Source organism: Sciurus carolinensis, chromosome 2 (genome assembly GCF_902686445.1).
Source record: "Sciurus carolinensis chromosome 2, mSciCar1.2, whole genome shotgun sequence".
Taxonomy (NCBI): domain Eukaryota; kingdom Metazoa; phylum Chordata; class Mammalia; order Rodentia; family Sciuridae; genus Sciurus; species Sciurus carolinensis.
In genome coordinates this window covers 91,415,930-91,539,372 of record NC_062214.1, presented here as the reverse complement: position 1 = coordinate 91,539,372, position 123,443 = coordinate 91,415,930, and the positions used below count along the sequence as shown (strand labels likewise).

The 123,443-nt window shown below is 37.4% G+C and overlaps 2 protein-coding genes and 1 pseudogene across 4 annotated transcripts; 2 read left to right on the top strand and 1 right to left on the bottom strand.

Annotated features, from left to right (window-relative positions):
- The first annotated feature begins 24,609 nt into the window (after window positions 1-24,609).
- On the top strand, window positions 24,610-86,717 carry Rab8b (RAB8B, member RAS oncogene family). Its single transcript, XM_047540792.1, has 8 exons — window positions 24,610-24,811; window positions 72,100-72,160; window positions 75,874-75,934; window positions 78,451-78,528; window positions 79,418-79,507; window positions 80,636-80,701; window positions 82,688-82,738; window positions 83,471-86,717. The coding sequence occupies exons 1-8, from the start codon at window positions 24,688-24,690 to the stop codon at window positions 83,561-83,563; spliced, it is 624 nt and encodes a 207-aa protein (XP_047396748.1). The 5' UTR covers window positions 24,610-24,687; the 3' UTR covers window positions 83,564-86,717.
- Window positions 39,474-39,609, bottom strand: LOC124977329 (thymosin beta-10-like; annotated as a pseudogene).
- A 7,393-nt stretch (window positions 86,718-94,110) lies between the features above and the next one.
- Window positions 94,111-123,220, top strand: Aph1b (aph-1 homolog B, gamma-secretase subunit). Of its 3 annotated transcripts, XM_047541639.1 has the most exons (7): window positions 94,134-94,270; window positions 95,780-95,948; window positions 100,938-101,008; window positions 102,047-102,169; window positions 113,369-113,496; window positions 116,756-116,789; window positions 119,608-123,220. In XM_047541639.1, exons 3-7 carry the CDS (start codon window positions 100,990-100,992, stop codon window positions 119,997-119,999), a joined length of 696 nt encoding a protein of 231 aa, XP_047397595.1. In that variant the 5' UTR covers window positions 94,134-94,270; window positions 95,780-95,948; window positions 100,938-100,989; the 3' UTR covers window positions 120,000-123,220. The 3 variants fall into 3 exon arrangements, with proteins under 3 accessions (XP_047397594.1, XP_047397596.1, XP_047397595.1); XM_047541638.1 differs by lacking the exon at window positions 95,780-95,948 and having other exon boundaries at window positions 94,111-94,270; XM_047541640.1 differs by lacking the exons at window positions 95,780-95,948; window positions 116,756-116,789 and having other exon boundaries at window positions 94,111-94,270; window positions 119,608-119,901.
- Window positions 123,221-123,443: the final 223 nt, after the last annotated feature.

The window sequence follows — 123,443 nt, the reverse complement described above, 5'->3', positions numbered from 1 at the left end:
TTGCAAAAAGAATACAGGTATAATATTCAATTTGGAAAAATGCAGAAAAGCAAAAGATAATTAAAATTATCACCCAGAAATAAACATTGTTAAATTTTGACCCATATCCTTCCAAATATTTTTTACTCACTTGCATAGGTTTATTTTGGGTTTTGATTTTTTTCTGATTAGGATCATCTTGTGTATTATCTTTGGCAGATTAAAATTTCTCCCCATTAAATATATATAATGAATATCTCTCCCTGATACTATGTATTCTCCTGCCTTATGATTGTTAATTGGCACATAGCATATTTCCTATGGATATATGGATATATAATATGGATGTATATTTTGTGTCATTGGTACATATGACATATATCATCTATCAATATATAATACATATGTGTATATCTCATTCAGCCACACACTGAATTGGATATTAGGTTTAAGTATTTAAACAAATGATATTTAAAATATTAGTAAAATAATAAACTTAATAAATTTTAATATTGTCATACAGATAAATGTATAGAATAATACAATTCTATAGGCAGGATAATGGTCCTCAAAAATATCAGTCTTCAAGATCAGTAGTTACTAGGCAAGTGTAACTAAGGTTGCTAATTAGTTGACTTCAAAAAGGTTATGCTGGGTTATTTGTGTAGGCCCAATGTAATCATAAGGGTCCTTAAAAGTGGAAGAGGAAAATAGAAGAGAGTCAGAGAAAGAGATATGGCCAAGGAAGAAGGAACTGAGAGATGCTATGTTGCTGGCTTTAAAGATGGAGGAAGAGGGCTATGAACCCAGGAATGTGGGTGGGCAGTCTTTACAGGGTAGAAAAGGCAAGGAAATAAGATTGTTCTTTAGAGCATCCAGAAGGAACACAGCCCTGCTAACTCCTCAATTTTAACTGTGAGAAACTTGGATTCGATTTTGGAAATACAGAACTATAAGACTAAATTTGTATTCTTTCTAAAGAAATTTTTGGTAATTTCTTACAGCAACAATAGAAAACTAATACAGAAATAAAGATCATTTATCCCCCCCAACTCTGTAAAATCTTGGCATTCATTATTCCCTGCCCCCAATTTTTCACTCTTAACACTGAGGTGAACATTTTTGTAGTTAAGTTTTTGTGTACATCTTTGATTATTCTCCTAGGATATATTCCTAGAGAAGGAACTGCGGAGTCAAAAGTTGTGCACATTTTAAGGTTTATAAAATAAACTGCCAAACCATTCTCCAAAAGAGTTAAACAATTTTCATTCCAGAAGAAAATGTATGAGAATCCCCTCTTTTTGCACCCTTGACAATACAGGGTATTATGTCTTTTCTTATCCCAGTCAATTCAGAAGAACTATGTAGTATTTTGTCCTACAGTTTTTTTAATTAATGTTTTTTATATATCAATGCTGTTAGCATTTTGTATTGGAATTTCTTTACTTTTGCTTCTATATGAAGAATTTTAACCACTGATCACCATATATATTGGAAATATTTTCCTCAATGTTTCCTATTTATTCAATGATTTTTTTAATTATACAGCGGTTTTTATCTATTCACACACATATTTCAAATCTATTGGTTTTTCCCTTTTACTATTGTACTCAGACAGGTATGGGTCACCTTGCCTTTAACTACATATTTGTTCATGCTTATCTCTAATTTTTTGTTGCGATATTTATTTCTTTGACTTTTTAATTAACCTGGAATTTATTTTGGCTTTTAAGGTTAAGTAGGCTTCAGGCCATTTTCAAATGATTAAGACTGTTGCTTCGGTTCTTTAAACAATTCCCAGTAGGGTGTCAAAAACCCTTCACCCTCTGAGACACTCAGAGGCAGCATAAGAAAGTAAAAACTCTCAAGGTCAAGAAGACCTAGATTCTTCTAACTCTGTCTCCCTTCTCCCCCAAAGCTCAATTTCTCCTGACCTGTCCCCAGTGCACTGATGGCAGATTAAGGGACCTGCAGGCAGATGCAAGGCCCCAGATCCTCTGTCTTGGCAGCCTGCTCTTAGGATCCTACAGAAAGAATTCCCTGCTGGCTGCCCAAAGAACCATGAGATACAAATTGGAGTTCTGGTTTCTGCCCTGAGAACTTTCCAACTGTCTCTCTGGTCTGAGAAAGTGCCTCTGAAATCTCCCATTTGGCACCTGGCTCCATTCACACCAGAAGTGTGTAGCAGCCATCTCTATTCCCTTCTCCATGTACCACCTTCAGATGCAGGGAAAACTCACAGGTATTCACACAGGTTTAGTCAGGAACCCAGCTGGTGCTAAATTATAGGCTCCCAAAAGAGCTGTTCTAAATAAATCAGACCCCTGCCTTTCCCTTGGACTGAAGTTCTTCAGTTGTACCTTTGTTTTCCCAGAAAGAGGGTCAGAGCAGTTTTGTTTTCAAAAAAATTGGAGTGGGAGGTGGGAACCCTAAAGATAAATTTTCACACCCCTCCATTTCTAAGTTTTTTTTTCTGAGAAGTTCCCAAAACATGTCATATGCAAGCTATAATAAGGCTGAATTTTCTTTCTTCTATTGCCTACCTATCATCAGGTTTCAAAGCATTCCTGGCTTATTTTCAACCATTCCTAATTCAGCAGCAACTTCTGAAAGGCCATCTCTCTCCTGCCTACCATTCTCCAACAGTTGCACTGCCTTTGCACCCAAAGAACCAACTGTAGGGTTTGCAGCCCATCTGTCATTCATAAGAATGCCTCACATACTCTGGTAAGCTCCCACTGATAAGGACTAAGACTCTCAAACCCAAATTCTGGTGTCATTTTCTTTACTTTCCATACCAACTCAATTCCTGACTAAGGTCCAGCCCCTGTTAGGCTGGGCTGGCAGATCATTTCCCTCATTATCGGGTACTATGCTAGGTTTGCTGCATGTGTCTACCACCAGATCTTGCTCTTCATCCTTCATGCTGCTCTTGTGCCCAAGAGGCTGACTGATGGCTGTATCCACTGAATTCCCTACGTCTCTGATTTGTAGTTGGGATGGGCCAATGGAAGGCATCAGTAGAGTGAGAGTGCCAGAGAAGAGCAATGTTGGGGTATTTACTCCTCTGGATCTATCTTTGATGGGCCACTTTTCTCCCAAGTGACTGTTTTTCCATTTGCAACAGTTGCATCTGCCCTTTCCTATAGCTCTCATGGGGCTCCTGTCACCACATCTTTCTCCTGTTCTTCCCCTTTGTGCTGAGACTTGGTGCCTCATAATCCTTTGTCTGTTTCTGTTAACCCTGTCCCAACCATGTAAATACTCCCTGCAGGAAATTCTCTTCAGTCATACCTTTGAGTGGGTCATCTGTAATCTGCCAGGACCCTAAAGTGGGATTTCCCCACCAGGATATGCGTCCTGGAAGGCTTTACAGACAGAATCTATCTACTTTTAGTCATTAATTCAACTGGGTCACTACAGGAATGTTCATTGTCTCTGTCTATGGGACCCTTCAGGCTTGACAGACTGAGTCTCCTCTTGTTCTATGCTTGAAATGCATATGAGAATATTAAAGAGATGACTTATAGGCTGGACCATGCAGATCCTTGCCACTTTGTCAATCGGCAGCATTAGTATCATCTGGGAACTTTTTGGAAATACAGATTCTCAGGCATCATCCCCAATCAACTGATTCAGAATCCGTATTTTAACAAAATTCAGTTATATGTGAGCACATCCCAGTGAGAAGCACTGGCCTAGCTAGATTCACCTCATTCTTTTATTTTGTCTGATGCTGGAGATTGAACCCGGACTTTGCACATGCTAAGCACATGCTCTACCACTGAGCTGTATCCCCACCACCCCACTACTTTGCCATTTTCTCTGGAGTCTTCCTGTTTTCCCAGTGGAAGTTTCAGGAAGTCAGAACCCAAACTACTACTATTCTGGGGTAAGAAAATCAAGGATATTTCTCTAAATGGGAGTAGGTAAGGTACCCCTTCCCCTACTTCTCTAAGAAATCTCTATTCCAACAAATCTATTCTCCTTTATCATATCCAGGAACTTGTTAAGCCAATGATCCTCAAACTTGGTTGCACATTATAATCACCAAAGAATAAGCCCTGATTAGGGAAATTAGAGTATTTGGGGAAAGACCCAACTGGCAGTATTTTATTTATTTGTTTGTTTGTTTGTTTGTTTGTTTATATACTTGGTACCAGTTGGCAGTATTTTTAACAACTACCCAGGTAATTTTCATGAGCAACCAAAATTGAAAACCACTGATGCAAATTCTTCACAGGACTTAGAATTTTCAAAAGCAAAGACCAGAAAGAACTACAAGTTGCTACTCCTGAAAGGGAGTCAGAGCTCTCCTCTTCTCACCTTCCACCTTGGGAGGTCTCAGCAAGAAGGCCCTCACCAGATCCAGATAATTCAGGATCCTGTACACGCTTGGTAGCCAAGTGTGATGTCCACGCACTTGTCCTGCCTGCCATGGTGATCAGGTCCCTGGCCTTCTCAGTTTTCCTGCAGTTACTTCCTGTAGACCCTCTCTCTATCCTCCTGAAACTCCAGGGAAAAAAGTGAGCTACTTAGAGGCAGGTTACTCTCTCAAACTTCATTGTAATTCCCCAGCTAATAGTAAAGATGTTTAATGAAGATACTGAGGTCAGCATAAATTTATGCAAATGTAATCTCTCCCCCTTTTCTGAACTCTTATTGCCTACATTAATCACTTCTTAATAACCACTGCTGTCTTGTGTAGATTTTCTTTTTAATTCTCTTGCATTCATATTTAACTTTCCCTGAATCTGTGCCTTATCTTCCCTTAAAGTCCACAGGGTTCTTGAAGTTCAGAATTTGCTCTTATCTCTCAGTAGTGAAATAGTACTAAGCACTGCAGGAATATGGGGATCAAGTGCTATGCTCAACATAACTGACTTGATGGTCATTCTTTGAGGACTAACCATTCCATCTGGTTTAGATTCTGTCTCTTCTAACTTGATTAGATCTTTCTTGATATACACCTTTGGCATTCCTCTGTCTCACTTGGTGTGATGGGGAAACCAAAAGACCACAGAATTCTGGCTGAGCCTCAGTTATCTTGTTTCCAAAGTTGGGAAAATAATTCAGAGTCATTTGGGGGGGTGGTGGTTAACAAGACACTGTGTTGAGCTCTGCTTCTTCCCTTGAAAATGCATACAGGTAAAATAAATGAAATGCTTTCTATTTTTCCATTAGATAAAAGCTGATTTAAAAAAAACAAATGAATAAGGAGTTCAAAGTATTAAGGAGGATGGTGCTCTATTTAGTCGCATAGAAAAACTTTTTCATCTATTTATGGAATGCCTGTTACACACAAAGCAGCAAGCAATGTAAAAACTCTTTCCTAGGAGCACAGAAATTTAATTCTAATAGTTTACTTAACCTCTGGAAGGCTGGGGATATAACTCAGTGGTACAGCTCTTCTTAGTATGTGTGAGACCCTAGATTTGATTCCCAACACCACAAAATAAATAATAATAATAGTTTTTTTAAAGGAAAGAAAATACTTGCTGTAGTCTATAACCTTTGAATCAAAAGCTAAGAGATGGTCCTATCCAGACCCAATAGTAGTACAAGGAACCATTTGTTGTTCAGGACAAGTGCTGGTCAGCAGAGAGCCTCATCTTCCTGTTTCAGGTGGGAGGGGAACCTTCTCTTGGAGGCGACTTTCGGTCTGTGACACAGGCACTCCACATGTAATGAGCTACTTAATACATAGACCATTGTTATTATGGGTTTTCTAAAAAAAAAAAAAATCTATAATCAATAGATCCTAGAAAACAGTTGAGAGTGAGTGTAGTTTTCCCTAGTTTCCCCCTAAACATTCCACTCATTTGAAACTAGTTTACCAAATCAAACTACTTAAGTTTCAAATTTCTCTTGCATGAAAGTTAAATAGCATTGGCTCTAAATGTATTTTTTATAGAGACATATGATCCACAAATCTAGGAGAAGTCCTGTCTTATGAACAGGACCAGCTCTGCAGCCTTTGAATAGCATAGACACTCAAGCAATGGGGCATGGTAAATGAGCTGGGGGGACAGACTAGGATTTTAGGTGCTGATCTATAGTGTTTACTAGTTCCTGTAAATATCCCCACAATAGCCAAATTCAAAGTAGTAAGGTGAAGTTACTCTAAGAGAGTTGGTAAGAGATAAGCACAATCTCTGACAAGAATGCTCAGGTATTATTTTAGGAATATTTTCTTATCACTAGATCTATTGATAAAATATCCACATCAACACTTTGGAGCTTCCTTTCTCTATCCTCTGATTAAAAAGCATGGAACAGAGTATGTACTATGAGGTATAGCTTAGAGATAGAGCACTTACCTTGCATGTGTGAGGCTCTGGGTTTCATCCCCAGCACTATAAAAGGAAAGAAAAAAAAAAAAGTCAGGGAATAGGAATGAAAAATGGAGAAAGAATGGACTACTAGCCAGGTAAGAATCACATCTGTAATCCCAGTGAGGCTGAGGCAGGAGGATTGCAAATTTAAGGCCAGCCTCAGCAACTCAGTGAGCCTCTATCTCACTAAAAAAAAAAAAAAAAAAAAATTTAAAAGGGCAGGGATATAACTCAGTGGTAGAGTACCCCTAGGTTCAATTCCCAGTACCACATACACACACACAAAGAATAGACTATTATACTGACCCACAAACTGAATGATCAACCTTAAAGAAATAAGAGTTGGCCCACTTGATCATCTTGCCTGCCTGAGCACAATACATTACATGGAATAAGAGCTCTATGAGACATTGCCTTCTGACTTGTTGATCATATGGTAAATGTCAGGTTATGAAGGAACAATCCACTCCAGTTTTAGAGAGCTTCAGTTGTTCCTTATATCATATAAAAATCTGTTTGCTTAACTTAAATTCACCCAGTCCAGAGAGGGAACACAGAAGTACAAGTCATTCATTTTCAAAAAACAGTCCCAGGGCCAGTTGAAGATGGTGTTTCATCTTCTCTTAGACTTGTTTTCTCCAGGATGAGTATCACTGACTCCTGTAAACAGTATTTGCAGTGTATCGTTTTTTCTGATATGCTCCCATTTGCTCATATCACTATTAAAATAGTCTAAATGACTACATACATTGCCAGCTCAAAATAATGGAACCATTACTTTGCCTGTTTTGGTAATCATAGGTGTATCAACCCAATATCACATAACTTTTTTGCCAAATAATAGCATTATACTATTGATTTATGTAAACTTACAGCTGATTAAAATTCTATTAAACCTCAGACCTTTCATGCTATAATTGCATTTTAAGAAATCTAACTGCTGTGAGTGTACTAAATAAAATTGAATCATATTCTTTAAGTTGGTATATGAATTATATGTTAGTAAACCTGTTTAAAAACCTAAATGCAGGAAAGAAAAACAGGTGTATTCTGTTAAATACCTATGATTTTTCCAAATGTTTTATCTTATATGAACCTTTAAATAATCATTTTGGATTCTAGAAAAATTAATATGCTTGTCCCAATGGAGAAACAAGTACTTAAACTCAGGTCTGCACAAGTGCCCATGTTCCCATCATCCTCATTCCACTATACCCACACTCATTTTTGTCAGCCTCCTGAGTGCTAGGCATTAGTTTTAGGTACCAAGATTAGGTCATTGGGAGGAGCTCTCCAGGACCACATGGACCCTTAGAGTACATCAGGGTTTGAAAAGATGTAGGAAGTGACAAAAAACCAGGTCTCCCACAAGTATTCAAATATGATTATTGGCAGTGATACAAGTAGAGGTGGTGGAGTGGTGGGGAGATGCTGGGAAGAACAGTGTGAGTGATTCAGCCTGGCAATGTGAGTCAGGTAGGACCAAGGGGAGGTAGCAAGGTCTCACCTTAGTCTGTGTTTCAGGCACATTGCCTGGGGAGAACAGTGTAAGCAATTAGAGTATTGACCTTAAGGATGCAGGATCCTGGACGTTATGGAAGCAGGCACTCAAGCCTGGGGAATCAACAACTCCAGTCCTATAACAGGGAATAAGAACTGAGACTCAATTCCAGGATGAAGGCAGAAGTCCAGAAGCCAGAACACCCACATATGATCAGAGAAGGACAGCTTACAGGGTAACCTAACTGTGTGTCCTGAACTACCAAACAGAGCTCCTAAAAGCCTCCAGCTAGACACAAGACTTGCCTCTGAATCTGGGGCAGAGTCACACTTACAGGTGAGTGTCAAATGCTCCAACAATAGGAACGTCCTATTGTAGGAGGAATTGGTGAGACCACTACCAATTATTTGGTGGTGTTGCTGCAATATACATAACCAATGACAGATGTGGGTATATATAACCCAGTGGAAACATTCCAGGTTAGGCAAAATCCTGGGTGTGCAATCAATAATGCGTCCTAATATACAAGAAAGCATATCAGTGACCAAGAGAACATTGTTTCAGGGATAATCATGAATCTCTTGCATCTACTTGGATCATCAGCAAAAATTATCATGTTCCTGTTTGATTTTGACAGACCAGTGTGTAAGCTCACCAGGGTGGGCATAAGCAGGCAGACCGTTTCCGTGCAACCAGGATCCCTGACTTGGCTGCTCTCTCTGCCAGAGCACTGACTTAGCAAAGTCTCCTTGAGTTTCAAGTAACAGAGACACCTCATACTTGTGTGAGCTAAAATGGACAGTGACCTGGACATGGGCCAGGGCAGGAAGGGCAGCTGGGCCCCATGGGGGTGGGAACAAAACCCTGAGAGGTCACTGGAAGTGGAGACAGCTCTGCTCTTGCCATCTCTCTTTTTCTCTTGGGGCGACCTAATTTCTCATCTCTCCTCCCTAACACTGCTTCAGTCTCTTCTCTCCACAACCCAGTTTTTTCTGCCTTCCAGAGTACATACTGAAAATGTCCATTCCAGCCCCCTGTTTTATGCTGTCCTAGTTCTAGGGCCAATTGTGACTGACCATAGGCCTGTGTCCCAATTTCAGATACCCTAGCAAGAGAATCTGGTTGTCTCAGTTTGAGTCTGGAGTGTTTACTCCAATCATCTGTGGCCAGGACAGGAGGGGCATTTGGGGTGATAGTGACTCCTGAGGAGGGGCTTGGGAAAGGAGGCATAGACTGGATAGAAACTCCACGAGGCGCCTACTCCCTCCTAACTGTTGTCACTGCTGCCTGTGGCATAGCAGCTGGTGACTCCAAGTCCTCCCCTTTAGGTGGTTTCCTGTTGCTCTGGCTTCTCACTGAAACACAAAACATTCAGTTTGTTGACTGGAAACATTTTCTCCATAAACTTCAGCAAAACGGTGATAAATATCTACAACAAAAACTTCTTTTTCATGTACAATAATCAAATCTGGGCTCATGCATCAAGTGGAGGAAATATTTAAACAAAAGACATACCAAGTACATTGGGACTGAGTCAATTTAGAAAGATCTATGTGTGCCTGACAATACATTCTACAACCAACAAAATTACTATGCCTAATGTACAAGTAAGTCATTTGCAGAGTGCCTTTTTAAACAGTCCTAACGTTATAGCTGATTGAAAACTGTTTTATTCATACTTCTTCAAGTGCCAAAGAATAAAGTCTGAAATTAGGGATGAGAAGGAGAAAATTTGGAGGTTCTGACCTAAATGGATTCCTGCTTCAGATTTATAAGATGACATTAAGGGAACTATGGGGCAGGTTGCCAAATCTGAAGGCTATACTTCTTGACTCTGAGAGCAACTAATATTCCTTCCCATATTATTTACAATTGATGATGAGGATGACAATGACCAGGATATCACTTGAGCACTTATTTTGTGCCAAGCACTGCACGAAGCCCTTCACATGGATTATCTCAGTTAATCTTTACTGTATTCCCCTGAGGGAGATAGTGTTAATATATTTATTTTATGGATGCAGAAACTAAGGCATAGAGATAGGTATGAGTGCCAAGGTCTCACAAATGGCACTCATTTGCAGAACTAAGATACAAATCTAAGTTGGGCCTGAAACTAAAGACTGGGGAACAAACCCAGGGCCTCACACATGCTAGACAAGTGCTGTACCACTGAGCCACACCCCCCTAGCTGAAGACTTTTGTTTGATCTTAACCACTATAATACTGTATTTAGATTTCCCAACAAAGTTTTGTTGGTTCTTCTTCTTTTTTTTTTTTTTTTTGTTGTGCTGGGGATTGAACCCATGACCTTATGTTTACGAGGTAAGCACTCTACCAACTGAGCTATATTCCCAGCCCCCAACAAAGTTTTAAATTGAAAATGTAACTTCCTAGTGAACTCTAGACCTTCCTACAATTTTTATCACTCATTAGTTCATTTCTTTTTCAATGTATCTGAACAAGCTGTGTGTGTGCATTTCCTATAAGAAAAATACTGATGTCAGGGACCAGGTAAAAATGAGACCCTCTAGGGGTTTTCAAGGAATCTAAGGGTCATTTAATATTAAGGAAAAGACTGTATGAGCATATTATAACACAAGGCTGAATATGATATACCATCCTAGAAACACTAGAGAGATTACGGGAAGGAGCAATCCTGTTCACTAAGTACATAAAATTTATGATCTGCAAATGAATATTATTATATGACTTATATGTGAGAGACAAAAGTCCCACATTAGTCTTTCCCATATTAGTCTAGCCCCAGGAATAAATGAATCCACCTTGTTCCTTGTGGAATCCATCCCATCACCTACCACTAACTGGACCCATTGGATCTTGGTACTGCCTGCCAGTCAGATACATGAGGTATGCACTGATTTCATGCTTGTTGCTTCCCTCCATTACCAACACCTGCTTTATTTTTAGGTAACACGAACCCAAATGTGCTTTCTGGACCTCTGAAGTTTGCAGCATTCTGCCATTAGGACTTGGATTCTTAAATGTGGCAGCAGAAATCAGGATGCACTCCAAACTCAGATGATTTTGGGTAAAATAGCACTAATGCTCCTTTTCATTGATAGACGACTTTACATTACAAAGCCCATTGCAATCATCACTAATTAAACCTGCCACTCGCCTTCTGAAGTAGGGCTGAATTAGTTTGCTCCTTTTACAGCTGACAAAACAGAAAGGCTTAGTTAGGGATTTGCTGAAGAAAAGTGTTTAAGGCAGGAAGCCTGGCCTCATTCCATTTCTAGTTTATTCTTTGCCTGAAATAGGCCTTCGAAGTGCCCAGCTCTTAACCCCAAGCAGCTTAAGGAAATCAACTGGGAAGTGGCACCTGGCAGGGCAATGACAGGAGCATAGACCAGAGCATTAGTGTGGGGTTTGAATTATTTGAAAACAGCCATGTCATATTTTTCTAGTTGTCAGTGGATATTAAACATTACCACTCCCGCCTCCCTGCTACACGCACATAGCCTCCCTGCTACACGCACATACCCCCACAGAGTTTCTCCTGTTGAATCAGGGAATAGGAGCAGAATGTTAGCCTATAGTTAGAATGTTGCTTTAGAAAAAGGTTACACTTGACCTGGTAGCAATGTGGCCTACCCACTACCCACACTTCAATCTCATTATCATATTCTTTTATTAAAAATAGTTTTTAGTTGTTGATGAACCTTTATTTATTCATTTATTTATATTTATATGTGCTGAGAATCGAACCCAGTGCCTCACACATGCTTGGCAAGAGCTCTACCACTGAGCTACAGCCCCAGCCCTCGTTATCAGATTCTTTACAGTTGGCATATATATCCAGATATTTCATATCTGCTGATTCAAACAACCACAGATCAAAAATATTTGAATAAAAATTGTGTCTTTACTGAACATATACAGACTTTTTTCTTGTCAATATGCCTTAAACAATATGGTCCGACAACTATTAACATAGCATTTACATTGCATTATGTATCATTACTTATCTAGAGATAGTTGAAAGTATACAGGAGGATGTGTGTAGGTTAAATGCAAATACTATTCCATCTTATATAAGGGACTAGAGCATCCACATTTTCTGGTATCTGAGGGGGGTTCTGGAATAAATCTTCCATGGATACTGAGAGATGAGTGTATAGTAAAATTCTCAAACTCAAACCTATTCCAAGAGCAGACCCAGTTCCACATGTATATTTAAAAATTATACTTGAAACTAACAAACTAGTTTCCTACCTTCACAGATGCACATTTATAATGACCCAGAAAGTCCTTACAGCACCACATTAGAAGGTTTTGGTGCAGGGAGAGTGGTCCTAACCAATACAGACGCCTTTCTTTCCTTCCTGGTGGCATCATGACATGATGTAGATCCCAATCAACTCTACTCATATCTCCACCCCCCTTTTGGTCACCACTTGTGCCTATGATGCCACACCAATTGTACAGTTCACCTTAGCAGGAAAGATCGGGGAAGAAACACATATCAGTCCTGGAAGTGGTTCCCTTGACAGGGAATTCAGGGTCTAGGTACCCTGAGTATGGTTTAAAAGGAAGTCATGCTTCTGGGCAAGTAAACTGCTTGACTTGTGGACGTCTTGCCCAGCGAGGAGGAGTGACCAGAGTAGGTCCCAGGGGAGAGAACCCTCTTGTTCAGATCTCAGAGCAAATTGCAACTGGCCAAGAATAAAAGTGTGAATTAGTATTAGAGTCTGCACAAATCTGACGCCATCAATAATTTCTACCTCAACTATAAAACAGAGAGGCATAAACAGTTTTCAAGTGTGTGGGGTTTTTTTGTTTGTTTGTTTTTATTATTTTTATTTTTGCCCTGGGGTTTGAGCTCAGGGGTGCTATACCAATGAGCTATACCCCCAGAACTTTTTATTTTTTGAGAGAGTCTGGCTACATTTCCCAGGCTGGTCTTGAACTTGTGATCCACCTGCCTCAGTCTCCCTGGTTACAGGATTACAGGTGCACACTACCACACCTGGCTGCTTCAAATGTTTTATCTGCTATATCCAACAAATAACTTACTGTTATGGTTTGGATATGAGATGTCCCCCAAAGCTCACATGTGAGACAATGCAGGAAGGTTCAGAGGATAAATGATTGGGTTCTAAGAGTCTTAACCCATCAGGGATTAATTCACTGATGGTAGGACAGGACTGGAGGAGATTAGAATTGGGGTGTGGCTATGGGGTATATATTTTGTGTCTGGAGATTGGATTCTCTCTCTCTCTCTCTCTCTCTCTCTCTCTCTCTCTCTCTCTCTCTCTTTTTCCCCTTCCTGATTATGCAAGCTGCTTCCCTCTGCCACACTCTTCTACCATGATGTTCTGCCGAGGGGTGGAGCCAGCCCTCTGTGGACTAAGACCTCTGAAACAGTGAGTCCTCCAATAAACCTTTCCTCCTCTATAATTGTGCTGGTCAGATCATTTAGTCACAACAGCAAAAAAGTTAACTAAAACACTTACTTATTCTGGGAAATATGCATGATCTCTTATAGGTATAAGGGCCCAAACCCAAATGAATAAGCTCCATGAATATTTCACTAGGGAGGTTGAATTTCCATAAGAACCAGATATCAAAACTCTAGATGATGATCCTGGGGAGTGGAGTGCCATTCTGCTGACACCCCTCTCGATGGACCAAGCAGGAGGAAGAAGGACGTATGTCACCCTGGGCCACTGGGCATGTGCTATATTACTCTTTGGGGCAGAGTGGTGTCCTTAAGTCAGCCAAGGCTGAGAGAATCTGCAGGACAAAACACATCTGCTGTTTCCCTCAGAATCAGGATTGTGCTGTCTTAAGTCCTGTCTTAAGATAAAAAAAAGTTAAAATTATGAACTTCTTTATGGTCACTCCACGTCTCAATTTTATTTAGTTTACAATGTTTGATTTTAAAGAAACATGACCACATACATAAAAAGATTCATATCATCAAATTCTCAAGGCAAAGGATATAAACAGGGAAATGTGTAAGATGTATATTTTGATGATAATTTGTTATAGTTGCTATTGTGTGTTTAGATGTTAACACTGTATTTGGGACTTTGGCTCAAGCAAGGGCTTTCATCAGTCTTCTCTGTCAACATTGTTCCTAATATATAAAGGACACATTTCCTTAATGATCTTTGGAGGTTGGTTATATAAATTAATTTCCTTAAAATTCTTTTTGTTTTTAAAATGAGGGTAAAAATTAGATAAAATAGTTGGTTCACACCTTCAGTTGATGGTATTTCTTGGATGTGGAAAGGCAGGTTCTCCTTCCACCCCAATAAGCTTCCTCCACAAAGAACCACTATCTGTTCAGACTGAGCCACACGGCACAGTCAGGGACAATTTGTGTGCCCAGACTGACCCCATTTCTGGTTATTACCTCACAATTTGGCCTGTTTACTACTGTGTGTGGTCAGTACAAGTATCCAACTTTCTGAAAGCATTCTCGAAGTCTCCCCAGTACAGCTCAGGTTCCATGTCATTGTGATTAAATCTCCTCACCCATCCAGTCCAGGTGAATTGTGTGTCCAGAGCAAGTGACTCAGTGCTGATCAGCAAGACCTGCAATCTAATGATAAGTGTGACTCTTGAGTGATGCTGATGGCTGCTAGGAAAACCTGATATCTCATAACTTTCCATTTATCCAGAATATCCAGTTATCCAGTTAGGGAAGTGTGGTGTTCTGATACATTGGTAAACTACTTACCCACAGACTACCAGTTTTGAAAGAAATATGAGCTAATTTTTGAAACAACTATAAACCAACACATCAGCACATTGACAGCCTGTCATAATTCCATCTACTATCATAATCACTTATATGTGTGCCTTGCCTCCCCCATAAGATTATAGATTTCTTTTGGCCTGTATCAGTTTTATCTTTATCCCCTTGATAGTATCTAGCAAGTTGCTTTATATATTGCAGGTGCTAAAATAAGTTTTTATTAAATGAATCAAACTATAGAACACAAACTATAATTTACCAACATGACAGTTCTTCTCTGATGACTCAAACATTTCTTCAGGGCCATTATATGTTTATTCTGGATGTGTTTAAGTATAGACCAAATGGTTGAAAGGGGAATTCTGCAGTGACTGGAAGATAGGATTTGATATCTACTAACTCATTCAAATTCCAGCTCTATTGTGTATATATTTAAGTGCAAACATAGAAATGATCCCATTTGTTATCTAAAAGAAATACCACATCATAGTCCAATTGTTTGTGAAACCAGAAGATTACAAATCAAGAGTGTCAAATGGCCAGTGTTTATCAACTTTAACCAGAATTCATGGTCCTCGATCACAAGAAGTAAGGAATATATCTTTGAGATTTTTTGAAAAGGTAGATACTATTAGTACTGCTAGTGTATCATTACCATTATTTAATTTTATTAAAACCCAATAATTAGATTATAATTTACCAATTAATGCAAACACATTTATCACTATGTGGTTAATATATGCTAAGCTCTGTGTTAGTCATTAGGGATACAATGTGAATATAATTCATGCCCTCAAGAAATTTAAATAATTCATCTCTAAAAACATTTCATTGTGCACATCAATTTATGACACTTTAAATGTCTGTGTAGGAGATTAGCCTGGGTGTGACGTGACCCTCTGGCATATCCCATAACTCACTCAAAATACAGAACAATACAAAAGAAAAAAAGGTGAATGTTAGCCTAATTACTTGACATTTGTCTTTTTCTCAAAAACGGCATGAAGAATGTTCACTGAAGAGTCAAGTTTTTTGTACTATAAGAATTCTGGGTGGATATGTTTCTGCATATAGGTACTTTTTATTTCAGTTCAGTGCTTCTAAGACTTAGGGTAAAGCAACTGCACCAGATGAGGAGGAAATGGCCACCGTGGTGTCCTTGGCTCACATTTGGGTGACTATGTTGGTGACAGAGGTGGCAGGAGGAGGCCCTGCTATGGGATTCAGGAGAACCTGGAAGTCAGGGACAGGTGTTCTGAGTCCAGTTTGTCAGGAACTCTGGTAACAGACACTGCCTTACAGCTTCCTGTAAACATGCTGATTCTTGTCTTGACAGTAGGACTTTACAATTTAGTATCTTTGTATCTAAAATGAAGGGTTTATATTATTAACTTCCCAACATATATTCTACAGAACACAGGTCCCAAAAGATCAAAAGGGAATGTGAGCTGATGAATAAATAGATAAAAAGGATATGGTCCTTGCTTTTAAGAAGTTTGGGAAAAAAAAAAAAAAAAAAAAGGGAATGTGAAGAAAGCTGTTGCCACACCCTGTTGTGGAGAGGCACTATGTATCACAGCATTTAAAAGGTTCTGAGAAGATATTCTGTCAAAGCACTATGACAGCAGCATTTCTTGAAAGACTTTGACCATGAACCCCTTTCTTCTACTATCACCTACCAACATCTGCTCATTCACTCGGTGTTCTGAGGTACACACTTTGAGAAACACCAGAATAAACAATCTCTGTAGTCATTGGTGTTACAGCATCTTGAAGTAGAAGACACTCTAAGAAATCAGAGGTCCACTGAGGTTAAGTGTCCTGTCAGGGATCTTACAGTTAGTCACTGCTCAGGTCTGGTTACTTTCATTTGTCAATTTCTTACATTCTGTATTCTAAAGCTCTAAGGAGGGAAATTTATGATGATGAGAGTTAGAAAACAGCATCGTAAGAAAAATCTACAGATAATTCCTAAACTACAGTTTCTACTTTTGGTTAAGCAGTTTTTTGAAGCTATTACTGAGTAAGCAAAACTGGTTTGAGATTATATATGTGTATACAAATACACACACACACACACACATATACACACACACACACACACACACACATATATATATACATAATCTCCTAGTGAAAGATAAGTAAATTATTTTTTTTATACTGAGCTCAGGGAGATCCTTTGATTTTTTTTTTAAATCAAAGCATAAAGTATGAGTCATAGATTCTTTGGCACAAGACTAGGAAGAGAGAACTGATACTTGTTATATTGACCTTAAGGCTCGGTGTCCTGGACAGTGTTTTCTTTATGCCAGCTTAAAAAAGTCTCACACATCATTTTGCATGGTCTTTGCCTCTAGTTAAAAGGACATAAATAATTTTAGGCTTCAATTTCTTTTCATGCTGTTTGCTTATAAAAAAATATATATTCTTTGACTTGCTGGCTAAGTAAACAACAGTATTCTCCTAGCAGTGAATTGGCTATCCTACAGTCCCAACTATAGTGTAGCCTAGCCCCAGAGTAATTAAAGAACCAGGCAATTTGCATTCTTTTTCTGCAAAACTGTTCTTGAGTAGCAGATGGCAAACACAAATGTTTTGCTCTAGAGACATATGGAAACCTCTCTGTTTCATAAAAGCCTCAATGAATATTAAGCCCCGAATGATGCCATTCATTGCAGAAGTAAGATGTGATAATCCCCCAAACAGGCCTAATTAGGCCATATAGCTACTCCAGTTTCAGAAAGTAATAGGTGGAAAATTACTATGTGATTGGGATTTCATTAGCAGTTTTTCTTAATCTGAATATTCATCTTGCCCCAAAGGAATCACCTATTCAGCTTGCTTTCTTTAGTATTCTATTATGTTGTCAGCATCATTTTATAATCAAAGAGTTCTGCTTGATTTCATATGAACTCTTCAGTTGTGTCTGAGTAGAAAGAGGAAGGAGTTTTACAGAGATAGGGTATTTTATCAGGTTCTGGAGCAATTCAACATCTTCTCTGATCAGTTCTGTTTAATTAGAAAAGAAGTAGATGCTTAATGTTTTTCAGGAAATGATTACCTATATTATGTGGGAAGCTAAATGGATTTGACTCAAAATAAAAAAAAAAATAGTTTGGGGCTGGGGAGATAGCTCAGTTGGTACAGTGCTTGCCTTGCAAGCACAAGGCCCTGTGTTCAATCCCCAGTACTGCAAAAAAAAGAAAAAAAAAATAGTTTGGCAACCCAATAAATCTTTGTAGCCTGATAAATCATTGCCATCTCAGCAAGGACTGAAACTTCACACTTCTTGGAAAGAGAGAAGAACCAATCACTGAGTCATAAGGGTGATTTGAATGTTGTTTAGAACAAGGAACTAGGTATCTTGCACTCCTTTCCCAGCACTGCACTCTGCGTGGGACCTGAAAGGCCTCTGAGGTTACTAATAAATCCCCTTTTTCTACCAGGGTGTTTGGGTGGCCATAGATACAAGAACCTAAAGGAGTTTACAGATGGGAAGAGCTTATCTGATCCAACCTCCTCAGATGAGGAAACAGAGTCACAGAAAGGTCATTGTGTTTGCTTAGGGTTGCAGAGCAAGTAACAGAGCTGAGAATAGAAGCCAGTTTACATGATGCTTAGTCCTATCATTTTCCCATTACAAAGTCCCAGGACAGACTTGTCAGAGACTAATAGAGAAATCAGAGGCTGTCAAAGTGTTTGACTTGAGCTTTAACCTTAACTGTTTGCTGAGATAGGGTAGAAAAAGGACCCCGTGTCCAAGTGCCTATGCCAATTCTGGCTTTGGTCCAACCATCTCTCAAGGAGGCCATATTTCCTTCTTCTTAGTTAAACATAAATTCATCACAGTTTTCCTGGATTCAGTTCTGTGATTTCTCCAGAAATTCCAACATAACCAACAACTTAGTAGTACTTGATATAAATATCACTATGCATTTCACTAAAACAGGTGATAGTGTTCATCTGTGGCTTCCTCAATCTTGTCTCCTCCTTGTTTTCTCTATTTCTAACAGAATTCTGCACTCAGGGTAAAAGTGACCCCACACCCAGTTCCAGTGGCTTTAGACAGTTGACCCAGACTACTCTCCTGGGTCCTTGATTAGTTTAGGGAAAGGCAGTCAAAGAACTGTTTCAGGGTATTTATTTGAACTCTTGGGAAAGAGGGTTCTCCATATTCTCTGCTTGAATCTGGAAGCACAAAGCCCCGGAGTTTCACAAAGACATTTTGCAACCACATGTGGCTTGCCTATTGAAACTATGAAGAACCATTAAGAAACTGAGATAGAGAAACCAGATGCCAGGCATATCATCTGAACTACAGGATTAAATCTCACCTGTTAGTATACCTATATCTGATTCTTTTAGTATGTGATCAAATAAGTTTTGTATTTTTGTCATAAATTGTTCTTTTATTTACTACTATAAGCATCCCAATATCTGTGATAATGCTGATTGTGAGTTTCAGCACATCCGAACTTCACCATTGGATTAAAGTCCATTTTAAAGTTGTCCCCAAAAGACTTCATCAGGCTGGAGATATAGCTAAGTGGTAGAGCACTTACCTAGAATGTGTGAAGCCCTGGGTTCAATCCCCATGTACCACCAAAAAAAAAATTTAACTTTAATAATTTGAATAATAATAATTTAATAACTTTAATTTTAATAACTTTAATAATTCAAGTTTACAAGAAGCTCTGCCCAAAATGCATGGTACTTACTTACATTACTTACATATGCCTCATTTGACACAAAATTTGGTAATATAACAAGGCTTGGGTTAATATAAGGATGAATTTTCCTACATTTATGTCAAAAACTTTATTATCAGAGAAAGAAATAATTTAAGAGGCTTCGGTAGAGTAGAATATTGAAGCCTCTGCTCTAGGTGTGATAAACTGCACCTCCTCTGTGGACTGGACCCTATAAAACATGTATCCATCCAGAATAATTGCAACTTGGGTGGTTTCTTCTTTATTTGAAGCAATTAAGTATCCACTCACAGCCTCCAAGGAAAATGTTTTGCCTTCATCAGGTCATTGGTTTGGTCCTTGCCCATATTCTATGGACCTAAGACAAAGATGGCCTCCCATTCAGTCATGTTCCTTAACCCAGGATTGAGGGACACATAGTGTTCTCCCATCTCATCTACATTATGCTGACTTTGTTATAAGTAGCAAGGTCTGTAAAGACCTGTCAAGCAGGTACTATACTTTCATGTAGCATTTAAAAATATTATCTCATTTTTATTTACCTTTTGCATTCAGGAACCATATACAAAAATATGTGAAATCAGTTTGGCATGAGCATGTGATTAGAGTGGAAGCCTGGCCTATCAGAATGGATACTCAAATAATCAAAATGAACACTCAACCAATCAGGATGGGTGTCTCAGCAATCTGAATTAAAAGTCAACCAATCAGGGGGCTGGGGTTGTAGCTCAGTGGTAGAGCACTTGCCAAGCACTGCATGAGGCACTGGCTTCTATCCTCAGCACCACATAAAAACAAACAAACAAAAAGGTAATATGTCCATCTACAACTAAAAAAAATTTTTTTTAAAGTCAACCAATCAGAATGGACAGTTGATTTATTGTAATAAATGCAGTGTGTATCAGCCAAATATCTGCCTCTCACTTATCATTGAACTTTTCACTTATGTGCTCTCTTCTCAATTAGCTGGGAGCAAATTGAGAGCAGGGACCACATGGTAGATCTCTTTGTATCCTCCAGGTGGCCTTGCTGAGCTGGTTTCATAATGTAAACTTAATGAATATTTGTTTGAGTGGACATTATTCATCCAGTGATTGCTCAGGAAATATCAGTGGGTGGAAGAGTACAGTTTGTCCTTCTCTGATGAGGATAATTATAGAATTATGCCATAAGAATATCACTAAAAAAATAGCATGTTTTTAGATGACACACAGGTGATAAAAGAAATTGGTATTTTTAAGGACTTATCATTCAATGTGATCTTGAAAAACTAGAAAAACAATGTATAATCACACTTATTTATTAAACATAACAATGAATAGTGTACTTACAGAATGAATAACACAAATACAAGGTGGAGTATAAACAGAAAAGTATTGGCAAGGCCCAAAGTAAATAGGTCTTATGGCAAAGAATAAATCGAAATGTCCCAAATGTTTTAAAATTAGCTAGCCTGCTAGCATTATGATCAGATAGTCATTCATTCATTCAGAAACTCAACTGAGTGCCTACTATGTATAAAGCATCCTGCTAGGCATGCTGGAGATGCAAAGAATTTAGCAACTTCTCTTTCCTCGAAGGGCTCAAGTTTTAAGAGAAAAGACAAAGAAGTATACAAATTATTCAATAACAGAAAAAGAACTGTTCAACAGTTGAGTCATCAGTGAAGATAATTACCATGAAGGACATCTTTGCAGCACATCAAGGCAGCTGTACTCAACAGATGGCAGAGGGCCAGCACTCAAGAGTGGGTGGGTGAAGTGTCAACACTGATAGTGCAAACTGTTGGCCAGAGGTTGCTTTGCCTATAATTTTTCAGGACCAGGTAAGCACCTGGGTTCTCCTACAACACAATTAAGGGGAGGTAAAGTCCCAATGATGACTGATTCCTGTTTTGCCCACCCTTGACAAGTGTGTATGGGGGCAGATCTCACCCACATTTAATTTCACTTAAGCAATGAAGAAAGGTGATATTTCTAGCACCCAAGTGCCATAAAGAAATTTAGACCAGATTATAAATTCTTAAAATAATTCTGAAAATTTGCATAGAGAACATACAGACCCTTACGAATATGCTTGTAGATTCTTGGGGGGTCTTTACCCCCAAGATGAGTAACTACTATGAGAGGTAAATAACACCCTTGGAATTGTGCAACATTGAAGTCTTGCTTGCTATCAAGAGGAAAGCCAGCATGAGGATGAACTAAGCATAAAGGAGGGCAGGAATAAGAGAATACAGGACAATGAACTAAAGCTCTGATCAAAACCAGTGTGAAGTTCATATAGACCTCACACCAGAAAGATTTCCTCTCAGCACCATCATCCCACCTCATTAGAAAGTTCACAGGGAAGAATTCAGATTGATCCAGCCAAAGTCAGATGCTCACCTCTGTGGCTAGAAGAGCAAACTACCATAATTTACAGTTACCAGTACGGGAAGAGTAGCTTCCTAAAATCAAGAAAGTTGGTTTAACAAAATCCACACTTTGATACTAGATTTATGTAGTCAAGTTGTCATGCAGAATGGTAACCCTACATTTGCTTCAATGACCATTTTCTTAATCAAATTAAATGACTGATCTGCCTAATGCTCTGAAGTGATACAGCATTTCTAGGTTGGGTTTGGGCACCTGGCAAAAAGTATCAATGTGGTTTCCTCAGAGCATTGTAACATGGATTTTTAGACAAGATTCTGCTAAATAACACTTGGAGAACAACAGTAATCAGCAACCTGTTACCTATGGTACCCTCAACTCTACAAATGTCTAGACCCTTAAGCAAGATGCTTTGAGCCTATAGTACTCGGTCACTACCACCAAGAATCTGGTCTCAAATATGTTGTTGCACAAAATATGAAAATGAATAATGCATAAAAGAACAATCTAATAATTCTTGAAATAGTTTTCAACAGATCAAAATGCTGGAATGGTTCAGCAGCAGCACACAAACTTACCAACTAGAAAACCCCAATATTATATGCACTTGGGACTAGAGAAAAGCTGAGGAAGTGAAAATAAGACAAATTTTTTTTTTTTAAATTCCCATCAATATACAAAATTCCCCTAAGGAAATTTGGGGATTTTAAAATTCCCACTCTAGCTTCTCTTTCTAACTTGTTTTTTACCATACCAATATATTCTTATTCCTACCAAAAGAAAATGACAATAGTTGAATGCAGACGGTGGAACTGGAAAAGTTATTTTTAATGAATATACATCTTTAAAAGAAAGAAGATTCCATTAATCTTTGAAGATTTTTTCCTCTTCTTTTTTCAGGAAGGAGGATGAAGGAATAGAAAGAATGAGCTGTCCATGCTTGTTGCTGAGCTTGTCCATGCAAGTTGCTGAAGCCAACGTGGAAGGTTTGCCTAAGGACTGGTTGGGGCAAAGAAGCTCAGTTTGTGCCAGAGAGCATAATCCCTCCTCATTAGGGAGCTCATTTTCTCCACATTACTATGACTTTGACCTCATTAGAGTTTTTTCTCATCAAGTGGGCTCTAGAAATTAGATATTTAGTTAGTACCACCACCAGCAGCAGCAGCTGATGCCTTCTGGGAACAGTATGATCAATAAGTGTGAGTGGTTGATTTTCATCTTCTATCCACATAGAAGGTAAAGGCTAACATTAGGTCAATATTGGTTTTTTTGCCACAATAGGATTAAGAAGGTAACATCAGTGGCATTGTACATGAAATCACAAGTTACTCAAGATGTGTCTTAGAAAAACCTGTTGATTTGTTCAATTGATTGTCCAAGTTTTTTTCTTATTGCACTGATGGTTGAGTCCACTGGTTCCTTTAGTAACCTTTAATTTTCCAGAAGGTGTTTTCCTTATATCTAAGGTAAACGTCTGGATCAGTGGTTCTCTCTTAGTTTGGTTTCAGGACCCTTTTATCTTCTTAAAATTATTGAGGACTTCTTAAAAATTATTAAAGAATTTTTATTCACTTTTTAAAAAATGTGTGGGTTTTAACTGTTGGTATATGACATATTAAGACTTTAAAACTGAAAAGGGATAAGAAGAGGTTCTTGACAGAGATGATGTTCCTGGTCTCCTAAACTACTTCTTCTACATCACAGGAACCAGTAGTCTCCTTTCACAGGAGCTTGATCTGGTTGCAAATAAAAGAGTACTGAACAATATATCCACAAAATAGTCTGAAACAATAAATAATAAAGGATTAAATTGAGTATAACGGAATGCTATTTTATCCCTTCATTTGTTATTCTTTGGAAGACTACTGAGGGATGATGAATATAAACATCACTAACACTTCTACAGTGCCTTATGAGTTTCAAAGTGCTTTCACAGTAGGTATTTAATTTTCATTACAACCCTATGAAGTAGTCTGTTCTACATCCATTTTACAGACCAGAAAACCAAGGTGTACAGAGCCCTAGTGACTTGTCACAGCTGTTAAGAAGCTGAACGAAGACTAAAATCCAAAAAATTTTAAATTTGTTCTAATTAGTTATACATGATAGTAGAATGTATTTTGCCATATTATACATATATGGAGTATAACTTTTAATTATTCTGGTTGTACATGATATAGAATTGCATTGGTCGTATAATCATAAAAGCACTAGGATAGTAATCCAAATCTTACTCTCTAAATTCCATAGCCAAAGTTCCCACCTCCGATAATGCTTGTTATTTTATAGAGCACAAAACTGTAGCAGAGCCTTCCCAGATTTTAAAATTTTTACCTAAATCTATCCTCCCGCGAAAAGAAGGGAGCAGTCTGCATAGCAGATTCTCTAAAACAGTCATCATATTTGTCTGTGGTTTCCGTGGCACGAAGGGGGCACGAATAGGGTTCAAGTTAGCATGGTAATCATTCTTTTCCAGCTTTTACTGAGGACTGCGGGAGGGTGCTTAGGCAGTGGTGCTGGGCAGGAACTGGAGAAGGTGGCTAATACTCTGCAAGCTGCGCCACAGTCACTCTAAGAAAGCATCCCTGCTCTGGGGTCCCCCGAGGAAGGGATGCGAGAGCTGTGGGACTCAGATTCCCAAGTCCTGGATTTGAAAGGCGCCTGGAAACAAAGAAACAACGAAGTTAAGTTCCCGCGGTGTGACAAGCAGATTTGAAAATGAGCCCTCCTTTCCCTGCGGGTGGAAATGCCTAGTCCACTGATCACACCACCCCAAAACAGATCATCTGCTGGGGCGGTCTGGACTGTCCGCGCCGGGCACACCCGAGGTTTCCCAAAGGCACTACCAGTCCCATGAAGCCTCGGGGCGCGAGCGGTGATTACGAAGACTCCGCTGATTGGCTGCGGGGCGGGGCGCGCAGGCCTTCTCGGGGGGGGGCGGGGCGCAGGGCGGGGCGAGCGGCGGCTCGGCGGGCACGCCCCCTCGCCGCGGCCCCCTCCCGGCCTCTCTCCACCGCCTTCTCTCGCTCCCGGGTCAGAGGGCCGGAGCGAGAAGATGGCGAAGACATACGATTATCTGTTCAAGCTGCTGCTGATCGGCGACTCGGGCGTGGGCAAGACCTGCCTCCTGTTCCGCTTCTCCGAGGACGCCTTCAACACCACCTTCATTTCCACCATCGGTGAGGGAGGGGCCGCGGCCCGGGACTGGGGGTGAGAAATGAGGGGCGGGTACTTGGGGGCCTGGGAGAGGGCGAGCGAGGGCTTGAAAGCCAAGGAGGGGAGACCTCAGGGACCGTAGGGAGGCGAGGGCAGTGAGAGAGAGCGAAGGCATGAGGGAGAGGGGCGGGCGGGGACGTGAGGCTGCGGGTGGAGGGGGCAAAGGAAGGGGAACCAGAGGAACAAGGACTAGGGCTGTTGGGGAACGAGAGGGTTCAGGGGCTGACGAGGAGGGATCCCAGAGGGACAAAGTGGGGAAACACAGGAAATCTCAGAGAGAAAAGGGAATAGTTTATGTGAAAATGGATTAAAAGGCAGTAAAGAGGAAGGAAACGAAAAGGGGGAAGAATGAGAGGGACGTGAAGTAAAGGGACAGAGGACACCAGAGACAAGAGAAGTGAGAACAGGCGTTGGAAGGAAACTGAGGGAAATGAATGATCAGGAGATGAGGGATGAGGGGACATTGGCTATAAAAAGTCTGGACGGAGATGCCATGACAGAGAGCAGAAGAAAATTGCAGGTGGGAGAAGGGTTCCGGGAACCAGAGGACGGCAGGAGAATACTTGGTGGAGAGAAAGTAAAGGAGAGCTGGGTGTGAGAGAGAAAGAAAAGGGGAAGCGGTATATGTTGTAAAGAGGCTGAGCAGAGAAGATGGAAGAAGGAGAGGAAATGGAAAGAGGACTTTCCCCAGTAACTGGGAACACTGGTTATCATCTTCTCCTTACTTCTTTTGGATTAAGTGCAGGAGAAAACAAAAAAATAACTAATGATAGAATAATGTCAATGGAGCATTAAATTGTTCTGAGTTTGTTAAAGTTATTAAAGGGATTGGTGACTTTTGTAAATGATGTGCTCAGGAAAATATGGTTCATCTCTTTCCTACCATCTCCTGAATAGTGGGTCTTGAATATTTAACTTGTAAGCCAAGGAACTGATCTTAAATTCTGCCTGCATCGCCGTGTATTTTGTTTTGGTTCTAATTATTACTTGTTAAATGAATCACAACATATGATATACCCCCCAATTACTTCTAGTTGATCAAGAGTTTTTGCTCATGTTGACTGAGAGCTGTCCTTCATACATTTGTAGTGAAGACATGTTGAGGTAACAAGATCTCTAACTTACTATAAACTGAAGAGTAAATCAAAACTAGTTTAAGCTTCCTGTGGGAAGTGACCTTAACATCATTTCCCTTGTTAAGTAGAGTTAATTAAATACCTTAAGAATCTTAGCTTTTGGTTGCCTGGATGATGTTTCTGGCCTCTAATAGTAGCTTATTTAGACATCTTTCGTATTTCACTATTCATTTCTGGGTTGGAAATAATAGAGAACTAGTGCTTTGGTAATAAGTGAGTTTAAATATTTGTGAGTTTTAAGGATAATTCATCTTTTCAAAGTAAGAATGTATAGGTATAGAGTACTTTTCAGTTCAAATTTTGGAATAGGCTTTCATTTGTTATTCTGATCACTTTCATACAGATTGCATGGTCTAAAATCTCCTGGGTATTGTGATGCCTGGGCTTAGGGAAGTTTAAGTTGCAAGTTCTTGGCAGTCAGTCTTGAGTGGGACTTTTTCTTTTCTGAGGAAGCAGATTTTAAATGTCATCTCTCAAGTATATTTCTAAGAGATTTGGTAGGAGCTGGTACAGCAACAAAAGGGCGTTAATTTTTGACATCGGTACTGATTTCAAAACTCCAGAGAACTCATTTTCACTGTTGAGTGCATACTGCAATACAGTCGGTGAAGGACAGTTTCTAACAAATTGAGTGGGTAGCCTTTGCCCCTATGTGGAATCCTCCTAGAAGTACGATGCCTTGAAAGTGAGTAAATCTCACTGTTGCTATTTCTGATAAGTTCCTTGGATGGTTTTTGCTTGTTCATAATAATTTCATTAGTTTTTTCTTTTTTCCCCTTAATTTTTGTCCCCCATTTCCTGTAAGGGTATGGGCTATTTTTTAAAATAGAAACTTTTAACAATTTCTTTTTGGGACTGGGAATGTAACCCAGTAGTATAGCACATGATTAGCAGGCATGAGGCCCTGGATTCAATCCCCAGCATCAAATATAAATATAAATATAAATATAAATATAAATATAAATATATGTGTGTGTGTGTGTATATATATATATATTCTGAAGGATTCAGATTTTTCTTTTGTGGCCATACATATACTTAAAAATATGTAAATATATGATTGAAATGAGTTTCTTTGGAGGGTTGCAGCTTTTAAGAAATGAAAACCAGCGTCCTGTAGCAGTTTAGAAAAGGAGGTAGACATTAAATGGGGTGAATCTCATGGGAGATCTTGGTCTTTCTGTGGGGTGGATGTGGTAAAGAGAAGCTGTGAGCTGTGTCTTCTTCAGTTGACCTGGAGGAGGAGGGGAAAATCCCATGCCTCTTATTTAGCCTCAGAGCTCCAACAGGAAGTGGTAGCACAGTGCCTTCAAACAGCAGCAGAATTTATGTACCTGAAACTTAATGCTTTGCAGTTGAAATTAAGCTGGGAAAATAAGGCGAATGTTAATACCATTCTAGTGAAAAATTCCACTAGACTCATCTCTGTGGTGTTCTCCTTTCTAGCAGCCAAGTTACTTCTTCCATGCCCTTCACTCTATCTTCAAATGATCTGAAATGTTGAGGTGACAGTTGGTGACCCATCTCTTCCGCAGTCATATTGTACCTATGTGTATAAATTCCTGTTTTTTTCTGTGACAGGCTTTTGACAAGATCTGCTTTAGCATTGCTGACATAATTGGATAAACTCTACATCATAGGAAAGATCCATTTCTTAGTGCCTGTGGTTTGCGTATGTGTTTTGGTAGATATGTACATGTGTCTGTTTCTTCCCCTGAAGATACCTTTTTAATTTTGCCTGTTCAAAGTTTGAGTAGTTTTTAAATATGGGAGCCTGACATCTTCAGACACTGTTGTGATCAAGGGTTCTGTCATCATGAAAAGAAGGAGACCATTAGTCATTTTGGTTCCAGATATAGTTGTTTTAGAGATACTTTCTTCTCCCTCCTCTATGTTCTTACCATTCTCTGTATTTTTCATTTCCTTTCTGTGCTTTGTGGTGGCCAGTGATTTCTTTTGTCTGACTTTTTGGGGATCTTCCAGTATATAAGTCAGGTAATATTTGTTAAAAATGGGGTATGGATTGTTTTATCCACTTGAAATTATAGGCACAGTGTTCAAGACCAACTAACCTTTCAGTTCAGATATTTGAAAATTAAAAAAAATTGATTGGTTGGCTCCAAAAAGTCCCTTATATAACCATAATTAACATTTTGTTAAATGCCTGTAAAATATAACATTAAGACAACTATGAATGGTAATGCAACTACTCATATCTTCTATGGGATGTGGATTCATTTTAATACTGATACAGGTGCATATTAATGTCTTTTTCTAAATTTTTAAAAAGAATTGTCAGTGAAATTTTATTTTATTTATTTATTTATTTATTTATTCATTTATTTATTTATTTATTTATATGTGGTGCTGAGATTTGAACCCCATGCCTCACATGTTACGCAAGTGCTCTACCACTGTGTGGGCTACAACCCCAGCCCCACATATTGATATTTTAAAATGACCCTGTGTGGAACAAGATGCTGATAGAACAAATAACCCAGCCCTGTCCTCTAACAGGACAATCTAAACTTCTTCCCTTTGCTGTCTCTCCCCTGCCCTACCCCCTTCTTCCTGTTAGGTATTTCCTGAGTGGTTTCATTATTTAGTATAGTCATAGTTTGATAGCAGCAAGAGTCTTTGAAATTATCTTCTTTGTGCCCCACCACAATTTTATAAATGAGAAAATGATGTTGATGTTCTCGAAATCACATAGCTGGTTGCAACAGAGCCTTCAGTAAAACCCCAAATCCGTGTCTGTCACTTTTCACCATGAGCTGCTATTATTTCTGGTTTGTATGATCATCTCCATAAATTCAAGTCTCACACCTTTTCCAGAAAGAATTAGATTTTGCACACTTTTTGTGTGAGAAAGTTAAGATGTTTCCACTTTGTTTAGCCATGTCTGCTTAGGGAAATAGTCAGTGTCCATCAATGGCTCTGATCCCTGTAAGAGTTTATACTGGGATAACTCAGCACATAGCTGTCCTTTGCCCTTTCTTTTTATGTTTGTAGTTTCAGGTTAGAAGATCAAAGTGCATTCTGCTATAAAAAAATTCCTTCCCTGTTCAAAATAACTAATGAAATAATTAATAGCCCATGTTGGTAATTGTTGCAGCTTAGTCTCATTAGAACACTTTTAGGCATTTTATTCTGTAATGTTACATTTGTCTTGGGTTCCCTTTTCTTAAAATCACCAGTTAGTACTTGATAGCCCATGGGCCATTTGTGGCCTACTGCCTATTTTGTGTAGTCCACAAGCTAAGAATGGTTTTTCCTTTTTTTCAGTGTCAGGAATTGAACCCAAGGATGCTTAACCACTGAGCCACTTTTTAAATTTTTTCCCAGCCCTTTTTTTATTTTTTATTTTGAGATAGGGTCTCACTAAGTCTTAAGGCCTTTACAAATTGCTGAGGTTGATCTTGAACTTGTGATCCTCCTGCCTGTGCATCCCAAGTCACTGATATAGTTGTACACCACTGTACCCAGCTGTTTTTTTTTACATTTTTAAAGGTTATTTTAAAAATAAAACAAAACAATGAAGAATATGCATCAGAAGCCATATGTGTCCCACAGAGCTCAAAAATATTTACTAACTGGTCCTTTGGAGAAAAAGTTTGTTGACTTTTGCTTAAAATTAAAAAGTGTTTTTTGATTGGTAGCATTTCAGAGCTTTTATCAAGACTTATTGACTGAAAAACAAACTGTCATATTTACATTTTTATCCAAGATGATATCAACATTTGGCTGAGCATAATCCAGATATGTAGAGCAAGTTGATTTCAATTTTCATAGTTATTTTCCTTGGTTTCAACTTCTTAAACAAAAATATGCAAGGAACATGCAAGTTCAAATTGAACATTTTGTGCACAAAGCCTCATTTTAATGTCATTGTGTTCTTTCTGAGCTGTCAGTAGACTTCTCATCTAAGTGATAACTTTGATAGCAACACTAGTTCAGAAAAAGTAGCATTTCATACTGGGTGTGAAGGGTTAAATTTATCTCCTCAATTAGTGTGCTAATGAATGAAAAAAAATCTTTCTACAAATTAAGAATGGGCACAGGGAAACTGAGTCTTGGATTCAGATATGGGTCTGTCTTAGGAATAACTATACTTTAATAAAGAGCCTGACCAGCTGTTCTACAGGCAGCAAGTCAAGGAGGGGGTTCTCTTGGCAACAACAGCAACATTGTTTGCATCCTCTGAGAAAAGCTGGAGGGGAATAGGTTTGGATATTGTTTTAGAGGGAAATAAGTCTAACTTCTGAAGACAAGGAAAAATTTAGCAGTTTATTTTTGAATCAAATCCCATAACTGATCTGAAAAGAACCACGGACCCAGAATGGGAATACTAAGGGAGCTGCTGGCATGTTCTGAGCTTGTGCTGGTCTCGTTCTGCCTGCCTGCACACAGCTCTGCTCTGGGGATCAGCTCTCCTATGGGTGTGTGTTAGAGTTGTTACTTGGGAAAATTTTGCAGGAATGAATTTTCATAGCAGGATAAGAAGAGGATTGGAGGCGGGGTATGGGGAAGTAGATTTTAGGTAGTGAATAATATTGTAGAGTATGAGATCACTAAATTCTGAAACGTAAATAGCCATGGGAAGACAAAAAGGGAAATTTAGGGTAGGATTGTAGACTGTTCCCTAGGTTGGGAGTACAAACTCAAATAGGCCAGGTAGGAGCCATGAATAAGGTGAGTGGGCCCAGAATGGGAGGCAGTAGGGTGTAGTGGGAATCCAGCATTTGCATTTCAGCTGCAGTTTTACCATCACCATGCTGGAAAGTCTTCTCATATTTCAAGATAGGCTGAAAATCTCTCATAAAAACCCAAAATTATGGGTAGTTAACCAACAACAAAACAGTGTAAGGACCAAATAGACATATCTGTGGCTAGATGAGGTTGTGAACTGCCAGCTTGCAAACCAGGCATGATGATCAAGATGTATGATGGTTAGGGTACTTTAAAACTGACTCTTTATCAGAGCTGGTATTTATATGGAAAAGTCCCAAGTTATTTTCATTTTCAAGGCAGTGGAGTTGTTGATGGTTGGTTTGTGGTTGGTGTTAGGGAGATAGTGTGTTGAATTAAGAACAGTGGGTCTAGAGTCAAATTGGGTTCATGTCCTGGCATCTGCTGCTCCTAGCTTCGTGGTCTTTGGTGAGTAGGTTGTCCTTCTAGAGTCTTAGTTCCTTCATGTACAATAGGGTGTAATAATACTGTACTACTTTTCAGGTTTGCTGTGAGTTCTCTAAGGCAGGAATCAAGTCCTATTCACCTTTTAAGTTTCTGAGACCTATATTAGATCACTGCACAATTGGATGAGTGAAAGGATGGGTGGGTGAATTGTGAGAGCACAGTAGGAGCTGTGAAGCATTGCCTGAGTTTGGTGTTATTCTTTCATGGTGTTAGAGATGATTAGAGGATGTCTGAGTTAAAAGTGTTTAATTTGAATTTTTAACACAGGAGTGTTATCTCCCCCAGCATAAAATGCTGTATATCTTTCTATAATCACTTTTAAAGGGTTGTTTAACGATATGAAAGATATTTCAGTTATTTTTCAGTCTGCATAATAAGCTATTATTTTAACATCCTGCTTTCAACCCCCCACTAACATAAATACCAAATAGAAAATGAGTGAAATCATTGGGTTTGCATTAGAAGAGCCATTTCAGCTTTGTCTCTGTCCATTAGCTTCAAACAATGCAACAGATGCCTGTTAACAGTTTCATGCCCATTCTTAATTAGCAGATGGAGCTGTGTTTGTGTTCTGCCCAGCACTTGTTTGAGTGACAGGGTAGTGAGTGGATTAGAACTAGACTGGGTGTTTGGGTTCAATACAGCCAAATTCTCTTTTTAAAAATATGTATATAAACATTTATTATATCGAACCATTTGCATATCTCTCACTGGAACAGCATATATCTAGGGTAAAACTGATGTGCACAGTTATGTTTTCTATACTTATTGTAGGAAGAAATTATCGTTTTATGGTTTAATGAAGATTTCACTTTAGTCTTGAAATTATCACAAAGTGGTTTTCTTTAAATATGCAATTCACTGTTTTGGCACAGTATGTTGAGGAATACCAGGGCCAGGATGGAGAGGCTTCAGCATAGTATGTTGAGGAATAATGCAAATCTAGGGTGAAAAATGCCAGTACTGACGGGTTGATAGTGGCTGCCTGGAACGCCATCTTCTGCAGCATTCTGAGGTCCTATCTGGGCAGCAAGACTGAGGGCTGTGGTGGATTCTTAATATCTGCCACAGGGGTGGCAACATCCCAGACATATGTTGTTTTCTAAATTAAACAGGTAGCTATTTGCTATTCAGCATGTTATGTCTAAATTTCAGTATTAACAATATTATTAGTGAATAATTATTGGACATGTTGTGTCTAGAGATGTGTCCTTTTTCTCTGTTCAGTTTTATGTTTGAAGATTTTTCTTATTTGGAAGTGAATTAATAAAAACCTGAAAGGATTTAGGTGCCTGGTTGTCTTTAGAGGAAGTAATAAATCTTCTTTTTTTTTAGTTGCTCCGGACTTCCTTTGGAAGCCACATAAAGTGGTGGAAACGTTTAGAAGCAATCTTCCATAGCAGCCCTGTTGACTGTGATAAAATGTTTTCTTGCTGTCCTACCTGTAGCATTTAGCATGTTTAATTAGGCACTTTGATATTTACCTGTTGCTGAACCTTTGGACATCTTCCAGGAAACTCTCATCTTCCTCAGCCTAGGATTTTGTTCTTGGCACTCTGGGTAAATGCTATAAAGTTCTGCCTGCCGTCATGTTCGTCAAATTTAGACTTGCTGTCCCTAAGGTAGACCATAGTGCTGCTTTTCATCTTGTGACAGCATTACAGGATTTCAAAGCATTTGCAAAAGCTGTGTTAGGTGTGGAATCCCACCTCATCATGATAAAAAATCAACCACAGAGCTATTAGGCAATGTGTAAAGTTGTACAGCTTTCTGCTGGCAGAGCTGGGACTGGCAGGGCTTGCTGTATCACTTAATAATTTTGCATATTTTGGCAAAGAACTTGGCAGTAATTGTTTTAATAAATTGTAGATATTTTCCTGGTACATAGAGCAATCTCTGAAGATGTGTTATCAAATTTTGATGCGAAATAGAGGGTGAGCTGCTTACAGTTGTATTGCAGGCTCAATTCTTATGACCCTCTGCAATATATGTTGATCTGGAATAGGCATTATAAAATAATCTCTTCACACACATATATACAAAATCTTGCATTGTGGGATGTCAGTGACTAACTCTAATTTGTTTATTGCTTATGAATTTGGATAGGGTAGCTGTTTATGGTTTTCAACAAGACTTTTTTTTTTTCTTTTTTCTTTTCTAAAGGTCTCTGAATAAAATCTTGAAACAGCATGAAAAACAATTCTTTATTGAGAGCTAACCGTTTTTGTTTTTGAAATGACTCAGATTACTTTCTCATCTCACTGACCATTAGCAATTCATTCCTACCCAGGATTTGGGGAGAAGTGATTGGCTTGAGAAGAGAAGAGTGAAAACAATGTTCCGATCCCCACCCCATCCATTCCTTTGGCTACTTGTTCAGTCTCTTTTGCTTTTGTTAGCAGCGGAGTAAACCATTGGGTGAAAAGTTAGAAACTTCTGCCTAAAATAGTCTGAGAATTAATAGTGACTTTGACTGCTGTCACTCTCTTATATTGTGTAGAACTGTATGGTAAAAAATTGGTGCTTGTCTCCATCACAGCCAGTAATGAGCAGTGATATACAGACCATGATGTTGTCCACAAACAGAATAATAATATGAGTTTGTGCATTTCCTATTTTGTCTACATATATTGTTTTGAAATTTTCTAATCTTATGGAAGCATGAAATTTTTATTTTAATAACTTTCATGAAAATAAAATTCCAATACAATGAAATTGAAAAACATCCATATATACTGCCATCAGAGGTGTCTTAGACCTTTGATAAATACCATTACATTTTAAATTTATGAATTCAAAAACTTCTTACCACCAAAAAACAGATAACCCAATCAGTAAATGGAAAATTGAACTAAAAAGATAATTCCCATTAAAGAAGAAACATAAATGGGCAATAAATAAATGTGAGAAAAATGTTCAACATCTTTTTTTTTTTTTGGTACTGAGGATTGAACCTAGCGGTACTTTGCCTCTGAACCACATCCCCAGCCCTTTCCATTTTTTAAATTTTGAGACAGGGTCTTGCTAAGTTGCTGAGGCCAGCCAGCCTTGAACTTGCTATCCTCTTGCCTCAACCTCCTGAGTCACTAGGTTTACAGGCGAGCATCACCAAGCCCAGTTTCAACATCTTTAGCAATTAGGGAAATGCAAATCAAAACTACACTGAGATTTCATCTCATTATGACAGTTAGAATGGCACCCATCATGAATGCAAATAATAATAAATGCTAGAGAGGAGGTGGGAGAAAGGAACACGTTTAGTCTGTTGGGATTATAGACTAGTACAACCACTATGGAAATCAGTATGGAGGTTCCTCAAAAGACTAGGCGTGGAACCACCATATGACCCAGCTATAGCACTCCTTGGTATTTATCCTAAAGAATTAAAAGTCAGTGTATTATGGCAATACATGCATACTCATGTTTATAGCAGCACAATTCACAATAATCAAATTATGGGACCAGTCTAGTTGTTTGTCAGTAGATGAATTAATAAAGAAAATGTAGTATATTTATACAACAGAGTTTTAGCCATAAAAAGAATGAAATTATGTCATACTCGGGAAAATGGGTGGAACTCAAGAACATTAGGTTAAATAAGCCAAACCCAGAAAGGCAAGGGTCATGTGTTTTCTCTCATAAGTGGAATCTAGAAAGAAGAAAATGTGGGGGAAAATGTGAGGGGATTGGGTTGTCTCATGAAAATAGAAGGGAGACCAGTAAAATAGAGGAAGGGGACCAAAGGGAGGGAAGAAGGGAAGAAGGTACTGGGGAAAGAAATTGACCAAGTTATATTGTTATGTTGTGTGCATGTACATATATGTAACAATGAATTCCACTTTTATCTTTAATTATAATATGCCAATAACAATAATGAAGATATTTAAAAATAAATTAAGATAATTTATGCTATGATATCATATGATTTGCCACATTTTTTGTTCACATCTTCTCTTAATTATTATAAAATAAATCACACAGTACTATGAAAAACAATTGATGCATATTTCTAGTCTGTCAGGGCATAAGCTCTTCCCAAAGATATTAGATTGACAGTGTTCTCATCATGAGAGGTGAGTGCTAACTTTGTGATACTCATTCTATCATATCAGGGTCTGAAAAGGAAAGGGTTTGTCCTTTTCATTCTTCAGCAGGTGATTGTGTGCAAGGGTTCTTTTCACCAGTGTGTTTGGATGTCATGTAGATAAAAGTAGTAGTAGTAGTAGTAGTAGTAGTAGTAGTAAATTCAGACAGACCTGTGTAACTCTTGTAAATTGGTGAAAAGTTTTGTAGTACTGAAGAGATATTCCTTAATGTTTTTGAATCCTGTCCTTAAAATGCCTTGGTTTTAGTAATAAAGCTGAATGTAACCAGAAAAATAACTATTTGAATGTTGCAAAGCGTTCTTTGTGAAGACATGTATAAAGCCTTTTTAAATACTCTCATTTTCTTTACACTAAGCTTGGTGTGGTAGGTGAAAAATAATCTGAGACAACAGGATCTCTTTAGCTGGTGCTTAGTTTCCATTTGACAAATGAGGAGGCTAAGGCCCAAGGGCTAAGGCCTCATCTGCCCTCAATTCTCTGACAATGGTCCTTGATTGGCCACTTGCTTTTGGGTTGAAAAGGAGCAGCTGAGGGTGGGGTAAAATTTGAACTAGATCTACAAGAACTTTCATTGCTTTCCAAGTTGGGTGGAAAGAATTGTAGCAGTTTGTTCATCAGCTACTTATGTCAGACACTTAAGTCATCAGCATTTTCACTAAATTCACTCACTCTGGCAACATTTTGTCTGCAAAATTTTGAGAGGAAAGCCTTAACAAGTCTCCAGATCATTTTAACACAGTTATGAGAAAAGCTGCAATGGGACATATAGGATACTTTGAAAGCACAGAAGAGAGTTTGGGGAGAGTTTTTAGGAGGAAATTACATGGACACTCAAATCAGAACCTGAAGGAGGAGTTAATTGGTAGACTGAGAGAGTGTGAAGGAGGAGAACTGTGGGCTAGGGGCTCCTGCTATGTAGCTCTCTGGAGGAACTCCCATACCTTTTGGCTGAAGGCTCAAATGAGGTGGGAGATGTGATAAGAGGCAAAGTTGAAGAGTAATTAGATGGCAGATTATGAGAGGCTGTTAAACCTTGATCAAGAGCCTGGGCTTTATGGAGAGAGCATTAGGGAGTCATCTAAGGATCTTAGGATGGGTGACCAATTGGGGTGTTAGTGAGACAGTATTAGTTGCCCCTTCCCTTTACCTGGTCCTTTTCTGCATACAAAGTACTTTCACTTACATTCCTTTATGTAAACCCCTCTGAACATAAAAGATGGAAAGAGATTATTATTCTAGACAAGGAATCTAAAGTTTTAAGAGGATAATTGGTTTGATCAGTCCTGTAAGTAGGTAGAGGAGCCAAGACTTGAGCTTCACACTTCATGTCTGTGCTGCTGTCTCTCTATAATAGCCTGCACATATCAGAATGGGTGCTGGAATTCTCCAAGAGACTCAGTGTTGAGCACTTAGTTATAGGAGTGGTCCCTCTTGGTGTTCTGTAAGAACAGTGTAAACTGACCAACAAACCCTTGAGAAGGGTGTTGAGTGGGAAGATGAACGAGTCCCTCTGGACGGGCCCCAGCAATAGCTAATGCTAAAATGCATCATGTTGCCCATTGGCTCCTGGAGGTCAGTGGACTTGTGGTTTGGAACTGTGGGCCTCTAATCCAGTCCCTTATGAATCAGTCAAACATGTGCACACCAGAATGGGGGCAGGTGGAAACACAGTTTGATTGCAAATTCAATTCTTTTGCGAAAAGAAAACTAGTTATATCAGAAATCTGCATTCTCTTCACTTGGGGCCATTGGTTTGATATGCTTGTATGTTGCTGGTTTTAAACTGTGATTTGCTAGGAATGGCTACCTTAATTGTGAGCTTCCTTCCTTTGGTGAGTTAAGTTTCAACTTCACAGTTGCTTCTCCTTTTTTCTAGGTTGAAATTTTATCTACTCTAGCTTTTGTTTATGAAACCCTGTTGGCAAAGTTTTCCTCAAGTCACAGTGGCATTGTAAACTAGACCAATACCTGATTTGTTTGTTAACCCTAAATCTCCAAAATGCTGGTGTGCACCAGGAAGAAGAAAAGCCCAAGCAGCTAAACTTTAAAAAAAAAATTTTTTTAACTTGTTCTTTTTAGATATACATAACAATGTATTTCTAAGCAGTTACACTTGATATGACAAAGTACACTTGCTAAAATTCATGAACTTGTTCCTAGGGGTCCTCTGGGCGCTCAGCCTTTGCATTCTTGATTTATACAGTGGTCCTTGGCTTCTCTCTGCCCCTAAAAGAAAAAAAGCTGGGCTGAGGTCTTCCAAGAGGTAGGCTACCAAGAGGAAAAAGTGGCAGTGTGACACTGTGAGAAAGACATTCATTTTATGACTTCAGGAAAGTCATTAGTGAACTTTCTGGGCTTCCATTTCTTCAGACAAAAAGGGAATCTTGTGTTATATACGTTTCAAAATTCCTTTAGAAACTGATCTTAAGTAATAGCCAATGGACTTATTGAAAAATGTAAAAAGTAGACACAAGAAACAATGTAGATTAAAACAAAACAAAAAACTTGGACTTTCAACATAAAAACTCACAAGTTTAAATCCTGGTTTTACTGTTGCCTATTTGAGTGCCTTGGGAAAATTATTTAATGATTTTATTTATCAATAAAAGAAGGTAGTAACTCCCTGGCAGGATTTTTGCCTTGTTTTGTTTTGAGAATTGAATGCATTGTTCTGTATATAATATCTTCAGCTCACTGAAAGCATACACACACAAAAGTTGTGGGAATGTGTCTGATGCAGTCGGTTTCAGTTCACTGAGGATAAGTCCAGACAGCTAAGAAGCTTGGTAATCCTTGGGGGCTTCATCATTATAGAACTTGTTTTTAATAAGAGCTAACATTTATAATGCTTATGGTATACCAAATACTGTTACAGGCATTAACATTTTTTGTGATTAACATTTTTTTAAATTAATGTTTTATTTATTTTTTTATTATCTTTTTTGACACTGATAAACATTTAAAAAACATTTTTTATGCGTGTATATAGGGTGATAATGTCTGTCTCAATCTACTGTCCTTCCCAGCCCCACCTGCCCCATCCCAACACTTCCCAAACTTCCTCCATTCTTCCCTACCCACCCTCCACTATGGATCAGTGAGGATTGGCCTATTTAATCCTCACAATGTCTTAGTTGTGTTTTGTTATTATCCTCATTTTTCAAAATGGGGTAATTGTGGCACAAAATAGTTGAATAATGTTCAAGGTCATATAGCTAGTAACTGGTAGAACCAATCCAGATTTGAATTTGGGCAGTCTGCTTTTAGAGTCTGGGATTTTAACCATTATGTCTTTCTGCTCTAACATGACTCAAAAGTATTTTTTTGAAAGAAGAAAGGAAAGGAAAGAAAAGAAAAGTGAGAGAAGAGATTTGTTATCTTCCAGGAGGCAGTGTAGTGCAGGTTGAGCCTTGGCACTACTCCTTACCCACTGAGTTCTTTAACCTCCTTGATCTCAGTTTCCTCTTCTCTGCAAAGTAATAGTATGAGGCATTTTAATGAAGAAATGTAGTAACACATTTAACACAGGCCCTAGCATACAGTTAGGCTCAGTAAATTGTCAAAGTTTTTTGTTTTATCTAGGGAATATTAGGATGTATTCCATTAAAAAAAAAAAACACTTTGGTTACCTAGTAGGGTGTGCTTCTGTAGTCTAGAAAATTAGCTCTTTTTTTTTTTTTAAAGATACTTTAACTTTTTTTATTAGTTCATTATAGTTATACATAATATTGGGGTTTATTCTGACATGATTATATAAGCTTGGAATATAATTTGCTCCAATTCAGTCTCTGATACTTCCCCCTTTCCCTTCCCTCCTCTCCTTCTTCCTTCCCTTTCTTCTACTCTACTGATCTTTCTTCTATTTATTTATAGTTTTTTAAATTGGTACTTTATGAGTAAACATAAATGTGAACTTCACTGTGGTCTATTCATATATTTTTGCCATGCCATGAGGTGTTTTATTTTTATTAATTATACAAATAATTTTCTATAATATCCCAGGGTAAACCAGAGAATTTGGCAGTCCTCTTGGGCATCCTTGCCAACAGGTCGGTGGCATCCGCGGGGAGTGCCTGGTTTCACAGTATGGCTTGTGACTCCTGTCCATCTTGCAGGTGGCTCTTCCTCCACATTACGACTGGGTCTTGGAGATGATGGGACCTGGATGATGGGAATCCTCTAGGCTCTTAAGAAATTTCACTCTGCTTTACCTGCTCAAAGTTCTCTTTGGTTGGCAGGGTGGTGTTCTCCTGCATGTCGGTTTTCTTCATCTTGACCTTATCCAAGCCTGCAATTTCCCCCCATGTCTGGCTTGTCTGTCATTTTCTTAAAACAGTACGTAGATTTTCACTCCAAACTGAGCTCCAGATACTCCCACTCCCATTGCTTCAGCAAGAGACCCTATTTGTATATGTTTACAGGAAAGGTTGGTCAGTTTTATTACACTGTTCCTCCTTTTTCCCATCCCTCTCTCTTCCCCCTCAATCCCCTTCCTCTACTCCTCTGGTCTCTCTTCCATAGAAAATTAGTTCTTAAGAAAGTTTAGTATCACATGCATTTTACAAAGCTATAATTAGAAATATTCTTTAAACTCAGTCCTAAAATGAAGGTGAGTGCCCCTGATCTCAGCTGGGTAAGGAGGCCTTGAACCCAGGTGTAGCACTGCTGCACAACTTAAGGAGCAAGTTCTTGGTATTCTAACTGCTACATACTCAGTGCATCTTCAGTTCTTCCTTTGGGGAGAAACAAAAGCAGTGTAGAATGCCCTGTCTAGAAGGGACAAATGTTTCAATTTAAATATTTCAGCTCAATGCCGTCTGTTAGGACTGAATTTTAAGTGTAGTTTCTGAGTGAAGTCTCCTGAATTTTAATGACTTTGTTTGCATACATGAATTTGAACAATACATTGAACCCTGAAACACTGTAGCTGATTTTAATGGAGTACATTGTCCAGCTTGAAAGTTAGTAAATAGGTTTTTCTTTACCTAATAATCAAGATGATACTTTTATCTCAAAAGTCATTAATCATACTTTTACAGTATTGATAAATGCTGTTAACTTTTTAAAAATCATTAAATTGCCTTATCAAGATAGTTAGGGAAATAAATGTGTCAACATGCATGAAGTACGATTTTCCTCCTTAAACACTTTCCTCCTTGTGATATTTCATAAATAATGATTGCATTATACATGGTAGACATAAAGCCCAAATTGGGTTTGATTTTCTACAGTACTTATTTTGAACCAGGAAACTGAGGGGAGAGATTAAAAGTGTTTTTGAACATTAAATGTAGATAGATAGGTAAGATGGCACAGGAGGTGGCAGGGACCGGGTTATGAAGGACCCTAAGAACAGTATAAGAGGATAGCTTTTATTCTGATTATAGTTGAAAGTGTTACATGCAGGGAAGTAACCCATTTGACTTATAGTTTTAAAAGCTGCATTGGTTTTAAGAGAGTTCATTTTGAGGTTTAGGGACACTAAAAAACCTTGGCCTGGAACTCTTTGGTTCAGCCCATTCCTTAAAATTAAGATGCATCCAGAAAAGTTAAAAATGTTCAGATACTGAGAGTTTCATTTTCTAATGAAGCATAAAAATTTGTGTTTGTGGGTTCAGGTAATACTCATAACCAATGAAATGCATTGTTTATTACCTACCTACCCTATGGGCTTCCAAAATGGTAGAAAGATCAGAAGCCTTTAGAACCCATCATACATTGAAACTTTGTTAGAAGACTGGAACTTTCTTCAGAGCTGACTGATGGTCAGGCAAACTTTATCTGTTCTTGAAATAAATGCTCTATCTATAATTTAATCCTGAGAAATGGATATTAGGCTTCTGCAGTAGTGATATGTCATCCATTAACACATACATAAACTTCAAAGGATGTGTAATTATCACCTGTTATTGCTTATGGTCTTTTTTCTAGATGTGACAGCAATAAAATCAGCCTGTTTCTTTTTGACCCAGTGTATTTACCTATAGCAGTAAATGCTGATTAACTTCTTTTATGCCTGTGTATAAACGTGCAGTTCTTGGTGCATCAAAAGCCCTCAGTAAATGTTTGTTGAGTGATAGTACAGTTATCCAGTGGCAGTTTCCTTAAGCCCCAGATGTTCATATCTCACTCAAATCATAGCAAATAACTCCCCTTTCCTCCATTTTCCTGATGAGACTGTCTATCCGCCTAACAAGGGCTTCTTCAATATCCTTTCTTGCTATCTCTAGTTTCTGGGAGTTTTTACCTTCCCTGTTTTCTTTGTTCTGTCTGAGGAGCCATTGCTAATTGTTGTTTGATGTTCTTGATGTAATTCCTTCCTACTGTCCTGGGACCCAACTCTGGCAATTATTCCTTGTCTTTCCTGAATCTTCTGTCTTATCTCTTATTCTTTTTGATTCTGATTTCCGAAATTGTCCCTGTTCTAATAAGGCAGTTCTGTAACTTGCTTCTCCCTCAAATCACCCATTTCCCCGACCCCATTTCTTTGTTATTTAACTTCTTGAAGTCTTGTCACTTGCATTTTCCTACCATCTCACTTATTAACTCCTTAAAATCCTGCTCTACCCACCTTAGGACTGCACCCAGATCCTCATGTCCTCCTGCTTGAACAGAATTCAGTGGCCCTTTCTTAGTCTTGGTCCTTCTTGGCTTCTCAGCAGCAGTTGGCACTGTTTATTACCTACCCTATGGGCTTCCAGGAATGATCTGCTCCAATTTACTTCCTACTGTCCTAACTGTGCCTTCTGTTTCCATTGGTAGTCTCACTTTGCCTTTTAATTAAAGCCATTTTCCAAGTGTCTGTTCTCTGCATTTTCTTTTTTTTTCTCCTTTGGAAATTAGACACTTTAATACAATTTATAATCATACCCATCTGTGTGATTATTGCATTAATGTCTGTCTCTCCTGCCAGATTATCAACTCCATGCGTGCAGGTACCAGATCTGTTATTGTGCTTCCTTGGATTCCTAGCAGCTGGTTCAGTGCTTGGCAGATAATAAGAGTTGAAAAATCTTGTAGTGATAAAGGAGGTAAACTTGCCCCATTCCATGCCTTCCACATGTCACTCCCCAAGTCTCAATCTCATATTCCCACCCTCTTCCAAATTCCTCCCTGTTTAGCCACCCCAAAATGAATTCATTTCCACCTCCTATCTAGTACCCTTTTATGAATTTTCATGCATTTTTTAACTCTACCATATATACTCTTTTTGATCATCTTTGACAAGGTCTATCCATTTTTTTTTAATCACCCTAATTTAAGCCCTCAAAACCTCTTATCTGGCCTTTATAATGTTCTCTTAAGTGGCCTGAGCAAGTTTGTTTTATTTTTTTATTTTTTTAATTTTTATTTTATATTTTTTTCCTTTGGTACTGGGAATTGAACTCAGGGGTACTCAACCACTGAGCCACATCCCCAGCCCTATTTTGTATTTTGTTTAGAGACAGGATCTCACCGAGTTGCTTAGCGCCTCACCATTGCTGAGATTGGCTTTGAACTCAAGATCTTCCTGCATCAACCTCCCGAGCCGCTGGGATTACAGGCGTGCACCACCACACCTGGCCGGCAAGCTCATTTTAGATCATAGATGTGAATGCCATTAATTCCTCACCCTTCCCTTAAAAGTCTTATTTTCCTCTTGGCTTAATTGAATATATTGTTCCCAGTCTCTCATTCCAGACTCCACTAGTGTGACTTCACCTGTATCTTCTGTTTCTTACAGGAGTCCTCTAACCCAGGGACCCTAACCACCTGTGTTGGGTGGGCTATGGGCACACTAACTGGCCAGTGTAAAGTTACTAAAGGCCCTCGTATGAGAAGGAATGCCAGTTTTACATCTCTGAGATGAAGTGCTTCCAACATTTTTGGAATTAAAATGTTTCTTTACTTATAAAATGATGTTGATAATAGATGGTTACCATTTTATTATTTGCAAAAAATATATATGTTGCAGTGGAATTCTTGCTATTTTATTCCTCTGAGGGAGAAAAGACTATTTCCAGCTCATTTTTTTTCCCAAGCAAATTTCCTTTCAACCTCTTTCTTTTTCTCTACATCCACTCCCCCACCCCAGAAATTTTACTGATTTACAAAGTTAAAAAGTCTAGAAATTATTGTTGTGCCCAGAATAGTTAACTCCATGACATACCTCATTTCTTTTTATTTTTTATTTTTTTACATCGATAGATAAAATTATATGAATTTACCATGTACAATATGGTATTTTGACATATATACATTGTGGGATGAATAAATCTAGTAATTAACATGTGCATTACCTCACATAGCATTTTTGTGACAAGAATACTTTTTTGGGGAGGGCAAGAATACTTGATATCTACTCTGTCAGTATTTTTTAAGAATACATATATATTAACTGTACTCACCATGCTGAACAATAGATCTCTAGAACTTATTTTTCCTAATTGAAATTTTGTCTCCTTTTGCTATTATTTTCCCAATCCCCTTAGATTAACCACAGTCCCTAATAACAACCCCTCTATTTCTGTGAGTTCACATTTTTTTTTTTCAAGCTTCCAGCATGAGTGAGAACATGCAGTATTTGTCTTGCCATGCCTAGCTTATTTTACTTAACGTCTTCCAGGTTCTCCTCTGTTGTTGCAAATGACAGAATTTCCTGCCTTTGCAAAGAATGAATAGTATTCCATGATTTATATATACTGTATCTTCTTTATCTGTTCCTCTGTTGTTGGACACGAAGGTTGGATTCCATAGTTTGGCAATTTTGACTAGTGCTACAGGGAACAAGGCAGTGCAGACATAGTGGGATTGCTGGATCATATGGAATTTCCTTAATTTTTATTTTTTAATGATGCTAAGAATTGAACCCAGGGCCTCACATGTGCTAGGCAAGCTCTCTACCTATGGGCAACATCCCCGTCCCCTATTTTTAAATTTTTAGGACTCTTGTTTTTTTTTTTTTTTTTTTTTTTTTAATGATGGCTGTACAGAATACACCTCATTTCTGCTTGTTGACATCCTGCCTGCTGGTCTCAATGCTCCTATGTCACTTTCTTTATAACACCGTATCAGAGCCTTCACCTTGCTCCCCTACCCCCCAACCCCCACACCCCTGCCACCTGAAAATGTGTTTTTTTCTCTGTGCTACTCAGTGCCCTGCAGTATTTGTGTTTTGACTGGCCTTTGTTATGTAATTCCTGTGTTGTAAGTGGAACTGTCTTTTTCTACTTCCCCAACTCCCTATTGCCATGCATAATAAATTTTAGGACATAAATTTGTTTTATCTTTTTGTTCATTGTATTGCTTAACACACAAATTTGTTTTATCTTTGTGTTCATTGTATTGCTTAACACTGTACTTGGTACATATTTGATGCTCAAAAAAGTTGTCGTTGAACTGAAATTTCAGGATGATACTGACAAAATAATTTGACCAAGTAAAAAACCATCTTTTGGGGAAGGGGACCTTTAAAGGCATTCTAGGCAAGTGCTTTACCACTGAGCTATCCAGGTAGCTTAGATTTTTCCCCCTCCTGATAATTCTAAAATTAAAATTATAGTTGCTTAGGAATGGTTATAGATTGTAACTCTGGATATCTCAGAGTGGGATTCAGGCCTGCAGTGGTTTTGGTGAGTTAGTTGAGAAATTATGTTGCATTCTTCTGTGAAGGATTTGTTGAAAAGTTGATCCTGATTTCTGCTCAGCAAAAGGGAAAGACCCTGCAAATCTTATTTCTCCTTAGGTAAAGGCTGCAATTTCTTTGCCTCTTGTCCTCTCTATAGTGGTCCCCACCCTGTGAACATTGCCCTGGTCTGAATAACGAGACTTTTTCTGTAATTTTGGGAAGGCCACCTTTGTGCTGTATACAGCTCTGTTGCTTGCATTTGTGAATTTGGTTTTCCTTCTTGCTTCATCTATCTCTGTTCTCCTCTCAAAACCTTTTTGTACTGAGTTTGAGTTACGCAAAAGCACACCTGAATGGGAGAAAAGCAGTAACCGGGTTAGGCTTCCTGGTGTATACTTGAGGCACTCAACTTACTTTCTACTTCTAGGACCTTCTGTGGAATCAGTTTTCAACTTTTATCCACCCAAGCATTGAGATAATTTTGGTGTGTGTGTGTGTGTTGGTGTGTACATACTAAGAATGTGCTATACTACTGCTCTACTTCCACAGCTCCTTGAGATCACTTTGACTTGGGAAAAGTGGCAGGATTTCTGATATGGAAGACCCTCAAAGGAGTAGGATGAGCATGCCACTGCCTCTTTTCTTTTCTACTGAAAAGGGGTGGGGTGGTCCAGTGACAGTGAAGACAGCGATGGTGCCTGCAGCTATGGGCAGTGACCAGTGGGCCAGTTTTTCTAAGCTGTGGGCTGGTTTTGTGTTGAGTGACTGGTAGGCAAATAGAAGATGAGAAATTGAAACGTCTCTTGAAAAGAAGGAAGGCTTAACCTTACACCCCAGCCATGCTCCAGCAGCATACTCACAGTCCTGTGTAGTGTGGTTCCAATTAGCTTTGAAGAGCCAGGGCTCACCTCACCCCGAGGTAACCTCTTCTGCTACAGGGTATCACCACACAAGTGACCCACCAGAGCTCTTGCAATATCAAAAGGTAAAAGCAGGAACAGAGTTTGTGGGAGGACTCTGTGGTTTGAGACGTGTCTTCTCTGCAAAAACCCCAATAAAAGTAAAAGACCAACTCTGCTTTTATTAGCTTTAAGTAAGTGTTTTGTGTTAAAATCTCTTTTTGGCTTCTATGACCCAACTTTTCTTTTTTTGATGGGGGAACGAATAATAAAATATCCTCTGTGAATCAGAATTATATAGAAATTACTGAGATCATGGGGAAATGCTTCACAGATGTTCCCAAAACTGCAGCCAGATTGTGAATTCTTGTTCCTTTACGTGTTGGGAGGCTGGGACATTATTATTTCACTTAGTGGGATGTTATAACTATATTCCACCCCAGTCCATACATACTACCATAGCTTTCATTGGCAAGCTTATTTAACCCTATTATATCCTTGACTTTGATGGCTGTTTGAACAGGAAAGAATGTTTAAACAGGACTTTAGAGAGAGCCTTAATTTGAAAATTTCTTTACAAAGGTTCCTAGTATTATATTTAGCAAAAGCTACCTTTAAAAATGTATCTTGTTAAAAGTAAAAGTGAGAGTGGTAGACTTCACAATCAACTTCCAGTTAAATCCAGTTATAGTTTTGGTGAATTTACTTTTCTTCTTGGCCAGGCATCACATTTTCCTTAATATTGTCACGTATCATCTGATCATTGAATTGTCCCTAGTTGATAGTTCATCATCAGCTAGTCCTGCCCAGTGCATTGATGTCCTTCCTTGTGATTTGGTGTAGAAGCATCCATAGTGCTTAAAAAGCAGAGCATGCTAAACTAGTTCACAGCAAACAACAACTAAAGCTTGATATTCAGGCTGTTGTTGGGTAGGTCACCATGTTTATCATTTTAAAAAATCTGTGAGATAAAGTTATTAAGGGAGGGATTTCACCAGCATATTTTTTGTTTCGGTTCATGTTCAGCTGTGACTCATATTTATTCTAGTCCAACCCCGTTTTGCTTGGAAATTTTTTGTACTAGAAAATGTCACTTTCATCTAGGTTAAGGGAAATTCTGATTGGGATCAGAAAAACTAAGATACAGTAGTGATGATTTGGCATCACTTTTGCTTCAAGGAAAAAATACCGAATCCTAACAAAGAAAAGTGTAAAGTACAAAGTGATTTTATGATGAAACAGGGGAAAGGAAATGTCACCTCTGAGATTTACTGTGGGAAGAAGGTTGCCAAGGAAATTATAAAATTTTCATATGTGGCAGCAGATAGCTTCTGGACTTCCCCCAAATATTTCCTTATTCACTAAAACAGCTCTAGTGAATTACCTCACAACTGGTGTATGAAGAGAAAGATACTAGAACTTTTAAACCTGATCTTATAAGGCCTACCTTCATATATAATAATCCACAGATGTCTGTATATAATTATATGTCCCCCTAGTGAGGGAATGATAAATGTAAATGAGAACCATGATATAATTTTGCCTTGCTTGCTTGCACATTTTCATAATATAATCAAAAGCACATGCCATCTCAGTAGATAACTATGAGGTTTGTGTTAGGTTTTTATAAGACTTTGGCAGAAACCTAAAACATGTTTTAATGTCTAAGTTCTCCCTCCCTCCCTCCTTTCCCTGCTTCCTTTCTTTCCCTCCCTCCTTTCTCTTTAAAATCAAAAGAGAACACTCTAAATTCTGACTATTCTTTTTTCAAAACTAGGGACAATACAAGCCTATACACAGATTAAATTTTTATATATCTGCTTCCCAGCTGGTAACCTGAAATTGTAACTAAGTTGTACTAGATCATTCTTGTCTGACAACTTATTTCTTCAGATAAAATCTGATAAGGATAAATGTATTCCTTGCAATACTTCACTACCCCAAACAGGTGGATATGTGTAGAGGAGGCATCTGGAAGGAAGGCAGAGAGGTTAGGTAAGGGAAGCAGTCATAATGTGACTTAGGTCAATTGATTATGCTTAGTAAATCATGGTCTTCCATAGAGTACCAGATGCTCAGAAAATCTGTACTTCCTAAAGAATTTCTTGATCAAATCTATTTAGTTGCTCTTCTTACGCCTAATGGAATATACACCTCTTTTAAATTCTGTAGGCTGTGCCTATAGGACTATAGGTGATGCGGCTTTCATGAAAATGATAAAAATTTAAGTTATAAATTTAAGTTGTAAAGTGGACATGCCCACAAAAAGCAAAATCAAGATCCAGTCTTCCTTCTGGCTATGGGGAATTCTTTCATGAGTGCTTTCTAACTGTTTTGATTTATATGAGTGTTCAAACATAAAATGAGTCAATTTTAAAGTTCATTCCAATTCTCATATCTGCTCTCAAGAACAAAAGAGAAGTGACCTTCTCTCTACTAACCTTGTAAAATTTTGTAGAAATTGTCAGTATTTAAAACTTTGGATTGGTCATTCCTTTTAAGAGAATAAAGGGTCTTATGCAGTTATCTAAGAGCTTAATTTCAGTTTAGAAAAGAATTTGGCAGTGGTGTTAGAGTCCTTGGAAATGGGTGTGCTCTTTTTCCAACCCTTCACAAAGCTTTTGCATCTGACAATGAATGTGATCAGGGTGGGTTCTGTCTCCAGTTTCAGCAGCAGTTCATTTCTCTTTTCTTATGTAACCCTTGAAAGGTAAGTTTCTGCTTTTGAGAGTTCATGTAATTTTTTTTCCCTAACTTTAAAACTGCATGTCATGGTGTTTTCCCCCCAAAGAAATAATATTTTCTATGGAATACATATAAGGTATTTATTTTTCTTGTTTTTTGAGGTCTTTAAAATTGAATTAGAGTATTTAGAGCTCTTCTTCCCTCCTGCTTTCTACTGCATTGTCACAGGGACAACAGTCCTCAATCTCCACAGGATTTTGAGCTCCTTTCTCATTCTAGAGATACCTGCTGTTGCTACTTGAGACCAATTACTGTATTTGTCCCAACTCACCAATGGGGGCCCTGGGAATCTGGAAGTTGAAGATATCACTCTCCTTAATTCAGCCCTAGGGCCCTGCCTGCCTCATACACATCCCTTTTCCACACTCTGGTATGAGTACTTTCATGGTAGATCTAACTCATATGTTGATTTTATTTTAAAATTTATTTCTATACATCCATCTTGTTGATTAAAGTGTTCTGCACGTTATCTTGGACTTTTTAAACTAACTGCTTAGTTTTCAAAGATATTAAGTGAAAAACTGCTTTCTGGTCAATATCAAGTTTGTAATGAATAAAAAATAGTTGTTATGTTTATATAAAAAATGAACTGCTCTAATACTATACCTTTGTCATATTTCTCTGCAGCCTTCTAAGAAATTTAGAGTTCTTGTGTGATATAGTTGATACTTATTGAAATGGACTATCAAAAGTTCTTTCTGGTTTATTTTGAAAAATACCCTATGTCTTCTCAGTTTTCATTTTAAATAACTTTAACCAGCTTCAGAATTGTCAACTAAATTTTATTTTCATAACCCTTTCCTTTTTACTGAAAGTTGAAGTGGGAATTGGCAGAAAATTCAGAAGAAAGAGGAACCATATTATAATTGCCCTTAAAAATTTACCCTAACCAAGGGTCCATATGAAAATCAACCTGAGGATTGAACCCAGAGCTTCTTGCAGCCTCCTGAGTAGCTGGGATTATAGGCATATGCCACCACACCTGGCGAAAGTTAGCATTTTAAACAATGTTGTGTTTTTCTTCTGCATGATTTTCCATGTGAATTACCTGCTCTCACTTCTCCCTTCTTTTAATGATCATATAAATGTTTTCAGTCCAGTTTTTAGCATTGGATTCTACTGATTTAAAATTTTTACTTCTAAAATATTTCTCCCTCTTTACTCATAAGGTGGTATCAGTGCAGTTGTCTCTGTTACTACCACAGTGGGAGATTTTTCCCAGGGAAAAGTTGGGCTCTGACTACTTGTACATGGGTTGATTACATCTGTATTTCTCTTAGTTCCACTGAATCTGATTTTCTTTCATTTGATTTTATTATGTTTGCCTTCAATAGCTCTCTTTGCCTGTAGAAAGAATAGTGAAGCATCTCATTAGATAGGTCATATCTAATTAGCCAGGTGAAAGGAACATCCCAGAGACAGATGAAGAGACAGTACATATGAGAACCATTGATGGGAAGGGTTAGTGTAATTGGAATGAGGTTGTTCATGTGATTATTTTCCTGTTGTATAAAAGATATAAAAATAAGTATCTTTTACATTAAAAGAAAGTGGAATAGAGTATGAGGCTTAATTTTTTCCAATATTTATTTCAAAGAGCAATTTAGGCATTTAAGACAAACATTCATTTCATTGTGTACTATGGATCAATGAGAATGCCTGCCTTGTCCAAGGTTGTTGTTTGGTGGTACTGTGTATAACAGTTTCAGATTCTTGTCTAAGTTTGAAATCTTTTATGGCCATTCAAAACCAAGTGAAAGGTCAAAGAACTAATGATTTTGAACATGTCTAAATGATTTCCCCATGCTTGAGAAGGATTTGATTCTCTGAAGACTCAGTTGTGCGAATGAGTGCTTTCCCCAAACTATAATTATTGTCTCTAATAATATTTGGTTCCCTTTACTATAACTCTTTTTTAAACTTGAAGAAAATTTTATAATCTGAATAATTTAAAATAAGTAAATAAAATCTGATAGAAGAGGGAGGCAGGATAGATTATTATATGTGTGCTACTTATTATTGCTATCAAACGTTTGTATCAAAAGCAAACTCTCACTTTGAAATTCCTCTTCCTGATGGCAAGATTCTTTTCCATAGATTAACAGTACAAAGCTCACATAGTAATAACTACTACTAAAATAGGATAAGCTCGGCATGGTAGTGCAAACCTGTAATCACAGTGATTTAGGAGGCTGCGGCAGGAAGATCACAAGTTTGAGGCCAGCCTCAGGAACTTAGTGAGATCCTGTCTTAAAAAATGAGAAAGGGCCTGGGATGTAGCTCAATAGTAGGGTACTCCTGGGTTCACTCCCCAGTACCACAGAAAGGGAGGAGGGAGGAAGAAAGGAAGAAGGGAAGGAAGGGAAGGAAGGGAAGGAAGGAGAAAAAGAGTACTTCAGAGTTAAAGCTGAGATTCCAGCTTAAGCAAAGCTGCTGTTCTCTGAAATATTTTTTCTTTCTCATTTAAAAGAATCAATTTCTTTTTCCTTCCTACTTCCCTCCCTCTTATCCTGTACTTCCATGTGTACTGTGCATTTGCTTATCTGTATTTTTATGCTCATACTCATTATGCTGGCAAAGAAATGTACCACTGGGAGATCTGAGTTTAAACTATCATAGTTGAGTTCATTTTCCAACCCTGTCACTTTCTAGGTGTCTGATTATAAACAAAGTACTTATCTGGACTATCTTTCCCTCTTGTGTAAAATGGGGGATAATAGCCCCCACACAGGCTTTTTTGAGAATAGTGACAAGGTGTATTAAGAACCTAGCATAGTAGCTGGCACAAAGTGGGCTCTTGAGACATGATAGTTGTTTTTATTAATGAGAGTCCATCCCATTATAACTGTCAGCATCATTATCTGTTGAGTTGGGAATGTCTCAGGAGAGAATCTTGAGGGATATTATTTGATTTCATTATTCAGGGTTAACTTATCTGATGCTCATTTTGTTTGGTTACATTTTGTTTTTTTGTACAGTGTATGCTGTAGCCATTCTGGACTGACTTAAACTGGGGTTCTTGGTTTTGTAGGCAGTTATTCCTTCATTTAAAGGGTATGGTCCCATCTCATTCATTTGGAATAAGGTCAGTTACCAAACTTTGTGAACATGCCTTCCCACTTGTGATGGGCCTTTCTCTTTTTCGCTTCTTAACCTTAGGCCCTATGGTTCAAAGCGTCTCAGATGAGGGAGGAAGCAGAACCCTTGGAAACATGCTCAAAACATTGGGCATATTTTCCAGGCAGTATTCCCACTATTGGGATGCTCCTTTTCTCCTTTTAAATCTTGTCCTCCCTCCTCCATTCTGTGTTGCTTTACCCACAGAATAGGGGGTGTTACTTTTAGGGGTCTCAAGTTGAACAGCTATTTTAGTGCCTACTATATGCAAGACCCTGAAGTTGTCATGTCTCCCTCTTTCTCCCTCCCTTCCTCCCTCCTTCCCTCATTAAAAATATCCATATCATCAAAGAATTTTAAAAAGCAAAAGAAATAGTATGTGACCTTTGGTTGACTTCCAGAATGTTCTTTAGGCCAACTTTTTCAATGTGTGTTGCAACCCATGATTAGATTATGACATCAATTTTGTGTGTCCAGATCAATTTTTTCTCTCCTTTCTTACTGTTTTTTTTTTTTTTTTTTTTAAATGCTGGGGAAGAGAATAGACCAGGATGAAAGAATAGAAAGGAAAGTAGAGGATCCACTGCATGATCAAAATTCAGGGTCAAGTACTATTTTTATGAAACTTTTGTTTCAGTTATGTAAATATATATGTATGGTGTGATATAGAAAATAGTTCCACACTGTGACTCCAAAAAACTAAAAAACCACATTTGTCATCTCAGTTTGTGGCTGAAGATTCATCTCATAAAGAAAGTGCGCCAATTCTATAGAGATTGCTTTGACTGGATAAATTCCCCCCTTTTTTTATTCCATGAAAGAAAACTGGGCCTTTTAACTGTCCAGCCTTTATTGATGGAGGGCTTTACTGGCTGTGTTTTGTTAAGGTCTCTTGTGTAATGAGCCTACTGTCCTTCCTTTTTTGGCTTCCTGCTTTTTGCTTTTTCTGCATGGTCCCTGGGAGCCATTCTGGTTTTTGGAGTGATGGCAGAAGTTCCCACATAGCATAGAGACATCTGCAACCTACAGTTTTGTGATTTTTGTTCTGGTGTTAAGAAAACCATGGTTTTTGAAGAAAGTAAAACTGTCCAAGCTACTGAAATGCCAGTTCTTTTCCTCACTGCTGGTAGCATTTGTATTAGTCCTCCTAATAAAATTACAGAATTGGTATTTATTTCATTGCATGTGGATTTTTAAACCCAAACACCTAAACCTGTTTAAATTAAGGGTGATTTTGAAGGTTAGAATTGAATCAATGGTAGCAGAACTTTACATTTAGTTCCATTTCTCTAAAGAGATTGCATTGTTATCTTTTCTTTGTACTTCAATGAAGACATCTGTTTTATGTATGATTAGTACCGTGATTTGTGATTTGTACATTTTATAATAATTTAGATATTTTAATTTTTGTGTGTGTCTTGAACTTTTATTTTTATCACCTAGCGCTATCCAAATATGTAACTTCCTTTGCCAGTGATGAATATGCATTCCAGTGGGATCAATTTAGAGCTATGTGAACCTGATTTTATTCCAAAGTAATTAATCAATGTCACGAAGTATTTATTGAGCGCCTGTAACTTACTTGGCAAACAGGACTGAGGTTCCAAAAGAAGTACTGTAAGTAAAAGATGAATCTCCTGCTTTTATAGGACTTGTCTTTCATTCATCCTTTTAAACATCCATCAGATACCTACTGTCAACTGCTTACAGTGCTAGGTTCTCTGCTGAATTCTAGTTGGGAAGGCAAAACTTATCATATGAAACTACAAGAATAATTAAAAGTCATCTTTAATGATATTTATTTTAGATTCTGTAGGAATTTGAGTTAGAGTGAGCAGACTGGGATACCTGGAAGACAGAAGATAGTTACTGAGTCTTAAACCAGTGTCAGGATTCAGATGGGAAGGGTGGAAAATATTCCAGACAGAGAGAGAATCCTACATTCTTTAGAGATAGGGACACCACAGAATAAAGAAGGAGGCATTTCCCAGGTGGTGTACTAAGGAATCATGAAACAGGGTTGGATATATTATGTGGGGCTGTGTATTGTAAGGTAAGTTATTATAAAATTACATAAACTAAAATGATCCCCTACATCCTCCAGTGCTCACAGACTATTGTGGGAGAAGGGCGGGATTATAAATAACTAATGAGGTTAAACTGTGAGTATTTGATTGAAGCTAGTACTATGATGGAAGCAGTATAAGCAAAAAGCTTCCAGTTACCATCTGTGTCATGGCTGCCCTTGAGCTATATTAGTACTGTTCTGGCTTGGGGATGGGCAACATCACTGATTCAGTGACAGACTTCCTTTTTAGAAGGCCTGGCTCCTGACTTGCTAACATATGACACTCCCAGTTCTCCAGAGCATCCTGCCCCTAACTGCCCAGTTGATTTTGAAGCTGCAGTATAGTCATGACCAGGGCTACTTCCCACCTCTAGCTGAGGATCCCACCACATTCCTAGACAGGTTCCTGAATATACCTCTCCTTCATCATCAGGGCATGGTTTGGGGCAAGGGAGGAGGATTCCTGTACATGTGCTTGCCCTCCACCCTGGGCTCACAAATTAATGGTGAAAATGTTTTCCTTAAAGAATTATTGAAAATAATTGTTAGAACTATTTCACTTTAATTCTCCACTAATTTCATTTTTCTATTTACCTATTTATGGCTGTGTCAGTCAGTGTATGCTGTTAATACAACCCCCAAATCTTAGTGGCTTCCAGTAGTACAAATATTTGATACCGAGGGTTCACTGTAATCTTTGGTCATTTTCCCTCAAATCCACCACCTGCCCCCTGTCCAGATTACTGGGTGGCTAGCTTCAGACTGGGCTCAGCTGATCAGAGACACTGGCAGGAGATTGTACAAGAGGAGATAGGGAGAAACCAGAGTATTTTTCCTTTTCCCTTTCTGTCTCCAGTGACTTTTCCAGCAGAGTCTGTTTTGTGTTGTTCCAGTTCCCACTGGACAGACCCACCATGGTTCCATGTTCTTTTTAAGTAACTGCAAGCCTTCAGCTCTAAAAATACCATCTCCTCCTTTTCTCTCTCTGGCTTAGGGGTTGTAGTGGCTTTCTGCTCTTGTTAAATCCACTGTCCTCAATTTGGCCCTCAGCAACCTCATGACTTGTACATACAATTCCATGTGGGCTGGGGATGTAGCTCAATGATAGAATGCTTGCCTAGCATGTATGAGGTCCTGTGTTCAATCCCCAGCTCTGCAAAATAAATAAAATGAGCTTATTTTTTAAAAAAGATATACAAGTCACTATCTTGCGCGCGCGCGCGCACACACACACACACACACACACACACACACACATATTCCCCCCACCACCACTTCTGTTATAAATAACTTGAAGTGGTTCTTGGTTTTTTATTAGATCCTCACCAAGGCATTGTTCTAAAGAATAAATTTTTCTTTTTCTTTTATATCTTTTTTCCTAAGGTACAATTTCAGAAATAGATATAAAAACAATCCTTTGTGTTACCCAACAAAATTTCCCTGATGAATCAGTGTGATATAGTGGAAAGAGTATGAATTTAGGATCACTGGATCCAGTTTACAGTCCTAGCCAAGTCACTATGGCACTGTGTTCTTGGCATCAGTCTCCCTCAGTAGAAGTACTTATAATTCTTGTTATACCTCCATCTGTGGGTTGTCTGTGATGATCAAAACAAAGAAATCTATTATAAACTATCAGGCTTTATTCAAGTGGTACAGGGAACCTCAATGTTACACAACAGTCTACTAACTGGACATCTTCTAATTTTTTAATGAGCATTTGTAGTCATTTCCATCATAGTTTCTTTCTCATTATAAACTCAGAGTTGGAAGATAAAACAGATCTAGAAAAGTTATGTAAACATTCATCTCATCTTGGAAGATATTTATGTGCATTTAAGAATAATCAAGAAGAATTTGACCACTCCAAACATTTCTGGTTCTTCCTACCTTTTCTGCAGAATAAAAAGCATGTTCCCTGGGGCAGCATGAGTGTTAAAATCCCTGTCACGTAGGCTAATATGGGATGCATTTCAGTCACATGAATGGAAAATTGTCTGCCTGCTCCATCTCCTGAAAATCCTTAATTTGAGTCTTGCCCAGGGGAAGAGATGCACTCTGACTCGAAACAGACCTGCATGGATAGAGTCTATTCTAGTTGAAAAGAGTTGCCAGGATAATCATATCCATTTTTGATTAATCTAGAAGTAAGAATTTTTTTTTTAAATAAAATGCCTTGCTAAGCATACTCAGAGACTATAGGAACTAATGTGTAATTTTCAGATCTACCAAGAGTGGATCCATTTTACTTTTATGATCTAGAAATGACCAAGAATGAGGCTCAAGTCCTTTCCAAATCCTTTATAAATTTGAGCAAGTGCCTTCAGGATGGACTCTTAGAGTAATTCTTCTGTTAGTGTCACTTGAGACACAGAATGCTCATTCTTATCCAAGTTAAAGGAAGCTCAAGCTTTGGAACTATGCTGATATGCATTTAAGTCCCAGGTCTGCCACTTGCAGTAGTCCTCTCTTCTCTGCAGTTTTACTTTCCATGGTTTTAGCTATCTGCAATTTCAATTACCCAATAGTAACAGTAGTCCAAAAATATTACATGGAAAATTATAGAAATTAACAATTCCTCTTTTTTTTTTTTTTTTTTTTTTTTTGTAGTACTGGGGATTGAACTCATGGCTTCCTGCATGCTAGGCAAGCACTCTACCAATGAGCTACATCCCCAGCTCTTTATTTTGAGACAGGGTCTCAATAAATTGACCAAGCTGGCTTCAAACTTCTGTTCCTCCTGCTGTAACACCTGAATAGCAGGTGTGCATCATGGCACCCAGCTAACAATTCAAAAGTTTTAAATAATTGTTACAGTATATTTTGTTATTATTATTAATATCTTACTGTGCTCAACATATAAATTAAACTTTTATCATAGGTATGTATGGGAAAAGCATAGTACATAGATGCTTCTTGACTTACAATGGGGTTACATCCTGTTGTAAGTTAGAAATAGGGAAACTTGAAATGCTTTGAATGCACCTGACCTATCAAACATCCTAGCTTAGCCTGACCTACTTTAAACATGCTCAGAACACTTCTGTTAAGCCTGTACTTAGGCAAAATCGTTGAACACAAACCTGTTTTATAATAAAGTGTTGACTACTTTACATAATTTATTAAATGTCTATATCTAAAAGAAACTATACTGGCAATGTACAACACAGTAGAGATTGGTGGTTTACCTCATGGTGGTGTGACTGACTGGGAGCTGCTGCTTGCCACCGTGCACTGTCTCTGCCTAGCATCATGAAAGAGTACTGTACTGCATATCCTTAGCCTAGGAAAAGACCAAAATTCAAAGTACAGTTTCTACTGACTGTGTATCAATTTTGCACTATTGTAAAGTCAAACAATTGAGTCAAGGACCATCTGTATATAGGATTTGGTACCATCTGCGATTTCAGGCATCCCTTGGTGTCTTGGAACCTACCCCTATGAGTAAGGGGGAACAATTCCACTCGTATGTCATCTTGGACAAGTTATTTAACTTTTTGGAGTCTCATTTTCTTTATTGGGATAAGGATGGCTACTGTAAGCACACAATAAATCTAATCTCATCTTTAATATGATATCATTATGTTTATCAGACCAGGGACTTTGCAGTCAAGGATCCAAGACTCTCTAGCTGACCTGCAGAGATTTGCTGAGCCCCCTAGACTTTGCTACTGTAACTTAAAACTGATGGAGTTTTTAATATGGTCATTCTTTATAAATATATTTGATAATTTCAGTTTTCAGCTAGTTGTCAAAGCCCTTAGAATTCCAAGAGAATTTCAAACTTGACCAAGACCGTAGTTTAGGAGGAAACGTAAAGATGAAGACATAGTGAATATTATTTTTTTCTTTTACTGTCTCAAATGTTAAGCCAAATTTATTTCTAAACAACAGGAAAAATTGCTATTGTTGTATTGGCCATTTGTGATACAAAATTGCCGCTTGTTTACTGTCAACCTTTGGGTAGTAATTATGTATTTATTTTTTGAAATGGCAAGAATTAAAGCAGTTTAAGATCTTAGGAAATCATATTTTCTGATGGCTCATTATCTGTTGTTAGTTCATGCTCCTGAGGAACAAACCTTAGAATATTATCTTTAATAAAAGACCCAAGTCTGAAGTCAGCTTTCTGCACTATAATATGTTAGTGACTGCTAGCCAAGGAGATCCTTATCACCCATAACTTTTCACCTTTTATATTCCTCAGTGCCTAGCATAGTGCCAGGCTTATGGAGATGGCCACTAAGTTTTTGTCAGGAGGATGGCAAGTTTGAGGCCAGCCTTGGTAACCAACTTAGCATGACCCTGTCTCAAAATAAAAACAGGCACAAAAAATCAGGGTGTGGGGAGTACTGGGAATGTAGCTCAGTGGTAGAGCACTCCTGGGTTCAATCCCTAGTACTAGAAAAAAATTGAATATTAACATTTGCCTTTCATTAGTCAACTGGATTTTTATTAAATGTGACTTACATTTGCATAAGCTAACCCTTATTGTATTTATTTATTTATATGGTTAGCACTCTTTAGCCATATCTGTTACGAAGCCAAAGTAAGGGTGCCTCAGTCAGTTTTATGTTCTGACTGCACAGAAGATTTGAGAAGTGTATTATACACATGCATAATCTCCTAATATGAACTTCCACCTTCAACTTTGAGGCCTGCAAATGTATATTGCTTATCAAAAGTAGATTAAACATCAGTTTTTCTGAATGTATACATTTTTTCCTGCTTTCTTTTGTCACTCTTAGAAATTCATGTAAAGAACTTCAGTCCAATGTTGCGATCTCCTTTGTTTCCACAATGGCCAGTGACATTTTCCTTCATGCTCCTCATTCTGCTGACAGACCACTTGTGGTTAAAAATACACAGTCATTGTGTTTCATGAGTCTTAACTTCTTTGCATCATTGTCCTGTGCATTTCCTGACCTAAAGACTATGCAGACCAAACTGGGAACACTAAAATTGAGACCATCAGATGTGGAAATCCTGCCTTAGGCTTGCCTGGGGGCATCCTTGAAATTATAGTGTCTGTAAAATGATCATGTGAGTGAATAGTTCTGTTTTTGTTTTTCATATCAGTAACTTAGGGTTACAGTTAAGGTGCTGCCACAGCACTTTTGAATCAATCATAAGCTGGGTAGATGAATTTAACACTGTAAATCACCAACTTTTCAATTGCAGGGGTAAAATTTTCAACTTGATACTCACTTTTAATTTTTTTCCTCATAGTTATATATGGTAACATTCTGACTCTATCTACAGAATTCTCTGTGCCCCTGAATTTACTTTTAAAATAGTCTGTGTATACCTACTGTTTTAAAAAAAAATTCCTTTATTACATAGGTCCTTAAAATAGAAGAATGACTTAAAAATACATAAAACAAAGTATTCATTAAGGCCACTTTTGCCTTTAGTCTATGTGGGCATTCATCAGGATCCTCAGCTAAGCAGCTTTTCAAATCCAATGAGCTTCCTTTATTAAAGCTTGCACTGTTGCCCTTTCCTGTTTTACAGCTGATTAGATTAATTGAATATGATTTAATGAATTATAGTATAGCAAATTCAGAACTATCTGCATTAATTAGGAACAGGAATAGCATGGACAAATGAAATCTGTAGATGATGCCTGTCTGCCTGGGTTTGTTTCTGCAGATGCCTCAGAAGTGCACCATATAAAAGCAAAGTTCACGTGTCTTTATTCCTTTGTTTCTACTCATTCTTTTGTAGATGATAGCAAATAAACTGGAACTGTAAGATTGGGGCATGAGGAACCAATCTGGGCTATTCACGCTATTTGGTAAATATGATTGTAGCCCCCAGTTAACATACTTCCTCAAAAATGGCTCCCCTTTCCCTGCTGCCTTACTTCTTAGTGTTAGAGTAGCCACTGAAATCTAAAAAAACCTAATTAGTTATATTTTTTTCTTATTTCACTTTTATTAGCTATATGTCTAGCCATCTAGTTTCCCCAAGTAATCTCAATAATGATGAAAATACTAACAAATAAAGAAATAACTCTAAGTAATAGTCTTCTTTTTCAGATGGAATGTGTGAATTGGTTGTTTTGTCTTTTAATGTCCCTCTCCCACATGGAAATATTACATTCAGGGCTACAAATTTTGCAGTGGTAATCCCCCAAATCTATTTCAATCTGGATTTTGAAGTGTACTTGTGGTGAGTGCTATTTCAGTTATAACATGCATTTTTTCTTCAGAATTGCTTAATGCAAAGATAATGCAAAAGTAAGTGAAAATGTTAAGTTCCTAATTTTGAAAATCATAGAAACTGCCCTACTGTTTTACATGTTACTTTCCATATTTGTGAGTTTCTACATAATTTTGAACTTAGTACATTTTGTTTTGCTACTTTTATAAAATTACAGCAAATACTTTTCAAGTTTCTGTATAGTCTTGGTAATGATCAAGGATGCCTTTTAGTAGCTTCAAAACGTTTTTTTTTCATGGTGGATAAAATATGAGAATTGAGGCAAAGCTATTTTCAAGGAAGTGTATCTGAATTTGCCTAAGAGAAGACATGACTCTTGGTTACTCACTCCCAGACAATCTGTTGTAGGACATAAGGCCATTGCTCTCCGGAGCCAAAGGTCAGGCTAGAGACTTCCAAATGTGTCCTTTTATTTTACATGACTGTTAAGTGGGGCAACTACCTAATGATAACCTGTTTAAAAAATATATATTTTCTAACTTTGCAAAACTTGCTTGTGAAAGACAGGTGCTCACAGACATTGAATGATCTTTAACATACTACTCCAGGATTTAGAAAGAAATGTCCATTTTGAAAAAAATGAATAGTTCAATGGAAACTGCAGGTTCTTGCACTAACCCCTGAGGCCTCTTCCTTAGTTATTAGAGGGAGAAGAGGGTCTTTAATGGAATGTCCTTTTGTGAACATCCTTTAGATTTTCTTTTCCCTTCCTTCCCCCTCCCCTCTTTTCTTAAAACACTAGAATTTGGAAATAGAATAAGTATTGAATATAAAATCAGCTATAGCATATATTTGCAATCCCCTTTTCCCAGGGACACTTAACCACTGAGCCACATCCCCAGCCTTTTTTTTTTTTTTTTTTTTTTTTTTTTAATTTTGAGACAGGGTCTTGCTAAGTTGCTTAGGGCCTCACTAAATTGCTAAGGCTGACTTTGAACTTGTGATCCTTCTGCCTCAGCCATCCGAGCTGCTGAGATTAACAGGCATGCTTCAGTGTACCCAGCAATTCCCTGATTTTATGCTTTGAATATAGTTGTTACTCGTTCTTTGTGTATTTAAAGTTTAAAGAGGCAATGTAGCTGGGGAACAAAGGAGACAAAATATGATGTGTTCTAGCTCCTTCATTGGTCCAGATTTCATCTTAGGTCTGAAGAGAGGTTCTTGGATTTATCAGCCCAGTTGTAACATTGTATTGTGTTTTAAAAGGTAAACCAAGGAAGTAATAGCAGACTGAATCCTTTAGCTCCTTGTGGGACACAGTGGTGCATAGATATAATCTTGCTACTTAGGAAACTGAGGCAGTTCAGACAAGCCTGGGTAATTTAGCAAGAGACCCTGTCTCAGAGTGAAAAAGGGCTGAAGATGTAACTCAGTGGCAAAGCACCCCTGATTTCAAACACCAATTAAAAAAAAAAAGGAAAAAAATCCTTTAGCTCCCTATAAAGTTAGAAAAATGTCTTATTTTAAGGTGAATAACCACATATATAATTATGCATAATTGGATCGTGGAAGTGTTTACTATGTGCATGGAGGTTATAGAGTGTTGTTAGCTTTAAACTTTTATGTCATAGGGGATTGTGCTTACAAATCAAGTGGTATGATTATTAGCAGTTTTTCATTTTTCTATGGGAAAAATTATATGCTGTCTGTGTCATTTTTGTTGATTTTTGTCTGATCCTTTACTTGCATATACTCCATTTGTTTTAAGTCTTCTCATTAGCAATAGCTCATTATAATTATCCATCTGTTGCACTGACTGCAGTGAGCTCTAAAGTGCTGCTTGATTTTACTATTGAGACATTGATGTTGGTTTTGATCAAGAAAAGGCCCTTGTTAACTAGATTCAGAGCATTATGAGTTCGAAGTTATGGTTGTTCATTTTATAATCTCTGGTTGCTTTCCTTTTATTCACTTTTTATTACAGGATAACAAGCTTTTAAATTTTTCCTCTTTAGGATCTTATTCTAAAAGGGAACAAGATATCCTTTGTTTTTAATCAATTTAGTTCTATTACTTTTTATATGATTTTTTCCATATATATAAAGTAATATTCTATGTAAAGTATATATAAATATGTGTATACACACACCACATATATGTATATACACATTTTTTAAAGCTTTCATTTACCTCTAAATTAATGAAAAATATGATACATGGTGAATACTAGGGAAGATCCAAAGAATCAGTTTGACTGCATTTTTGGTGCAACATCATTGGAATGTAGTTGTAATTTTTTCCGGTGATTAATTCCCAGTGATTTGGCTCTGTGAGTTTTCCCATAGCAACAGTGTGTGAAATCAGGGATTTGTTTTATATTTTATGTTCATTTTTTGAAGGACTGCAGTTTTCCTTTCACCTTAAATCAAATAGACCTGACTGAGTTGCCAAAGTACAAACCAGGAAATTCCAGGTTTGGGAAGGCATGGTGACTCATACTAGAGGGGTTTTCCTGCTGTGAAGGTATGATTTCTTGGAAACAATAGATAGAGCAGAGGAGATGCAACTGGTTTCATTTTTGAGCAGTCTGGTTCTTGAAAAGGTCATGAATTAATTGTGGGGGTAGGGTGGAAATTGCAGAGGCCTTCTGAACTTTCATTCCTCAAGAAAGGTTGGTTCACAAATGAAGCCCTTTGTGAACAGTGATCTTATTGAGGGTTCATTGAGAATTACTAAAATCTTCAAACTCATTGCTGCTTCCAGATTCAGTAACATTTACTTGAAACACACTTCCTTTTGAAAGTGCAAGATTTGCAAAAAAAACTTGTCATGCATTCACTTGGCCACTCTCAAATGGTAATCGCTGGGTAATCACTGCTGTCTCTTTATAATCAGGTTTAAAATTCTCAGTGCTTCCTAGGTGTTTCTGCATTTGTTATCTGAGTTGTTGTAGCTGTGTTATTATACTTTATTTGCTATTTCTGTGTTTCTTACCACATAGTCATTACCATTTGATATATAACGATTTATTTTGTCCTTTATTTCCCAAGGATATTTTAAGGGTTAAATTTCATTAGATTTTAATTCTATAGGTTAAAGACTTTCAAATAAGGTGAGACTCTCAAATATAGACGTTATTTAAAACTATACTTAACGGGCTGAGGCTGTAGCTCAGTAATAGAGCACTTGCTTTGCATGTGGGAGGCTTGAGATCAACACCCAGCACTGCAAAACAAACAAACAAATAAAATCATACTTTACTGTTTTTTTATCTGTCATTCATGTTTATAGCCCAAGAAAACTTGGTAATTCCTTCCTAATTTCTAGAATTAGTTTATCAGTTTGTTATCTCTTGTTGGTATGATAAGGTCTTAGGACTATAACTGTTCTATGAAGAGTGCCAAGAGTTGAATTCAATTCAGTAACAAGTAGGAAGTTCTAAAACAGTGTAAAGCTGTTCAGCTTTTTCAGCAGGAAGTGATAATGTGTGTCACTGTTGATTTCTACCATAAATGGAGGTTTTATTTACTATTTCCTACTCATAGACTAGAAAAATCGAAAGCTTAAAAGTTCTAGTCCTTCTTAGTACATCAGGTGTCTTTTTTAAGGGCAAATGATATTTGCAGAACACTTGTTAGTCCACCTTAAAAAAATTCCTCCTTTTCCTTCTCTATTGGATTTAGCTACCCTAATATACATATTTGACTGCCATTGGTCATTTCACACTTATTAAAATATTACCTAAAATTACATGTGATTTTTTTTCCTTAACTTTAGATTTTATCATTTTCAAACTAGAAATCAGGCCATACATTTTAATATAAATAAATGAAAAATAAATATTCTAAATATGTGCAACGAAATTGGTACTTGGTGAAAATAGCTTTCAGACTTTCAGAATGTATATTTATAAAAGAACACTGTCTTAAGCTCCTCTTTCAATCAAAGCATTCTTAATTTTATTTTTATTCTTACACACTTTCTCCAAGTTTTTTGGTTTGGGAAAAAAATAGTTTAAAGCTTCAGTCTATGACTCGTTTTTTTTCTACTTTGGTAATCCATTTCTCTAATTAGAGATTTCAGCTAATCATCCTGAAGTCAGTTACCCTAAAATTTCAATACTCTCCTTGTTTAAAAGAACACACACACACACACACACACACACACACACACACACATAAGCAAAATGTAGTTGTCAAAGATAATTCCAAAACTGGCAAGATCTATGTATGATGTATCTTCCTTGTTAATAATAAAAATCTTGAATAAGGAAGTGAGTGTAGCATTTCTTTAAAGTGAATTTCAATATTTGGGAAACTTTTTCCTCCTATTTCTGGAATATTTCAGAAATGTAAACAAACAAAACACACAACCCATATTCTGATAGCCTGGGATCACAGATGTTTCCAAATGTCCTTTTGAAACAAAGTACATGTTTCCCCTTTTAAAAGCCAGAGTGTTAAATTTCTGCTTTTTAAAGTGGGTCAAAGGGAATAGATATCCCATGTTGAAATATGTGCAGTGCTGTGAGTAAACCTGGCTTTGAAATCTTGCATTACCCTCATTCATGGAAAGACTGAATGGCCCCCAACTCTGATCCCCCCCCCCCAATTGTTCTCATGACTTTAGCTGAATTGGACTTTGTACACAACTTCAGTGGAAACTAGGTGTGGAAGATATCAGCTGAAGGTCTCTACTGTTTCTCTACACCTGACTTTCCTGGACAGGCAGCAGTCTTCCCCAGTGACCCAAGAGAATCCCAGAAATCTATCCTTTCCTAAGTTCCAGCACCCACAGAGCAAAATACATCAAGTCACAGCTTATGTTGAAGGTCAGGAGAGCTGGCTGGCCTGAGTGAGTTCCCAAGGCCAAGAGAAGTACTCTTTCCCACACTCTAGCAATGTATCCTTTCACCCATTCACATACCCAGAGGCAACCTCCCTATTCTTTTTGGGTTGGGGGAAGGTTTTGTTATTTTCATCTGTTACTGACTAATTTGACTTCATTGTAGAAGAGTTTTGTCTGTTAGTTGTCCATTTTAAATTGTATCTAATTTGTAGAGTAAAAAATAGCAGAGTAGGGGTAAGAGAAGAATGGAGGAACTTTGGATTATGTAGAGGGAAATGAGAGGGTGGAGAGGGGGTGGGGATATGAAAGATGGTGGAATGAGACATGTACATTTACACAAATGGTGTGAATCTACATCATGTACAACCATAGAAATCAAAAGTTGTACCCCATTTGTGTACAATGAATCAAAATGCAGTCTGTAAAAAAAAAAAAAAAAAAAAAAAAAAAAAAATATATATATATATATATATATGAAATAAAGACACAGTTAAAAAAAAAATAGAGTACTGCTCATTCAAGCTCCTTTTCCCTATGAGGTCTGTAGACTATGGACTGGGGCCAGGTTCAAAGTTTCCTTCTGTCAAATCTGCTGGCCAGGCCCTTCCCTCCAGCTGCCTGTAGCTGTACCACTGGTTTCTGAGAATTACCTGATAAGCAGTTCTCTGGGTAAGTGCTTACCCCATTCCTTCACTAGTGCCTCATTGCCAGTTCTCCTGGCCTGTGGGTCACCCTGAAAATGCAGACCTTAAGTACCACTTTGCCTTCTCAGAGGTGCAGGGCAGAGCTCCCCTCCTCTGCCTCCCACCTCAAAGGGAAGGAGAGATGGGACCTCCTCCTTCTCTCATGGAATAAAAAGTCAGAACTTCTTTGTCCCTCTAACCCCTGCACACACCCTATCTCCTGATAAAGTGCAACTTCCATCATAGTCACTCACTACCCACACACGCCCTCTTTATATATTGAACAAGGGTAATTGTGCCCGCTTTTCTCTCCCTAAGTCTTCTAAGGCACCTCTTATCACTAAAATTTGATTTCATATTTCTACCACCATTAATGGACATATGCCTCCATAAGCCTGTTTTCCAAATAACTAATATTTGCTTTTTTAAAAAACCTTGAAAAACATCAGGCATATAAAAGTATGCTAATACAAAATACTCCCATGACCATGTACCCCCCGACTTGGTTTTAGAAATAATAAATTATAGATAGAACCAAAGTTCCTGTGAATCCCTCCTCATCTATTTCTCTCCAGTTATCCTTAACTTATTAATAGTCATTATTGTACATGTTTTATATTTTAATTACACATTGATGTATATATAAATGATACTGCTCTAATTACATATGGCATATATCTGAACATGAATATATAAAAATGATATAGAATTTGTTTTTGTTACTTTTCATATTTTTAAGAAATGTTTGTATATTTCTATTTAATGTGTTTTTTTTTTCACTTAACATTATGTTTTGTTTTTTGATTCAGCCATGTTGATAGATGTGGCTATTGTTCACTACCCCAGAGTAGGCACTCTTTGTATATAAGGTACTCTCCTATTGGTGGACATTTTAGTTGTTACCAGTGTTTTCCTATGACCTTTAAAGAACAGGCATCCCACAGCAAGCCATGGACTTTCTTGTTTTTGTCTCTTTGGGAAATCCTGTTCTTTAAATGCCAAAATTTTATTGTAACCCCTTTTTGTATTGGTCTTTTTGAATCTGGGTAAATTGCTGCATCTATCTGAGCCTCAGTTCTTTTTAGCCACAAAAAGACTCAATTAGACTAAACAATCTCTAATACTTTCCAGGTCTTTAATTCTGATTCTCTTTCATATTTGCTTTCCAGCTTTATTCAAGTAAATAATATATATCAGTTGCAAACAACCATTTAGCATAAGAATCAATTCAGATAAAATAAAAATCTTTTAGAGTGAATGTATGTGTTTGTATATTTAAATTCAGAATGAAAATGGGTTTGAGGCCCTTGGGAATGTTTTCTTACAATTTAGATTTCCTGTGTTATTGAATAGATAAAAATTAATGAGGAAACTAAGTCTGCTTTAAAATTATCAAAAAAAAAAAATAGTGTTGTACATATTTGAGCAACATAGAAACAGCTTTGGAATCTTGTTTCCTGACTTGGATGTTGGGTTGTGTTGCCAGCTGGGTTTGTTTCACGCAGCCCAGTGGGTCACAGATTGCTCCATGAATCAGGATGACTCAAGGCTGTCATTTTGAACATGAATTGTTGTGTTATGTGCTGCCAAAAAATTATGATCTTTAAAGGGGTAGAAACGTGAAGGGCTTTTTGACCCTAAATAGATTGCCCTTCAGAAGCTATGTTTTTTGTTTTTTGGTTTTTTTTTTTTGTAAAGATTATATAGTCCTTAAAAATAAATTGTACCCTCACTGCCAAGACAAGCTGTGGTTCTTGCTTCTGTCTTCATGAGAGTCAGTCATTTGGGGCAGGGAGACAAGCCAGGTGGACTGGAGGACTCTCCTGGCTGTAGCACAGAGATGTTATGCAGCTGCTTGTGTTGTTCATCATCCTTTTTTTTTCTTACTATTTTCTGATTCTTGACTAACACTAGACAATTACCTTCAGAGAAATACTACAATTTATTACTAAATGTAATAACTTTCATGACAAGTGGAAGTGACAGTTGTTATGATTTGTTCAGTTCATGTAGCTGTGAATATAAAATTTTATTAATTAGATTTGAGTATTATTATAGATTGATGCCAGCTACCTTTCCATTCTTGCTGTTTTTAGCAGCCCTTTGGATTGGTGGAATGACCCAGCTCCAGGGATAGACCTTGATTAATCCAAATTTAGGAATAGATTTAGATTAATCCAATCTTGATAACTCCCTGTGGCAGTGATTAGTTCAGGAATTCGGTTTTTACCCTTGAAAACATGATATTCCTATGGTTATCATCCAGAAATTAGAGGAAGGAAAAATCATTGGGGAGAAATGTTCTCACTTTCAGGAGAGAGGCACAGGAAGATGATCTTTTCTTAGTATTGCTGTTGTGGTCAGGAACTGCTGTCCTTTAAGAGGATAAAATTGGTATTTCTTTTTTTTTATTATTTATTTTTTATTTATTTTTTTTACTAAAATACTTTTTTTAAATTTTTACAGACAATGGAATAAAATTGATATTTATAGGAGGGCAGAGCCCAAGAGAAGCATAGAAAAATGAGCCAGATTGCACCCTGATCCCCATCTCACCACTGGGCTTGTTATATGAGTCAACAAGTTACCTTAAGTTGGTTGATTTGGGTGTCTGTTATTCACAGCTAAAAGCATCCTAATTGATATGATTTTACTGTTAATTATTCTTTTAACCCCTAGAGTAGCCTCAGAAAATTGCCTTTCTTTAAATATTAAATTTAATGTTAATTTGCTATATATTTCCAGATATTAAGTCAATGATAATGTATTTTTATTTTCTTCTCAGAATAAGATTTCTCAGCCTTCTAACTATTGTTACTTTAATATATTGAAAAAACTATTTCCAAGGTTGTTTTAGCCATCTTCACACTTAGTAGTATTTAACCTTTATTTAAGTATGTATTTAAGTATCTACTATATCTATATATATACATGTTTCTGTGTTCAATTTAACTTTCAAAGAGTATATGACCTTGCTTAATTTGAGAGAAATGGCAGAGCAATATGTTAACAACACTCACACAGGATTAAGTCACTGTAAAAGCCAGACATTGAGGCAAGGGATGGACATAGCTGAGTGAAGAGCTGAGGAGAGAAGGGAGAAAACAGCATGGGTGGAGTGACATCCTTAGGCTGCAAAGTGAAGTGGTCACTCAAGAAGAGGAAAGGAAGTATGGGGCTCACTGAGAGAAACAAAAGGCGTTAAGTTGAAGGTCTGATGCTGCAGTGCAGGAAAACAGCGCACCGAGTGGGAAAGTTGAAATTGCCAGGCTGAGGAAGTTAAATCAACCTTCTTAATTCGCCTTCTCAAATGTACACTGACTCTACTACAGAGATTATTGAAAGTTACTCTGGCAGAGGCATGTAGGTAAATTAGACCAGGGGAAAGGTTGGCACAGCATCCTGGGAAGCCATTACCAACAATCCAATCACGAAGTGACAAGAGCTGCAGGATGATGGAATCTGAATTCCACATGGAATTTCAGTGTTCCCAAAGCTTTTCACACACATCTAATTTATCTAATTAGATCCTCCTAACCATTTTTATTGATGAAGGTAGAGGTATAGAGCAGTTAAGTAACTGTCCCAAAGTTGTTAGTGATGGAACCTAACATTTAATCTAAGTCTTTGAATTTCTAGTTCAGTGCTTTTCAATAATCTTAATATTTTCCACTTTTAGTGAAATTCCTACATTGTAAAAATGGTACCTTTCTAAAGTCCCTGCTTGTTTTCTTCCATGTTTGCTAACTTGACTTGTGCTCAACAGCACTTGTTTGTCAACTGGCTTTTGATAGCAGAAATAAAAACTAAATACCACAGCTCACACTTACAAACATTAAAGCTCTGAACAGTGTGAAGATAGTTAAGTAGTACCATCTTTTAGACATTCCTCAAATAACAAAAAGGTAATACTCCTAACAAATTAAAAAATAAAGTAGGTCAGGAGAAAGTTTCTGAAATGGAGAATGAGATTTTACGGGAACCTCAAAATGACTTCATTGAATGAAGGTAGTAAAAGTAGTTGCCCTTGATTCCTCAACTGTGGGCCAAATCAACCTTGAAAGACCTGGAAATACCACCTTAGTAAGTCAGAATAGGAAAGTGTTAATCTGAACAGAGTTTTTTCTTTTTCCTCCAGAACTGGGGATTGAACCCAGGGCTTTTACATGTTAGGCAAGCACTCTACCAGTGAGTTAAATTTCCAGACCTTTTATATTATTTTGATAGACAGGGTTCACTAAATTGCCTAGACTGGCCTTGAACTTGTGATCCTACCTTAACCCCTCAAGTAGCTGCGATTACAGGTGTACAGGCATCATGCCTGACTTGAACAGGCATTTTGATATATATCAACTTTTATTTAAAATGTGAATGAACTATATTAATGATGAAATGTTGGATGTTTGTCCTTAAGTTATTTTTTAGGTATGCGCTAGACATTTTGAAAATTATGATTTCCCCCTTTTATTGTGATTTTGTTAAAAGAAAAAGTTTAGACAAATTAAACTTAATGGAGTTTAAATAAGCAAAGAGCAGTTCATGAATTTGGCAGCTCCTAGAACCAGGGACAGCTTCTTTGAGACTCTGGGACTACCAAAGAGGAAGTGACATACAGAAAACAAAGCAAGGTACAGAGATAGCTTGATGGGTTAAAATGTGGCATTTACCTTACTTGAACCTGATTTGACTAAGCTTGGCTGCTGTGATTGACTAAGACTCAATTATTTGTTACAAAACAAATTCCTAAGTTACGTTTTCAGTTTGTTTAGTACTGATTTAGGTTGCAGTATCCTATACAAAGACTGGAACATGTGAATAAGGAAACTTTTTTAGGCCAAATTTAGTTTGATTTAAGAAGGTAAAAAACAGGTATTATAAAATTCACACTTAACAGTTTTTAAGTGTGCAATTAAATGGTGTTAAACATTTATTTGGGTGGCCCCCATGTATTTGGCACTGTTCTTGTTGCCACCAAAAGGAGGTAAGGGTAGAGGAGGGTCTCTAAGAGGGTCTTTTTATTATACCAGACTTGGAGGTATGTAATAAAGATAAATCACATTAAAATCATTGCTTATTCAGCTGAAATGAGTGATGGTTCAATAAATTCTGTGGGATGCTAGCAATAACATTTATGCTGTGGAGGTAAATTTTGCATCCACCACCGCAGACCCTGCAGTGCTGAGGGAGGCGCCTTAGAAGAAATGTGAGCCATATAGCCTAGGGTATTGGGCATCGGATTTTATTTGTTAGTCCATGGTTATCAATGAGGGGGAAGAATGATTAAGCAACGATTTTTAAAATTAGCTTGGGTGTAATTTTTGTCTTTGTCAGGATTCATGAGAGTACCTAAAAATGCTCTTTCAGGGAAAAGTACCATTCAGAGAAGAAGTGGGGGGAATCCGATTGGTTTAAGCCTGTGTGGTATTTAAAGCTGGAGCTGGGAAGCAGCTGTTTTGGGTACTTTCAGTCTCTAGATGAAGAAACATACCTGCTAAAGGCCCCCCCAACCTCAAATCAATGTAGTTAGTGTTCAAGACAATCTAGAAGATACATAATTTACATGTTTTCTCAAAATGTCTTAGAAACCACTTTAAGGAGTTCTGTGCAGAATGCAAAAGAGTAGAAAAATCTCAAACAAAGCTGAGTAGCCAGATGATAAGCATTTAACAAATTGCTACCCAGTTGTATTCACCAGCTGATCTGTTCGGAAAGCTAATTCCTAATATATGACAGAGCATGCTAATAATTGTTAAAGGCTGTGGCTGTGGCTCTTTGGAGTAGAAATCCATAAATAAGTTTTGAGTTGCTAGAGTGAGGGGAAATAAGTGAGGGAGGGGTGGAACTTTTGAAGAGGCAGAGCCCCAAAGGACTTTCACATGGCACCCGCCAAGCTCTGTTGAGCATTTCATAACTCTTGCTTCAGGTTAAAATCTCCTGGAAAGCTTTTAAAATGAGAGTGCCCAGGTTTTACCCTTAACAAGTTCAGACAGAATCTCAGAATTTGGGAAAGGAGGCAGGCCTAGTCTTGAGGCTTTTTTTGTTTTTCTTTTTTGTTTTCTTGTGGGGTTTCTCTTAAGTTCTGCAAGTAATTTTGAAGTTCAGCCCAGGCTAAAAACGATTCTGACTTTTCAATTCTAAGCATTAATCTCTGGGGACATTGATTAGAATGTATATGAAATACTTGCTAACTATATAAAATGCCGGCTTCCCTCCCCTGCCATCAAATAGGCATTTTTGTTTTGTTTCTTCTGAGATGCAGGTTCCAAAGAAAGAATAAGATGGAGAGAGAGATTCTATTTAGAGAGGTCCTGTGGCCTTCTTTAGGAAAGGATGGGGATCGAGGGCTAGGAAGCGTTGTTATTAAATGTATTTCAGGAAGTAGAAAATATGGCATGTTCTCTATCTAAATTATGTAACTTTGCGGGATGTGGTCCATTTGTGTCAAAATAATGAGGCATATAATACGTTGCATTTAACACGTGTGGGAATTCTTTGCAGAGTAATTAGCATTCCTTTCTTCAGCCTGTATTCAGAGGAAACATACCATTCACACCCTCTCTGTGCTCACATTTTCCAGTGCGTTGGAGAGCTTTTTTTCAATAGAAATCTTTGTCCTCTTCCTAATAAGACTTGGATTAGATTTGAAGAAACTTAGCATATCCTTCTTTGTTTTTCTGGCAGGAATTGATTTTAAAATCAGAACGATAGAACTAGATGGAAAGAAAATTAAGCTTCAGATATGGTAAGTACCCCCCCAAAACACACACACACACACACACACACACACACACACACACACAGTTTCTATTTTAATTGGGAATTGAGAGTGGGAATTAAAATGTGAGTTGTAATGGTTTAAAGGCATCTTTATGATAGCTAACGGATCTTTTCTTTATTGAACCAAGGGGAGATGGGTAAGTACTTAGCATCCTTCAAAGGTATCTTCAGCAAGAGTGGGAAGGTGAAGAATGATACAGTTAACTCTGAGAGTCAGAAGAGATCTGGGAACTCATTCTTCCAAAGCTCTAATTTTACGCAGGAGGAACTTAAATTCTAAAACATGTACATTACTTCTTCATTTCAATTATTGCAACTGTGAAATCAGATGAGGTCAAATGTCAAGTAGTACAAACCATGAACAGAAAATACAGAGCTAGGTTCTAGCCACAGTGCCTCTAAATCAATGACTTTGAGCCAATTGCTTCCCTTCTTTATTACCTTTGTGTCACTATAATAAAATACCTGAGGCAATTAACTTATAAAGAGAAAAAGTTTATTTTGGCTCACAGTTTTGGAGATTCCATTCAAAGATCAGGCAGACATTTGGTTTGAGCCCCTGAGGAGGGTACCAGATGACCATGTCAGGGAGCACATGGTAAAAAGCAAGCTAATCACTTTGTGAGCCAGTCAACAAGAGCAAGGAAGTGTCCCAGGTCCCACAGTCCCCAAGGGATGCTCCCAATGATGTAAGGACCTCCTACTAGGCCCCACCTCCTACTAAAAGTTTCATTTTATACTATGTTTTTAATGATTTTGTGCATGATGGCGCATGCCTATAATTCCAGCGACTTGGGAAGCTGAGGCAGGAGGATTGCGAGTTCAAAGCCAGCCTCAGCAACTTAGCGAGGCACTTAGCAACTCAGCGAGACCCTATCTGTAAATAAAAAATAAAAATAAAAAGGGACTGGGGATGTGGCTCAGTGGTTAATCACCCCTGGGTTCAATCCTCAGTACAAAAAAAAAAAAAAAAAAAGAATTAATAATGTGGAATTTTGTACTTGTATATTATTGTGTACAAGTTTCTTTTGTTGTTGTTTTGTTTTTTTGACATTTGGGATTTCAGATTTTGGAACATTTTGAATTTCAGATTTTGAAGCACTTCAGACTTCAGAACTTCATCCTATAATACATATCAACTTTTTCATAGGCCTTTGTCTTCTTTGAATCTCAGAACTAGGATAGAACTAGAATATTGTATTAAAGCACACCCTCCAGGCCTTTTTTAATTGAGGAGGAGACTAGGATTTGGGGTGGGATTTAAGTTCATCTGAGGGCATATGTCTGGGTTAGTGGTAATGCTGGGACAACCATCTAAATGTCCTGGAGCATAGTGCCAGCTTTATGTAGTAACCTAATCTAGTGGTTCCCAGTATATTTCATCAGAAAAAACTGTGGAGGTTTCCACAGACTGCTGTTTTCCTCTATTGGTGTTTAATAAGAAAAAATATTTTAAAGATAGAAAAAGAATTTTTTAAAGAGGGCAGTACAAAGAAGTTCCGACTCTGTGTTAGGCAGTCCTGATCATGGCAATAAGGAATGTTTCTTAGAGTTTGTGGATGATTAGCTAATTAGAACTTAGTGTAGAGTAGCTACAGTGGTTTAGATGCACTTTGTCCCCCAAGAATCTATGTGTTGGAAGCTTGTTCCCTAGTGTGACAATAGGAGATGATGTGGAACCTTTAAGAAGTGGGTCCTAGTAGGAGGACTTTAGGTTACTGTGGGCATTGCCCACGGAAAGGAACACTGGTCTCCTGGAGTGAATTCTCACAAAAGCAAGTTGTTAGGAAATCCTTAGCCTGACCCCTAACTCACTCTGTTTTCCTGTCTTGAGATGCACAGTCCCTTCCTCCTGCAGTGTTCCCTTTACTACCATTCTCCATGATGTGATGCAGCCAAGAAGGTTGTCACTAGAGCTGAGGTAATATTCTTGAACCTCCAAAATTGTGAGCTAAATAAACCTTTCTCTCTCTCTCTCTCTCTCTCTCTCCTCTCTCTCTCTCTCTCTCTCTCTCTCTCTCTCCTCTCCCTCTCCCTCTCCTTCTCTCTCCCTCTCCTCTCTCTCTGTTTCTCTCTCTGTGCTATGCTGGGGATCAAATCCAGGGCCTTTACATGCTAGGCAAGTTCTCTACCACTGAAATACATCCCCAGTCCAATAAATCTCTTATTCTTGCCTCAGGTATTTTGTTATGGTAACACAAAGTGAACTAATATTGTAGCCAAAACATCATGGCCCTGACTGTTATTACTCTCAGCAGCAAAATAGTCTGCATTCACACTTCACAACCTACATTTTTTGTGTAGTGGATTTCTTTTCCATTCTTACTACAAAGCTGTTTCTAAATCAACAGTGTATGTGAAGAAGATAGGGTTAACCTTCTTAAGGTGCTTGACTTCTGTTGCCCCTGTGATTTGTTTGCTGTACACAAAACAAGTGCCCTGAATGTGTAATCCTGATCAGTGAAAGAATGACAAGATAGGGCTTATAAGGTTTTGATGTGAGACTTGGCCATGTGCTGAACAGCTGAGGCCTAAAATGCTTGAGTCTTATTCAAGTTTTTTAGTGGCAGAGATGAGTCCCCAACCTTCCTGAGCCTATTTCCTCTTTTGCAAATGAGGATGATGTAATACTTTCACACACACTGGGCTGTGGTGGGCATCATGTGAGCACAGTGTGAACGTATTTTGTAAGGTAGACATAAATGTTAAGGTATTTATTGATTTTCATTTACAATATTTCCCTTGGATCTTTATATATTTCCACAAATGTCTCTTTCTCCCTTGCAATTAAATCATACAATTTAGTTTGAGTAGCACAGGGAGCAAATTAGTTCTGGATATAAGTAGCAAATATGAGAATATTGATTTCCCTAAATATCAAGGAAATTTAACTTACTTTATAGTATTACTACTAATTATTAACTCTGTGTGTGTGTGTGTGTGTGTGTGTGTGTGTGTGTGCCGGGCATTCATTGAACTGAAGAACTTGCATGTGTTAGGCAAGCATTCCACCACTGAGCTATGCCCTCAGCCCATCAGAATGTATTTTAATGGTTTGCCACCAGCCAAAACACAAGAATATGTGAAAGGTTACATATTTTTGTTCACGTTTGAAAATCTTTGAAAACATCATCAAGAAAGATGTGTTGAGCTCCAGGCTCCCATGTAATCATGGACTCCACTGAAAATGTTTTGGAGGAGATGTATTTTATTATGCTCTGCTGAGCAGAATGTACACAGTAGTAAACCAGTTCAGTTGTTTGCTTTGTACAGAAATCACACGTTCAGTCAAGAAAGCAAAATGCCTTAATCATTAAACACTTATAAGAAGGATTATTGCTACCTCTGAGAGTCCAAGAATTTAGAACTGTTCTCTATTCCCTCCCACGTGTGTTTGACGATGCCAGTTCCTAGCAAGACCTGTGTATTTTCCTGTTGCTGCTTTTATCGGCAGGGTCCAAGTTTTTCATCCAAGTCATTTGAGCTTCTGACAGGCTCCTGTGGCCACCACTGCCTCCAGCTCACAGATGCACAGTGGGCTCCCTTTGTGTCTCGTTCTCTCCCTTGTGTGACCACTGCACCATGAGAAGACCAGAATTCCATCTCTTCCAGTGTGAGGCCTCTCCTCAGTGATGCTGTGATGACTTTTAAAACCATTCTCTTCTGTTCAAATTTTAGGGACACAGCAGGTCAGGAAAGATTCCGAACAATCACAACAGCATACTATAGAGGAGCCATGGTGAGTTGTGTTTTAGGGTTTTGTAACTCTTAAGGTGAAAGTAAAACGTGAATATTCATTTACTCTGATTATAGGACTCAAGCTGGAATCTAGTTCAGTGAGAGAAAATAACTTTTTAAAATGTGAAAACAAGATATTTTAAAGAGTTTTCTGGTTGTGTTTTGTTTAGTAACTATATTTTGCCATTGGTCTTCATAATAATCAAGCATTTAGCCTGTAGATGTTCTAGAACTCTTTTACATTCTGAGGTGTTCATATATTTTTGAGGTTTTTTTCCCTTTTATTAATACCTCATGACAGTCTTAGGAGACCACAGACCCTGTGATAACTAAGTGTCCATTTCTTGACCCCTTTGCCTGTTACCATCATCCCTTATCTCTCACAACTCCACATCACCCCCCAACATCCCCTGCTTACGGCTCATCTCTCCGGAATCTCCCAGCATCGTACCAGCTGGTCAGGAAGTAGCTGAATGATCCATGACTCTTTGAGACTTAGAATCTGGTGAATCTTTACTGCCAGGTCCTTCTTTGCTATATCCTGGCCTTATGCATGTTATCATAACTTCATCACTTTATTATCATTTTAGGATGGTTATTTTCCATCCTAAAACGCCTCATCTGTTCAATGCATTTATATTGCTTGGCTCTGGGCAGGTTCTGTGTGGTGCAGTGAATAGAGTGGTAAATAAGGCAGCTTAGAAGCAGAAGTGTATTGAACCATGCCTAGAACCTTAGGCCCAAGTCAGGCTTTATCCCTGGCTTTTAGGCCTAAGCCAAAGGCTCGAGGTATAACTCAGTGGTAGAACACTGGGTTTAACAGCCCCCCCACGCGCCCCCCTCAAAAAAAAAAAAAACAGCTCAGTAAATTAATTAGGCCCAATCCAAGCCCAAGTTGAAACCTTGAATTATGATGAAGTCTAGTATGCTTAGAGTCTTTGAAGGTTGAACAGTTGAGTTCATAGAGCCCAACCTGGTAGATTGTAGGGTACCAGCTGCCATCACATCCAGCTCATTGCTTAAAAGACTATACTCATGGGAGTGGTGCTAGGGTGACAGAGCTGAAGTGGGTAATGGTTATTCCTTGACTTGGGAAGGTATGATCTGTCTCCAGATTCCTCCATTCTTATGGGGTCCTCCCCTCCTCTTCCACTGCCACTTGCCCACCATTATTTGATCACTGGCTGGATTTTTTTTGCCTTTCACCAAAATGATAATATAGAAGGGGAATAAAAGATTCAGGAGGGGACTGAAACAGTCTCATATTTTACTTAGTTTGTGGTGACTCCAGGAGATAATGTAACAGGTGATATCTAGATGATGGTACCTAAGGAACTTTTGGCCCTGTCTACATCTTTGGCCTCATCTTGTGCCCTGTTCCCAATAGATCTGTGCATTCTTCCCTAGCTGTTTTTCTTTCATTCCAGTGGGCTGGTGGGCCTTCCATGCCAGTGAGATATTTTTATTTCTGCTGTTTGCCAGTTACCCTTAGGCTTCCTGTCTTCACCCTAGCCTTAACCCCTTATTCCAGTCTAAGTCTATTCAGTCCACAGACCTTGGCTTTAATGTCATTTCATCAGGGAAATCTTCCCTTACCACTCCAGCCTTTCATCCAGCTTAAGATTACATCCCTGACATGTGAGCCTAGAGCTCCTCCTGCTTCTTCATAGCAGCTGTCAAAATTACAACTAATTGTGTAATTATTGGTTCATTGTCTGTTTTCCTTGCAAGTCATCCCCAAAAGGAAGGGAACTTGGCTATCTTGTTCACTACTATTAGCACCTGTTATTATGTTAGGCATATAGTAGGTGCTTACTAAATATTTGTTGAATGGATGGATAAATGAGCAAATCTAGCATGTAGTACTAAAAAATGGTCTGAGAATATAGATTGTGAACTTCTTAACATACAGGTGTTAGTTGAAACATTTGGAAGATGAACCTTTTAGAAATACCAGATGTGGGGTCTTTAAAAATATATTGACAGTACCTTTAATTAAACCTGCATAACAAATGCATTGTATTTTAAGTGTCTGTAATTTACTTAGACAAATGATGACATTTTGATCAACCTATATAAAAAATTTAAAGCAGTGTGGTCTCATTCTTAGTAAAGGACTAAGAAATAAGATGATTTATACTTGGAATAAACAGGCAATGGAAGTGATTACCTCCTCCTTTCAATTTATCTCTGTTTTAACTTAAACTTACCTTTAGTTCCAGTTGATGCTGATTGTAATCATGTGAGGTCAGGTAGAAAGGTTGTATTACCTTTCCCACAATCACTCATTCATTAAAGGTTAACAGCGAAGATGTTAACAGAGTTTTATTTATTTATGTGGTGAAACAATGGAAGAATGTTTTTGTTTCTCTCTACTTTTCAAATTTATTATGAATCCCTTTTTAAAGAAAAAAAGGAAAAACAAAAGGTTTCTGGAGGGTAGGAGTACATTGACATTATATAATATAACTTTAAATATATGAAGTACTACAGAAAGACCTTTGTTTCCTCTTGTAGGGAATTATGCTGGTCTATGACATCACAAATGAAAAATCCTTTGACAATATTAAAAACTGGATAAGAAACATTGAAGAGGTATGTATGGAAAGAGAATGATGATACTAGAGAGGAGTCTGCTGAGTGCTTACTGTAGAAGGCCCCTCTGTCCCTCTCAGAGGCAGCCAGGCTTCTGACAAGTAGGGCATGGGAAGGCTGGGCCTTCTTACTTCACTCTATAAAGATCTCTGGTGCTGCCAGTCTGACTGCTGTGGTTTGTAGACAGAGGAGCAATTTTACAGAATTTTAAACTTGAGTTAGATCTTGGAAATAATTTTTATACACACAGAAACTGAGGTCAGAAGGAAGTGACTTTCCAGTGTTTGCACAGCCTTTAAAGAGGAGAGTCAGAATTAGGACATCTGTTTCCCAGTTTTATCAGTTCTGCCATGCTGTGTGACTAGCTAAACTATATTTTTACTCTGGCAACTATTTTGCCCTTCATGTTCTTCATCTTAGGTATTTGAAATTTGACTTAATTCCAGAATAATTGATATTATGACTTTTTAAAAATGTCTTTGACATTTCAGAAATCTTACTCTGAAATATCTTTGTACATATTTATATTAATCCACATAAATACATTTTTTAAATAGTTTCAGCATCCAAAATATTTCTCCACTGGATCACTATCATGTTTTTTCTGTCTTGCTTGCCCCCACCCTGGTCTTATGTATAAAAAGCCATGAAAATGATGACTGGGAGCCTTTGGGGAAGGAGTTTGTACAGACTCTGTGAGGCTCTAAACTATAGCATTTCCCTTCCTCCCATCTTTAATTCTTCTCTGAATCAGGCCTTGTGTTGAATGAAAGATTATTTGTCTTATTATTAAATACATTGATGTGTTTCTGACAGGTCAGGATTTTCCTGTTGAATAGCTGTGATTTTTCTCAGGCTGTTTTTATAGTGTACTATTTTCTCCCTGCAGCATGCCTCTTCAGATGTTGAAAGAATGATCCTTGGTAACAAATGTGATATGAATGACAAAAGACAAGTGTCAAAAGAGAGAGGGGAGAAGGTAAATTTGAACTGAATAAAGGTTGGAATCTCCTTACATTAAATCTTTAATATTATTTAATTATTGATCTAAGTTTTTAAAATGTATTTTAATCCTTTAGAATTGGATATCAGCAACAAAGAGATGTAATCCATACTTGAATGGTGCAAATTAGTATTCAGGATCCAACTCTGTATACTGTGTGGTCATGACTCACTCCTAAAGAATTTGCTAATGTTTTCTGGGAGATACAAATTGATCCTTTTTAAGATTTTCTGCAACTTTGAGTTCAGGCTGTTTCTTCCAGATCTGTGTGAAAAACCCAGTTTTGAAATTAAAAAAACAATTCATTCTCTTTGGGGTGGGGGGAAACAGGTAAAGTTTCAATAATCATTTTCCAATTAATTTTTTTCTAAGAAAAATTTAGGCCATTATGGATAAACTTTTCGTAACTGATCAGGCTGTAGATATGTCATTTGTAGGCTTTTCTGTTTTGTGTCCTATAAAGCAAAAGTTTATTTTTTGTACCTTTTTAGTTCTATACCATTTTGTAAATTAAGAAGCTTCACTCTTTAAGTTCAAGAATTTTACTTTATCCTTTTTTTCCAGGGACACATGCAAAATGCATTTTGTTTTTTAATCTGACTGCACACTTTTCCCCTAAAAACATTCACTTAATTTTAGTGTGGTAAATGAACTTGGAAACTCTCTGGGAGTAAATGGAAATATGGAAGAAGTCACAATTTTTTCTAAATCAGTAGTATGAACCAGTTCATTTAAAAATATTTAAAAGTGACTTGGAGAATCGTACTTTTGGAGAAAATATAAAGGACAAATGAGTCCCAAGTTAAATGGTAGGAGTGGGAATCGGTTTCATAGTTTTTCTTATCTGTATATTAGAAAACCAAAAGTTCTCTAATAGAGAAGAACACAAAAAAGTACTGACATTGTGTTTTAGATTAAAGTTGTGCCACATTTACTATTAAGTTCAGTTATTAAGTTCCAAATGCAATAGAAGAAGGCTAAGAAATTTGAGAACCACAGGAGTTCTGTAATAGATAACCTATTTGGGAGACTTTGAAAAACCTAAAATATACAAATATTTTCAAGTCACTTTCACTGGATTTAAGGTTTGTGTTTGCCTTTCAGTTAGCAATTGACTACGGGATTAAATTCTTGGAGACAAGTGCAAAATCCAGTACAAATGTAGAAGAGGTAAGAAAGAAATTTTGGTAATGGCACCAGTACTTTATATGCCCATGTTCAAGTGATTCCCAAAGCCCTTGATGTTTTCTGACCAAGTGAAAAAGCCTTTTGTGGGCGCACCTCCATTTTGTGTACCCTTACCTTTATGTGGTGTCTGGGTGCTTAATTTCTAACACCCAGCCCTCAAATGGATTTGTTTGGTTTTTGTTTTGTTTTGTTTTTAGATTGTTCAATTAAAATTCACCAAACAGGAGAGAGTAGTTCAGTTTAAGTTCAGTGTAGTCCTTTGTTTGGGAAGATGGAAATCCTGGACTAGCAGGCCAAAGAGGTATCTTCTGCTCATTTGTCATCATTCATGTCACCTTGTAGTAGCCTGTAGCAGACAAGTTAAATTACTTTCATGTCTGTACTCTCCCAAGAGAGAATTAAACTGCTGGTTTTTTGAACAGATTCCCTTTGTGTACACATTTGAAGTAGATTAAGTACAATACATTGTAACACTATGATATTTAGTAGAAATAAGAGTTTATCAGAGAGTAGTTTTAATAAATTTTAATTAAGTTAGCTGTTGAAGAAAACCACATCATTTAGTCTTTGAAGGAATAGGCTTTCTTTACCAAGGGCAGAATTTATCAGTATTTTCTTTGTTAAAAATTTTTTTGAACTGGTCATAAAAATAATATATGTAATCTATGTTAATAAAGTAATTTGCTTAGGTAATACTGATGCTTGATCACCTAAACATTTAATTTCTTAGGCTACTCACTGTCATAACATGAAGGGTAAAACTCAAACTTAAATGATTTTATTGGCACATTTTCTTTGTTTTAAATAATATTTTCTTAGGTTGGCTAATGGGTATTGGGAAACAGGAAATCTCTACTGATTTATTTATACAAGCATAGTTAAGCGGAAAAATGCTTCCTTCTGCTTGCCACAAAAGGATTTCCCTCTACAAGAGAGAGGGCAGCCTCTTACATCAGTTCAGCATGAATGGTGGAAACAGAAAAGCTTGCTCACTGTGATGGCCCTGTAGGATTACTTGCACAGGATGATCTCTGTACCCTGGCTTAATGCAACAGGCTTGGTCTCCCGTTAATGCTTGCACCCTGATCACAGCTGTGGCTTAGAGGGACCATTGAGTTGTGGAAGTATAGAGTGAAGAGTTTCTTGAGCTGCTTATTCAGGTCAGGTGTTCTAGAGAAGTTAGCAATTTCCCCAAAGCTTTAAATTAGTGTGGTTAGCCTCATAAAAAAACTAAACTTTCTTAGAACCTTACTTATACATGACCATTGTGACAGTGAGATAACATGAATACCACTAGTAGTTATCATATGGTTTTGTTTAATTGGATTGGAAATAATCCTTTTTCTGAACAGTTTTTGGGGATCAGGAGTGGTTGGAAACAATGAGGCTGACATAGCAGTGTGTTTAGCAGGGAAACAATTGAAGATGCTTTAAGAGTTCTTGACTCTGCAGTAACAAAAAGTGATGACAAATTTAAAAAAGATTTGGTTTGGGTCAATAGAGAATATAGATAAAGTGTTAAGACACAGAAGATGGTACATCCTCAGAAAACAGTCAGAAATTAAAGATGGAGATTTTTGCAAAGATAGATATTAGAGCTATAGAGTACTACATAATCCTTCATTCACTCATTAAACAATAATTGCATCTCCTTAGCCCAGGCACTGTGACCTGCTCTGGGGAAGTGGGGGTGGTTCTGCCTTGTTCTTGATGTACTGAGAAAGCTATTCATAACTTGTACCAGACCTTACATGCAAAAAATAGTTAATGAATGAATGACAGTTTGAAATGTTTATGATATCATTGGAAAAGAACATAGAACATTAATGTGCACTCTATGATTACAATTGTGCTTTTTCTCAAAAACTCTTAAAGTAACATATTTATAATGAAATACTTTTAAAAATTCCATTATTTCTATTTTGAAATATGAATATATAATAATGAAATTTTTTATTTTACCTTTAGGCATTTTTTACACTTGCACGAGATATAATGACAAAACTCAACAGAAAAATGGTTTGTATCACAATTTTTATTTCCATTATGTGGATTTTTTTTAATTTGGCACTTGATGAATAACATACTCACATTAAGCTCACTTTTTCCCGACTCACATATTCATCTGGTTCGACTTTGATTTTTATTTCCATTTCTTTAGGATCCTTATTCCTGCCAGCTGTCTCTAATTGAATTTTTATTGAAATATTGAAAATGCTAATGGCACAAATTATTTTTCCATAAAATTATCTAGTTCACCTTCATGTGACGGATATTTATATATTATGACCTTGGTGTTTGCTTAAATTTGAAACTGTCTCAGTGATTAATCATTTGGAGGGCCTTGAAAGTTGTTTTAACCCAAGTTCTGACTAATTGTATACCTTATATTACCAGCTTTTCTTACCTCTAACTGAATTTTCTACACTAGGATCTTCACATTGTTTCCATCACTATCCTTGAAATGTTATACTCCATTGGTTATAATTTCTTTGAACTGGAAATTGGACCTTCCTACCCAATATATTATTAAAATAAAAGTGCTGTCCCAGGAACATTTTCACTTTTTAACTCACCATTTTCAAAGAAAAAGACAACAATGGAGCTTAACTAATTTCCTTTCTAATACAGTTAGTAGAGTACACATTTCACATGTTATTTTTATTTTCACATGTTTATTTTTATGTTTAGGTAATTGAGGGTTAAACCATGAAATTTCATTCCTTGGTAACTTTATCTTCTGTTTTTTAGAATGACAGCAATTCATCAGGGGCAGGCGGGCCGGTGAAAATAACAGAAAACCGATCCAAGAAGACCAGTTTCTTCCGTTGTTTGCTGCTTTGATGAACTCTTTCTTTTTGAGAGACTGCAGCACACCTAGAGGGCCCTTTCCTGCTTTTCTGAAAGCACAGGTCACCCGGCCTCAGAGTCACACTGCCAGGCTGCTGCTGAGAGCACCCACTGAACTTAGACCTCTCGACACAGAATGCCAAGTGGATCCAGCCTCGTGGCCTAGCAAAAGAATAGGCTCCTTTTTTTTCATACATGGAAGCAATGAAGTGGAGACACATGCAGGACCTTGCTGGTTTTTTCTTTCTTTTATTGCCTGTTGCAGAAGCTGCTATCTTTCTTTTTCACTTTGCACATCAGTGTTAGCCTTTCCTTATTACTGCACATCTTAGACTCATATTTGCACACTTTTGTGGCATGAAGTTGTAGGCAAATTTGTACATTTGGGTTGTTTAAAAGACAACAGAACATTAAGCAGAGGTTGATAGACTAAAAGTAAAGGACAGTTTGTCTGGTTCATAGGGCCAAATATCACATTGGTAGCATTTGTTTAAAGGCTTTGATTTGTGATTTTCTTGTATAAGAATCATTAAATTCTGATCAAATTTATTTCAGAAAGTCATAAAAATACCTACTTGTTCATCAACATCCACAATATCTTTCTTCAGATTGTTAAGAGCATTGCTTCATTCCTGATCCTTTTTGCCTGTGTCTGGGTAGCTGGATGAATCACTTTTTTAAATTGATTACCTCTGCCTGAGCTATAGAAACTGCATTTGGAAATCACCATAATCTCATTTTTCCTGGGGTTTGTATTTGCTGTTCTTTCCCATGTTGGACTTACTGTAATTACTTAGTTATCTAAAACTAGTAACAAATTCAAACATTGTTGTCTATTTGTGAACTTCTTGAGCTGAGATTTCACATAGGGTGAGAAATGTATAATTTAGGGTTTTATTTTAGCATCTAACTGTGGTTCTGTCACATCAGAATATATAGTATATTTTTTTCTTAGGTTCACCCCTTAGCTTACTAGTTTAGTTAATACCCAATTTCTACCATAATCCTTGTCTGCAGGATTAACAAAACTTAAATTTAGATTGTAGTTTGCAGAAAGCATACCTATAGAGAGAGAGATGACTTGTCAATAGAAATTTAAGAGATAGCTCTTAGTAATGGTGACAATAATGATTTTTGGTTCTATTTTGGGTTTTTTTAAAAGTTAAAAGTAATTACACCTAGTGCATCATCTCAGAAAAATTTTGCCTTTTCATTAAGAGAAACTATAAAGGTTTCACTTTTAAAACAGCTGTTGTTGAATGTGTAGAACCCAGCTCCATATGTTTAGGTTCATTGTTATAGATCTTGGTCTAGTTATTTGGACCAAAGCCAACCAAAAGCTTCGTTGCCTTTCTCACCAAACACTGATACTGGTATTCATTTTGTAGATGTAGCCATCACATAAGATGGTTTTTAGTGTTAACTTATGTGCCAAATTCAGATCATAATGTCATTGTTGCTTTTGTAGCCTTCAGTGTCTTAAAAGGAGGGGATAATAAAGAGGTGACTGTGGAAATGAATTTGTTAATAACCATTCTTCCTGTTATGCCTACCAAGGCTGCTATCATGCTAGGTAGTTAAGAATGGGAACTGGAAGTGGAAATGGATTGTTTGTTACCACAGAGAATTCTGTTTCAAATTAAGATATGACCAGTCAGCCTTTATTCCATGTTTGAAAGCTTAGAAATAATTTAGTGACTGCAAATATGCCAGAGCAATTTTTGGTGGATATGCTGAACTTACTGTTGACAAATTTCAGCTTCCTTAGTTTTTTTGTTTGTTTGTTAATAGTTAACCTGTTGTTGTCCCAGTATAATCAGTAATTCTATGATTACAAGTTGATTGTAAGTCTACTATCTTCAAATGAGATACATTTTGAAAAGAAAACAGTTTCTTAGAAGCATCTTATATTTGCTAATTTTCTGAAAAAAAATATTCAAGCAGTTAAGCTTTCTGGATGGTAACAAAATAATTTCTAAAAGGCAAGTGCTATGACACCATGAATGAATGTAATTCTCTTAGTTTTTTACCTCTGACTACTTGGTGTCTTAACACTTTGGTTTCTATCTCAGGGGTTGTCTGCAAACCAAAACTGACATATTCTGTGGTTAGCTTTTATTATTTTTTAACAGAATGCTTCGCTTTTGTTGTATTTCTTCATTCTTTATTTTGTCTTTTGTGGGTTAATAACTAGTCTCCATGAACTTCCTTTTGAAAGAGCCTGTAAAAGTTAGATGAGTCTAAAAGTGCTCTTTGAAGTAGCAGCAAACTGGGAGTATATGCTCTGTTATATAAAAATAAATTGTCCTTGCTATTTTCTTACATTTAGCTTTGCTAAATTGTATATAATTTGAGCTAAGACCATAGGAAATTCACTTTCTGCATGGTAAAATGACCCAATAAATATTCCATTTTGCTTAATAATGTACATATAGTGCATTATTTTTTCTATTTGTAGATGAATTTAGTAAGAGATAATTGTCTGTTCCCTGCTGAAACTGAAGAAATCTAGTTTTTTGTTTTGTTTTGTTTTGTTTTGGTGAACATATTTGTGGTCTTATGGATAAGGTACATAAAGATTTTTGCAGCAGTATTAGTGGTTCAGTGGCTGCACTTTATTATCAATGTGCTAATTTTGATGATGATTGGACTAGACCTTTTCAAATAGTCTGAGAGTATCAGACAATGAAAATGTGCTGTAACTAAATAGCATGTAAATCGGTTGATTGTAAAATGTTTCACTGGGAACTTATTTTAGCTATATTTTACTTCCAACAGACTATGATAAAATAATCCACCTGTGCATCGGTTAGTAGGTGCCACAGGATTTCTTACTATTTACAGGAACATTTTTGTGCAGTCTTTGTTATAAAATTTCAGAAGACTTTACTCTTTACTTTGAAGGACTATGTTTTAATTATACCTCATTTAGCTAACTAGTATTCTAATACCAAGTAGAGAAATGGTGAGCCAACCTTTAAGCATCCTACAAACTTTAGATTACATGTTTTGTTTTGTTTTGAGCTGAAGGCATTCTTAGGAAAGGTAGATGATAGCTTAGTTTAGAATAGAACATACATGTCCTATCCAATAATGTAAAAAAAAAAAAAGTATTATCACTCTGTGTCCATTAATAAATTTAGCTGTGCAATATAGATTTTTGCAGAAGTTTCTAAGTAAGAATTTTTAACTCCATTTTACAGGTTCTGAATGCTGAGAGTCTGTATTAAGACTTATAAGGTTTTCTTATGATGAGTAAGTGATACATTTAAGCAGGCCCTCTTTTCAAGTTTATGACTTAGATTTCTTTATAAATTTAGTTCTTAATCTTTAAAGATGAGCTTCTAAGCTTAAAATTTTTAAGCCACATTTTGTTATGTTGGTTTACTTATCTCAAATTATGAGCACTTGTTTCTACAATCAGGTTTTTTAGGGTTTTTTTTTAACATAAAAGGTAGTCCTTTTTCCTTCTCCTTATATCCAGGGGTGGAGAGGCATATCTAAAAATGAAATCCCTAATATAGCGGGACCTAGAAGATAAGGTATGCTAATAAAATTTGAAATTCTAGCAAAATTTTACATTAAGATTAGTCTTTTTTTTAGACTAACAAAATTAGTAGGGTCATGTTCACTATGAAAAAATTGAAATGTACAGAAATGAAAATTAGCATACAGTTATTTTAGGGATATTTTTAGATTTTACTTCATTTCTTGAAATGTGCTGCATGCAATTGCATTTCTTATTGCCAAGAACTAATAGAAAGTCTTATTTTGTTTTCTTACCTTTTTAAAAATGTGAATTTAATCATGATAGCTCATTCCTATGGCCTTATAGAGGGTTTTATTTTGTTTGCAGCTGATACTGCAATCTTTTGAAAAAATACCATAAACTATTTGACTAAAATCATGCCCCTAATGGGAACTATCTATTTTTTTCATAGAATTATCCTACTGTGTATGTTTATTTTATTTTTGCTCCAATGGCTTAATGTGAAAAGCTCCTGCAGATAAAGTGGACCTGTCCTGTGGTTAATCTTGTTTAAGCCAATTCATTAACTCTGTACTGATACTGATGCTGTGTATGTGTGTGGTTTTTTTTTTTTTTAATGGGTTTTATTCCAGGTGAACTTTTTTTTATACATATATATATAATAATGTTCGTCTAAAATAAAAACTACATAATGAAAATATTCATGACTCACTTAAGTGGATTGCACATTTTTAAACTGTTTCTGCAAATTTGCTAGTTGTGTTATTTTGGCAAACTTTTATCTCATCAAGAGTTGTTAAAGATTTAGAAAAATGGCCAGATGCCCAGCTCATACTTAATTCAGGATATACCGAAGTCATTGTATTGTAGAACCTGTAGCTATAAACTGATCATGCTTCCCTTCTTAGTCCTTGCAAATTTGTAGAGAATTTATAACTTAACGTAGTTTTGTTTTCACTGAGAAATATCAGTTCGATCACACCAACCCAGCTGATGTTCTGTCCCTTTGCTTGTTCATGTTTCCAGTCTCAGCTTTTATAATCCACATCCATTTCAAACCTTTGCTGTTTTGTCAAGCTTCCTACTGGTAGACAGAGCTTTTACCTCCCACCTCTCAGAGCAAAGCATCATTTCACAAAGCACTTAGCCTTCTCTCCCTCCCTGATCTGTAGTCCACCTTTATCCCCTTTCCTTTGTCTTGGTGGCAGAGGGGATCTTTCCTCACTGGGCTCCTTTCTCTGCCTCTTCTCTTGATTCATCTTCCTAACTTAGCCTGCTTTTTAGGGGGAACAATTAGCCCCTTATACCTTAAAACTCTTATCCCATCTCCACCTTTCTTCTCTGCATCTAAACATCATTGACTGGCCCACTCCATTGCCCTCACGCCCTACTATTTTTTTTCTCATTGGCTTGTATAACAAAGAATTGCCTGTAGTTACTGTCTTCATTTTTTCATTAACCTACTCCAGGTTGGCTGCTAACCCCACCACTTCACTAATGTTGTGCTTACAACAACCTAGTTGTTGAAGTAGTGGATGATTTTTTAGCCCTTGTCTTAGCTAACTTCTTGGCAGCATTTGACAAGTATACCTCTTCCTCCTAAAAATGTACTCTTCTCTCAGCCTCAGTGACAATATTCTTCTGATTCCCACTTTTCCAGCATAATTTCATCCTTTTTCGTGACTCTTTAAATGCTCATATTGCCTATGGGAATGCCAAATAATGCCCTTCCCATCCCATGGAGGTGTCCATATCCTAATCCGTAAAATCTGTAAGTCATATTGTATGTGGCAAAAAGTACTTTGAAGATGTGATCAAGTTAAAAATCATGAGATATGAGATGATAAGAGATTATCCTGGATGATCCACTTGGGCCCTGTGTAATCAAAGGGCCATTCTTATGAAAGGGGCACAGGAAGAGTCAGATTTAGAAGACAGTTATGTGATGATGAAGCACAGGATGCAGGGCCATGAGCCAAGGAGCCTGGGCAGCCTCTAGGATCTGGAAAAGGTAAGGAAAAGAATTTCCCTGTAAAGCCCACCCTGTCCTAGTACCATGATCTTTAGCCTGTAAAACTCATCCTGTACTTAAAACCTCTACCACTATAAGAGAATACACTTATGCTGCTTTACCCCACTAAGTTTATGGCCATTCAGTACAGTACCAATAGGGAGCTAATACAGCTTTAAATGTGTATTTCTAGTGCCAGCCTCTTTCCGTAGGCCAAATGTCTTACTTGACATCTGCCCTTTGATCTGCCACAACTAACATTATATCATACGTATATCAAACTACATTTCTGAAACTGAAATTCATCTTTATCTTCCCTGCTCCCCAACAACTAGCAGCAATTTCAATCCCAGGAAGAGAAACCTGTTGCTTCTACATAGTAATGGACAGTAACATCATCTATCCAGATTCTAGCCTCCAGGTCTTGTAGCTTCTGAAGGTGATATGGGAGTGGGTGGTCTATATCTTCAGGTTTTGAATCTATAGTAATGCTCCCAGCACATAGTAAGTGTTTAATAAGTGTTCAATAAGTGACCTTCAGTAATCATCAAAATCAACATGCCACAAAAGAGAGCTAAATATAAATTAGGAGCTAAGGATAATTTAGAAGTTTTCTTCTTTATTTTTTAATTTAAAGGTTTGGAGTAAATCCATAAATGCCTTGATAAGGACGGCAAGAAAAAGAGGTTTTATTCTGGTCCTTATACTATTTATCCTTTGTTAAATACTTCATATTACCTTAATCAGTGTTAAATATCTTATTCTATATGTAATTTTTATTAAATACAAGAGGATTTCCTTTTAATAAGTCACCCAGAATGCTGTTTGGTGTATTGACAAATAAGAGTAAGCCCTCTTTCCCCCTTCAATTTTCTGCCCTCAAAAATTTCCTTATTTGGGAGGCAGAGGCAGGAGGATTGAAAGTTCAAGGCCAGCTTAGGCAACTTAGCAAGACCCTGCCCTAACAGAATAAGTGCATAAAAAGGACTGGGAATATAGTTCAGTGGTGGAACACTTTGCCCAGCATGCATGAGGTCCTGAATTTCATCCTCAGTACTGGAAAAAAGATAGGTTTTCTGATATTAACTCCAGGGATATATGAGACTGCTCCCATAATAAAGAAAATATTTCTTGTTATGTTTTGGGTATTAAATGTCCCCCAAAATCTCATGTATTGAAGGCTTGTCTCCAACTGATGGTATTGTTGAAAGATGGGGGACTCTCAAGCTGTGGCCTGATGGAAGGAGTTAGGTCATTGGGTGTGCCATTCAAGGGGATAGTAAATTCAGCCTAAGCTTGCAAGTAGTTCTCACTACTGATTTTTTTTTTTTTATAAAAGGTTATGCAAGAGGCAGAAACTCTAAGAAAGGAGAGAAAGACAAGGGTGAGCAGCCCTTTTCCTTCCTTCCTTCCTTCCTTCTCTCTTCTTTTTTTGCTTTCTGACTGTCATGAAATGAGCAGCCTTTTCTGCCATATGCTCTCACTGCCATTATGTGCTGCCTCTACAGATCAACAGTGACTGGGCCAAACACGGACTGAAACCTCAAACTGTAAGCCAAAATCTTTCTTCTTTTTAAGTTGATTTTATCAGGTATTTTGCCACAGTGATAGAAGGTTGATTAACGCAATTGTAATAAGTAATAAAATAAGTAAAAATTTACCTTTCTAAGGTAAAATTAGTTGAATGATGACATGAAAGAAAAAATAGGATTGCTGTGGTTAAGAATAGCAACTGGGGTTGTAGCTCAGTGATAGAGTACTAACCTGGCATGTGTGAGGCTCTGGGTTTGATCCACATATAAATAAATAAAAGATCCATTGACAACCTAAAAAAATATTTTTTAAAAGAATAACAACTGCTAAAGAGAGGAACTTAATTTTTGTTCCTTATGAATAAATACTGCAGTGAAATTTTAGGGGGAAATAGTTCATATATGTCTGAACTAAATATGGAAAATGTCTCAGGCCAAGGGAAGAAACCTAGGAAAAGCAGTTGGGTGCTTCATTAGCAACAGAACTGTCCTGGAACATGGAATTCTGGATTTTTAATAAAGGCCTCTTTATACCAGATCCAACTGCACCAAGCTATTGAGACCCACCTGCATTCTGCATTTCCCAGGTTTCTTTCCTTATCTGTTGCCTTTTTTTTTTTTTTTAATATATTGGATGATCCCCAGTCTTTTCCCAGCACTAATATTCTATAAAATACTGGTCATTTCTCTAATGCAGATCACTTGATATCCTACCATAATTGCAATTTGTCTCTTTGATGTCTAAATGAGGCTATTTTTTTATGGTTTATAAATCTGGAATTCAAGTTCAATCAACTTTTTGGAGTTATAAAAAGGCTTCATTGACTGTGGACACTTAGAATAAAGGAATTAGGTAGTTAAGTAATGGTTTCTCTGATTCTTATGATTAATTTTTCCTCCCTTATTTTTCTCTCACAGATTTTCTTCCTCTTACATTGCCTTCAAAAAAATCAGTAGTGAATATTGTTGCAAGCTGAAGCTAAATTTACTATAAGAGTATGTGGTTATTACTTTGGTCTCCAGTTTCTTGAAGATTCTCATCCTGTACCATTAATAAAATCAGTGTTTAATGAAACCTGGGTCCTCAGATTAACTCCTATAGAGTCAGTAGCTGCACTCTGTGCTACTACTATGGACCCTCCTTATCCTGTCCAGCAGGATGAAAACTACCATTTGTTACAAAGAAAACTGTATCCCTCTATCCCAAGTCCTCCTTTAACTGGTCTCCTGTCTCCTCTCCAAATCCAAATTTCTCTCTTTTTCTTACCACATAATAGTTTAAGAACACTTTGCAGAATGGCTTTTACTGTTACATACACCAGTAACTTCCTTATAGCAAGATCCAGTGGACACATTTCATTAGTACCTTGCTTAACTTCTCCACATCCTCTTTTCTGAATTTTTTTTTCTCCTTTGCTTCAATGATACCACCAAGCACCTAGTTTTCTTGCTACCTTCTTGGTTGTGCCTTTTCAGTTTCCTTTGAGGTTCCTCCTCTTGTACCTTAAATATTGGTTTCTGGCAACATTGACTTACTCTTGAGGTGATTCTACCTGCTCCTAAGTTTCCAAGTATTGTGAAAAGTCTCATTCTGGATTATTAGTCCAGATCTGTCCTGATGCTGTCTATCCAATTTGTCTACTGAACACCTCCACACGTAATCTATAAGCATCTAAATCTCAGGGTATCCAAAATGGTACCCATTATTGTGCCTGTTTTCCCATATTCTCTCTTCCTCCCATCTTCATAGCAACCACTTAAGCTGGAAATCTCTAGAAGCCATTTTCCTTCACTTTCCCCTCTCACTTCATGTAACTCATTAGTCACTAAATTCTGCACTATTCTTGAATCTCTCTTAAATTTCTCTGGTTTTCTCCAAACTCCTGTTACTTCCCTGATTCAGACCTCTGTTATCTCAATCCTGCAACACACCAAGCATCTCCTATCTGGAATCTCATTGTCCATATCTGATCTTATTTTGTTACTCACCTGATAAAAGCTCATGACTTAGGTGAACTCTAAAATTCATAAAACCGATTACAAGGCCCTTTGTGATCAGTTCCTATTGACTTTTCCAGTCTTATCTCTTGTCCTTCTCATGCACCCAGGTCATTGTAAACTACTCTCTGACTCTCAGAATGTTTTCTTGCATTTTGACCACATTCCACTTATCCTTCCATCTCTTCCCTTTTTCTCTTATCTTTGCTAACTCCTGAGCTGATACCTAAAATATGAGTAAGTATTACCTTCTTTGGCAAAACCTCCTGAGTTTGGATTGGATGCCCTTCTCTCTTCCTGTATATTTTCATAGCACCCTGTACTTGGCTATCAGGACTCTCCACTAGATTTTAAGCTCCATGGAGACAGGAGAACATCTATTTCATTGGTGTATTCCAAATACCTAGCATTGTGCCTAATACTTAGTAGGCTTTCAGTATATATTTTGAATGAATAAACTAGTGGCTGAACAAATATAAATCTATTAGTATTACCAGAATACAAAGCTTAACTGCTTTCACTATTATACACCCAGTTGGAAGAATTCTTAGCATTCTATAGCTGTATCCCTAGTAGGTGCCTGCCTTCCCTTCCTCCAGGCACCTTTTAAGGATTTAACTCCCAACATCACTTGGTATCTGTGTTTTCAAGTTTTGGGGACACACTAATATAATAGTATGTTTATAAAAACTTGAGTCAATAGCACTGCTACTTAGCCTTAAACTTATCATTTGTAAATAGGATTGTTGAAATCATTGTAAAGGTGATATTTTTTTAAAAAAAAATATTATTAGAATGTGTGTATGTGTGTGTGGGTGCTGAAATCAAATCCAGGGCCTCACACATACTAGGCAGGCACTCTACCACTGAGCTACACCCTTGGCTTTAAAAATACGTTTTAAGCAGCAATTCGTTACATAAATGTAAGATGGTATTATGATTCAGAGAAAGCCTGAAACAATGTCTTTTCAGTAAATAACTGAGGGCTGCAGATAACTATTTTATTGGTGACATCACCAGTTTCCTAGTTACTTTCTGTTCTAACAGACATCAGATAAAAATGTCTTTACAGGTAGAAAAGCAGGCTCATCACTTTTTTTCATTGTCCTCTCATTTTTCAACTAGACTTAGGGACTAAAACTGAACTAAAATATGGTCAATATACAATGACTACAAATTCCCCCACATTGTACTGCTTGTTGAGAGTGGGATAAGGTCATTGTTATAGACCATTTTATTATTCATTACTTTGCTTACTTCCAAAGTCAAGCAGCTTCCACCAGGACGTACAGATGGAAGTATGCGGTAAAGAAAGTGGGAAAACTGTAACTTTAAAATGGGCAAAGGTAATGGTTTACCAGTAGCTGTACTATTTGAAAGCCCTGGGCACCGCGCGGCCCGGCCCCCGGCTCCGACCGCGCCCGGATACCTCCTGGCTCCGCCCCCGACCGCGCCCAGAGGCCTCTTGGCCCCGCCCCGCGCCCCGCCCCCAACTCTGACGGTGCCGGGCGCTTCTCGGGTCCCAGCCTGGCCCCCAGCCTGGCTTCCGCGGTCGCCATGACGGCGGCCGTGTTCTTCGGTTGCACCTTCATTGCCTTCGGGCCTGCGCTTGCCCTCTACGTCTTCACCATCGCCACCGAGCCGTTGCGCGTCATCTTCCTCATCGCCGGGTGAGGCGGTTGCGCTAGGAAACCCGGACGCCGGGGCTCCCCTCCCCTGCCTGGGGCACCCGCGACCCCCTAGCGTCCCCATCAAACGAGTCGACCTAGTTGGGTTTTAGATTGGAGGGGGGTTGAGATAGGGGAACTGAGACCCCGGACCCCTCAGGCTGTTTGCCCTCCTCTGAGGGCCTGCGGGAAAAGAACCACAGCCCGGTGACTCCAGCGGCGGGCTCTGAAGAAGGGGCTCACAGTGTGTGTCTCAAAAGACCCTGATGCATGGCAGGCATCGCAAACCCGTGGGTGGGTCTTAGTGGGCTAAGAAGCCTCTAAAATTGTGAGAAAAAATAATTTTGGATAAGTTATTATATGCATCCTTAATTTTTCTGGAGAGGTAGTCCCTAATTTCCTCATATTGTCAAAGGCTTCTGTAACCACCGACGAGTAAATAGCCTGTACTGTCTAGGACAGTAGTTCTCGCCCTTTGGCAATTAGAGTCACCTGGGGACTGTAAAATGTACGATGCCCACTCCGGACCTCAGATCCTCTGAACCAGAATGTCTAGGGTGTGGGATTCAGGCTCAGGCTTTTTTTTTTTTTTTTTTTCCAAAAGCTCCCTAGGTGATTCAGGTGTGCAGCCAAAGGGTGGAAATTTGTGAAAACACAAGAGCACCTGATCTTGCATCTCCTTCTGGGAGCTTGGTAAATACCGGACTCTGGTGGTGAATGTGGTCATGATCTCGTTTTTCACCTGCCTGACCGCTCTCACTGGTTCATGCCACGTCTGCCTTCCTCTACAAATCTACTGGCAAGGCCAATGGTTCCTTTTTTTTTTTAAGCTTCTTCACCTGCTGCAACTGTCTTGAAAGTGCTATATCACGTGCCATTTAAAAACAAGAGATTTGGGCTAACCGTTTGTAAAAATTGCTGTAAAAATCCCAGGAGTGTTGTAAGAACCAGGCCTGGAAACTAACGGATCTAGATCAGAGCACTGGTTTTCACGTTCTGGATTTATACTAATCACTCTATTAATAGAGTTGTAGACTCCCCTCTCCCGGAAAACATATCTTTGCAGATATCTGATCATTGGGTCCTTAATTTCTATCAGATTTTAAGGATATGAAAATTGCAATAGTCACAGGTTTTATGTTTTGTTTCCACACATCAGTGAGCAAAGCATTAGGAAGAATAGAGAGTAACAAGGTTCCAGTCAGGCAGTCCTTGGTAGGGTTGAGTTTGCAGATGCACTTGCATTTAATAGGGACACTGAAAACAAGTAATTGTTGAAAAAAATAATTATTGGGCAAATGTCACTTTCCTCTTGGATCACATGTTTGTCCCACCACAGAAAGTGCACCATTGATTAAAACCAGTTTATCCGTAGTACCACTTTATGGGAATTTTTTAACCCCTCACTTAAAATTCAGAATATCTATTCTCTCCCAGTCAGCATCACCCCCATTTTAAATCATTATTAATCATTATGTTCACTTTATAATTTTTGTTTTTCCTGATTTTCAGAGCTTTCTTCTGGTTGGTGTCTCTGCTGCTTTCGTCCCTTTTGTGGTTCATAGCAAGCCACATTACTGAGAACAAAGATGGACCAACACAGAAATATGTGCTAATCTTTGGAGTGTTGGTTTCAGTCATATTCAAGAAATGTTCCGATTTGCTTATTATAGACTTTAAAGTAAGTCTTTTGTTTTTCCCCCAGTTAGATTTGAATTATGATTTGGTAATGTGAAACATTAATATCCTATGGTATTTGAGGATCCATACTTTACTGCATAGTTCTAAGTGAAGGGATTGGTATATTTCCAGCCTGAAAATATTAAGTATTCTTTAACTTGTGCAGATTCCGTCCTTCTTTTAAAAAATATTCTTTTTTCTTATTTCTTTTTTTTGGTACTGGAGATTGAACCCAAGGGCACTTAACCATCGAGCAACCTCCCAGGCCTTGTTTATTTATTTAGGGTACTTGGGATTGAACCCAGAGGCACTTTACCATGGAGCTACATCCCCAGCCCTTTTTATTTTTTATTTTAAGGTATGGTCTCCCTAAGTTGCTGAGACTGGCCTTGAACTTGTGTTCCTCCTGCATCAGCCTCCCAAGTCCATGCGATTACAATTGTGCACCATCATGCCTGGTTTCCAAAAAATTATTCAATGCCAGACAGTGCCAGTGCCAATGCAAGGTACTGGAGATACATCAATGGCTAAAAATATCTATGACCTCATGGAGTTTATAATAAGAGGAGAAGGGACAAGAAATGAACAAGAAAATATATTGTATATTAGAAGAATTAACATGGAGAAAAGCAACCTAGGGAATAATAATTAAACAACAAAAATGCTTCCAACTTGGAATTTATATATTCTTTATGACTACCTGAGATAATTCTTACGGAGATTATGCTTTCCATTATTTTGAATGTATTAGGGCACAGCAGTGGTTCGTTTTGTGATATTTTCTGTAGTTTCAAATCTATGAAGTGAAATGTTTGGAAAAAAACAAAACTTGGACACAAGTTCCCTTTTTGGGTCACAAAGTATGTCATCTGAGGGACCCATGAGAACCTCACATGAAACTTCTGATTTAAAACACAACTTGGAACGATATTTTCTTTCAGGCAGTCATGTGATTGGCTCTGATTATGTAGTAAGACTTATTAGAGTGATAAATGTATCATTTGTCTTCATTTCTGCTAATGAGGTAATTACAGCTGTCCATGAATTTCACAGATACAACCAAGACTGAACTTCCACATCTCTCTTAATAGGTTTCTAGTAATTTGTTCTTGCTAATATGTTAGGCCTTCTGTATTTTTTAAATTTTTTTGCTTTTAGTAGTAGATACTGACTTTCCTTTCCATACTAAAACAATTAAAATTACAAATTGTTAACTAGGAAGCCATTTCTTAGAAAAGGTTTAAACATGAAATTCCCACTAGTCCCTGGAAATATTGGAGAGCAACAAATAAATATCAAAAGTAACATTTAAAGCCACATGTGGTGGTGTGTGCCTATAGTTCCAGGTACTCAAGAGGTGAGACTGAAACAGGAAAATTGCTTGAGCCTGGGAGTTCAGGGCCAGCCTGACCAACAAAGTTAGACTCTGCCTCAAAGAAATTTAAAAGTTTTTTAATTTTCACAGGAATATACTGTCCCTAACAGATGAATATCTAGCAGTGGTTGAATGTTTCTGGCATACAGCTGTTACAACTGAGCTACAATTTTAATTTTTACTGTAGAATACTACTAAGGTAATGAAAATCTCTCTTCTTTTGACCTCTGCCCCACTCACCAGATAAATTAAATCTTTGCCACATGGTTGTCTTCATGTTCCTTTCAAGGCTAAACATTCCTCATTTCTTCATGTGGATCTCAGAAAACATGGTTGTGGCTTTCAAGCTTTTTTTTTTTTTTTTTTTTTTGTCAGTGCTTGATTTTTACCCATGCTCAGAACCCAGCTTCGTATTCTGCAGTGCGATCTAAGTAGTGTCCTTGCCTGGGCACTGTGCTCTCAATAACTCAGCCTCACATTGCACTTGTTTTTCCTGTCAGCATCACCATTGGTTCATGTTGGTTTGCATTTTTATTGTGACGGCTCAAATTTTGAATAAAACCTTAATTTTGAAATTAAATACAAAATTTTACAGCTTAGGATATGAATTTAGTAACTGCTTAGGACTTAACACTTTATAAGCCTGACTTAATCAGAGTGCCTAAATGAGTATCTGCTGTTCTTCCCTACCTTGTTTCTCCATGGTTTCCACCTGAATGGCAACCTTTTCTTGACATTAATCTATAGTTCCAGAGGACTATAGATTGAACATGGATCCATTTTTTAAATGAGGACTGTAAGGGAGTAGGACTGAATGAGGAAGGAATTATAGCTGTCAGTTTGCAGGCTCTCATGGAAGGAAGTTTAGAGAAGCCTCTTTGGCCTCTTAAGGAAACCACACACACTCCTCCGAAAGGACCTGTGGAAATTTGCAAACAGGTGGTAGAACAAACTTGTCTTAACAGGTGCTTTTGTTTGCTTTTGCAAAATGCATCTTTAATAAACCTTTGAAATATTCTATAAAAGTTTCCTAGAAGATTTCTAGAAATGTTGGTTGTTATGTAGTTGGGTTAAAACTAGGTTTTTTTTTTTTGTTTTTGTTTTTTGTTTTTTTTTTTGAGAATTTTGTAACGCTTTATTGATAACACATGGATACATTTAAATTGCTCTTTTATGCTATACTACTTTCAAATACAGAGTTTTTGGTTTAATGAATATTTTATTTAATGATCCCCAGTGCCAAAGTAGGGTTTCGAACTTTTAAATTTAAAAGACTGATTCATTCAAATTTTTGCTACCTGAATTTAGTGCCAAGAGTAAAATGTGGAGAGTTTGCACTGGTGATTTTTTGTTTTAGTTTTTGTTCCTGGTACTGGGGATTTAACCCAGGTGTGCTCTACCACTGAGCTATGTCCCCAGCTCTTTTTACATTTTGAGACAGAATCTCACTAAGTTGCTTAAGGCCTTGCTAGATTGTTGAGGTTGGCTTCAAACTTGTGATCCTCTTGCCTCAGCCTCACAAGTTGCTGGGATTATAAGCATATGCCACTGCACCTGGGTGTTCCAAGTTTTTTGTTGTTTGTTTTTCAGTAGTTATTGAACCCAGAACCTTGGGCTTTACCACTGACTACATCCGTGGTCAGTGCTACAGTTTTCTTTAAGAGGCATCAGTCTATTTTTTTTTTTTTATTTCTAAAATAGTGTATTTAATTTGTGTGCATAGTCAATGCTCTCTATTATACATGTGTTCTAAAAATAAAACAAAGACTATAGTTTACCAGTAGTTTTTTCAAAGTTTATATTTTTAAAATTGGCATTTTTTTTCTGTTCTTGGAAATACAGTAATAAATGCAAACAAAGAATTTTCCACTTCTGTAAAATGTTCGAATTGAAACACTACTCCTTGCATCACCAATCATGTGTTCTGTTCGTCAGGAACATGGAAACTGATCATGTTTTGTGCTTTCTCGCTTCCTGATGTTAACGCTGAGAACTGTTAGTGCCATAACATTCCCTCTCAAACACTCCTGTAATGTATTCTGAGGAAATTTACTAAACTTTTGAACTTATATAATGTATTTGTGATAGCAGTACTTTGCCATACCAAATAGTGAAAATCTTTTATTCACTTCTGAACCATTTATATAAAAATTCTCCAAAATTATTAATTTTACTTTATTGATAACTTTGTTGAAGAGCATTACTATTACATATGACTTATAAGCTTTAGTTAACCTTTAACAGGATCCCTGTAATAGGTAAGTTTATTTTATTTAGAAAAGTTGGACAATTTAGTTGGTTACTGCTCCAAATAAATAGGAAAAGGGTCACTTAAGTTTCTGACTTTTTGAGTCCAGGAAAGCAAAGAACACTTTTTGGTTGAATTCTGCATTGCCTTAAGGTAGTCTATAATGAATATACATACCTTGAAATTTAAATTAACACAATGTCAGAAAGCATGTATGTTCTGGTTAACGTAATTTTAGAGTTAATCTATTTCCTTTTTGTTTCAGTACTTGCTGACAAATCGGTCTAAAATGTTTTGGTTCCATTATTACTTTAGTAAACATATATTTCAATAATATAATTTAAATATTCTATGAGTCAGAATCTTACACTGTTGCATAGTTTCTGGCCAACAAGGAGTAGTAATAGTGACGGTAGTGGAACTGACCAGCCACACTTAGCATTCTATACATACCAGTGTGGAAGGTGGAGGCTCATGATGAATTGTGAATTGGCTATAAAGGAAGCATGAATATGATCATTCTGAAGATCATTTCTTGTTGAGCAGTATTCTATTCTTTCATTCACATATTCATTTACCTCTTACCTCCTCTATAGCATTTTATCCTATAGGATATAATGAAAGTATTAGAGTGCTTTCTTTTCTGAAGTCTAATTGGAGATATAAAATATACATGTGAAATATTTTAGAATCAGATATAATTAAGTACCCATATGAGAGTTCAGTTCATCAGTATTATAGGATTTAAGAGTAAGGAGAACTAATGATAATCAACCATTGGTAGAGGCAGCTTCTTAAAGAATTATTGTCTGGGACCTGAGGGTGTGGCTCACTGGTAGAGCATGCACTTAGAGAGATCCTGGATTCCATCCCTAGTAGAGAGAGTGAGAAGAGAGGGGAGGAGGATAAGGAAGGAAAAGAAGAAAAGTTTTGATTCTACGGAGTACAAGATAGAAGGGAAGGAGGCAGTAAGTGTGGCCCTAATGGAAGATAAAGCGAAGATGAAGACAGTGTTTTAGGAAGAGAACAGTGTTTACAGTTCAGAGTGGTAAATTCCATGGATATTGAGATATTTCTTGAACTCAGAAATTACAGTATTGCTATTTTTCTTATTAATTTCTTCATGGCTTATTTACCTACATTTTTCTTTTTTGTGTGAGCATTTAGATAAAAGGCAGAAGTTAGAAATTGCAGTTGATTTTAGTTAATTGAAAATGTGCTGAGTTTTGTTTGAATGGATACTAGATTTAGAGTATAACCTGATAAAAAGTCTTAGGAAATATCTGGATTTTGAGGTATCTTGTATACTTTCCCAACATACTGCTTTTTCTTCTTTTTAAAAAAATGTGTGTGTGGTTTTATTTTAGAAAAGCCAGTGAGGGTTTGAAGAGCATAAACCCAGATGAGAGTGTGCCATCTATGCGATTGCTGGCCTATGGTAAGTTAGACCCGTGAGGTGTCATTAAGGAAGAAAAAAAAATTCAGACTTGGCTTAAAAACTATCTTTATTTTACCGGGCACAGAGGTGTACACCTGTAATCCCAGTGACTCAGGATGCTGAGGCAGGAGGATCATGAGTTTAAAGCCAGCCTCAGCAACTTAGTGAGGCCCTGAGCAACTCCACCAAGACCCTGTCTCTAAATAAAATAAATGTAGGTTGGTGGTTAAGCACCTCTGGGTTCAGCTCGTGGCATTGAAAAAAAATCAACAACAACAACAACAAAAAAAAAAAACCCACTATGTTTTGTATCTTTATAAATTCCAAACAGTATTTTATTACTGTCTTGGCCTATTGACATATGTTATTTATTTTTACAACTTTCCTGGTTCCTTATGTAAAGGAAAGTGATTACTGGTGACCTTTTTTCTGTATGTTCATTAAATGTTAAGTTTGATAGTTTTTAACATATATACTATACTCTAGTTAACTAACAGTTTCACTTGGTGTGGCTTTCACTTTCTCTGGTTGTTTACCATGACTTCAGCTACACTAGGAGGACTCTATATATTAACTCAGTCATTATCTCTACATATTATGCTTTCAGAATTATGTTTTAAGATTGGATTTAGGTCTCTAAATTGAGCCCAGGATCACGCCTTACATGAACAGTCACCATTGAAGCTCAATTCTGGTTCTAAGCTATTAAATTTAACTGTACAGATTCTGTTACCATAAACCAAAGCCAGAACTTCAGCATCATATCCTCTTCTGCCTCATCTATTTCTTCTGTGTTTCTAGATCTGTTTTTCATTTCTCTGCTGCTTCCCCCTGTTCATTTCCCTTTCTCTTACCCCTTCTCTCTCTCCTTCATATAGCTAAGCACATGCCTTTCCAGAGCTGACTGGCCACTACTTCACCATTAGCATATGTACTATTTTCCCTTTAGCAAAATAGTATTCCCTAGTCCTTAGAAATTTGATTTGAATAGAAATCTTGGTGGGAAAAGGGTTTAACAGTGTTTTTCTTCCTCTGTAGTTTCTGGCTTGGGCTTTGGAATCATGAGTGGAGTGTTTTCCTTTGTGAATACCCTGTCTGACTCCTTGGGGCCAGGTATTGTGGGCATTCATGGAGATTCTCCTCAGTTTTTCCTTAACTCAGGTATGTATCTGGTAACTGTGAATGTTCAGGCTTCTAGTCTAAATGATCATCCTCATTGGAGTTCACAGGCTTAGGAATTCAAGTGAGTGGAAATTTATGTTATAACAAGGCAAAATACTCTTGGAAACTATAAAGTGAAGAATCTAGGAAAACAAAATTTGGGGTTAGTGTTCTAGAATTTTAGAGTGAAATTTAGTTTGCATAAAATGTACTTTTATCCTGCTGTACTAACAATGTTACTGTATAGTTGAAATATTTATTAATTTCTATAGGCTACATGTTCTTTTTGGTTTTTTTAATTTTATGCTTGTAAGTCCTATTCTTAATTTACATCTTAGTTCTTTTTGGAGATAGGCAATATAATTTACTTGAAATTAAGAGGAAAAGAATAACAGATGAATTGATATTTTTATCCAAAGATGCAGTATAAAAGGACTAACTCATCTCAAATTTCTTTTTCATCCACTAACTAAAAATTTTTACCAGGATGCAACAATTACATATTTGAGTTACTGATATGCATAATTAAGATTTCTCCTAAATTCCACAAGGAGACTCTTAAAGATAGAAGGGAAAAATCCACTGTATTTTTAGTTTTCTCCACTGCAGTTATGCCATTAAGTGACCCCACATACACACACACATGCACACACGCACACACATTCACACATTCTTTTAATTCCATCATTATTAACCTCTATGTGAAAGTTCCCCAAGGAGCTTGTCCTCTAGTAAGGAGAATAAGCCCCCCCACAAAAAAAGTAAAAAAGTTTTTAAGATGATAATTTTAAAAGACATAAAGAGGTATGACCAATTAAAAAAAAATCTGCAGCAGATTAAGAGGCATCCTGCATTTTGTAGTGACATAGTGACCCCCAAACCCAGTGTAAACTTTCATGACTCTCCCTAGACTTTTGTTTCTATTTCATTTCAGACTCTGGTATCTCCTCTTTATATTAATGCCATCAACCCCCAACTGGTTAGCCTTCCCTTGACACACATTTTCATGTGACTTCTTCCTATATGCAGCCACCAAACTAATTTGCCCAGTTTTAGAATTTTTTGACTTTCCAACATCTGTAGGAGAAAGTGAAGGTCCTTTAACTCTGATTGCAAGTTAGAGAACAGGGAAGTCTGTTAATGGGCCATACTTGTTTAATAATGCCTTGAACTTAGCAAATTATCTTCCTTGTAAATATTCCAAAACAGGAATATTTCTGAAAAAATTTTAAATGATTATACTGAGTGTTGTTTTTTATACAAATATATAGCTGGAGTCTGGTAAAGTCCAGTATAAATTGATAAAACTCCTGTTTTCTGTATTTTTTACCCAGCCCTGTTAACCTTGCTTACAGAAGCTATTTTCATTTTCAAATTTTACCAGCTTCTTTCACTAGATGGTGCTAATTCCCTTCAGTGAAGTAGGCTGTTTTCAAAAGTCTTAAAATTACTCTTTTGGAAGAGTGTAAGAAAGGAGGTGCTAGCACTTTTGGGGTTATATTTGTAATTTCTGTGAACTCAAGGAAAGATTCAATATTCAATAAGATAATGCTTTTAGCAAAGTTTGGGTGATAGACTGGCCACACTGAATATGTACCCATAGAATGAAATAATAACCATTACTTTATCATATGTGAATTTCTCATTGTTATTCTCTGAAGCATAAATTTTGAATTATACATTTAAGAAATTAATTTTTATTTAAGCATAACCCCAAATTATATATATGTATATATATTTGTATTTTTGTTATATATTACTTGTAATAACTTATGACCATTTATTAGACACAAGATCATTTTTAATTTTGTAGTTAAATTTGTAAATTTATATTTTAACATATTCTATTATAAATGCCTAGATAATAGTCAAAATAAATAGGAATATGAGGTCATTAGTATACCTACATTAGTGTATATAAATAAGATACACATTATATAATATCTGTATGTACATAGGTTTTCTACAGAGAGGCATAGTTTATAAATAATAGGTATACGTTCATTCTTTCTCACTTATAGTTAATGTAGTAAGTTAGCACTTCTTGGAATGCTATACAGTGCTGAAAGGAAGTATTGGAATTGGAATCCCAAATTCAAATCTTTTCCTAGCTCATTAATTTAGCCTTTGGGGCAGGTCCATTTGATTATTTAAATACTCCATAAATATTTAGTATTTTTATTCAGTGGGAGTTATGCCAAGCTATGAAAATATAGTTAATATTCATACCTTTCATCCATATTGGTGAATAAAGACAAATAGCTGATTACAGTAAAACAAAATAAATGCTATAATAAGAAAGAGAGGTGTAGTATAGTGTAGTACTTTGCCTTTCTCACATTTACCACTGTTGTGATTAATTGACTAGTGGTGTAATGATTTGTTTAATGTCTCTCTCTCCAATTGGGTGCTAAGCCATGTTAACACAAGAACTATACTGTCATGTTCACTGCTGTATCCCCAGTACCTTGTAGAGGTACATCCCTTTGTTTTGGTATGGCACTCAATAAATATTTACTGAAAAATGAAAGCTAGGCACAGCTTATGGAGTGCCATCCCGTTGAGATTTACTTAAAGATAATAGTAGCTAGGCAGACAAATGAAGGGGGTTGTCCAGGAAGGATGTTCCAGGCAGAGGGAAAAAGCCTCTTCCCTTTAGGCAGGGCAGTGAGAGAGACTATGTTCATTGAGTAAAGAAAGTATCCTTCAGGAAGGGCAAAACTAATGCCAAGTTGTTAAGAATTATATTAATTTAGATGAAATATATTTAAGGGCTTTATAAACTCCAAAGTGACCTAAGAATGTTATCAAGGTAGAGAATTTGGTTATTGAGATAGAAAACAGAATTTAGAGGAAAATTTCTCTAATATTACTTTGAATTACCTCCTTTATACTTTAGAAGTAAAATATGTCTAATTTAGTACTCAGTAAAAAAGGACAGCTGATTTTTTTAAACTTCCCCAAACCATTTAATTTCTTTTGTATTTTCTGAGCAGTGTCCTTACCTAGATACATTTTAAAACTCTTTTGCCACTAAAACTTTTCACTAGGCAAAATCAGTACTGGTAAGACCATATGTGGAGTATTATATTTGCTAGTCAGCATTGTAATTTAACAAGGATGCTGAAGTGTTAAAATTTACATCCAAATATAATGTCAGTATGGTGAAAGATCTAGAAACTGTCCTATAGGGTGTAGTTGGAAAAGAGGCATATTGAGTTTGAAGAAAAATAAAACTTAAGAAAATTGTTGGATATTAAGTTCTTCCTTCAGTTCATCATTACCTATGATCAAATTTTGTATCCACACATTTGCATGGCCTCAGAGAGGCCAGAATGTGCTTTCCTGCCCCTTGACTTTGAGTCACATGCCTTGAATTGGTCAATTAATGATTATGAAGTAAGAACATTAAAAAGCTCCTTCATGATTGGACCTGAGTTCTTGGATATTGTTCACATTCCATGAGAACATGCCTTCCATAGTTAATGCTCACTTAGCCTGGATCCCTGAATTAATACGCATAGAGCAGACCTGAGACCAGCCTGCCGTGAGGAGTCCTATCCAGCAGTATGCAGCAAAGCTGCAGCTGAGCCCTGCCTTCATTTGTCAGCATGTTATTAGTAAACCTGGTGAGTTCCTTTTTTCATTCATTCACATTTTTTCTTGATGATGTTTTTGGTACTGGGGATTAAACCCAGGGGTGTCTGAAGCACACTTAGGGTGATTAGGTCTCAATTTATTTTCTTCTTTCCCTTTTAATTTTTACTAATTAACTGATTTTTTTGATCTAGATATGCAGTAAACATTTTAGCTCTCCATGAATCCCAGGTCACAACCTAGTTTCAATTGTCTACTAAATCCACTTCATCCCCTTTTTAACTCCTTCATAGGGGAATTCCTCAGAGTTGCATGTTCAAGGTTAATTGGAACTTAACATTCAGCCATATATACTGGGAAAGTACTTGGCATGGGAATAACAACAGGTGTGTGTAGAGCCCAGTTACCACCTAGGCCTATTGTAGACTCTAGTAGCCTGTGTGCACATCACAGACCTCAGTCTTTGTGCAGAGTGTAAATAGGCAACTCAGTGTTGCTTCACCATCCTTGGATGAAAGAATGGCAGGAGCTATGGCTCTAAGACTTGACGGCCCTTGTAGATGTATTCCAGGTCACCTAAGATGGTGTCTCTTTTCTCATAGGGATGAGTAGCTCATCTCTGCTGTCAAATGCCTTCAACTTCTCCATTCTCCATAGACTTTTTTTTTCTATATGTGTGAAATGGTCCTTATTGTTTTCATTCACTGCTGTCCTTAATTTTTTTATTTTGGGTTTTTGTTTCTTTTTCTTCACTGAATTCCACAGAACATTTTTTTCATAGCCAATGATGAGCAAGAGACTACCCTGTATAAATGGTTTGCATTGGACAAAATTCATATTTTGAAAACCATCCAGAATGGTATGTTCCTTTAGCCCCATAAGAAGATATTTTTTGTCTACTAAATTCAGTGTTAATCATTTTGAAGAGGGAAAAAGCACCTTTATTTTTCACCTTTATTGCTTCATGTAGCCTTCCTCAACAGCCTCAGCTTGATTCCACATAGTTCCATGACTATGATGAGAAGATGTACCAGAAATCCCAGAACTTACTGACCTGTTCCATGCCCACTTCTCATAAAGGATGCTCTTCATTCCTGGGACCAGTGTAACAGTTCACTCCTCTACCACTCTTTAGCTCTGTTGTGAGAGTCAAAATGTTCACATCAGGGCCACTGTGTTTCTCATCATCTGGGGGAATTGTTCACAGTGTAACCTATTTCATTGGTGTACTCTGAGATTTTTCCAACATGATTCCTGGAACAAGATTTAACCAAATTTCAAGAACTGCCCTTTCCTCACATGTGTAAATATTTGGAAATCTTGGCCATTTTTGAGGAATTAATCAACTTTAAGAGGTAGAGTGATTAAATTTTATCACCTTTTTTGTTTCTAAAGTTCTCACCTAAGACTTGTCTATGAATATTTTTCTTGAGAAAACAATGAGTCCATTGTTTCAGGTGGTATGCTGCTTTTCCCTGTCTAGTGGAACTTTCTCCTTACATTCTATGGAACTATTTGAAATACTGCTGACTTTTCACCAGAAATCTGGGAGGACAGAAGATGTCAGAATAACTTTAACATGTTGCACCCCTGAACTCTTTCTCATCTCACTGATGCAATTTCTTCTAGTTGTTCAGGTCACTTTATTTGATTGGATTCATTCCTGATTCTTCCTTTTTCCCATACTCACATGCAGTCCAGCTGCAGAAATTTTATCCAGTTTTCATTTAAATCTTCATCCAAATTTTCACAGGCTTGGTTTTGATTTATAAATGGCACCAGGAATAGATAGACTTGAGAACTGATTTGGAGAAAGCACTTAAAGAAAAGGTAAATCTGATGGTGTTTAAATTATTCTAGGCCAGCAATAAACTTTAAAAGGTTCTAATTTATTTCGTGAAGTCAATGAAGCACTAATAGAAAGTAATAGGATCCTGAGAGTCCACGACCACTGCTTGCTGCCTGAGAGGGGTACCCCATTGGGGAGTTGTACCCTTGATGACTGTGAGCACTGCCTTGGACCCCATGCTCCCAATGGCAGCTCCAACCTATGAGTTTTTTTTTTTTTTTAATATTTTTTAGTTGTTAATGGATCTTTATTTTATTTATTTATATGTGGTGCTGAGAATCAAACCCAGTGCCTCACACATTCTAGGCAAGTGCTTTACCACTGAGCCACAACCCAAGCCTCAGCCAATGAGTTTTGACATGGTTTGTTTCTCCTCCTCCTCCTCCCCTCCCCCTCCTCCTCCCCTCCACCCTCCTCCTCCTCCTCCTCCTTCTTTCTCTTCCCCCCTCTCTCTCCCACCCAATTCTCTCTCTCTCAGTATTGGGGATTGAACCCAGAGGTGCTTAACCACTAAGTTACATCCGCAGCCCTTTTTAATATTTTATTCAGAGACAGGGTCTCACTAATTCACTATTTGCTGAGACTGACTTTAACTCAATCATCCTGCTTCAGCTTCCTGAACTGGTGGGATTGCACCACCATGCCTGGCTTGGTATGGTTTTTTAGTACATTTTTTTGTGACAGTAGTTGACTAATATAGGGAATTTCAATTATTTTTTAATGTGCCTCATGGAAAAAAAGCTGTTTTTCTTCAAAAATCCTTCTTAGGATTAAAAAGCCGGGAGTTGGAGCAGTTTCTCAACCACAGTACTATTAATGTTTGGGGCCAGATAATTTTTTATTGGGGAGCTGTCTTTTGCATAGTATAGGGTTTTTAACAGCATCCTTGGCTTCTATCCCCTAGATACCAGAAGCACCCACTTCCAAATATGACAAGTAGAAGTGTTTACTGATATTATCAAATGCCCTCTAGGGCAAAAATCATCCTAGTTGAAAATCATTGAGTTAGAAGAAGGCAGATTTGAGAAAAGCATTTCCCACAGTGTCTATTTAATGAAGCAAGCTCCTAAATTGGAAGTATTCAAAGTGGACCTGTGGGACTGATTTTTTTATTTTTTTCATATGTGAAGGGACTGAATCACACAACTAATAAGGGGCCTCCCAGTGCTCATGCTCTTCACATTGATGGGTTAATTTAGGGAGAGTATTGCATCATTCTTCAGCATTGCTAGGGGGATTTTAAACATAATATATCCTTTGTAGTCCATTCAGCTCATAAACATGCCTCAGGAGTGTTTTCATAAATATGAAATGATGAGTGCTATTTAAAACACCAGTCATTTAAGTTGCTTCTGGGACATCTTGTTTATCATCTTTTTGGTATTAAGGGATAGCACCATACCTTGCTTACTGCCATGTTAATATAAGATGGTTTTAAAATGTATGTTTTAATACTGAGTAATGTTCTAGGTTCTTACTCCTGCTTGCCCTTGACTAGAGATCTCTCTCAAATCCAGAGAGTTCCTATAATCTGGAGGAGTAGAGGGCAGGCTCCCACTTCATAGAACCAGAAACCTCAGACCCTTAGAGAAGAGGCAAAAAGCCCTGTGGTGTTCACAGCCTGCCTTTAGGCAGCAAGGGCCAAGTGTTGGGTTTGGGGAAGTCTCCCCCCCTCTCTATTGCTCCCATCACCTAGCAGCAGCTCTTATATCTCTCTAACCTAGTTAGAAACACCCTGACATGGTTAAGAGAGGCCAAATTACAGATTACAGCAGTTTCTGTTCCCTCAGGAATCCAGTGTTAGCATTAGTTGCTATCTTAGGCCATTGTTTTCATAGGGACAGAAAAGCATATATATCAGGAATGAGGGAGAGAAGGACAGATGGGGAGATGAGGGTACTTATGGATCTGAATGCTGGAGTATATGGGGTTTATTCATTCAGGAAGTTCGTAAAAGAGGCAGTACTAAATGTTACCTCTTAAAGATAGCACAGAAACATTTTACTTTAACGTAGGTTAGATCGACCCAGATATGGTGGTACATGCCTAAAATCCCAGTGACTCAAGAGGCTGAGGCAGGAGTATTTGCAAGTTTGAGGCCAGCCTCAGCAACTTAGGCCCTAAACAATTTGGTGAGACCCTGTCTTAAAAAAATAAAAAGGGCTAGGTATGTCACTCAGTGGTAATGCACCTCTGGATTCAGTCCCCAGTACAGACTGGGGATGTAGCTCGGTGATAAAGTGTCCCTGGATTCAATCCCTAGTACCAAAAAAAAAAAAAAAAAAGTTTAGATTGAAACATTGTTTGCCTAGAGATTTAGCCTTAGAAGATAATTAGAAGAGGAAATCCATTGTCAAACTAGACAGCTGTAGTTGTCACAAACAGATGAATAGTACTTGTTAAGATTGTTCAACTTTCTGAATATTCCAAAATATTGGAAATTCTGGAAGCTCCTTTAATCTGGGTTATAAACTAATTTTGATATTCTTAAAAAAACATCAGAACAAAGCAAAATGTTAGGGTTAGTCATTAAATAACTTTTAGGACTTTTTTTTTTAGTTGTAGATGTACATAATACCTTTATTTTATTTATTCATTTTTATGTGGTGCTGAGAATCGAACCCATTGCCTCACATGCTAGGCAAGCGCTCAACCACTGAGCCACAACCCTAGCCCCTTAGGACTTTATATATAATGAGAAAAGTTAGAAATTAAAAGGTGCTCTAGAGATGCTGTTAGCAAACTTTCATTTCTAGTTGAAATTAATTCCATTTGCTATTGGAAGTATCAAAATAGTATATACACAGTTATAGCTACCTGTAACTTTATGGTATGTGGCAGAATAGTTCAAATATCCAGGTCTTAATGTATTTTGGATCTCTTAGCAATTGCAGAGGGAATAAACAATAAATCTCAGTATTCTGCCATAGTACCTTGTGATGGTAAATGTTCATGATGACCATCAAAGCCAGCCAGAAACCAGTGCCAGCTGTATAAATAAGTAGTCATGTAGGAATGCACAATATTATGATATGTGACAGATTTCCTTTAGATATTATGTTAATAAGATAGTAAACTGAAAGTTGGGGCAAGACTCCCAGAAACTCTTTGGCACTGTGGAAGCCCCAGTACCTGGCACAGCACCTGGCTCATACTGGGCACTAAAAAAATATCTGTGCAGATAATAGAAGAGGGAAGGAAGAAAAAAATGCAAGAGTAATACAAAGTCAGAGGAAAAAAAAATTCTAAGAGTGAAAAAGAATGAATTTTAATACATTGCCAAGTACCCAGGGGATTTGGATAAATGTGGTAATTGCTTGCTGCTTTGCTTCACTTTCCCACCTTGTAGTATAACTTACTAAGGACCCTGGCTTATTCATCTTTGAATTCATAAATCATAGCACAGAGTAGCCACCATTTATTGAAAAACTGTGGTTTACCAAGCACTGTCCTTTCTATGAGGTATTATCCCCACTTTAGAAATGAAGGAAATGGAAACTCAGAGAAGTTAAATAACTTGTTCAAAGGGGCACAGTGGAGCTGGCATGATTTTAACTCAGGATTGTCTAACTCCAAAGATCCATGTATAATCTTCAGGCCAGACTGGCTAGGTGTTCAGTAAATACATGTAGAGTACAGATAAAAAGTGGAAGCCAGGCACTGTGGCACACACCTGTAATGCTAGCAACTTGAGGCAGGAGGATTGCAAGTTCAAAGCCACCCTGGGCAATTTAACAAGATCCTGTCTCAAAACTTTTTTAAAAACAGTTAAAAGGACTGAGGATGTAGCTCAGTGGTAAAGCAATGTTGAGTTCAATTCCCAATTAAAAAAAAAAAAGGTGAAGTGTATGTATCAGGGAAGAATCCACTGAAGAGGTTATATTTGAGCTGGATCTTAAATAAAAGTAAGATTTGGGTGTGGTGAAATGGGGAAGGGTTTTAGTGAGGGGTAGAGTATGCAGTCAAGAGGATAACTGTTAAAAAAAAAATATCACAGAGTATGATTGGAGAAAAGAAGAGTTCTGGTTTTCTGCTTTAAGGATATATTTAAAGATGCATTAGTAGAGGATATGTTGTCAGAATTTGAGTCCAGATTGTACAGGGTCTTGAATTGTAGTCTGAGATGTCTGTCCATACTGGACTTTGGAGACAATGTCAACCCATCAAAGACTTTTTAGCAAGAAGGAATAAGAAATACAGATTTAAAATTTGGAAGCAAGTTCAGGGCTAATGATGTCTTGAAGATACTTGCCTGCAGCATACAGAATAATGCTCTATGGAACAGATTGATAGTACATCCTGAAATCATTTCCCAAGTAGCTGAGCTCTAGGACTTGACCATAAGAGGGTACTTGGCTGGTTCCAATATTCATGCCATCTAGGTTTTAGGAAACTTAAAGCATGAGTACTTTATAATAATAATTTAAAAATCAGTGTTTGCTTTTGCACCATTCTGATGTAAGAAACTTTAAACCTTTACTCCTAGACATTGTCAGTGGCCTCAACTCAACACTATGACAGGATCTATCTCCAGGGAAATTTCTCTTTCCAGAATCATCACTGAAATTAAAATATGTCATTTTAGTTTAGACTTCCATAGCCTTAAAGTTTTAAAAGCTACTGCTTTGCTCCTACTTAAGATATTCACCATCATGTACTGAAATGATGACACTGTTACACCAAATTTAATAGCTTGCTTTCTTCTGATTTTGAATTGTCTTTTTAATATTGTCTTGCATGTTTTTCTTCATGTAAATGAAGCTATGCATTTTACACATTTTTTTCATTCAACATTATATTCTTGAGATAATTTATATTTAGATCATATATAGTAGTCCATTGTGTGAATACATCATTCAAGTAATGAACGTTTTTTTATTATTACATACAGTGCTAGTATAAATATTCTGGTGTATATCTTCTTTACACATTTGTAAGAATTTCTTTAGAGCAGTAGTTCTCAAATTTGACCATGTATCAGAATTACTGAAAGGCTATTTAAACTGGAATTGATGGGCTCCCAACACCATTGTTTCTAATTTAGGTGTGTGGTAGATTCCAGTAGTTTGCATTTCGAATACGTTTTCAGTTCTGATGATCTATTGGTTGAGAACTAAATGCTTCAGAGTATAGATCTAGCTTGGAATTGCTGGAGTTGAAATACAGAATTAAAAGTTTTCACTTTATTGGTAATGCTAAATTTTTTACCAGCAGTGTGAAAGAGAATAGCCAGACTTGGATTTTTTCCATCTGGTGTGTACTAATGGTCTCTTTATTATGTGACCAGATAGAAAATTTATATAACTTTTTTTAATGCTAAAACTTCCAGAATATGTTAACTCTTCCCACTTTTAAAAAAAGACTGTTATCCAGGACATAGGATATATATAACACACACAAAAGCCATGTGTGTTCTGGAACACAGAAAAATCTGTGGCACTGATCAAATTCTGTGCCAGTTACTTAAGAAGAATCTTAGATAATTATAACTTTAATATTATTTTATTCTCCCATTGGTCTTTTTAGAAAACTTCTAAAGAGAAATTCTACCTTAGTAATGGAAGATTTGTTTCAACAGAAGGTACTACTTTTAATTGAGAAAGGTCTGTCTTAAGTAGAGCTGAATGCTAACTGGAGAAAAGCTGGTTAGACCTCACAATACTCTCATTGCATTCCCATGCACGATGAAATGATGATGTTCAGCAGCCTTTGGTCTCTATAGGACTGCGCACTAATGGTTGACTGTCTTTCAGCTTTCATGACGCTGGTTATCATATTGCTGCACGTATTCTGGGGTATTATATTTTTTGATGCTTGTGAGAAGAAAAAGTGGTACATTCTTCTTGTAGTTCTCCTGACCCATCTTCTGGTATCCACCCAGGTGAGTGTTGCCACTGACTCACACCATTGTTTAGAACCCAAGTCCATATATCTAAAATGGTAGAGTTCACTCCAAATGAAGTACATACTCATGGGAAAATTTGGAAAGTTAAAAAATTAATTTAAGTGAATGAATGAATCTCTTAAGTTTTACTCCAGAAAGAACCACTATTATTTTTTTGGTGAATTTCACTAAAGATTTTTTCCATGTGTCTTCTATTCAATGGGTATAGTCAAACCTGATATAATCTTGCTTTATACTTATATTATGAAGCACATCTGGAGCAATTTCCATCTGATTACAAATCCTTTAAAATGCAAATTTTAATAGCTTTACATCATTATGCAAAAATTATTGTAATTTGTTTGGTTAATAATTTCTATTTCTCTGGGTATCATGAGGCTGTCTTGATCATCTGTCTACATAAAACTTTTTCCATAGTTTAGATTCCAGGGTATGGAACTATACAGTCAAATCACATGAAGATTTTTTAAGTACTTGAGAAAAATTGCTAAAATACTCTCCATAAGGGTTATACCATTTTTACACATTCTGATCAATAATGAGAGTATTGACTTCACTTCTTTCATTGGCATTATAGTAGTGTCAGTTTTCAAAGTGAAGTTAAAAAAAAACTTGATCTATTTTTAAGATACTGTGTAATGCTTTGGGTCTCACTTTCATTGCAACTTGTCATTATTATCAGTGTGACCCCTGCCACTGCCTGACCAGACCCTTTTTACCTGTCAGCCTAAGTGTCACAGGTTCCTCCTGATAGTGCTTGCCTCCTGTTTCTCTCCTCTCCATCCACCTACAATTTATATCAGTTTTTCTTACACTGGGCTTCTTGCCCTTGGATCCATCTACAATGCAATCATACCCCCCCATACACCTAAAACCTTCCAGTGCTGCAGGATACTAAAGTTACCCTCGATATGATGATAACTTAATAAAGACAAATCTTTGTGGGGAAGAAAGATAAGAAACAGAATACATTAAAATATTAACAATATCTATCTTTGGGTGTTGGGATTATTATTCTTTATGGTTTTTGTCATGTTCCACATTTCTATAACCTAACACTTTTGTAATCAGAAGGGAAGTTACATGATAAAGCAAATGCTCTTATGAATCCAGTTGACTCATTTGTTCTTTCAAAAAATACTGAGTATCTTCTATGTTGCAGGCACTGTTCCAGGTAAACAATCCGGTGGGCAGAGACAGGCAATAAACAATAGACATAATAAATAAGAAACACATATAGTGTGTTAGAAGGTAATTGGTGAAGTTTACAAAAGGAAAAGTAGAACAAAGAAAAGAGATCCAGAGTATGAGGTGGTGTCACATTTCTTCATTAGGTGGTCAGAGTATGCTTTATAGTGAAGGAGACATTTAAGGGGAAAAAAGCAAAGTAGAGGTGAGGGATTTGGTCATGTGACTGGAGAGAGAGAATCTGGGACTGAACAGCCAGTGCCAAGGTCCTAGGCCCAAAAAGGACATGCCTGGCATGTTTGTGGAAGCCAGGGTGGCCAGGGCAGAATGAGCAGTGACATTGACAGGTGAGACAAGAGTGGAGAAATGAGAAATGGTCAGATTCGGGACATATTTTTGAACGTACAGCCAGCAATATTTCCTGATAGAGTGGGTGAAGCATGTGGGAGGAAGAGGAGGAGCCAAGGTTGTCTCCAAGGTTTTGGGCCTAGAGAGCAGAAGGGATGAAGCTGCCATCAGCTGAGTTGGGGGAGTTTGAGAGAGGAAGTCAGGAATTCTGTTTTGGGAACATTATTTTGGAATTACCTATTAGACATCCAAGGTGAGCAGTTGAATGTGAAAGTCTGGAGAGAGAACAGGTTAGGAAAGATGGTTACAAGGAGTAGGAATAAACAGATAAGAGAAGATACTCAAGGACTGAGCCCCATGATGTCCCAGCATTGTGGTTGGGGAAAAGAGGAGGAGCCAACAAAGAAAACTAAGAAGGACAGTGAGGTAGGATGAAGTCCAGGAAACCCCAGAGAGCCACATGTCCTAGAAGGCAAGCATAGAGAGTGATCATCTGTAGCAGAAGCCTGTGGAATAAACCTGGACTTCTTTGTTTGATCTAAGCTTCTTATCAGTCTTGCTGCTGCAAAACTTAATCTCCTGCTGCTGTCCACAGTTCACATCATATACTCCATCTAAACTGATCTGGTGTGGCTCTGCAACAGGCATGTCTTTGTCCCTGCTGTTTATCAGCAGTGCTTTGTCTTCTCCCTAACCTAGATCATTCTTTGTAAAGCCCTTCTGGAAAAGCTGCATATTCCAGACTTGGCACTATCGCTGAACCTTATTCACTGCTCTTTTATAACATTTATTCTTGGGTGGAATTATTTTATTTAATGCAGTTTTTACATCTTTCTTTGACTAGAGTTTGATCATCAAGATTGGGATCTTTGTCAATCTTTTTATCAATCCTTGGCTCATAGTTGAGCAATAAATGTTGATTGAATATTGAATGGTGGATGTTATCCTATTTAATAGTTTTAAAAAGAACTCAGGAAGTTTGAATGTTTATTTATCAAAATGTTAACAATAGTTATCTCTGAATGGCAGATTTCAGAGAAAGACCATTTAAGTAATTGTTTCACTAAAATAATACATATATATATATACTATATATTAAGCAATACAATACATATTATAATATATAAAGTTTATATTTTATAACATATATATTATTTTATAATAGCACACAAATCAGAAGAATACATCTTGGTGAATTTTCACAGTGTACATAGCTGTGTAACTTATACCTAGATTAAAATCAAAAGCTTATGAGCTCCCAGGAGCCTCTGATGCCTTCAATCACTGCCCGCCACTAAGGTTACCCGTAATCCTGGCTTACACCACCACAGTCAGGCTCTGCCTTTTGGTATTTCATATAAACAGGAAGCATACAATCACAAATTTATAGGTGTCTGTTCTTCCACCTGCTCACCAACATTTGGTATGACTTTCATTCTGCTTGGATTGCAGTGGTATCACATTAAACTTTTAATTTGCTTTTCCCTGATGATTAAGGAGGTTGAACATTTCATTTTGGATAATCCATTTGTGAAGTGCTTGTTCAGATCTTTTGCCTTTTGAATCATTTATCTTTTTTTTTATCTTTAGGATTTCCTTATACTTTCTATTAGAAAATCCTTTATTAGGTGTATGTATTGCAAATAACTTTTATGGTATTGTTTGTCTTTACTTTTTTTTTTTTTCTTTTGTGGTACTGAGGATTGAACCTAGAGTCTCATACATGCTGCCAGGTAAGCACTCTACCAAGAGCTACATTCCCAGTCCTTTTGATTTTTTATTTTTATTTTTTTATTTTTTATTTTTTATTTTATTTTTTATATTGATTTTTCAAGTTGCTGAGGCTGGCCTCCAACTTGCAATCTTCCTGCTCAGCCTTCCAAACTACTGGGATTGTAGGTGTGTGCCACCACACCCAACTTGATCAATCTTTTTTATGGTTTCACTTTTTGTGTTCTGTTTAATAAAACATTAACCATGCTGAATTTCAAGTTTTAAAAATTTGTTTATTTTTCTCATTTGTATATTCTAATTTTCTACAACAATCATGTATTTCTTTTGCAATTCTTTAAAAGAGAAAAAATGTTTTTCAAAGAAATAAACTATAAAAAAAAGGGCAAAAAAAGTTTAGCCTTCCACAGTATAAAATAAATCATGGGACTTGAGTATAAAATTATTCTGAAAAAATAATCCAGAAATGCTTAATGCCTGCCATGCCCACAGATGCCTCTTGAGAAAAGTATTCTTTTTGCTTAAGGTGCTGCCTGCAAAATTAGCCCATTTCCCTGGGCACAGCTGAGAAGATCAGTACTTTAGCCAAGGGAATGTGCAGGTGAGGACATGGAGGCACCTCAGAGACACTTAGAACACTTGTGTTAAAGGTGTTTGGTAACAAACTGAGTTAGACCCTTTCCTTCATTAAGTGTAAGTGGTGGGACTAGATGAGAACCCACACCCCCAGTCCACCCCTGATCCTGCAGAGAAAGTTCCCTCCCACCTTCCATCAAAGGCCAGTCCCTCCACTTGGGCTCCAGCCCTTCTCCACTCTCCCCTGCTGGAGGGCCTTCTTCCCTGGGTTGTGCACCTGTTCTCCACGGCCTGCCTTTCCCTCTCTTCATCAGCACGCAGGCGTGTCAAATAAAACTCTTCAGTGCTGCCTTTTCCCTCTTTGTTTCTCATCACAACAAAACTTCAGAGTAATCTCCACAAATTCTGTCTCCATTACTCAGACTTCCTACTCCTTGTGGCTTCTGCTCAACCATCCTTTTAAAATTGTACTTGTCAAGGTCGAAAGGGACCCTCATTTTGAACATTGTTCTTTACTCATCTCATCAGCCTTTAAAAGTGCTGACCACCCCCTCATTCCCTCTTTCACTTCTGCTCTACCACACAGTCCTGACTTTTTCTTACCTCACGGTTTACCCTTTATCAGGCCCCTTCACTGGCTCCTGTTCTTACAAATAATTTAGAAATGTTGCACTATCTCAGGGCACAGTCTTGAAGCCCTGTCTCGTCCCGTCTCTGCATAGAGACCATAGCTCCCTGCATCATTATGATCATGGCTGTGGCTAAGTTCCTTCTGTAGGCTATGCGTCTACATTTTTTTTCTAGCCTAGATCTCTCTGAGCCTCATATTCATATATCCAACCACTTATCTGACATTTGTCTTTGAAAATTTCATGGGATGTTGCTCTTAATGTGTCCTGTTTGGACTTTATTCCCATCCATCTTTCCAAGCTTAGCATTTCCCCAACTCTCAAAATTGTTCTTCCTCAGGTCTTTGTCATTTAATTAAATGTCACCACCATTTACCTAAGTCCAGAAATATGAGAGTCAGTCTTGGCTTCTCCCTCCCCCTCACATTTAATCCATTAGCAACTTCTGTCAGTTCATATCATCTACTCTCCATCTCCATTACCACCATCCTGGTCTTAAGTCACCATCCTGTACTTTCCTCATCCATTCAGTATCTTCCTAACTAGTCTCTTTCACTACAGCCTCCTTTAACTCATTCTCCTCAATTTAAAAAAATCTAAAGTCATTCAGGACCCCAACCTAAATCATTTTACCCTTTATGACCCTCCATTGCATTGAGGATAAAATTAATTCTTACCAACGACATTGCATAGCTGACAACTGCCTTCCTCTCTGACCTCATCTGCTGGTCCTGCATTCCTAACCATCATTAATACTGACTTTTCTCAGGTCATCAGTGGTATCCAGCTCTTTGCCCCCTTCTCTCATGCCTCCTGTGGCCTACAGAGGGTTGTCTCACTCTTCCTCCTGTGTCTTTGTTTAAATGCCATTTTCTTAGGACCTTCCTTGGCCACCCTAAGTATATAAGCTTGTTCCTACATGCCCTAGCATCATCACAATTATAATTATTGTCTTGTAATTAATTTCTTTCTTTATTCATTACCTGCCTCCCTTACTAGTCCATAAGCTCCATTAGCATGGAGACTCTGGTCTTCATTAATGCATGACACAGTGCCTTTTGGCACTTTATGAGTGGTTTTTGTTGTGGTGATGGTGGTTTTGGTGCTAGAGATTGAACCCATGACCTTGTGCATACTAAGCACTTTATCAGTGAGCTACACCCCCATCAGTATTTTTTAAATTAATAAACTTTTGTACAATAGCAATTGTCCAGCTGTAAAAGAGAATTAATTCCCACATTTCCTCAAATACTAAGGATTCATACTAATCTGAACTTGCATCTCTTTCTTGAAAATTCTAATAAACAACACAGAAATGGATGCAAACCAGGGCTAGGTTATAATATATATCTTCTATTGAGTATTCCATTAGTTTTTGGCAAATGACTGTCTTCCAGGGTTGCCAGTTGAAGCCAGCAAAGCACAGGATCTCTAGACAAGTGTCTCATTATTAGGTTGGTTCTGGATGCTTTTGTGGGTCCTTAACATATGATAGGTATCATATGTTTGGTGAAACACAGTCCAGCTATTGAGAATATTCCATAGTTTCCTATCTTTGGTTATTATACATATTTAATAAACTTATTACTCAAGTTGATTTATTTTTCCTTTGCAGACCTTCCTAAGTCCTCACTATGGAATAAATCTGGTGTCAGCATATATAATTATGGTGCTCATGGGCATCTGGGCATTTTTTGTTGCGGGAGGCAGTTGCCGAAGCCTGAAACTCTGCCTGCTCTGCCAAGACAAGGACTTTCTTCTTTACCACCAACGCTCCAGATAACCTCTGACAGTCAATACCTACCAACAACAGGCTGTGTCATTAGAGGAAGCACAGCAGTGCCTTTTTCTAAAAAAAAAAAAAAAGAAAAAAAGAAAAGAAAAATATCCCTTTTTCTGATGGAATTTTGGAAAAACTGTCTAGATAGGAATTCCATTTGCTTGGCTTTCAAGAAACAGATCTCTGAAAAGGATGCCTCAGTGGTCTCCGTGCTGGCTGCATGTTAAGAGTCACCTGGGAAACATAAGTAAAGGAATACTGATTCAGGGTTCTTCACTCCAGATTTGATTGTCCTGAGCGTTTGGTAATTTTCGAAAACTTCCGAGTAATTGTGATGTGCAGCAAGGCTGAGAACCACTGGGATCCAGATGGGAACTTCTTAATATCCTAAGTAAATGTGATTCTGGTATTTAACTGTCTCCTGATTCAACTTGTGCTTAAGCTAAGCAAGTAAATTTCTGAATGTCAAATTCTAGTTAGCCTTTATCTTTTTATGTTATGAAGTCACAAAAGGCTAAAGGGCTATCACCTCTGTGAACTGTTCACATGTATTTCACTAGTATCATCTTAGAAAAACATAGTAGACTGTGCTTCTCAATGCAATAATAAATTATACTAACTATGATAATTCAGTCAAAGTAAGATTTGATTAATAAGGTATATTCTCCTGAAATTTTTCCATTTTAGGTTTTGCTTTTTTGAGGCATTACATTATGTTTTTAGTATAAATTCAGTTTAAGATTAATTTCTGATTTCCTTAGGAAAGTACAAAATCAAGAACTGTGCAAAGTCTTTGAGTCTTTACTCAGTTTAAAGCTGCAGTGTGTACTATCTACGTGCCAGGTGCTGGTTTAATTGAGGTGAAGGTGTTTTATCCCTGAGCAGCTGGACAGGGAACTGAATGATGTGCCCTGGGACAGGCTTTACTGAAACTGGTGGAAGTGTGACCAAAAACTCAAAGTAAGCCAAAAGGATGATGTTGACACCTTTTATTTGTTCCCATTACTGTTCTCAGTTGAATCTAGCCAGCCAGCATCTAGGCAGGTTCCCTAGGCAAGGTTGTCATTAACAATACTAAACAGGTCTTTTACCCAAAATGGTATAGTGTAAAATTGTAAAAATGTATTTTAAGCTGCCAGATTTTTATATATCCATATAATCTTTAGATTTATTATGTATTTCTCGGTTTTGGTAGCAGGATACAGCATTCTCTTTAGAAGAATATCCAAGGTGTTTGTTCAGCTTCTAAATAACACTATTTGATTTCCTTTATAAAGAGGCAATGCTAGTGAATTATGACTTTACTAACTAGAAATTGTTCCCAGTTGATGTTTTTGGGGAGCTGATAGTGTGAAATGGAAATTATACATTAAAGGGATACCTCTGTGAATCCTGTATGTGCAGTAGAAGGTTCCCCCAAAAAAATAGCCATGAAAGAGTTCAATATGACATGCCAGCTGAATGAATGTGACAGTACCATGATGGGAAATGAGCATGTTTGAAAAAGAAGTGCACTCAGCATTTTGAGCTAACTGTATATCATTCCAGAGACTAGAACCTAACTCATGGACTAGACCTTTATAATGAAACCTCACCATGTTTAAAATACTAGAATATCTCAATCTAGAGATGCAAAAGGAGTGGAGCTTCTATCCGGTCTGATAAGCAATTATAATTATTCCCCTAAAGGTTACTACAGCACTAATACTATTGTTTCTGCTGGAGTTCACAGGTTTTTTTCCAGCTTTATACAAGATTTTCCTTGGACTAGAAGAAACAAGGACATAGAAACTGAACAACAAATTTTACTGTGCCGAGTTAAGGGGAATAATATGCCCATAGAACTGGGATTTATTCTTAGCACAACGTGGTATTCTTTGGTGAATAGAATAAGAAAATATACAATGGTTATTACTGTCGACTTGCAAGTCAGTCTCTGGCCCTCTTTGTCTCCCTCCCTCCCCTATATTCTTTCTCTTGTGGTACTGGCACTGAACCCATGGCCTCATGCATGCTAGGCAAGTGCTCTACTACTGAACTACATTCCCGACCAACTGAATTATAAATCTCTTAAGGGGATACTCTGATAATATATTTGCCTATCTCTAAATCTGAGAATTTTAATATTATTCGTGTTTGAGCTCAGATCAAGTTCTCTGTACACCAGTAGCTTAATATTAAGAAACTGGGATATCATATAATCTCATTTAATAAAAACTCAAGATTTTTATGGTCAGCTGTTGTCTTAGTTCAGGAAATTATTTAATAATCCTTGGTTACCTATGAATAAGGGAATGATGTAATCCTGATTTCTCTTAGAATGTGAATATTGCCACAATCAGTTCAGGCATTTGTTTCAAACAGGCTGCTTTGCAGTCTGCCAAGGAAGCCCAGAGGAAGGGTGTAGTCTTCCTCTGTTGCTGTGTATGTATTGAAATACCTTTTTTTTTTTTTTTTTGCATTCATCATCCATAAGGATCTTTCTGAGTCCTGGTAATAACTGGAGAGGAGTTGGTATTAGTGCTGCATGCTCTCCTGCATGCAGGATTTTTCTGTTTGGAGGAAAATGTGGACAGTTACCTTTGACCTTGAGATTTTGAATATTGTTACAGTGCTTAAATATATTTCCATGTAATTAATAGATACTGATTCTGTTGCTCTCTAATATAAGCTGTATTTTTAAATTTGAGTAATCATAACTGGAGATGTCTAGTTGCCTGGATCCTGGCCTAGGCATTATAGTAGCAGTGGCCTTTTTGAGCTTCTTGGAAACATGGCAGAAAGGATGTACTGATTATCATCTGCAGACTGCATAGAAAATGACTTCTGTTCCCAGTGTTAATAATTTTCTTTTGAAGCACATTCCAGTGATTGCTGAGAGTGGCAGATTCACATCAGAAATGCTAAGTGTTCTTATCTGTAGAATGGATGCAATGTAAGCAATTGTGACAGAAGATTCCTTCCAGTCACTTCAGCCCAGTCCCAAAACAGGTTTTAGTAGTCAGTGTGGCCCCCAGGGTGACACTGAAGCTTTGCCACTAGCCAGGCTAGCAACCTGTCTAGGTATCAGCAGCCTGCTTCTTGGGAAGAACTCCTTGAGGATTTTGGCTTTTAGTAAGTTTTTTTCTAGGACCCACCATTCCTAACCCCAGGTAGACAAGGTAGATGTCACCAAAAAAAAAAAAAAAAATACTTTGAAGTGCTTTGCTTAGAGCATTTTGCTTATGATTACAAATGCTTATATTCTCATTTAATAACAGATTTTACTTCTAGTAAATTTTAGTATTTAGAAGAGGTGGGGACTATCTCTATGTAAAGTATGTAACATTTTATGAAAGTTATACCTTATGTCCTACATAGTTGCAACATCAGACCTTGCATCCCATGTACAATGCAATAGACTCTTCCCAGACCTGTATTTTTCAGTGAACAATAAAAATATCATTTGGTACTACTCATTTCCCATGTTTCTCCTTCTTTGGAGTAGTCTTTCCTTCAGGATCTGTTGGGTTTTGCCTCTTTTAAAACATGGCTGTATAGTTTGTTTTTATAACTGATCAGATCTGAGATTTTTTCAAAAAGTTCTTTAGTATTCATAAAGCCTACTTTATATCTATGTTCAGAAACATTTTGGTACAGAGAATTTCTTGAGGTTTCTTAAAGCAAATAGA

What these genes read in the sequence shown, in the direction of transcription:
- Rab8b (XM_047540792.1), top strand. Translation starts at nt 24,688, where the DNA reads ATGGCGAAGACATACGATTATCTGTTCAAGCTGCTGCTGATCGGCGAC. An exon ending in CACCTTCATTTCCACCATCG is followed by an intron (nt 24,812 to 72,099) that starts GTGAGGGAGGGG and finishes TTTTTCTGGCAG; the next exon opens with GAATTGATTTTAAAATCAGA. An exon ending in CAAAACTCAACAGAAAAATG is followed by an intron (nt 82,739 to 83,470) that starts GTTTGTATCACA and finishes TCTGTTTTTTAG; the next exon opens with AATGACAGCAATTCATCAGG.
- Aph1b (XM_047541638.1), top strand. Translation starts at nt 94,158, where the DNA reads ATGACGGCGGCCGTGTTCTTCGGTTGCACCTTCATTGCCTTCGGGCCT. An exon ending in GTCATCTTCCTCATCGCCGG is followed by an intron (nt 94,271 to 100,937) that starts GTGAGGCGGTTG and finishes GTTTTATTTTAG; the next exon opens with AAAAGCCAGTGAGGGTTTGA. An exon ending in TATGCGATTGCTGGCCTATG is followed by an intron (nt 101,009 to 102,046) that starts GTAAGTTAGACC and finishes CTTCCTCTGTAG; the next exon opens with TTTCTGGCTTGGGCTTTGGA.